General features: G+C 39.2%; 1 protein-coding gene and 3 long non-coding RNA genes across 7 annotated transcripts; 1 reads left to right on the top strand and 3 right to left on the bottom strand.

The window, feature by feature from the left end:
- The first annotated feature begins 27,669 nt into the window (after positions 1-27,669).
- On the top strand, positions 27,670-67,108 carry LOC103541330 (uncharacterized). Its single transcript, XR_542507.2, has 4 exons — positions 27,670-27,707; positions 42,370-42,504; positions 45,541-45,673; positions 59,584-67,108. It is a non-coding gene; the product is annotated as an uncharacterized lncRNA (long non-coding RNA).
- Positions 35,685-38,585, bottom strand: LOC103540514 (uncharacterized). 2 transcript variants are annotated; one of them, XR_011525281.1, is made up of 4 exons: positions 38,393-38,585; positions 38,030-38,196; positions 37,465-37,576; positions 35,685-36,032 (listed from the first exon to the last, which is right to left on the bottom strand). It is a non-coding gene; the product is annotated as an uncharacterized lncRNA (long non-coding RNA). The 2 variants fall into 2 exon arrangements; XR_011525280.1 differs by lacking the exon at positions 38,393-38,585 and having other exon boundaries at positions 38,030-38,345.
- Positions 67,109-69,051: 1,943 nt separating the features above from the next.
- Positions 69,052-83,471, bottom strand: ARRDC3 (arrestin domain containing 3). 3 transcript variants are annotated; one of them, XR_011525287.1, is made up of 8 exons: positions 82,550-83,236; positions 78,523-78,604; positions 76,551-76,698; positions 75,462-75,564; positions 74,875-75,131; positions 74,367-74,529; positions 73,936-74,128; positions 69,052-71,787 (listed from the first exon to the last, which is right to left on the bottom strand). XR_011525287.1 is itself a non-coding variant. In XM_008509100.2 (8 exons), the coding sequence occupies exons 1-8, from the start codon at positions 82,827-82,829 to the stop codon at positions 71,731-71,733; spliced, it is 1,245 nt and encodes a 414-aa protein (XP_008507322.1). In that variant the 5' UTR covers positions 82,830-83,471; the 3' UTR covers positions 69,052-71,730. The 3 variants fall into 3 exon arrangements, 2 of the variants coding, with proteins under 2 accessions (XP_008507322.1, XP_070425792.1); XM_008509100.2 differs by having other exon boundaries at positions 73,936-74,090; positions 82,550-83,471; XM_070569691.1 differs by lacking the exon at positions 76,551-76,698 and having other exon boundaries at positions 73,936-74,090; positions 82,550-83,223.
- An 18,597-nt stretch (positions 83,472-102,068) lies between these two features.
- On the bottom strand, positions 102,069-126,258 carry LOC139075161 (uncharacterized). Its single transcript, XR_011525288.1, has 3 exons — positions 126,151-126,258; positions 105,089-105,157; positions 102,069-103,016 (listed from the first exon to the last, which is right to left on the bottom strand). It is a non-coding gene; the product is annotated as an uncharacterized lncRNA (long non-coding RNA).
- Between the last annotated feature and the right edge of the window lie 14,986 nt (positions 126,259-141,244).

Below are 141,244 nucleotides of genomic sequence, written 5' to 3'. Positions count from 1 at the left end.
GCTTCCTACTTTTCTAACTTCATTTCCTATTCTCTCCCTCACTTACTCCATTGCAACCCCCTTGGCCTCCTTGATATTCCTCAAATACACCAAGGAACATTCTTTTGCATGTGCTGGTCTCTTTGCCTTCTGAATGCTATTCCCCCAGATATTTTCATAGCATTCTGTTTCACTTCCTCCAGGTCTTGGCTCAGATGTGTCCTTATCAAGGAAGACTTTTTTGACCATCTTCTAAAATAGCAACATATCACCTTCTTGCTCTTTTTCGCTTTTCTCTGTAACACTTATTCCCAATGAATATATTATATATATATTTATTTATTAGTTTATAATCTGATTTCCCCCATTATAATATAAGCTCCATAAGGCCAAGGATCATATGATAATTTCAGTAGATACAGACAAGGCATTTGACAGAATTCAATAGCCATTTATGATGAAAGTCTCTGCAAATAAAATAGAAAGGAGCATCCTCAATCTCCTAAAGGGCACCATAATGAAAAACCTACAGTTAATAAAATACTTAATATTGAAACACTGAGTATTTCCCCATGCAAAGGCCAGGAATGATGCAAAGATATCTGCTTTCATCACATCTGTTTAACAGTGTACTGGAGTCCTAGCCACTGCAATAAGACAAGAAAAAAAGGGAAAAAGCAAGATTGCCAAGATTTACTTGTAAACAATGTGATTGTATAAATAGAAAATTATAAGTAACCCACAAATAAACTACTGTGACAAATAAATGAATTTAGCAAAGTTATAGAATACAAGGTCAGTATAAAAAATCAATTGTATTTCTACATACTAGCCACGATCCACTGGAAATGAAATTAAAGAAAAAATTACATTCACAACAGCATTGGAAATCATGAAATACTTAGGGATAAATTTAACAAAATATTTGTAATACCTGTATGTTAAAAATTTCAAGATGCTAACAAGAGAAGTTTAAAAAGACTTAAATAAATGGACAGATATATTTGACTCATGGATTGGTAGACTCAATCTTGTTAAGATGGAAATTCTCCCCATATTGATTCAATGCAATCTCAATCAACAGCTCAGCAGGCTTTCTTTAGACATCGACAAGTCAATTTTTAAATGTACATGAGATTTCAAATGACCTAGAAAACATTTTTGTAGAAGAAGCACAAATTTGGAAGGCTTCTACTGACTGATTTCAAGATTTATTATAAAGTTAGGGTAATTCAGACAGTCTGTTATTGGAATCATTGCATACATACAGATCAATATAATCAACAATAAATTTTTAAAAAGGGCCCAAATATTTACTGTCAATTGATTATCAGCAAAACTTGTCTTTTAATCAAATGCTACTAGAAATGAAATTCAACACTTATATTGCAAACAAAAATTAACTGGATGTTGATCGGAGACCTAAATATAAGAGCTGAAACCATAAAACTTCTGGAAGAAAGCTTAAATGTTCACTGCAACCTTGGGACAAGCTGTGATTTCTTAGGGCATAAAATACACAAATCACAAAACAGTGAAAATGATAAATTAGACCTTCTCAAAATTAAAAGCTTTTGCTCTCTGAAAGACACCATTAAAAAAATGAAATGGTGAGAGGTGGGACCAAGATGGCGGAGTGAGTGGTCTTCTTTGTCTCTCCCCCTTCGAATCTACAACTAATTGGACATTCACTGATTAACAAAGGATATCCAGATAGCATCTCAAGATGCCTGAGAGACTTGTGCGGCTATACATTGGAAGGTGGACGGACTTCCCCCCGGGAGGAGGTGGAAATAGGTGAAAACTCTCCATCAGGACAGGTTAGCAAAAATTAAATAAAACATTAAAGATAAACGGAATGGAAACACCAAGAATAAATATAACCTAGTCATTTTAACCAGAAACTCACAACACAAAAAGGAAGAGAGAAAAAAATCTGACAATAACAACCTAGAAGGGGAAGAGAAAAGGGATGGAATGTTTTAATTTAAGGAAATAAGAGGCTATGAGAAAATGGAATACCTCATTTACGAGATGTGTTATACAAACCACCTGGTAACCACTAAACAAATAACAAGAATAAAGACACAAATTACAAATAAGAAGAAAGCCAATACAGAAATTTACCTACTTGAATTAGGAATCCAAAAATCATGGGACGAGAAACAAAGGAAATGCAAAAGAACCAGAAAACGAGTGATAAAAAGGCAGCAGTAGGCCCCCACGTTTCAATAATCACTCTAAATGTAAATGGATTGAACTCTTCAATCAAAAGACACAGAGTGGCAGGATGGATCAAAGAACAAGATCCAACAATATGCTGCCTCCAGGAAACACACCTCAGCCCCAAAGACAAACACAGACTCAGAGTGAAGGGATGGAAGACAATACTCAAACTTAATAATGAACAAAAGAAAGCAGGTGTTGCCATACTTATATCAGACAAAGTAGACTTCAAAGCAAAACAGATAAAGAAAGACAAAGAGGGGCAGTATATAATGATAAAAGAGACGCTCCACCAAGATGACATAACACTTATAAATATATACTCACCCAACACAGGAGCACCAAAATTTGTAAAGAAACTATTAACAAAACTAAAAGGAGACACCAACAACAATACAATAATAGTAGGGGACCTCAACACCCCATTAACACCAATGGACAGATCATCCAGACAGAAAATCAACAAGGAAATTATAGAATTAAATGAAAGATTATATCAGATGGACCTAATAGATATATATAGAACACTTCATCCAAAAACAGCAGATTACACATTCTTCTCAAGCTCACATGGAACATTCTCAAGGATAGACCATATCTTGGGAAACAAAGCAAGCATCAATAAGTTCAAGAGGGTTGAAATAATATCAAGCATCTTTTTGGATCATAATGCTATGAAACTAGAAATCAACTACAAGAATAAAGCTGGGAAAGGGGCAAAAATGTGGAGATTAAACAACATGCTACTGAACAAACAATGGATTATTGAAGAAATTAAAGAAGAAATCAAATATTATCTGGAGACAAATGAAAATGAAAACACACCATACCAACTTATTTGGGACGCAGCAAAGGCAGTCCTAAGAGGGAAATTCACTGCAATACAGGCTCACCTCAATAAGCAAGAAAAATCTTACATAGACAACCTCAAACGACACCTAACGGAATTAGAAAAAGAAGAACAAATGAAGCCCAAAGTCAGCAGATGGAGGGAAATAATAAAAATTAGAGCAGAAATAAATGATATTGAAACAAAAAAGCCAGTAGAAAGGATTAATGAAACAAAGAGTGGATTCTTTGAAAAAATTAACAAAATCGACAAACCCTTAGCCAGACTCACTAAGAAAAAAAGAGAGAAGTCTCAAATAAATAAAATTAGAAATGAGAGAGGAGAAATCACAACAGATACCAAAGAAATACAAAGGATCATAAGAGAATACTATGAAAAACTATATGCCAACAAACTGAACAACCTAGAAGAAATGGATAAATTCCTAGACTCATACAACCTACCCAAACTGAATCAGGAACAGATAGAGAATCTGAATAGACCAATCACAAGTAAAGAAATAGAAACAGTAATCAAAAACCTCCCCAAAAGTAAGAGTCCAGGACCAGACAGTTTCTCTGGAGAATTCTACCAAACATTCACAGAAGATTTAATACCTATCCTTCTCAAACTATTCCAGAAAATAGAGGAAGATGGAGCACTCCCTAATACATTCTATGAAGCCAACATAACCCTGATCCCCAAACCAGACAAGGACAACACAAAGAAGGAAAACTACAGGCCAATATCACTGATGAACATAGATGCAAAAATCCTCAAGAAAATTTTGGCAAACCGAATACAGCAATACATCAAAAAGATTATACACCATGATCAAGTGGGATTTATACCAGGGACACAGGGATGGTTCAACATCCACAAGTCAATCAACGTGATTCAATACATTAACAAAATGAGAAACAAAAACCACATGATCATCTCAATAGATTCAGAGAAAGCATTCGACAAGATCCAACATCCATTTATGATAAAAACTCTCAATAAAATAGGTGTAGAAGAAAAGTACCTCAACATAATAAAGGCCATATATAACAAACCCACAGCCAACATCATACTCAACGGACAAAAACTGAAACCCATCCCTCTCAGAACAGGAACAAGACAAGGGTGCCCACTTTCACCACTCTTTTTCAACATAGTACTGGAGGTTTTGGCCAGAGCAATTCGGCAGGAAAAAGAAATGAAAGGAATCCAAATAGGCGCTGAAGAAGTAAAACTCTCGCTGTTTGCAGACGACATGATCTTATATATAGAAAACCCCAAAGAATCCATAGAAAAACTATTAGAAACAATCAACAGCTACAGCAAAGTTGCAGGGTATAAAATCAACATACATAAATCAGTAGCATTTCTATATGCTAACAATGAACTAACAGAAAAAGATCTCAAGAACTCAATCCCATTCACGATTACAAGAAAAAGAATAAAATACCTTGGGATAAATTGAACCAAGGAAGTGAAAGATCTATACAACGAACTACAAGACTTTCTCGAAAGAAATCAATGACGACATAAAGACATGGAAAGCCATTCCATGCACATGGATTGGAAGAATAAACATAGTTAAAATGTCCACACTACCTAAAGCAATCTACAGATTCAACGCTATCCCAATCAGAATCCCAATGACATTCTTTACAGAAATTGAACAAAGAATCCTAAAATTCATATGGGGCAACAAAAGACCCCGGATTGCTAAAGCAATCCTGAGAAAGAAGACCAAAGCTGGAGGCATCACAATCCCTGACTTCAAAACATACTGCAAAGCTACAGTAATCAAAACAGCATAGTACTGGTACAAAAACAGATGCACAGATCAATGGATCAGAATTGAAAGCCCAGAAATAAAACCACACATCTACGGACAGCTAATCTTTGACAAAGGAGCTGAGGGCCTATAATGGAGGAAAGTCTCTCCAACAAATGGTGCTGGGAAAACTGGACAGCCACATGTAAAAGAATGAAAGTCAACCATTCTTTTTCACCATTTACTAAAATAAACTCAAAATGGATCAAAGACCTAAAGATTAGGCCTGAAACAATAAGTCTTCTAGAAGAGAATATCGGCAGTACACTCTTTGACATCAGCTTCAAAAGAATCTTTGCGGACACCGTAACCCCTCAGATGAGGGAAACAATAGAAAGAATAAACAAATGGGACTTCATCAGACTAAAGAGCTTCTTCAAGGCAAGGGAAAACAGGATTGAAACAAAAAAACAGCCCACTAATTGGGAAAAAATATTCGCAAGTTATTTATCTGACAAAGGGTTAATCTCCATAATCTATAAAGAACTCACACAACTCAACAATAAAAAATCAAACAACCCAGTTACAAAATGGGCAGGGGACATGAACAGACATTTCTCCAGAGAAGATATACAGATGGCCAACAGACACATGAAAAGATGCTCATCATCACTAATCATCAGGGAAATGCAAATCAAAACTACACCAAGATATCACCTTACACCTGTTAGAATGGCAAAAATATCCAAAACCAAGAGTGACAAATTGGAGAGGCTGTGGAGAAAAAGGAACCCTCATACACTGTTGGTGGGAATGCAAACTGGTGCAGCCACTATGGAAAACAGTATGGAGATTCCTCCAAAAGTTAAAAATAGAAATACCTTATGACCCAGCCATCCCACTACTGGGTATCTATCCTAAGAACCTGAAGTCAGCAATTCCAAAAGTCCCATGCACCCCTATGTTCATTGCAGCATTATTCACAATAGCCAAGACATGGAACCAATCTAAGTGCCCAGCAACTGATGATTGGATAAAGAAGATGTGGTATATATATACAATGGAATACTACTCAGCCATAAAAAAGGACAAAGTCATCCCATTCACAACAACACAGATAGACCTTGACGGTATTATGTTGAGTGAAATAAGCCAGACAGAGAAAGACAAACTCTGTATGACTCCACTCATAGGTGGTAGTTAACATATGGGCAAAGAGAACTGATCGGTGGTTGCCAGGGAAAAGGGGGGGTGGGGGGAGGGCACTAGGGGTGAAGTGGTGTACCTACAACATGACTAATAATGATGTACAACTGTAATTTCACAAGGTTGTTAACTATCGTAATCTTAATTTAAAAAAATGAAATGGCAAGGCAAAAGGTGGGAGAAAATATTTGTAACAGATACCTCTGATAAAGGATTGGTATTCCAAACATATAAAGAATTTTTACAACTCAGTAAGAAGATAACAACCCAAAACAATATTGGCAAAAGATTTGAAGAGACATTTTACAAAAGAAGCTGTCCAAAGCCTCAATAAGCACATGACAAATTGTTTGATGCCCTTAGTCTTTAGACAACTGGAAATTAAAATCACAATGATATACCTCTACAATCCCACTAGAATGACTAAAATTATTTTTAAAAGCTGGCAAAGCCAAGTGTTGAGGATTTAGAGCTATCTAAATTGTCACATATTCTAGTAGGAATTTAAAATGATGCAGTCATTCTGGAAAACAACTTATAGTTTCTTAAAAGTTTAAATATATACTTAATCATATAACCCAGCCACTTACTCTTAGATATTTACCCAGGAGAAATGAATATGACACAAAGACGTACAAATCCATAGCAGCTTTACTCATAACAGCCCCCAAATGGATACAATCCAAGCATCCATCAACATTCAAATGGATAAACAAATGTAGTATATCCATAAAATGGAATACTTCTCAGGGGGAAAAAAGAAAGAATGAGTTACAGAAGTATGCAACAACATTGATGAATCTCAAAAAGTTTATGCTAAGTAAAAAAGCCAGACCTAAAAGAATACACATTGTTTACAGGAAGTTCTGGAAAAAACAGAACTATTCTATCATGATAGAAAGCAGATCAATTGCCTGAGCTTGGGGGTGGAGGAAGGATTGACTGAAAAGGGCATTAGGAAGGCTTTGGGGTGGGGGTGAAGGATGCTCTATGTCCCGCAGTGATGGTTTACTCAAGTATATACATTTTTCAAGATACACTTAGAATGGGTGCATTATATTGTATGTAAACTATAACTCATTGTAGGATTTATTTTTAAAAAGGTGGTTTCACAAGATAACAAATATAATCCAAAGCTAAAAACAGTATTTTTAATTGTATATCTTTGAGCAAGTGGGGCTCTGAAGGCACATCATTGAACTATCTGATGGTTCTTCTTCAAACCCAATTCCACTGCATGTTATCAGGATGCTGGTAAAAGCATCCGATAAAAGGTGAAGTCACTGTGAAATCAAAACTCCACGACTCCTGTTATGCTCATGAGCTGGTACAGAAGCTCTGGCCCTCATGAACCTAAAAAATATGTTCTGGAGATGCAATCATCACAAAAAAATAAAACCCAAAGGCTGTGAAGGTGGTGAAAAGGGGATGGTGCTAATACCAACCTGGCTCCTTTGCTGGGAACTCTCATTATCTTGTTCTGTATTTATCCAGTGCTGTATTTAGAAAAGATTAAATCAAAACTGTGAAATTAAAACACGATGAGTGACAGCTGTGAGAGACAACAGCTGTGGCATTAGATTTTCATCATGTCAGGCCTGAGATCTGTATTTCAGGTCACTTTTTTCCATTGGCACTGATCCCGAAGGACAAGAATTGTCTTTCTATTGGCTATTTTCTAACCCATCTGTTGCCTCTATGGGGTGAAAGATTAACAGGGTTTCAATGGGAAGTGAGCCATTTCAGAGGTGTGGGTTGAATAGGGTCTTTGAAGAGCATATACCTTCAGAAGTTTAAGGAAAATAGTATCTGGTGTTATCAGCAACAATAATCATATATGTCGTATTCCCATTCAAGGTAAAAAAAAAAAAAGCCTTTCAAATCACAACACACCCTTCAAAGTTACACCCACAGTTAAAGAGCTGAACAAACACCTATGTTTTTTTAGTTATATGAAAAATATATTTTTTGAAATAGTAATACCTAATATATAGTCAAATAAATCTAAAGTAACTAAAGATGTCAAGGCATAAAGGGAATTTACCTTATTTTTCCCTTTTTGATAAATGCATAATTTCATAGTCATGAAACTATCCTTGTCTACAAAATAAAGTTATTGATAAATGATTAAATATTAATATTTGGATAAACTAAGTGTGGTACATCCATACAGTAGAATATTGTCAGCAATGAAAAGGAACTAATGATAATGCAAGAAAATGGATGAATTTTAAATGCATTATGCTGAATAAAAGAAGCCAAATTCAAAAGGCTACTTCCTGCCTGATAACATCCGGCATTCTGGAAGATGCAAAACTCTATACAGAGGAGACAATCAGTCATTGCTAGGGCTGGGGGGAGGGTAGGATCTGACTTCAAATGGGTATGGGGGAGTGATGAAATTGTTCTGTGTTTTGATTGTGGTGATTATATGACTGTATGCGTTTGACAAAACTCACAGAACTGTGCACTAAAGAGGCTAAAAAATACTGTATATAAGTTATAAAATTTGAAAAAAGAAAAAAATCATTATTTTCATAGAACTATTTCCAAGGCAAACGTGTTTTAATGTGAAGGAGCTATTAATGGTAGTCACAGGTATTGCAGATCTAAAAATCCTCGTTAGAGTCTAAAAGTGTAAAATGAGTCATCAGGTTGTTCTATTAATAGAAACTGAACTGTGTGAACAGCAATATTCTAGTAAGGATACAAGCCTTGTGAAGAACTGTAGATACTATTGTGGGATTTTTTTGCATTTGTGTTCAGATGTAATAAATATAAGAAGTCTATCTGAAGTTTATTCTTTTACATTTGAGAAATTAAGACACTTGATTGAAAGGAAACCAGGAATTTTCTACCAGCAGGTTACTCACATTTAGTTTTGGAATGCTTTATGCATGTTTTTTAATTACCTTTATAAACTGTTAAAAGTGGATAAATTGTTTACCTTGTGCATATAATACTAGTTCTCCAGCCTGAAAATGTATTTACACATCTACTTATTCATCATTCTTTTGTAATCTTTCATCATTCTTATTAGTAATCTTTCTACATAGGGAGCACTTTGGTAATATTTTGTGAGGGTGGCATTTAGTACAATATCTAGAAGAAAAAAATTAAGAAGGAAGTAAAACCTACTCCTTCTTATCACTTTCCTATTTATGGTAATGGCATTATCACTCTTGGAGTCACTCAAGCTTCAAACCTGGGAGATATTTTTGATTCCTTCCTCTTCTTTCTCCCTATACCAGTCATTTGCCACGTCATGAGGTTCCTCCCTCTGCTTTGTCTTATAAAGTTACCTCTTCCCCAAGTCACTAGCAAAGTTTTGGTGATGCCCAAAACTGGATGTATGCATGAGCCAGGGAAAGTATTTAAAAAAAAATACAGACATTTAGGCCTATCCCAGAGGTGATGAATCAGGATCCCTAGACAGAGCACAGGAATCGGCACTTTTTGAGAGCTCCCTAGGAAAATGCAGAAGGCTGCCTATTTGCAGCACGTGGAGAGCCTCCTTTCTCAAGGACTGAGAGATGTAACAAAGGCTAATAGTGATAAGTGGGACCAAAACATGCAGATAAATTGAAAGTTCCACAGAGAACAGTGACTCATGTTCCCCCTTTCCCTACTTCCAGCCCCCTAGTTCAAAACATCTGACAACCAGGCATTTGCCCCAATCCAAAAAAAGGAAGGATATCATCTAGAACCATTGAAAACACTGTCTGGGGGAAATTATGGCAGCTAGTAGCACACTGGGTTGTTGATGCCCTAAAATAAAATCATTCTGGAATTTGAGGACCAAGGAGCTTATGTATCCTAAATTGATGCCTTTCTGGTGCCTCTTTCTAAATATAAAAACACAACCAAGGGTCCCTAGACATTTGAAGAAAACCTGCAAAATGAAAGAAATGCATCAATAGAAAACCAGGCATAAAGAAACATAAATAATTCTGGGGACAAAGAATTAAAAAAAAAAGCTCTAATAAGTTTATCAAAGAAATTCAAGCAGATAAGGTATTATAATAAAAGAACAATCAGACGCTTACTAAGAATCCTGGGAAACTAAAAATATAATTGCCAAAATGAAAATATAAATGGAAGGATTAGAAGATAAAATTAAGGAAATTCCTCAAAATATAAAGTGAAGGATCAAGAAAACATTGGAAGAAAAGCTATAAAGAAAATAGAGAGTTGACTGAGAGATCCAAGATCCAATTAATAGCAGTTCCAGAAGGAGAGTTCAGAGAAAATGTAGAAAGGAAATATTTAAAAAGCCAAAGGGAGCCATGAATCTTCAGCTTGAAAATATCTGCTAAATTATAAGTGGAATAAATTTTAAAATGCCTGTAACTAGAAATAAAAAAGCTACGAATAAAGAGAAGATTCGAAGGTTGGAGAGGAGAAAATAAAGGATTGAGATGCAGGCTTTCATCTGATTTCTCATCCTCAATAGTGTTTAAAAGACAATGGAGCAGGGGCTGCTCCCGTGGCCGAGTGGTTAAGTTCACGTGCTCCGCTGCATGTGACCCAGTGTTTCGTTGGTTCAAATCCTGGCGTGGACATGGCACTGCTCATCAAACCACGCTGAGGCAGCATCCTACATGCCACAACTAGAAGGACCCACAACGAAGAATATACAACTATGTACCGGGGGGCTTTGGGAGACAAAAGGAAAAAAAAAAGACAACAGAGCAGGGGCTGGCCCCATGGCCGAGTGGTTAAGTTCGCGTGCTCTGCTGCAGGTGGCCCAGTGTTTCGTTGGTTCAAATCCTGGCGTGGACATGGCACTGCTCATCAAGCCACGCTGAGGCAGTGTCCCACACGCCACAACTAGAAGGACCCAGGGGGCTTTGGAGAGAAAAAGGAAAAACAAAAAAGACAATGGAGCAATGCTCTCAAAGTTTTTGAAGGAAAAGGATGTGCAACCAAGAGTTCTATACCCAGTTTATTATCAATTAAATGCAAAGGCAGAATAAAAACATTTTCAGATATGCAAGAATTAGTACATTTATTTCCCAGGCACTCTGTCTTTAAAAGATACTTGAGAGTGAAGGGAATAAGTTAGGAACAAAGAAGAGATCTGGAAAACACTGCTCTAACCTAGTATTGCCAACACACAAGAGTCACAGAGTGATAGCCATGCAACAGGCCTAGACAGCATTCAATTCAGAGGCTGAAGGGGTGCTCCAGGCTGGAGGTCCCCCAGAGAAAGAAGCTTCCATAGACCAGGTAGTATGTTTGACAATTTTGGAAGAAATTAAGGGAGATAATGCAAAAAAAAAAAAAAAGACAACAGAAAACAGGAAAAACAATACACTGTAGAAAAGGACACTATTTTCTCTGCTATGAGGAATAGTCATATAGTCAGTAATGCAAATGTTGTTCAATAATTTTTTGTTTCAGTGTCAAACCTAGAGACAAACCCTAGAATGGTTAGACATGTAAATGTTATCAATCCCAATAAGGTAAAAGAAAACATACAGATGACACAATTTAACAGGTACAAAGAGAAAAGAGAGGTGAAGAGAAAGATGAGGACCATTACTCTCTTCTAACAAAATAGATATTCATATTGTCCGTCATTGATTTAAAAAAACAATCTTTTGAGGCTTAAATATTATAAAGTCATAGGTGGTGTGAGAGAGCTAAATGCTCACCTATCATAAATAAGAAATCAATGGATAATGTAGTTTCGGGCACATAATACGCTCTCGATAAATGTCATGTCTTTATCTTGATCAAAAACCATTAAAGAATTACATTTAAGTACAAAGTCCTCACCATGATATTCATGATTCACTATAATTTCAAAACAGCTACTCTTTGGGCTTACTCTCCCTATATTCTCCCTACTCCAGCCAAATGAAACCATATCCACCACACAACCATGGGCACAAGCATATGAAGGGAGTGAGATTGGTGAGAGTGAAGACTAAAGATTTTGACAAACTGATATCCCTTGACCCAGTTAAATTTCATCACTAGAATCCAAAAGACACACATTTAGTCGGCCTATATGAAAGCTTTAGGTTAATCTTTGCCTACAAAGAAAAGATCACATTTGGCCTGGCATAATGGAGACTCAGTTTCTATTTTGCCAATTAGCCCCCTGGTAAAACAGCTGTAATTAGAAACTTTGGAGTACTTTTCTCTAATCTGCCTAACATTGCAAATATCATGAAAACCACAATGAGAAATTGGAAGCAACATAAAGATGACTACTGGTGTGTACAAGGAACATAATAAGAGTGATTCTTTCTTTTGCACCCCTTTGCAATTTGGATGATTCAGAAGGGAAGAAAGACTCTGCTTGAAATACAGGGCAATAATGGTAGCTGGAAAAAGCAGTGGAGGCAAACTGAAAAGAGTTTTGATATATTTCAAGACTACATATTTTATTCATCATGAGCGCAGACTATTTCAGGTCACCCTAGTAGGGTGGCTGAAGCAATGTGTTCTCCTCATCAATACTTCCCCGATAGTTAGGTTCCTTTTACTGTAAGCGACAGAAACTAACTGAGGTTAACTCTTGGCCCCCTAAAAATATAATTAACCATAAATTATAATAAAAAATAATCTAAAAATAAAACATTGAAATTTTAAATTTTTTAAAGAAAAAAATTAATAATATTTGGAAAGATCTGGGTAGCTCTTAAAACAAAAGGGGAAGAGTTAAACAATTGGGACTTGGGAGGACAGCAACTAGGATTACTCTCGTGTTCTTGATGGTAAAAGAAAGAAACCAAACACCTCGCTGGTGCCTTTGAGCACTATCACTGACATGACTCAGCTTCAACCGCTTTCTGCATTTTAGAGACTCACCCAGATTTAGATGCACAGGACAGAAAGGAGAGTCATCAGTTCCCCCCGGGGGAGGAAGGGAAACACTGTGGTTGACAGCCCTACACAGAGATCTCGGGGAGGATGACAAGAGCTTTCTCAATGGAAAGAGGGAGAATGAACACCGGGCAAACAAAAACAGATGGCCACCACAAACCATCAAGAGCTTTGAAAGAGACGGTGCTATCTCGGAGCTGCCTCTCTGGTCCTCTTGGTCCTGCAGTTGTAAGCATTCCCTTCACTTTCTTGCCCTGATCTTGAGATATTTTTAGGTTGCCTGTCAACGTGGTTATAATTTTAGCTATAATTATTTTTCTCCTTTATTTTAAGGCTTAATTTTTATGGTCAAACTAACTTTTGTGGTAGAATTTTCTCTTATCCTGTACCATCGATAGATTAAAATATGAGACTTTGTACATTTGTCCAATAGTATTTCATAGCTTTATTATCATAACTAATAACCTCTGAGTTCTTACTATAAACTCAGCATCATGTTTTGAGGGTTGCAAAGAAAGTTGCTCTTGAAAAGAATTCATTATCTAGCTGAGAGAATACAAGACAAAAAGTATGAAATAATAGCCAACGGGAAAGAATGATATATAATTATTTTATAAAATGTGATCAGGGTATTTTAAAAGAATGCTTATTTTTAATGGTATTTTTCACATAATGCATTTTCACTTATTGAAAATAGAATCTCCAAATCTCCCTGTATCAGGTTGAATTGTGATCCCCAGAGAGAGATGTTGAAGTCCTAACCCTGGTATTTGTGAGGGTGATCTTATTTGGAAACACTGTGGAGTCTTTGTAGATGCAATCAATTGAACATGAATTTATTAAGGCGGGACCTAATCCATTATGACTGGTGTTCTGATAAGAGATGTAAAGACAGAGACACACAGGAAGAATGCCATGTGATGACGAAAACAAAGATTGGAATGATACAGCTACAAGCCAAGGAACGCCAAGGACCCATGGCCACCACTGGAAGCCAGGAAGAGGCAAGGAAGGATTCTACCCAGAGTCTCAAGGGGAGCATGGCCCTGCTGATTTTGGACTCCAAACCCCCAGAACCATAGAAGAATAAATTTCCATTGTTTTAAGCTGCTCAGTTTGTGGTACTTTGTGATGGCAGCCCTCGGAAATGAATACACGTCCACCTCCTGTTTCTTCTCCTTTCCTCCACCAGCCTCAGACTGTAACTCTCACCAATACTACAAGACAGCACTTCCCAAATTTTAATACACATACAAATCATTTGAGGATCTCGATAAACTGTTGATTCGGATTCAGTAGTTCTGGATGAGGCCTGAGAGTCTGCATTTCTTAGAAGTTCCCGAGTGATGTCCACGCTGCTGGCCCAGAGACCACACTTGGAGAAGCAAGGCTATATATAAGAGAGTCAGCAAGGAAATGTTGCTGTCAGGTGTGTGTCACATCTATGCTTTTTGCCACAATGCTAACAGAGATGAAGTGGAAAGACTTACGTGGTGAGATGAAAAAAAATTAGTAAACGAATAAAATATCTAAGGGAAAAAAATAAGGAAAATTTCAAAATAGACTCCCAGGTTATTCTCTAGAACAATACATGCCAACAACCCTGGAGTCAATGAAGTTTCTATTGTGTTTGGGAATAGTGGCCGTTTGTAAAGGTGCAGAGACTAACTTTCTGAGCTTTTCAAACTGCCTGTTCTTGGGCTTCACCGTCGGCAGCAGAGTTTCTTTAGGCCTGGGGTCTGGTCCAGGAATTAGTGTTTTAAGGCTCTGGGTAATTCTGATGCAAAGTCAGGTTTGGGAAACACGGGTATGAAATAAGAAAATTTACAGGTACTTCATTTTATTTTATATCCAAATTTTTAATTAAAAAGAAAAAATCTGTCTATTGTAATACACAGTTAAAGGAAACACAATATTATATATAAACCAATTTTAGAAATATGATTGCCTGGCAAAGGAACTTCAAAATCAATTTCAGAACAAAATATTCTCAGTTTTAAGAATTTCTCTCTAGATTCTTTACAGGATAATGTCTCACAGCCTCATCCTCTGGCTAGTAGTTTTCAAACCTAAGTGTGCACAGGAATCTCTGACAGGCTGCTTAATAAGATCAATTTCCAGGCCCCACCCCAGGACATTCTGAGGCCATAGTTAGGAGTGGGGTCTAAGAATCTGCATTTTTGCCAAATATCCCCGGCACTCTCCGTGCAGGTCGTCCATGGGCTACAGGTACAGAAATCCTGCCTTACTGTCGCTCTTCATATTGAACCCTGGAGAAGAAATGAGCACCACCACTCACGAATACAGATTTTAACCATCTAAATCTATCCCAGGACCTTTCAAAGGGTAGTGACGGACTGCAAATGAGCATAGCATCTAATCAGCAACTGAGACGGCAGATAAGAACGTCTCTATAAAGTGTTCCCTGGATTTTACAGTAAGTCATTCAAGGACCCGCACAGGATGCCAAGTTCCAACCTGATTTGCGTCACCGCAATTGTGGCTTTGTGCCAAGGCTAGTTATCAAACATATTGAAAAGATAACCTCACAAAATGTGGGACGAAAATAAGACCGCGAGCTTGGTACGACAGAAGCAAAACGCGAGTGGAGGTCATCTCTAAGTCACTGCGGAAAGACGATGTCAGAGATTTGTTCCAACAAGTTTTTGATGAAAGAATTTGATTAGTGGACTATGGAGCTCTTAAAGTCAAAGAAAACGAAGCCAGGCAATTCCGGGCTTGGTCGCGATTCAAAAGCTGTAAAAGCTGCCCTGCTGTGTTTAAAGCGATGGGACCGGTCTGGCGCGCAGGCCAGGGCTCGGGGAGCAGCGAGGACTCGCGGCGGGGAAATCCACTGGCAGCGCGCGCGGTGACTCAGCGCTGAGTCATGCCGGGCGCTACGTGCCGGCCCGGCGCCCGCCCGCCGCGCAGTCAGCTGAGCTCGGCTGCTTCCTGGAAGACCCTCCCCCGGCCCGGAGGGCGGGTCGCCACCTCGAGCCGCCCAGGGCCTCCGCGGTCACACACTGGCCTGCACGCACGGCCTCCTCGCCCCAGCCTGCGGACATGCAGTACCCAGCGTCCAGGGCAAGAGTCACATGTGACACTTGGTTCCAGAGCTTCGGCGGATGCTTCCGCCCCATGTGTTTCCTCAAAACTGAGATTCCAGTTGCTCTGGCCGCTTTCGTGTTTGTTAGGTTTTTAATTTCTTTCTTTTTTTTTTTCTTTTTCCTGACAGGGGAGTAACACGCTGATCTTTTTATAGTTTCCAATATTTTAAACGAAGTCCAGGAAGAATGCATTAATAAAACGTGTTGAAAATGACGCATCAAATGGTCACACTGCTTTGGGGTCTAAGATTATTATAAGGTGGCTACAGTTGTAGCTTTGAATGCTGGGACTTTGGGGAAAAAGACAAATTAACCCTGTTCCGATTTGCCTTTTGTTAGTAAAAAGCAAACAAACAAATCTTTGCTATTTTGTTTAATCACCTTTTCTAATAACTAAATTATTCCAAAGACTGAAGACAGATTGGATAATAATTTGATGTGAGGTTACCAAGGAACAGGAGAGCCCTGTCTGTGTGTGTCCCAGCTGGTTCTCCTGAGGTACAAATGATACTTTGTTGGTCTTACAAAATATTAATGGCAATGATTACATCTATGGTGAAACTCTATAGCGGGTATTATGCCTTTAAGTGAGCTAGTCAGTGAGCTAGTGCTGAACAGGTGGGTGCTTATTATTTCGGGGCAGTTTGAAGCTGATTCTCAAGACGCAGTCCGACTGGGTCTTTAGAAGTTGTCGTGCCAGCTGTTCCCAATTGTTCTCCTTCTTTGGGAGAGTTACATCCTCCTTCTCCCTGTGTGCGTGTGAGATGATGCAAAACATGAGAGTGGTTCTTGTATTGTGACAGCTTTTCTTGCAGGGAAGGAGACTAAAGTAATTAAAGGTCGAACTGACTCACCAAGGTTACAGGGAAGCATAACTACCCAGTTTCTTAAAGGAGGGAAAAACTACCAATCAAATAAAATAAGGAAACATGAAAATGTGAGACATGGTGAGAGCCCAAAATAGCAAAATGAGTAGTACAGACCAGACATGGAATCTAATAAACGATGCGTACCCAGAAATAGACTTATGTGCTACCCTTTAAAAAAGGCCACGTCAGCTTATTCTAGTATAAAATAATTAAAAATTTAACTAATTTAACACCATTTGATGTTTAAAAAAAAAAAAACTGTGCTTGGTTTGGTTGCATTATTATTAGCCTGTCCATACTGATACTGCCTTGGCACTTAGAGAGTCAGTTAAACTTCAGTTTGAAACCCAAGTTGACTTGCTGACAGTGTAAGCTTGGGCTGGTGACTGAGCTTCACTGAGCCTCAGTTTCCTCCTCTGTGAAGCAAAGATTAGAATCACTGTTTCATGGGCATTTAGGCAGCATTAAAAGAGAAGATGCCTATAAAAGTTGGAGCACAAAGCCAGGCACGTGAAAAAAAAACCCCTCAGTAAACGAAAGCTTGTATCTTCTTGTCATTATTATTGAACTTGATTAAACTATTGATGAGGTCACAAAGATGTATTTTTGTCAAGATCCCAGAACTAATAAAAGCTCTGGGAATATACATCACAAACACATTGGTTCAGTGACCTTGGGCAAGATTCTTAACTTCTGGTCCTCCATTTCTCATTTAAAAAATGAAAGAGTTTATACCTTGTCATCCCAAAAGTTCTTTCAAGATTCCTTTTTTTAAAACCATGATTTAGTGACTATTGTTATGAGCCACATACTGAATTAAGTTCTATAGACGTTCTTTTATTTAATTCTTGTAAAAACAACTTTGTGAGGTGAGGTAGTGTTATTTCTATTTTCACAGATAAGGAAACTAAGAAGCAGGCACTTTAAGTAACTTGCCCAAGGGTACTCAGCTGTTAAGCACCAGAATGGAATCGGATTGGAATCCAGGCCTAACTGTGAAACCCGAGATCTTAATCATGAGCTATTCTGCCTCATTTCTACACTCTTCATTTTTATAGAGGCTGTGGCTGAGAAAAGTTAGATGTTTTACCCAGAACTTCACATCTAGGAAGCGGTAGAGGTAGGCCTGGATTCCAAGACTAGCTCTCCTTCCCTTATGACATGCTTCAGGTATCTGTTTTATCAAAGAATATTCAGAATGCAGTTATTTTAGCCTATGTCAATGAGTTTATTAATGCTGAATATAATTTAACAATGAATATAGTCGATTGTGTTTGTTGAATAAATAAATGAGTTTATCTTCTAGTTTAGAAAAGTTTTCCAAAGTGCTTCAATGTTTTTCCAATTCTAAACAAGTCAGTGAAAGGCAAGTGCCTGATAAAGATTCTGGTAACGTAATTGTGGGAACTGGCGTGTGAGGGCTAGCAGTCACTGTAATATATGAAGCATCCTTTGAAGGCAGTTTATTGAGAAAAGTAGACTAATATAAAGTATATTCCCTCTTAATCAGATCAATAAGGAATAAGGACACAGTTCACATCATGTCTATGTGCAAGGAAGAATAAACCTGGCTCCCTACCCTGAGTTCAAAAGATGCTTTAAATTGTCCCAGAACCCACTTTTCCTCAGGAAAGGAGAATCTGATGGTATAGTCCGTGAAATAGATAAAGAAATAGCCATGGATCCCCACCTGCAGGAGTTTGTAATCAGCTTTAGGAAGCAAAGTCAAGAGAGGAATTCTAGGGCCTGACAGGACTGTCCTTGACTATGTTCTATACCTTGAATGAGTCCCATGAAATGACCTTGCTGGATGCTCTGTGAAGCCAGGCTGGCCTGGACCCCACTGGGCCTTCGTAGGCTGTCTTCTCTCTCAGATCTGAAGTCAGTGAAGGCAGTGTTGAGGTGAGGAAGGCCTTCCCGAGAGCCCCCTGTGGGGAAAAAGCAGTATCCAAGGGAGGGAGCTACACTAGAAGGATGATGATGCTGATGATCTAATCACTTGTCCCAAACTAACATATTCCTAGATCTGCTCTGGGACTTTCCACAGCCAGACCAAAGCTAAAGCTGGCATTCGTCCCAGTAGACCAGGGCTTGTTTTAAGTCTCCTCAGCAATTCCACGGACCCTGAGGAAATTTCAGCAATAGGGAGAAAACAGACTCTTTCCCATGGCTTCAAATGTCAGAGCTGCCTTTAGATTAAAAATGATCATTGGCAACTTTGTATGTGTTTATTCCTCAAGTGTACGCAATGTATGTTTTCATAAGTGTGACTGAAGGATGATTCACCAATATTTTTAGATGAGTCCTGAAGAATACAGGAGTTTCTGGGTACTCTAATAGCATATGTATATGCCAAGGAACATATATTCTTATTAATAATTGTGAGAAAACACAGTTCTCCTTGTTAAAGGACTTGCCAAATGTTGATCTATATACAGCTTTTCTACAATATAATCCGAAGAAGTAAAAGATCTGTGTGTGAGGGCAGACCTAATTCAGCTGATATCTGGCCACCTGCATTTGCCCTCTGGTCTAGCCAAAACTTCGACTCTGAACTGCACACTTTGTAAGAGAAAACCTTTCTAATGGAAAAGGTTGCTTTTCTCAGGATCTAGGAGAGTGACTCAGGAACCCAAATGAATTATATGTCTATCTTGAATAAAATCTAGAGGGCCACAGTGAAAATGCTGTTATCCACACTTTATAATAACATAGGGAATGCCAGTAGTAAACAATAAACAAACTGATTCACCATATGAAAAAAATGAGTGCTGGGTCATGATAATCACAACATTTGCATAGTGCTTTGGCCTTCAACAGTGCAATCTTTAGCTTTACATAATACCCCTTTGAGGCAAACTGGCACAATATCATCATCCCCCTTTTGTAGATAAGTTGACTGAGTCAACAGATTAGATGCTTTATTTGAGGCCACCCAGAGATCAAGCAAAGACTTTATTACGCCTCTACTGCCAAATAGAGTATGGACTCGCAGCTCCTGTGGCGGTGTTGTCCTTGCGTGGGACGGGATTTCTGCAGGCTTTGCACTTTGATAGCATTAGGGGGTGGAACTGAGATGGCCCACCCACCCTTGAATAAGAGGTGTAGGATGCTTAAGCCGGAGGTGTGGCAAGGCGTCTTGAATGCTTTGCCTAGTGAAATCTCTCCTTGCTGTAGGTAGTGCCACCACATCAAAAATGTTGAAATATAATAAATACCTGGTTACTGTATGGGGCAACACATTAATAAAACCACTACACGAGCAAACCTCCTAAAGAGCCTTCGGGATGCCCTGCATGGTGCTCTTCAGTGAGTGCTTGGGTAAGGCTCAAGGGCTCCCGTGCCTCTGATGAGTTTGGCAAAGAAGAAACCAAATGTGACCCTTTGGGCCACCCACCTGACTTCCCCCTGAGTGATGGGGGTGGAGCTGGGGAACAGGCTTCCTTCATTCAAGATTTAGATTTCTATCTTGGCTCAAAAGAAATTTTATCTCAGTTTTCCTCAAATCTAGGAGCAAACTCTCAAAATTAAACAAACAAACATACATGAATAAACATGTAAAGGAGGGTACACCTGAAATATTGTCACTAAAGACCTGTGAGCGAATGTCCTCTAAGCCTCTAGGCATTTACAATACTGGTAGCTGGATGTGCCAGGCTATGTGAACAACAGGTAATTAAATCCTGACAATCAAGAGGTCAGACTCACAGTCAAAATGAGCAAATACACAATGATGATTATTATCATGATTGTGAAAAACAAGATTGATTGTGGCTTTACCATGTGCCAGATCTTAGGGTACCCTCTGTATCTCATTTAATCTTCGCAACAAGCCTACAAGACACTATTATTCCTAGTTTACAGAAGCAGAATCTTGGATCTAGAATTTGCCCAAAGTCATCCAGCTATTAAGTGGATGAGACAAGATTCAAGCCCAGGTCTGTTTACCTTCAGGGTCTATGATATTATGAAAAGAGACACCAACACAAATACTCATTTAGTCAGGCATGTATGTGTGTGTGCATACATAATGGACATGAAAATTCCAAACACAGACTCAGGTATGTTAGCACGTGGCTTTGTTTCTCTATTACTGATCTTAGCCTAGCTCAAAAGCCTTAATTCCACTGCCAGTGGAAAACTGCATTTTGCTATTTCAAAACCCATTTTCTTTTGAGTAATTCTCTCTTAACGCAGGATTGCTGTTTCTCTGTCTTCTCCCATCCACTTTTCTGGGGATAAGTTAGCTAAGGGAGAGGGAGAGTGGGGCATATATATCATACTGACATCAGGTGGGGATGGGGCCCTTGATCTTCCATCATCCTCTAACTGCTGGTCTTGGTTGAAGTAGAGCGCAAGCTGCTTGGCCCCACTGGCTTCTGCTGCTGATGCTCACTGGCATGTACTGTAGATGCCATTCCTAGGCATTCTGTAGCCTCCTCATCCTACTTCAGCTCCTTGGAGGCCCCTGGCTACTCTCAGACACCCAGGTGCCCCTCTTGAGAGCTGTGGCATCGGATGGGTACTCTCCTGCCCAGTGTGGGGTGAGGCTCCCCTTGGTTCTGCCCACCTCCCTCATCTACTCTGTTGCCTTTTTTTTCCCCAAAGATTGGCACCTGAGCTAACATCTGTTGCCAATCTGTTTTCTTTTTCTTCTTCTCCCCAAAGCCCCCCAGTACGTAGTTATATATTCTAGTTGTGCTATGTGGGACACCACCTCAGCATGGCCTGATGAGCAGTGCCATGTCCGCGCCCAGGATCTGAACTGATGAAACCCTGGGCAGCTAAAGCGGAGCGCAAGAACTTAACCACTCGGCCACTGGCCGGCCTCTCTGTTGCCTTGCCAGTGGTAGGAAGACTAGCTGTATTTTACGCGCTCGATGGCTTATGAAAGAAACTCTAGTGCTCTGGCTCCTTCAGGCTCTAAGTCCTATGGAGCTTAAAGCACCCTTTCTTCTCTTGTCACTGTTGGCTTTCAAGATGATTCTATCTACTTTAGCCTTCAGAAAAGCTATCAAGTGCTTTACCTTACTTCTTTAATCTGGATCTTCCCTCCTTCTGAGGCAATGTTTTCCCCTAACCTACTGCTTGATGTGCGCAAACAAAGGAAATGTAAGAAAAAAAAAAAACCCTCAGACATTATCCCCAAATAGTAACTCATAATATTTCTGTACAGAGAGGGATATGTGTGTTCATGAGTGTGAATAGTAATTTTTGCAACTTTCTCCTATAAGAACAGTGTCTTAACCTCAAATTTCCCTATAAATATGTGTTTTAGTCACTTTTCAAAATATATTCAGGATATATTACCTGTTAATGAAATGGAACTAACGTGTAAGGGGATGCTAGACTTTCATGCTTTGCAATTACACTTCCTTGGCAGGAAAGCAATTAAAATGTGTGAAAAGCATTATATCTGTGTGTGTGAACCACTAATCAAGCTGGCATTTTGCACCTTCATCATAATTGCCTTTTGTGTTAAAAGCAGTGCAAAAGTGAACCAGAAAATTTTAGCCACTCGGAAATTTCATTCCAATTTCATTGCATTCAGATAGTTGACATTTTCAGCTGAATCATGTATCACAAATTCATCCCCAGGTTCCCACGTGCTGCTTAAAATCAATCTGATGCCGGACTGTGCTAGGCCCTTTAACACAAGTACCTGAGTCTCGGCTGCATGATTTGTATTTGAAAACCAGATGTTCTTTGTATCGTTGGCCATGCCTCTGCTGCTTGGCTGGGTCCTGGATGCCACACCAGAAAGCTCTCCTCTGTCATGAGATCACACGAAGCCCGCTCATGGGGCAAGCCTGACAGAGAGAGGAAGAAGGCAAATGGCAACTACACCCCCTCCAACTGCCATCTGCATACCATATTTTAGCAGATAAAGAGAACAATGAGAGCCCATTTGTGTTAAAACAAAACAAAACCCAAAAAGCACAAACTCATAGAAATACCTACATCCATATACATTTGCATGTGTTTAGAGAACGTTTCAGAAAAATACACCAAAATCTTCCCAGTAATCACCTTCAGAGAAGAGGAGTGCAGAAGGTCAGCAAAGTGGACTTCTACGATCAACTTATACAACCCTGTGATGTTCTATTTTTCCCCTCGTAAGTATAGTCTACATTATAATTAAAAAAAAAAATTACTTTTATGAAGGAGAACATCAAAGCCAGCATTCTAAGGGGACAGGTCATGTCAGAAGGGTAGTGTTTCCTTCCTTCTGATGCAGTCAGCTATGGGCACCAAGTCACAGAAGCCTTTCGTTATGCAAAAGGAGCAAGGGAAAAACATGAGCTCTTTACTCGTGAGAAAGATGCAACAGAAGTGTACAGGAGCAGCTTTGAGGTACACTGTGGAGGAGGAAGTCGGAAATCTACAGGCCACAGTCTGACTCTTCTCCAATACGTGCCTCCCAAAGCTGAAAGAATAGACTTAGCACGTAAGTCACATCTTGATTCTGTCTCAACAGCGACTCTCCCCAGTCACGCAGAAATCCAGTATATTAATGAAGTGAAGGAAGAGTGGCAAGCCCAGCTCTGCAGTTGAGACACAGCCCTGGCACACCTTCTGCTGACATGTGCCACTCCTGGAATGCTGGGCCACTCCACCCTCAAACTAACTTCTGGCTGAACTGGGGGTATCCTGGCTACAGCTGAGGAGAGGCTTCAGTCCTGGTTTTCACACTTGAACTTTTAGTTCAGGAGCAAAAGCCAAAAAATGCAACCTACCCCAAGCAACAGCCAGGATGTTGATGCTGCCAGGCAATTCCTGGCTCACTGGACCACCACCTCCTACTTTCTGGACCAGGAGGATACACCAGAGACCAACCTCCCGTGATTCAGGAGGCCTTGCTGACAAATCACTGATCCAGCCAGACTTCTTCCTTTGCTTGAGTTACTACCTGGTAATGAGTTGTGCACTTTGCAAAGTGTATTGATACTTTTACACAAGCAAGATTGGAAAAAATACATGCAACGTTTATTTTAAAATGTTGGCCTTGGGAACTAGAAATGTTTTAGGGGACATGAGATTTTATTTTTAGTACCATATCTGTTCTAACAAGCTTAAAACTTCATACAATAAGTCGCTCGCTACTGACATGTGAGTCATCATATTATCATCAGATTTCTAGTGTAGTGGCATTCTTTTTCTACAAAGAAGTATTAAATGCATAGGACTTAAAATACTGTAATAAGGCCCCAGCTGTATGGGAGAATAATTTTTAATCTATACGGAAAAGCTGACTATGACTTGACGTGAATCAACAGATTTGTGGTACCCATTAATACAATGTGATATAGTAAAGATGAGAAAAATCTAAGAATATTGAAAGAATATGTAGTGAAGGATCCTGCAGTTATAATAATGAAGGTTGTCTCAAAGCCTTGCTTCTGGATCTGGCAACAAAATACTTAATTAGCATTTTATTTCCATGTAATCTATCCATCTCACTTTATATTTAATTGGGAAATTTACTTTTAAAACTAAATTCTTGGGCCGGCCGAATGGTGCAGTGGTTAAGTGCACACATTCTGCTTCGGCGGCCCGCGGTTCACCGGTTCAGATCCCAGGTGCAGATATGGCACTGCTTGACAAGCCATGCTGTGGTAGGCGTCCCACATATAAAGTAGAGGAAGATGGGCACGGATGTTAGCTCAGGGCCAGTCTTCCTCAGCAAAAAGAGGAGGATTGGCAGCAGATGTTAGCTCAGGGTTGATCTTCCTCAAAAAAAAAAAAAACTAAATTCTTGTCTTCATTTTCTTTTAGCCTTATTTTAAAAATCAAAAGTCACAGAAAAGTTACCTGGTTAGAGTTTACCTAATAAATGCTCACTAGAGACAAATTTGAACAATCTCCTGACTCCAAACCAAGTAGGCATTTTATTTGACCAATCTGCCTCCAAGGCTGTCATTTCCAGACAATTATGTTTTATTGCTGTGACAAATAAAAATGGCAAGCAATAGGATATATTGGAGAATATGAGGAAGCCATGTGGTATAAACCTAATTCGGCCTGACCTTGTCTTTCCAAAAGGGCCTGACCAAGGCCGTTGGGCATGCATTGTATATCTGCTTTAGATATTCCCTATGTCAAGAGCAAAGGCCCTTGAGATAAAGGTGCAACCTCCCTCCCCCTCCTAACGTTGGCATCTCCTTAAGGATTAAGCATCTTTCCTTAGGCTAGAAACTGATTGCTGCGCTCACCTGTGACCACCCAGCTCGAGACAATAGACTTGCCTCCTGCTACGCCCACCAAGATAGCAGACCCACTACCTGGTGTGTCCATTAAGCACTGTGCCAACAGGGCAATCTTGTGACTATTGTGGGAGGGACATTTCAATCATATGTAAAGCACCCTCTTTGGAGGTATATAACCACTCTGTACACCTCATTTCTTTGGTGCCCTTTCTTCCTTCAGGAAGAAAGGCCCCGGGCCATGGTCCTCAGATTTCAGCTCAGAATAAACTCACCCAAATTTTCATTTATAGATTGGTTATGGATTATTTTCGTTGACAGCTGCTATTTTTAATGCCATTTCAGAACTTTAATTTTATTCTTTCCTCCTCACTTCACTACTCTCACTGAGCCATCTATACTGTACCAGAATTGCACAACAGAGGGTGGAAAAACACACAGAACCTTGGAAAGTGTGAATAGGTTAATGGCTAAGTATCAGCAGAAATGCTCATAGGTGTTGGGACTAGTGGATCACGAAAGAACAAGAATCTGTTTTCTTGTTTACAACGACATTGACTTTTTCTTAACAATGAGAGCATAGAATTTAAACTTTAAATCTGGGACTGTAAGAGGTTAATAACTATATTTTTACATCTTTCCAATTTCATCAGTTTATTTTTTAGCTCTGAAAATTTGCTGCTTCTTTGTACTAACCATAAGAGATTTGCATTCTTCATGAGCACACTGACTATACGAATGATGAATACTGTTGAGTAAGGAAAACTGAATTCCCTCTACTTGTTCCAACTTTGACCTTGGAGAAGACAGAAAGTTTTCTTATTAGGCATTGTTTATGGTTCATGTGTTCAGATGAAGCAAGCGAGGAAATCTGTCAGAGAAAAATGCACGTTTCTCAGGAGATCAAAGAATGCCAGCCAGCATCCCATCAAAGAATAGGAATACATATAGGTCATATATTTGAAACTCCATGGTTTTGTTTCTAGTATTTTAAGCTTAAGTTCATGAGCTTGTTGACATATGAGAGTCTTCCTTTTTGGAAGTCCAAGCTGACTGAAAAACAAATTGTGAAATCACATGACAGACACATTGCATCACTCTCCCCGCACCCCACCCCCACACACTCCCCTCCCACTTTCTGTCTCAAGGGATTTCCTAACATCTGAGAGCATCATCAGTGTGAGTAAATTGACATTTAAAAAGATGAAAAGATGTTTTTGTAAGCCCCCAAAGCATTTACTCTTAAAAATCATATGTGGAATGAATTTACCATTGAAAGTTAATCTCAAATCTGCTTGTATTTTATTCCATCTCAGGCACAGTTGAAAGAACAATGTTGTTTTGTGTTAAAACAATATTAAGATGGCATTTGCTTTATTTTACATATCCCTTCCAGTATTTGAGGAAGTAAGAAACAAAGAAGTGAAGTTAGAAAGTTAGTTTTGGTAATTTAAAAATCAATGAAAAAGCCACAATGCTGTGAGTTCCGGTTGGTCTCCTTCCCAAAGACAGTGAGCATCAGGCCATTCTCACTGTAGATGAATCACCAATAAGGGGCAGGCCCAACAATAGCTGCTTCTGATAGAGAGCCCCGAAGCTGGAGAATTTCACAGCAGATTAGCTGTCTTATAGTCAATAAATGCAGCTCCAAAGAGAATGCTGGTTCACCCTCAGTTTTGACATTTTTTTCAGCAAACTATTGTTATTTACTAATATATTATTAGTAACTGCTATATTAGCTATTATTGTTATTATTATCTGATTTGGTCATTTTACATTTCCAGTACAGAGATGAGTACTTGGCACATAAAAGGTAATCAATGAGTACTTATTGAATGAATGAATTACTCAGTCAATTAATCAAGAGATAAGAGTTACCACTTTGAGTAATTTTGCCCTTGTTTTACTGCGTAAAAAGAGCATCTGATAATTAGCTATATTTAATTTATTTTCTTGCAGACTCATCTTTGCTAAAACTTTACTTTTCTTCTCTCTCTGCTGCTGAGAATCACTGTGGGTGGAGACATCAGCTTTAAGTTGATTTCCTCCTCCTTGAGGGTGTCATCCATATATACCTCTTTTCAGCGAGAGTAATCTTTCCAAAAGTTCTTGTTGACTGCAAGAGCTTCAAAGGTCTTTATTGTTGAAGGAGCGAGAAGACTGGCATCCATTGTGTCTCATTTGGTGACTGAAATGTGTGACACTGAACAAGGCCTTTATCCTCTGTTTATCCATCTGGAAAATGAAAACAACAACACTCACTAATCTGGTATGGAAGTGATTGCCAAGGACTTTGTGATCCACACAAGGAAGGTGACATTTTAGTTACTGCAGACTGCAGATGTTTCCCTTTGGTTAATTGTGTGTTCAGGTATTGGAGCACTTTCAGAGATGTTAAGCAAAAAACAAAACAAAACAGAGATTTGCTTATAGATTTTTAATATTTACATGCTTTCATAGTGTATTAATGTATCTTACATTTGATAATTCTTTAATCTACAGTCACAGATTAGAGACCATTTTTAATCCAGTGCTTCTTAACCAGGGTGTGCCCACAACTCTCCTGCAGAATCTTGTGGACTACACCTGCCCTGGCCCCACCCTACTTTCTCCTGGTTAAGAAGCAGGGAGCCAGACCAACTTCTTTCCATTTTTATGAAATAGGACTGTGAGAACCAGCTGGTAAGTGTAACACCCAGACTAAAATCTTCATCTTCTGATGGATTTTTATTTCTGTACAATATGAGGTCTTTAATCTATTAGTTTGTATTGATATATATATATTTTGTTGTTGTTGTTGTCATTGTTGTTAAGGAAGATTAGCTCTGAGCTAACATCTGCTGCAAATCTTCCTCTGCTTTATATGTGGATCACCACCACAGCATGGCTGATGAGTGGTGTAGGTCTGCGCTCGGGATCCAAACCCGTGAACCTGGGCCACTGAAGTGGAGTGTGACAAATTTAACCACTATGCCACAGGGCTGGCCCCTGAATTGATAAATTTTAATTGATATATTTCTAGATACAATGTTGCAGCAACCACTGGGAGTTTAGTTGTTATCTGCTGCTTTACAGTTCATAGCTATTTTCTCCCTTTCCACTTCTTATGTAATCTATAAAGGCTTCTGAAATTCATCTTATGAGAAATAAATTCAACCCCTTATAAGCTTTCTAAGCACACTGAATCTCTATCAGAACATTTATAAATCAGCATGGTCCTGTATTAAAGAACTTTTGTCTTTCTCTAGGTTGTGACCTCTTGGAGATAGAAGTCAATATGCTCATTGTCTTTAGCACAATAACAACAAATAAAAGCTTATGCACCAGGCAATGTGTTACACCAGTGCTTCTCAGATTTCAGCATGCCTCAGAATCACCTGCAGGGCTCCTTAAAATACGTGTCGCTGGGTCCCACCCCCACAGTTTCTGATTAAGCGAGTCTGGGTGGGGTGGAGAATTCGAATTTCAAACAATCTCCCAAGTGATGCTTCTCTTCTGCATCATTTTTATTTGAATGTTTGAGCTATTACTCCAGTAAGTGGGTTTTATTACTCTCATTTCCAAGTCACACAGCTAGTAAATGGGAGAGGCAGGATTGGAACCTCAATCTCTTGCTGCCTACTGCTGTGGTCTTTCCTTTACACACCTTCCCCTTATCTTGGAGTTCCCCTTATACGTCATAAACTTTCAAGAAATGCAGACAGGAGATAATCGAATTGTTAGAATGGAGATGGACTGCCCAGGTTCAATTATGATGTTGGGAAAATTACTTAACTTCTCTCCCCTATGCTTCAATCTTCTCTTCTGTAAATTGGGGATTAACAGTATTTGCTGTAGTTCACATTGTAGTTGGTTCCCCCAAATTTGATTCCTCTTCCGCTGTATAGTAGACGATGTGGATCAGAGAATGGCCCAGCTCCAGGAGTAAATTCTGATTCATCCACATCAATCAAGATAATTTTTTCTTTTTTTAAAGATTGGTACCTGAGCTAACAACAGTTGCCAATCTTTGTTTTGGTTTTTTTTTTCCCCCTGCTTTTTCTCCTCAAATTCCCCCAGTACACAGCTGCATATCTTAGTTGTAAGTCCTTCTAGTTGTGGCACGTGGGACGCCGCCTCAACACGACCTAATGAGTGGTGCCATGTCTGCACCCAGGATCCGAACCAGCGAAACCCTGGGCTGCCAAAACGGAGCGCGCGAACTTAACCACTCGGCCACGGGGCCGGCCCCAAATCAAGATAATCTTAATCCTCTGGATTCAGAAAGATGAGCCTTAGTTAATTATGCAATAGCATTCTTTTTCCCCCTACCTCTACCCTCAGTAGCTACTGTTTCAGAAATAAGCAGCTGACTAAAGGTAGGCCCATCATAAGGAGGAGAAGGCAATTTTTTTCACTTTTTTATTGTTCATGGGAGCACTCTCTCTCCCTTGCTAGATAGAAATAAGGAAGGAGTTTTCCTGTGGATGGCATCCTACAGAGGGAAATTGGTTTTAGGAGGAATCTAACTCTGGATGTCAGGACAGAGACAGAACCTGGGGACCTGTGACAGTGTGGAGCCACTGGACCCATCAACCCTGAAGCTGTCCTCTGTCTAGACTGCCAGTTATGTGAGCCAACAAATGCTCTTATTGTTTCAGTGAGTTGGAGGTTGGTTGTTTTTCTTTCCTGTAACTTATAGTCTAACACTCTGATATCCTATTACAGAGGATTCCTCTAAGAATTAAATGAGGTAATGCATAAAAAGGGCTTGGCATTTAATAGGGACATAAAAAATATGAGCTAAATATCATTATCAGGGAAGCTACTAGGTCCAAACAAAAAAAAATGTTATTGGTGGTTAAATTCTGGTCTCCTTTCAAATTTGCCCTCTCTACCAAGAGCACAAGTGACTTTAAATGCCACTGTTGGCTCCCGATGGAAAGCTCCCTTGAAGGTGTTCTCACCAGCAGGATTAGAGTGGCCAAAATAACCAGGTGAATATCTCTGTCATTGATAGAGAACTTGGCTGTGACAGGAAAAGATTATTCTGAGATTTATAGAATCATGACAACAGATACGATTAACCTTAAGTAAGAAGAGTCCCAAATACAGGTATTGATAGCTCTAGTCCTCGCTGAAGAAGCTAAGGCTCAGATTCAGCGAGTTGCCCCCAGTCTCAGAGCCGGGCTGGGCCTCATCCAAACCCAGTGCTCGTGTTACTTCTAGTGGACGTCTGTTCTCTTGGCTGTCCGGCATGTCACCTTTTCTTTTAGGGCACTGTCCCTCCACTACATTTAAACCTGTGATTCTTTGGAGGCTGCCAAAACATATTTAGTTACTTTTTTACTGGACTAAACCAAAATTATCGTTTCTTCAACATTTACATTAATAGTCATTGATCCACTCCCAAACATATTAAAATCCAAGTTTTAAAAGGAAACAAGAAAGGATAAGTGGAGGACAGTTAGTATCTTCAGTGAATAGATGATTCCGTTATGGTATCTTTTAGGGTCTAGAATACACTGACCAGTGTATTAGACAAAACATTTCATGAGAACTGGCTAGGGAGAGAGGGAGTAGATCCACTTGAAATTAAAAAGTATGATTTGGGGACTAAATGTTAGGGGGCAGAAGCTCGTAAGTCACCAGAACATGCCCTGGTATGACTCTGGGTGTGTGTGTGTGTGTGTGTGTGTATGTCTTGGTAGTGAGGCTGTGTCACTGCTTCATTCTTGGCACACAGTCAGTACTCAAGAAAACCAGATTGAAAATTTGGAATCTGTGCCTCACTGGATTGAAACTGACCTCCAGTCACTAAGGAAAAATCAAAACAAAACATACAAGAATTTGGAGGGGACATTTTTCTGCCAAAAAATTTTTCCTTGATGTTATTTCTTAGTTGGACCAATATTCCAATGGAAAAAATAGATAGATTGGTCAAGAGTTCAGTATAATTTCTGTGACATTTGACCTAAAGTGACATAATAAGAAATTAATGACAGAAAATTATATCCTTTCCTATGTATGTTTGTGAGACTGTTTCACACAGAATATTTAAGAGAAAAAGTAGAAAAGATAATCTAATGGTATTTTGTTTTGCTTGAAACGTTAACTCTCACACTAATTTATTTATTCAATAAATATTCTTGCCAGGTACTCTTATAGGCAGTTGGGGTATATCAGGGAACAAAACAGAAACAGTAACACACTGTACAAGGAGATAAGGGTTTAAAATATTGTGGGGCTTCTGAGACTCTTTTGTGAACTAATTTATTTGCTTGCTGTCATTGCTGTCACCATTCTTGACTAAGCAGCTATTATAAGGCCTCACTCCTGAAACCTTCAGTTAGGGTCTAACTTCCTGTCCTTTGTTGAGCCGAATCTTGTGAGAGGTGAGGAGAACTCGGGGAGCTGAGAGGAGGTTAAATTGCTCTTTAAAACAGAGGAGCAGACTCTGGGATAATCTGGAGTAAACAGGGGAAGAAAAGTGTCCTCTAAGTAAGGAAGAACCTATGTGAAGGGAGATTTGGGGATTTCTATAGAAAAGGGAACTCTGAGGGAAACTGGGAAAGGTTTAAAGAAGATATTAGTTCTTGTGGTGTGAGGTAGGTTATAAATGCCTCAGTAGTACTTAAGGAAACTTCAGTAAAACCTCCATCTCTTCTATGTGTGTATACATATATATTTTTTTTTTTTGAGTAAGATTAGCCCTGAGCTAACATCTGCCGCCAATCCTCCTCTTTTTGCTGAGGAAGATTGGCCCTGAGCTAACATCTTCCTCTATTTTATGTGTAGGATGCCTGCCACAGCATGGCTTGATAAGCGATGCATATGTCCACACCCGGGATCCAAACAAGTGAACCCCAGGCCACCGAAGCAGAGCATGTGGACTTAACCGCTGTGCCACTGGGCTGGCCCCTCTTCAATATTTTTGATGGAGATTTTTTCCCCCTTTGTTTCTCTTCCTACTTCTCCTTTTCTTTTTTTTTTATTTAAAAAAATTTTTTTTAAAGATTGGCCCTGAGCTACCATCTGTTGCCAATCTGTGTTTTTTTCTTCTTCTCCCTCAAACCCCCCAGTACATAGTGGTATATTCTAGTTGTGAGTGCCTCTGGTTGTGCTATGTGGGATGCTGCCTCAGCATGGCTTGATGAGCAGTGCCATGTCCGTGCCTAGGATCCAAACCAGTAAAACCCTGGGCCATCGAAGCAGAGTGTGCAAACTTAACCACTTGGCCATGGGGCTGGTGCCTCCTTTTCTTTTTCTTCTTCTTTTTTTCCTCCTTCCTCTTCTTTCATGTCAGATGTGTAGAGAATAGCCTTACAGCTATTCTCAAAACAAACCAGTATTAAATTAAACAGGAGGCCATTAGGCTGAGGTGGCTCTAATACCTTAGCAGTCTATGTGAGCAAACCAACACCTAAGCCTGTAAATGGCTCAAGGTAAAGAAGTTGAGGCCTAAGGACAACCAAGCCAACTAGACTTTCCCAAATAATGTAACCACCTAAGGTATAGTCAGTCAAATAATTTCCTTTCTTTGCTTCTGCTTCTTCTATATAAAAGTCTCTCCTCTAGCTCCTATCAGTGGAGTGCTCTTGATTACTTCCAGTTTGGCACTGCCCAGTGAGAATCAATTTTTGCTCAAATTAACTCTTAAAATTTTTTCCATTTTTTTTGCTGAGGAAGATTTGCCCAGAGTTAACATCCATGCCAATCTTCCTGTATTTTTTAGTATGTGGGCCTCTAGCACAGCATGGCCTCTAACAGAGTGGCATAGGTCCACACCAGAGAACCAAACCTGGGGTGCTGAAGTTCGGGAAATAATACTGCTCTCATAAATCAAACATTGTAAGAAACCTAGACAATATCTTCTTGGCAGGGATTTTCAACTGGAGGTCAAGTTAAGATTTTTATGATTGTCAAAAGAAGAGCACGGGGACCAGCCTAGTGGCACAGTGGTTAAGTTCGCATGTTCCACTTCGGTGACCCGGGGTTCACCGGTTCGGATCCCGGGTGCGGACCTACACACCACTTGTCAAGCCCTACTGTGGCAGGCATCCCACATATAAAATAGAGGAAGATGGGCACAGATGTTAGCTCAGAGCCAATCCTCCTCAGCAAAAAGAGAAGGAATGGTGGCAGATGTTAGCTTAGGGCTAAACTTCCTCAAAAAGAAGAGGAGCATGGGTTTAGAAAGGCTGAGACACACTGAGCCATCGACTTCCATCATTAAACATAGGCCATTGGTCATACTCTGGAAAAACTGCTGACCTTATCAGGTGCAACCTAAGTAATAGCAGTAGAGGTAGTAATGGTAATGACAATAAAACGAGTTGTAGTAGTGATGGCTTCTATTTACAAGGAGCCTGCTGTATGTGGATCACCATTCTAGACATTGTTTCATTGAACTCTCACAACTCTTCTGTGAGGTGGGGAAATTACTTGCTCAATGTTACACAGATTGCAGCCCTTCTTTGTCACATTTGCTGGGCATGGATCAAGAGAGGAATAATAGATTCTCTACCGTTAGGGATTCTGACCCATTATAAGGATGAGAGCAAAGAGCCTTTTACTCTTAGAGGGGATTCTCAGGACTTCTGGTGTGGAACTCGTCTCAGAATGGGCCTCCTTAGTTTAAGAACTGCCCAGGTTAAGAGCCCACATGTGTCTGCAGCACTGTGGAATCTCCTGCCCTACTTAAGAGCAGAAACTGTTGGTCTAGTTGGAATTTTCGTTACAGAAGAAAATAAATAACTGGATGCTTTTATCTTCACTTGCAAGTACAACAAAAAATAACCATCAGGTGATTTCTTTCCCTTCTTTCCTTCTTTCTTATTTAGTTTTATTTAATTATTTTTTTATTGCATTAACATTGGTTTATAACTTTATATAAATTTCAAGTGTATGTCATTATATTTTGACTTCTGTATAGACTACATTGTGTTCACCACCAAAAGCCTGTTGCCATCCATCACATTACTCCTTTCACCCTCCCCTCACCCCCTTCCCTCTGGTAACTACCAATCTATTCTCTGTGTCTATGTGTTTGTTGTTGTTGTTGTTGTTTTATCTTCCACATATGAGTGAAATTATACAGTATTTCTCTTTCTCTGTCTGACTTATTTCACTTAGCATAATACATTCAAGGTCCATCCGTGTTGTCACAGATGGCAAGATTTCATCTTTTTATGGCTGAGTAGTATTCCATTGTGTGTGTGTGTGTGTGTTCATATATACACACATATATGTATATATATGTACACGTTCCTTTATCTGTTCTTTATCCATTCATCCATTCATGGGCACTGAGGTTGTTTCTAAGTCTTGGCTATTGTGAATAATGCTGTGAAAGTAGGGGTACATGTATCTTTTCGAATTAGCGTTTTGTGTTTTTGGGGTAAATACCCTGTAGTGGAGTAGCTGGATCATATGGTATTTCTGTTTTTAATTTTTTGAGAAATCTCCATATTGTTTTCCATAGTGGCTGCACCAGTTTGAATTCCCACCAGCAGTGTTTGAGAGTTCCCTTTTCTTCACATCCTCTCCAACACTTTTTATTTCTTGTCTTTTTATAGTAGCCATTCCAACATGCACAAGGTGAGATCTCATTTTTTATTTAATTTACATTTCCCTAATAATTAGTGATGCTGAACATCTTTTCAGGTGCCTGTTGGCCATCTGTATGTCTTCTTTGGGAAGATGTCTGTTCAGATGCTCTGCCCACTGTTGAACCGGGTTGTTTGTTTTTTTGTTGCTGACCCCTCTTTCCTTCATTCTGCTTTCCTGAGTCCACTCACAAAGGCATGGAGGGGCTGCTTTTTGCAAGGCCCAGCGCTGGATGCTGAGACTGCATGGTTGTGATATAAGAAATATATATTTTGGTCTTCCTCCTTGGTTCTTGGCACAGAGCTCCTAAAACCCTTGGAATTTCTTGAACAAAGGGGTGACAGGAGCATCTCTTGTTATTCATAATAAGCCCCTTTTAACCATACTAGAGTTTATGCTAATGAGGCAACTCTTGGAGGATGGACGCTGGTTGCCAGAGGATCCAAGCATGTAATTAGAGTGTTGGAGCTTCCAGACTCACCCCTGACCTCCAGGGAGGGGAGAGGGGCAGGAGATGGGCTTAATCACTATAGGTCAGTGGTTTAGTCAATCATGCCTGCATAGTGGAGTCTCCATAAAACCCCTGAACTATGGAGCCTGGAGAGCTTCCAGAGCAGCGAACGTACTGAGGTGCTGGGAGGGAGGCTCCAATCCCTGCCCCCACCCCCAAACCTTGCCCTATGTGTCACTTCCATCTGGCTGTTCTTGAGTTGCATCCTTTACAATAAACCAGTAAATGTAAGTAAAGTGTTTTTCTGAGTGCTGTGTGCCTTTCTAGCAAATTATCAAACCTGAGGAGGGGGTCATGGGAAAGCTCAATTTATAGCCAGTTGGTCAGAAATACAGGTGACAATTGGGGTCTTATAATTAGCATCTGAAGTCTGGGGAAATCCTGTGAGACTGAGCCCTTAACCTGAGGGGTTAACCCTGGGCAGTTGGGTTTGGAATGGAGTGAAACTGTAGAATACGCAGTCAGTGTTCACCGAGAACTGGAGAATTGCTTGATGTAGAAACCCCCACACATCTGGTGTCAGAAGTGTTCTGTGGGTAGAGAGGAAACAACAGTTTTCCTTTAGTTGATGTTCCTTTTAATGGTGTACAAAGCACAACCTGTGCCTCGAGAGGGGAGAGCAGAATTTCCGTACAGTGGAGAACACCAGCCCCGTGGAGTAAGGAGCCGTACAGTCTTGTTTGTCATTGGATGCTCCGCACCTACCCAGCACAGTACATGGCAATAAGCACATGCTCCAAAAATATGTCGAATGAATGAATACAAGTCTACTGTTGCGTCCCTGATGAAAGGGTGCTCTTGAAGCCTCATCTGGTTAATGCCACCCTACAGACTGCCCACGTTGCCCTCAGGAAAAACAGAACCTGTGTGCACTCAGATCTTGAGAGTGGTCATTCGGAATACATACCCTATGAAAAAGTAAAGATATTCAGGTTGAGTAATGATACACTCGGTTTGCAAATAACACATGTTCGTTTTCATGTTGCTAAAGACTCCTTGCTAGGAAACGAAACACTTGTAATTTAATATGTAATGTTCTCAGAGTCCGAAGCCAAACCACCTCAAGCTGTGAACGCCTTGGCTCGGAAGAGCCAGTCAGGGTCAGGGCAGGGCAGTACTTGGCCTGATGCCCCTCCAGAATAAACCAAAGAGCTACAGGAAGTGGTTTCCATGATTCAGTAGGTGGCACACTTCCTTTTGAGTCACAACTGAATCACAGCTGCGAGAGGCGAAAAAGACCTATGTCTTTATCCCATACTTGTCCCCTATTCCCAATAGTAAATTTATCGTAGTCTGTCATATGATATATCCTGTTTACTTTAACGTGTTTAACCAAAAAAGAAAGGAAAAATAGCAAATCAACAATGACAAAGCAAGAAGGGAGTGGGAAACATGGCAGATTGAAATGAATCAAAGCAACGTTTCATCAGAGGGCCGTGTTCTCCGAGGAGGTTGGAAGTAAAGCCATAGTCTAATTTCACTGGGGTCATTAAGGCCCTTGGTTCTCTTGACTAGAATCTGACCCATTTCCAGTGGAAGCAATTAGATCACGGTTACATAAACCGTGTTGCTTTAAATGGCCCTGCTCTCCGTTTCACTCACTGACCCTGGCTTACTCCCCGGCGTGTCTGCTGGAAAGCTGTTCTCGGTGCTGTCCCAAGCGTGGCCCTCGTTCAGCTGTGGGTGAAATGATCCTGTTCTGAATGTACTGAATGCTGCTGGCAATGCTGTAAATTGTTTCAGGCTTAAGGAAAAACCCCACAGATATCAACAAGTCATAAAAACAGGCATATTTTCCCCTCATCTTTTTCCCAGCGTGTCTTTTATTTTTCAATATTAAAAGTTCTGGGAATGTGAACATATTTATCCCTATTTTCATCAGATGAATCAGATTTTACTATGTGTTTGTTGCTTCCTTCTACTCCAATTTGTTCCTGTTGGTTTCATGTTTCAGAACAAAGCTTCAGAAACTCGTGCTGTATGTCCTGTGTTTCTATCACTCTTGGAAGACTCATAATCAGACTGAAATCAGAACTCTTATTGCCAAGTTAATATTCCACAGTGCCTTCTCTGCGCTATTGCAATATTTAAAGAACACAAAATTCAAAGTCACGTAGACCTGTGTTCAGATTCAAGCTTGAGGAAAAATTATAGGGCTGTCTGTCTTTGGATAAGTCTCCCAACCTCTTGGAGCCATAATTTACTCAGACTATAAAAACGGGATTCTAACCTAAGGATAATGTGAGAACTAAATAAAGCTTTTATATGGTGCCTAAGACAGCTCGTAGCTCATATTTAATTTTTAAAATAAGCTAGTGCCCTTCTCTGTATTTACAATACCTTTCCATCAGGAGGAAAGAACAGCACTGGGACATGGTAACTCCGTGGGCATGCTGTCTTGTCCTTCCCAAAGACGTCAGACCAACTCCTGTAGCACTTTCATCAGCAGCACCTGCAGCACGTCAGACCAAATGGCATCCTTAGTGGAGTGGTGAAGCCCAGCCAGGAAGCAGCCTTTAAAGCCCAAGCCAGCTCTTCTGGACAGGCAGTTGTGGCTGATAGATGACAGCCAAATATGAAAGGAGTCCTCATCTGACACACTGAAGAGAGCACCTACAGGATGGGCAGCGAAGAGAACCACCAACGGCCCTCACAGCCAGACAGAGCGGCCATGAGGGCACAAGTCAAACAAGGTGACGGCTGGCAGACAGATGGAACGGTGAATACACTGTTAGATTCGAAAAGCCCTTCTAAAACATCCATCCTCCCATATCCCTTTGATGCCTCCTACGTCCCTTCAATTCTTCCTAGATGGTCATACACAGAGCATGATGGCTTTTTGAGAAGGGTAGTGGTACCCCGCCCCCCCAAAAAATTAAGGTCCAGAACATCATCTTGTACTTACCTGTCTTAGAACCATCACTTCGTATATTGTGGTTGCCTGGTTACGTGACTGTCTCTTCCACTGGACTGTGAGCCGCCAAAGGCAAGGAATGTGTCTTGTTTATCCTTTAACCAACTCTTACCTGTAGCTCAGTGCCGAACCCACAACAGGTGCTCCACCACTGTTTGCTGGCATGAAAGAAATACAAGAGTCAAGTCAGAAAGACCGTGGGAAAACTTGAAACAGGAATTGGTGACCTCTGGGGCCAAGGTCCCATAGGAGGACTGGCTGGATAGTCTCATTTCTAGTAAAAGAGCCAGAGGTCAGAACCCCTAGTGTGACAATATGGGGAAAAGAGGAGAGATACTGTTTTGAAGATTGTACTTGTCTTGGGCAATCCAGGCTGGACCCATGATTTCTGGAGGTCTGGACATTGTCGGAGTGCAGTGTTGATTGTGTGCCTGCTGGAGGCTTGTTTAAATAGCTAACAGAGTGGGATGACTCAGCAGCGGTGGATGGGGCGCTCTCCCGCAGCCTCCTTCTTTAAGTGACGAATCTCATTGCCCCGGGTGTCTGTGGCAGTCTCTGATATGACACACCTATTAGCCGGAGGTGCCAAATCACCCATGATTACTCTGGAGAGTGGTAGAAATTGTGTGACAGGCATGACCTCATGCCCCAAACCTGAAGATTCCTCTTTAAAATGGACTCTTATCAATGGGTTCCGTTTCTGAAATTTAGAGGCTGCTTTTAAATTTCTACTCTATCTCCTGTCAAGGACTCCTGATGATCTTCAGGATAAAGTCAAAATTCGATATCCTGGCAATCGAGATCCTGCAGAAGCTCATCTACACCTATTTTCCCAGTGCAATAGACTCTAACTTTGTTTTGTTTGTTGTTTTTCCTTAAGACTGGCTTGCTACTGTTTGTTTTTTTTTTAATCCCTGGCAGATAAACAGCAGCAGGACAAAGCTTTAAGAAAGCGGCCTGGGAGGAAATCCTATCTAGTAGCTATTTCCTGAGAATTGCAGAAGTTCCCATTATTAAAATCAAGCAGCAGGACACTTTCATATTGGTCATTAAAAAGCAGTGTTCTCTGTATTTTCAGTTTGACAAATGCTGGCTAATTTCGAGTCAGGTCCAGAAATCGCTCAGATGCAAGGATCAAAAACTGTACCTGCAGGAGCCCATAAGTTAACTTTGTGAATTAGACTAGCTGCTAAGTGCTATGTCTGGAAACAACTAAATAAGATTTCAAACTTTTATTTTTAAGCACTCTAAGTGCTTAAATGCCTGCAGGGCTGATTCAGCTGTCAGATCACGTTTTTGCAACCCCAGGCTCAGACGAAGGGAGTAACCCGTACCACCTGCAACCCCCCTCCTCACCTCTAAGACCATCCTTCCTACTGGCTCCAAACAGCTCTCCTGACCCAAATTTGCTCTGCTGCTTCTGTAGAGTCACTGGGGAGCAAGGACAGTGGTCACAAGTTTTGTGTTTCCTCAGAGTTTAGTTCAGTGGGTCCTGTACTGTAGTGGGGTTAATACCATTGATTTGATTTGACTTTGAAAGAGGACCTTTTCACATGCCTCCGACATCTGTAGATTCCACTCGAGGACGGCGGTGAATTGTGGCTTTATATATACCTCCCAGGGTTTTTATTGTCAACTTAATTATTATTTGTAGTAATAATTTCTGTCGGCCAACGGTGGTGATTCTACAGATCTCTTTTGGAGCCCAGAGAGAAATGTTGCTCTGCTTGAGATAAATGTTGGGTAACAGAATTAGAGAAAATATTCAGACCATTTTGTGATTCTAATTCACTTGCAAATTTTACTTTTTCGACTTTAAGGCACTTTAAGACGTGCTGTAGTTGCGAGTCCTTAGGAAATCCATTTTGGATTGCTTATAATAATTTTTATCACTATTGGAAAATAAAATAAAGCACCCTGTTTCATGGGTTTATTGTAGACATTTTAAAATGTGTAGATAAGCACAAGAAAACTGAGACATCTACAATCTCGCAACCCAGAAATAACCATGATTAATATTCTGGAGTTCCAAAGATTTTCCATGTACAAGGAATTATGCTGAACATGCTACTTTATTACCTACTTTTACAATTTAATAATAGATGTACACCTCTTTCTACAGCAATTTAATTGCTATAATGATCTATTATCCTAAGGCTTTTTCATAATATATTTAACCAAGCCTCCTTATTTTTCTCACTATTATACGAGTGCTACAAAGATACTTTTGTAAGTAACCATTTGTCTGAATCTCTTCTTAAGCCCCTATAAGTAGAGTTGCTGAATCAAGGGTCATGACTTTTCTTAAGTTTTTCTTTTTCTTTTTAATATATGGTAAAATTTCTCCTTAGCAAATTTGTATCAATTTATACTCCTACAAGTGGTGTCGACTTTTTAGAATGACCGGGACAATCTGTGTTGCCAAATATCTTTAAAATAAAAGTGTGTGTGTGTGTGTGTGTGCGTGTGTGTGTGTGTGTACGAATCAAAAAACATTTGTGGGGCTTCCTCCAGAGTACCAGGCACTGTTCTAGGCACTGGAAGTGTGCACAAGGCAGGCAGAGACCCTGCTTTTTCAGGAAGCTTAAATCATGTTGATGGAATTGAACCATAAACAAATAATAGAATTTCAGGCTGTGATATATGCTGTGAAGAGGAGTGAAGTCGTATGTGTACGCGTTTGTAAGGGGAGTGGGGTGGAGGTGTCCCTATTTTATTTTATTTATTTATTTTTTGGTGAGGAAGATGGGCCCTGAGCTAACATCTGTGCCAATCTTCCTCCATTTTGTATGTGGGTCACTGCCTCAGTATGGGAACCCAGGAACAGAACCCCAGCCACAAAGCGGAGCTCACTGAACTTAATTGTGAAGCCACGGAGCTGGCCCCCAGGTGTCCCTATTTTAGATAGACGGTCAGGTAGGCCCAGCATAAGAATGAAATCAAAACAGAAACTGTTTCTAAAACTAACACTTGACTATTTCAGAAAATTTTGCATGTGGACAAGTATAAAGAGAAAATAGAAAGTTACTTATAATCCTAGCAATTTGGTTTATGTCTTTTCAGTTTTTGTTTTATCTCACACGCGTACATACACACACACATATACATGTGCACGCATCTATGTTTTATTAGGTTAATACTGACTATACTTGCTCAGCATATGTGGGTAGTAGTAATCAGAAGTTTGTACGGCCAGTACGTCCAGTAGAAGAGTCAATGCTCAGAATCTTAGGGTTTTACTCAGTGGGCTAGTAGTTACCAAGAGTTTTGCAATTGTAACATCCCTTGGTAATTTGGTTTAAAATATTCCCTTTCCCTCTTTCTCCTAAAAAGGGTGGGTGGTATATATACAAGTTTGCTCTTTTAATTTAAGTGGGTTAAAATTCATTCCCTTGGGTGGAAATATTTGCAACAGTCTGGAGATCATTGGAGAAACTGGAGAAGGCCACAGGCCTGGCGCTAGGAATTACAGTTTTGAGATGAACACTACCAAGAGGAAAAAACTTGCTAAAGCAATCTTGCAAATTCTTGGAGGATATCTTCCCACCTCTGCAACAACCCCAGTCAATTTACTCTCTGTCAGGCCTCTAAAGAGCACCATTCTGTTCCACAGATTTGTAAAACGAGGAGGTTTTTTTGCTGCTTTTTTCTCTTGGAGCCCATAGCCAATGCATCAGCAAGTCCCATGGGCTCTACCTTCAAATTAAATCCCAACTCCGACCATTTCCCACTATGAGTGTGAGTATTGTTACCACTGTGGCCAGCGGCGCCATCATTTTGCGCCTGGAGTATCGCCATCGACTCCTAACCAGTTGGCTTCTATACATGCCTCCTCTTCCCCACCAAATCCTTTCCTCACACAACAGCCAGGGCAGCTATATCTCTGTATCAGGATCTGGGCAGGAAACAGATGGCATACACAAACTGGGTAATTTAAAGACAGTTTAAATAAAGGAATAATTTACAAAGGTAAGTACAGCTTTGAGGGAAATCAAAAAGTGATGGTGCTGTATCTCAGAGCGCAGGAAGTGGTTACCAGATCCAGAAAGGGGAATACCCAGATCTCACCCAACCCAAGCTCTTTGATGCTCTCGTCTTATAGCCCAATCCCATTCATCTCGGGGCACTGAGCCAGCGAGGAGGCTAAAGAGTGGATCTTGAGGGGCAAATAGAAGGAATCCTTTAAAAGTGAAAATCTGAGAATTTCCTTCCCCGCTGCAGATCCTGAATGTGTGCCTATCTCAGTCATTAGAAGGATATACTCTTTCCCTTCTCCTGATTCCGTGAGAGAGTGTATACCAAGGCACAATCTGGCTTCTCTCTGTTTCTAGACACTCTGCTCCTGGGAAGATGGAGTGACTTATTGGATTGATAAGTGTGGGATGGAAAACCAGGTGTGGCCCCTCACCCCCTTAGGAGTGAGCCAGCCAGCAGAAAGCAGGTGCTCTCCTCTGCTCTGCCATCAGGTAAGCCCTCCTCAGGGTGCCTCGGCCCCTGTCCGTTGATGCTGCCATCACTTGACACGCAGTGGTTCTTTCTGCCTAATCTTGGAGTTTAGTATTGTTAGCAAGTCTGCTTTGCTAACTGACCTAAAGCAGCATCTAACAACTGCACCTCTATCAAAAATAAAGCTGGTGTGTTGGTTTCTATCTTTACTTAAAACAGAATTTCTTTCTTCATTCATTCATCAAGTATTTTTTGAGAGCCTACTCTTTGCCAAGTACTATTCTGCTGCTTAGGATGCATTAGAGAGGAAAAGAAAAAGAAAGACATAAAAATCCCTTGCTTTATTTTGCCAGTTATTTAAAACTTGGGTGGGGAACAAGGGTACAGTTTATCGGAGATCTCTTCTGAGACCTTCAGCTTTATTCAGAGTAAAGTCTCATCAAAATAGAAAGTTTCGTGATAGCCTACAAGGCTCCTCTTGACACTATCCCTGCTCCTTCTCTCTTCGTGTCCGGCCGCACTCCCTTTCCTGGTCCTTTTGGCTTCTTGCTGTTCTTTGAACACACCACGCACACTCCCTCCTCTGTCCTTTGCACACGCTGTTCCCCTCACCTGGATCACTCCTCCCCTAGATGGAGACATGATCTGCTCTCGCACTTCTGTCCCGCACCTTTTCAAATGTCATCGTCCCAGTGAGGCTCTCCCATTCATCTGCAGAAAATGAACACCCCACAACTGTTTCTAGTCTTTCTCTATTTCCTTTACCCACTTTTATTTTTCTTCATATCATTTGTTACCTCCACATGCATACGTCACATGTTTGCTGAAGGGTGCACCCTATGTCAACGAGGAACATGCGCTTACATAATGCTTACTGTCTGCCAGGCACCATTCTAAGAGCTTTGCAACCATTAACTCATTAATATCATATCACGGCACTTCATATCACCCTTCTAAGGTAGGACCTGTTATCATCTGCTCTTCACAGATATAGAAGCTGAGGCACAGAGAGATTACATAATCTGCTCACGGTCACAGAGCTTGTAAGGGTGGAGCAGAGATTTAAACACAGATAGAATTGTACCCCTGATGAGAATTATATCCTGTAGCAGAACAGGGACTTTGTTCTCTTCATGTTCTACCCCCAGGGCATAGACTAGTGCCTGGCACTTAGTATAAATGCATTAATAAATGAATGAATGATGTTACCTGCTTCTTAGAGTTTTGAAGGTTAAAAATATTAATATATGTAGAGCGTTTAAGTCAGTGCCTGGCACATAGTTAAAGCTCAATAAAGATTAGAAAAAAAAAAAAAAAGGAAGATGTCCATAGCTGCCTTTCAGTTAACCTTGGCCTATATTAATACCCTCTCTCTATCTTCTAAGCAGCAATTAGATATTGTAATGGGTTCTCAGCTTAAAATTAGAAGATCGGTTCTCCAGCTATGCTCAGATCTATTATTGCTGGACCACGAGCTGGACTAGTCTCTCCAGGGCTAAAATCAAATACTGGAATTTTCCCATTTTTCAGGAACATCTCAAATAAGTGGATAGAATCTTTAAAATCTTAGATTTTTCTCTCATGAATTTTTCTTAAAACATCAGCTATGACATCTTATCTGCTGGGTACAAAAGTGAGGGAACAAGTAGCAGACAAACACTAACAGGAAAAGATGAAAATAGCCCTAATTGGAAGCCAGGAAGCAGCCTGGTTTTCTTTATAAATATAGGATCAAGGCAGTGTGATATACAAACCAACACTGAATATTCTTAAAAAATAAATAAGTGCATAAATATTGATATAGCTATATAGATCTCTGTATCTAGATATAAATACATAGATAAGTTTTTGTACTAAATCAGTTTTTTTGGGTTGGAATAAATATATCTATATTTTATCGTGCGACACAAAGAGCACCTTGACTTCCAGGATGTTCTGCTTCCTGAACAAATTAGAGAACCATTGAACTTGGAAAGCAAGAACAAAGAAAAAGCAAAAACCTGGCAGACCCAGTGTCAGAGATTTCCCGCTGGCTCACTCGTCACTCAAACAAGGAAACCCACAAGGACTTCAGCAGAACTGTATTTTCAGTGTAATGTTTGGTCTGAAGTTTCTTCTCCGCCCACGTGGAACTCATTCAAGTGTTTACGGTGCCAAGAAACGCAGTTCTGCGATGTTACTCTGACACTATAACGATAACTCATAGATCACTGTTTTTTTTAAATATAACCATCCAGAAAATCATGATTTTTTCCCATTGGCAAAACTTATAAAAGAAAAGCCAAAATAGCTTTTTAGAAGTTATTCAGTAGCCCAGTATTATCTTGCTTAATTATTTTTGCAAAGGAATTGTCTTAATGCAGGCTCTGATGGCAAAAAAAGTTTGCAGCTTAAGAGTAAAAATGTGAAAATAACATGTCATTTGGAGGGCCTAATTATGCTTTTGGAAGGAGCACTGAACTGTAGCTATTTTCATTAGTGGGCATTGACTGTGCAAATTCCCACTTCAATCGAGCTTTGCCATTGCCCCCAAACCATGCCCTTCGTGTAAATATTAGTGCAATTTCTACCGCAAGCATAAATCGTGGGGATATTAACCAGATCTCCTTGAACAGTTCCACTGAGTTCCTCCTGGCTGTAATGAATCTCACCAAGCAGTCAGCTGAAACATGTTTATTTTAAAATATTTAAACATTTACTTGGTGCAAAATAAGGGAGCAGCAGCAGCATGTTTAATGGCAATTTTCTTAGCAAAACGAGAGAAATAGACATATGCATTTACAGTAACTCCTTCTTACCTCACAGAAAGAGGCATTCCAAATCTAAAAAAGAGGAAGATAAAAAATTCCCTCCCCAAAAGTTACACAATCATTTCTCAAAAGAACCAGAACAAAACAAAACAAAACCCTCAAAACTTGGAATGTCCCCTTTCCCTAATTTTCCTTTCCTCTTCGATGTTGGCATTCCATTTCTCTCTCCACTGTATCTTTCATCTTGGTAAATCCCCCTAGATCCTCACTATATTAAATTAAAAGAAAAAAATGCTTCTCCCGCAGGCGGTGTTATTGAAACCAGTCTAGTCTCACCAGTACAGACTCAGCAACCGGGGCAGTAACTCGTCCCTCTACCAGAAGGATTCCTGTTTGCTCCAAGAATCAGCCAGGTTCTCACAAGCAAACAGCAAGACAGGTTAGCAGACCTCTGGATCCGTCTGGGACCCTCTCTATCTTTCTGGAATGGTTTCCACACCTGATTAGAAAGTTGTGAATAATATGCTTCAGAAAAATGTATATACATAGATCTGGAACTGAGGGAATCCTTGTTTAAAATATGGAAAAACAGATGAAATATCGCAAACAGCCTCTTCCTGTGAGCCTCGTCTTGTGATCACCCCACACAGCTGCTTCACACTGGTGCTCGCCTCATGGAAGAGGTGACTCAGCTTCTGTTGCATTTTAAACATGTCTGGTCACATTACACAACAAAATTAATTGCTATTGCCATAGCTCTACTTCAGTCTAGTCTCATATATTTGAAGTTCATACAGCAAACAGCCCGTTCTGTTGCACCTTAACCTCGCCTAGAACATAACACAAATGTGAACCTCAGTATATCTGAAGAACCAATGCTTAAATTTTATTTATTTATTTTTATTTTTCCTTTTTCTCCCCAAAGCTCCCCAGTACATAGTTGTGTATTTTTAGTTGTGGGTCCTTCTAGTTGTGGCATGTGGGATGCCGCCTCAACATGACCTGATGAGTGGTGCCATGTCCACACTCAGGACTCGAACTGGCGAAACCCTGGGCCGCCATGGGGCCGGCCCCTTAAATTTTATTTTTGTCTGCATCTCCATTCATTAAAAGCTGTGAACATTAGAAAAAATACACTATGTAAAAATAACTTCTGTGTTTCCATATAGAATGTAAAAGGATAGAAGACTGCAGTTAGCATTTCTAAAAATAAGGCTAGGAATGTCGCCCTTGCAATGTAATTACGAAGCCACCAATGATTGTAGTGAGTTAGGAAATTGCATCTGTAGCATGTAATTGGCATTGACAATGAATGCAGAGGTAGAAAATTCAATTGCTACTCTAATACTTGGATCACATCAGGCGGTCATAAACTAACTTTTAGAAAACTTTCAATAAGAATTCACATTCTGCAGTTGTGCACCCTGATTCATAAGGCATATTTTAAAATCCAAACTCAAGAATAGTCTCTATTTTTTAAAGATAACAATTGGCTTGCCCAGGACTAGTAAAGTCTATTTCACTTTCAAACTTAAAATCGGTTGCTATTACCTTCACTACGTCTCATCTACCTTATTTTGCACAGTTCATGAAACTTTTGCAGTGAAGAATATAGTATAGCATATATTCTGGCATCCTCAAGTTTATGGATGAAAATAAGGATGGGAAGAAAAACAAGTGTCCAGCACTGTTTACGGGTGAAAGATTTTTCTATTTTCTGGCCCCTCACATGCAATCTGCTACAAAGTCCTGTCTATTCCACATTAAAGATCCACCTTTCATCTTCTTGTCCCCCTCCCCCAGGCCTGGTTACCATCCTCTCTCACCTGGACTCTTGTGGAGCTCCCTGACTGTCTTCCTACCTTTACTCTTGCCTCCTGTAATCTACTCTACACACAATGGCCAAAATGATATTCTAAAAATTTGAATCAGATTACCTGACTCCCCTTTTTTTTTAATTTAATTAATTAATCGATTTTTTTTTTTTTTTGGCTGGGAAAGATTTGCCTGAGCTGTTGCCAATCTTCCTCTCCTTTTTTTTCCCCCCTCCCCAAAAGCCGCAGTAAATAACTGTGTCTTACAGTTGTAAGCCCCTCTAGTTCTTCTATGTGAGCCACCACCACTGCATGGCTACTGAGGGATGGATGGTATGGTTCCACACCTGGGAACAGGGCCTGGGCCACTGAAGCAGAGCATGCCCAACTTTAACCACTAGGCTATCAGGGCTGGCTCCTGACTCCTCTTCTTAAAACCTCATACAGGCATCCCACTGCACTTAGAGTAAAATCCAGACCCCTTGTCTTGGCCCACATCATGCTACAGCCTTTAGATCCTCATGTCCTGTCACACTGCTTTGCATTCACCATGTCCCAGCAGGCATTGGCTTTTTCCTTGTTCCTTTAATGTGCCAACAGCTTGACTCTCCCTCTGCCTGTAAGAATTGTCCCTCTCATTTTTAAAGCCACATTAAATACTAAATACTGATTGCATTTTCAAACAGCGAAGTTATCATTTAACCATTCCCTTTTCTTCAAGCCACTGAGTAGATATTGCTGGTTCACCATAATCTGTCTTCCTCTCTTTCTTGGACATACAGAAGACTCTAATCTCTAGCCCACTTGTAGTCATTTGGGGCCATATCATGAGTGTTAGCCAATGAAATGTGAGCATAACTAAGATGTGTCACTTCTGGGCTGAAGCAGTGAGTCCTCTGATTTTTGCATTACCAATTCTCCATCATTATTCGGGTCTTGGCTCAAATGTCACCCACTCAGGGAGGCCCCTTACCTGCAGCCCAGTATCTCTGCCTTCATGACCCTGTTGGGTATTTTTCTCCATTACACTAAGTACTATTTGAAGTTATTTATGTGTTTATTTAGTTAGTGTCCCCTCCTCCACTAAAAATATTAAGGTTCATAAGACAGGGACCTTTTTATCTTTTGCACTTCGTTATCTCCTATGACTAATGCAGTGGCTGGCACAATGCAGTGCTCAAGAAATCTGTTAAATATGTGATCGAACAAAGTGGAAATAAGAAACATTTGACCCAGTCTCACTCTTAAAGACCTCAAATATCATGATAGGCAAACCTCATTTAGTCAATCATTAATGTATTCATTCATCCATCCATCCATCCATTCACAAATTCATTCAACAGCTTTCACTGAGCACCTACTATGAGTCAGGCACTGTACTAGACAATGCGAAAGTGAGTGAAATAGTCTCCTAGCCATTGAGATACTCATATCATGATGGCACAGTAAGACATGTGAGCATATAATTATGATACCAGGTAGTATACGGAAAAATTGAGATTGGTGCAAAGTGCTATGGGAATGACATGGAGAGAGGAATTAGTTCTGAAACATTTAATGAACTATTTCACTAACAATACTGCATAATACATCATCTAGTATTTTGATATGGTGAAAGTGCTAAATCTTGAAGCTTCTGTTCGGCTATGATTACCACGATCCTTCAAATATCCTCAAAAAAGCATTACCAGTCTAATTTAATAAGATGTTAGGAATAGTTTGGCAAATTCAAATGTAAATGACATGCCACTTATTTCAGTGGAAGTACTATTCTGTTTGTTTCCACAGAGCAGGATTGTCATTATGCCTGGGCTGTGCCATCGGATGTTGGAACTCCTCTTCTTACAAATTGAATTTGCGAGCCTGGGTAGTCATTTAATGTTTCTGCGCTTTGGTTTTCTCGTTGATATAAAGTAATGTCAGGAAAATTCCTTCTATTAACTTCAAACTAATAATGTTTGAATTAGGTTCTAAATGTGGAAAAGAAAAAGTCAAACAAACCCTTTGCATGTCTTGAAAGAATATTTATGTTGTCTTTAAATGAATCTTGAATTCTTGCATCCTGCTTTGATATGTAGAGGTAGGTGATCTTGAGAAAATTAATCATCTTGCTAAGCCCCAATTTCTTCAGCTCTAAATTTGAGTTGTTTTAAGAATTAAGTGAGTTAATGAATGTGCTTGGCACTACATAAGCCCTCAATAAATGGTAGCTAGATTATTATTAGTGGTATTTTATTTTTGAAATACAGTCAATCCTTATTATTCACGGATTCCATATTTCCAAATTTGCCTACTTGCTAAAATTTATCTGCAATCCTAAAATCAGTACTTGCGGCACTTGCACGGTCATTCGCAGACCTGTGCATGCAGAGTGGTGGGAAATTTGAGCTGTCTGAAGTGCATGTTCCCAAATGAAGTCGAACAAGGTGACACTATGCCTTCTTGTTTCACTTCTCATACTGTAAAGAAATTTCCTTTTGTGGTCTATTTAGTGCCATGTTTTTAAATTTTATGCTTTTTGTTGGAGATTTCAGTGTTTAGACAGCCCCCGAGCATAGTACTGAAGTGCTGTTCCTATGTGCAAGAAAGCTGTGATGTGTCTTCCAGAGAAAATACATGTGTTAGATAAGTTTCAATCAGGCATGAATTACACTGTGGATGGCCATGACATTATTATTAAATAAGTTGTCTTTAAATAGAAAAACACATGAACAAAGTTATGCATTGATCAGTTAACAAAAATATTGTGACTAAAGGCTTGCAGGAACCTCACCCTGTACTTCCCCCAGGAACAATGGTTCAGTATTCATTGATTCAATGTTCGTGGTGACTTTACGGAACATAACTAGCATGACTAATGAGAATCAACTGTATTTATATTGGAGCCTTGCTTTAAAAACACCTGCTATTTAGTGGAATTCTACACAAACAAGACTATTGGAATTCTCAGAATAACTTTATTCTTATAAATACCTGTATCAATATTTGATATAACCCAGCAAATATTAAGGATCAGGGCCAAATTTAATTTCTGCCACTCTAAGTAGGGTTCTCCTGGTTTTGTCTAGTCAACCAGGTAGGGGGTAAAATAAAACATAAACATGGTGTACAAGAACATAGTTTTTATTTCCAAATATATGACTTAAATGAGAAGACGTTTTTGGAAAGAAGAAATAGTATTCCTTACAGAGAGAAGCATCCTTCCTCTCAGTCAAGCTTCTACACGGGGAGGGACATTAAAGAGGAAGAATTGCCTCGAGTGAGAGAGGTTGTCACAAATTCTCTCTCCCATGAGCCTGCAAGTATGCAGACAGTCCCTGCCGTTGGTTACTACTGTGGGTAAAGATATTGAATGCAATTATGGAGAGAGGATCTTGGAAGTGAACACATTAAAACCTTATCCATATTATTGCCCAAACATCTCTCGGAAGATTAGCCTTGGCAGAGAATTAGCACAAGGAAATGAGAATCGGGAAAGGCCAATATGTACCTGGGAGAAAGATGGTTCTTAAACACCAGTGGGATTTAAGAATCAAATCAGAATCAATCTACAATGTGGACACCCAGCCCTGCCTCTGGGGATTCTGACTCGGTAGGAATAGCTGGAGTCCCAGGAATCTGTAGTTTGGCAACTGCCCTCGGAATCTTGATGCAGATTGTCCTGGACCACACTTCTGGTGCTGATGGGATAGGTAGCCAGCTTCAAGGAGCTGTCACACCTGCCGATAGAGTCGTTCCTCACCACTCACCCGAACGCATTTCTGTGCATTATTCCAGGGATGTAATGCGTAAATGAAGTGATTCTCTGGAGGAAAAAAACTTACAAGGATGTGCTGAGCAGACTGGAAGGATGAAAGGTTCTGAAAGCAAAATTTGTCCATGTATCATTTTATGTAACCATTCCTATTCCTTTTGGGGGCCTATAACGTAAATGGAAAGAGGGTATACAGGTATGATGCTAGGATGGGGCATTCTACAATTAAAGTGGTCATATTCATTGCTTCTAAATTTATATTTTAATATTGTTGATTCATAGGGAAAAAATTTAGGTCCTTAAAATTGCAAACACTTGTATCTTCATGCCAAAGCACTGATGTGCTCAATAATAACACATTTCGTGTACTTCCATAGACATTTCCTGACTTTAAAAACCAGCCAACTAGCTGCAGTCAATCCTTAAGGTCACTAACTATGACCACTTACTCTTTCCTTCATTCATTCAACAAATCTGCATGGCACTTAAGATATATGAGTGTTGACAAGTTTGAATTCTAACAGAGAAGACAAACAGTAAATATAGCCAGTAGTAAATTATATATTAGAAAGTGTTAAGTGCCATGGAAAACATACATGGGGTGGGGATGGGGTTGAGCAGAGCAGGCCTGTCATTTATAAAGACTTGTAGGAAGTTAGAAAACTGACATGCAGAATTCTAGGCAGAGGGACTGGCCAGTGCAGGAGCCCTAAGGCAGAAAACCTGTGTGCAATATTGGCGGAGAGGAGGAGCAAGTAGTCAGGTGTGGCGGGATGGTTCTGTGTGGGAGGGTGGGAGGAGATGAGGTCACCGTGAAGAGGGAGGAAGTTTAGAGAACAGAGGGCCTTCTAGGCCATTGTAACAATTTTGGCGTTCCCTCTGAATGAAATAGGGAGCCACTGAATGTGAGCAGAGCAGTGACTTGATCTGGCTTTTGTTTGTAAATGACTTGCTCTGACTGCTGTTGAGAATTCATTGTTAGAGAGCCAGGGTGGGAGCAGAGAAAATGGGAGGACAGTGCAGTAACCCAATGGGGAGGTGACAGTTACTCAGACCAAGACGGTAGTAGTAAAGATGGTCAGAAGCGGTTGGAGTCTGGGTATATTTTGAAGGCAGAGCCATGGACGTTTCCTGACAAATTGGATGTGGGATGGAAGAGAAAGACAGAATTCAAGGATGTTTCTCTGGATTGAGCAAACAAAGGACAGAGGTGGCATTAACTGAAATGTCATCCTGTGTTTTACCTATCACCGCACCATATGCAAAAGTCTACCAATCAGGATGAACTTAATCAAATGGCATGAATGCACACAAATGCATGGTGTGTCACCTCCAGAAGCCAACCGCCTAGGTTCTAATGTTGCCTCACCACTTTCTAGCTATGTGGCCTTGAGCAAGTTACTTAACCTCTCTGTGCCTCAAATTCTTTTTTTGTGAAATGGGGATAATAATAGTATCTACCTTATGGAGATAGTACCTACTTCCATTCACCTCATAAGATTCAGTGAATTGATATATGAAAACACTTAAAAACAGCACCTGGCACTATGTCAGCTAAGAGTACAGTTTAAACACTAGATGTGAAGAAGTTGCAACTCTTTTTCCCATACCCCGTTAAAGCTGGTTTTTCCCGGCTCTTTCCATGAGTCACTTGGTGACTTTTAGTAAGGAAGTTGTAAACCTTTCTGGGAACTTCAGAATAAAGAGTAAATGTGATTTCCATTTGCCTGTTTGTCAGATGAGAAGTAACACTTGGACATGCCAGAGGAAATGTACACACATTCAGATATTAAAATTAAAGGGAATTATTCTCAGATTCATGCTTCAGTCTTTAATTGTGTTAGAGAGAATAAAGAGGGGAAAATGTTTGAAAAAGAGACCTTAGATATCATCTAGCTTAACCCTCCCTTTATTCCTTCCACATGTTGTGTAACCCAGGTGCCAGTGCCCAGGGGTCACCTGCTTGGGAGCAACTAGACTTCCATTATTGGCATAAGATCGACTCAAGCCCTTTTTATAAATATGGGGGAAACAGCATCTATCGATATCCTTAGTAATCCTCGAGGGGCTTACATTTCTCTTCATTCTACTCCAATTTGGTGTTCTCTGTTAAAATCTCAGGCTCTGCCACTCTCCGATATCTTTTTTCCATCCTGTTCCCAATGTTGGACACAGCCTGGATTACTCTCATTTCACAAAGCAAACAAATGAAGGGCAAGTGCGCAGAGGTTTTATTGGGACTTGTATTAATAAAGGGTTACAGAGCCCCGCAGTACAGGAACAACTTCAAAATCATTACCATCACTCTCCTAAAATCTGGCGGTTAGTCCCTGTCGTAGAGAATTTCTATGTCTCTTGAAAATATCGCTTCCACTTGTATTTTTGAGGCCCCAGATCTCTCCTCTCCTGACTAAGCATCTTCAAACTTTCTAATTCTTATTTTATTATGCAAAGCAGTTTAATACTTGAGCTAAACTCTTCCCTTCTAAACTAGTCCTTCCAGTGTTTTCCCTCCCACAGCAAGCAGATGCATTAAGGTATACTGATAAACATAAGAGGCATTTATTCCAACCCCATCAATTGTATTAACTATCCTAGAAGGCAAAACCTGGGATTCATTCATTCAACAATATCCAATGAGCTACTATATCAAGTACTGTGCTGGGCCTTGGAGAGGCAACAATGAGCAAATTAGGTAGTGATCTGCACTCACTAACTAAGGCTCAACTGGCATAGATGGATGTTATTTTAAAAATTTACACACGTGTAAAATGCAAATTATGAAGAATATTAGAGAAAAGTCCCAGGGGCCATCAGAGTTTGTAGGAGATTGACCTCATCTAGTAAAGATGGATTAAGGGAGGCTCCCTGGAACTGAGATTAGATCTGAAAGATTAGAAGGAATAAAGAGGGGTGGGGGCAAAACTGAAGGGCTCTGAAGTGCAAGGAATCGTGGAATCATAGGACCAACTAAAGGGCGAGTGTGGCTTGAGGCGAGGGAGGGAGGCCGGAGGGAGATCCTGCAGGGTCTCATAGGATATTGACCTTAATGCAAGGGAAACCCCCTGTCATTTAAGCCACTCTGGCTGCTCCAGGAGAGAATGGAATAGAGGGAGCAGAAGTAGAAACAGGGAGGCCAGTGGAGGCTTTGGAGAAGTCCAAGCAAGAATTTATGGTGGAAGAGTCTAGCGTGCCAGCAGTGCACATGGCAGAAAGGGTGTGTGTTCAATTGTTTTCTCTTTCTGTGCACTAAAGTACATCCCAAGGGCCCTGTGGCACATTGCATATTTCAAATAAAGAGAAGCAAAGATATGTCTAGATCAAGGTTGCTCCACCTGGGCACTTTCGACATTTGGGATGGGATAATTCTTTTGTTGTGGGGGCTGTGCTGTGCATTGTAGGATGTTTAGCTGCTCCTCTGACTCCTACCCACTAGATGCCAGTAGCACCTCGTCTGCTCCCCCAGTTATGACAACCAAAAATGGATCCAGACCTTGCCAAATGCCCCCTGGGGTTTAGCAAGCGTAAAGGAGATGCAAAATTGCCCCTGTTGAGAACCACTGGTCTATAGGAACAGAGACAGTCATTTGTTTGAAATTATCTGAGAAATGTGAAAAATTTCCAGACTAGCTTCTCTGAAAATAATTGAGATGAAAATCACAACAAAACTGAATGCTTTTGGAAGCATTCTCCAATAAAACTTCATTTTGTGTGGATAATAAGGAAAAAAGGAAACTGGGAAAAGGAGTTTTGTCTATTATCAAATTTTATGTTTCATTATTTCAAACTAAGTTTTCTACAAGTCTTCTATCACTATAGGGGGAAAAAAATACACCAAAAACACTTTTTCTTCCAGAACTTTATAAGAAGATATTTCTCAAGGTTTTCTTCTTTTAACTCTGACATAATCCCAGAATGACTGAGATAGGCTCCTGATTATTTACAGAACATTTCCTTAAGAGGAAGCAGGCACATTGCAAACACAGATACAGAGAGTAACTTAGAAGAATTTTGGCTGATGATTATTTTTTCCTCTTCTTGAGCCTAGGGTCTGGATATTTTAGATTTGCTTGAAAAAATAATTCACTTTTAAGGCTATTAGGGATTCCACTTAACACTTTGTAATTTAGGACTGGCAAAAAATTGTGTTGGATAGATTACTATCTGACAATCTTTAAATTTGACTAGCTGTTGAGATCACACTGGGGAAAAAAATCTAGCCCGAAATTAGTTTTTTAAATAGTTCATAATTTGCTTTAAAGAAGGTAAAATTAAATTGGTATAAGGATTTTAATATCATTGGTCTGGTTGAGAGTGGCTCTGTTAGTATTTTTGTAGTAGATACGGCTTCCCCTTGTCCCTGCCCCTACCTCCCTTTCCAAGACCCTCCCTTCCCCAAGTCAGTACATCCGTAAACTGCCCTTTTGGCAGACTGCTCTCAAAGGCCTTGTGGCAGGAAAAATTCTCTTGGATTTTGTCCTTTCCATTCCATAGATCTGTTCTACTGAATGATCTGTAATTCTGTTCCCAAATCATTATTGGCAGATAACTGGAGTTTAGAAAGATTTATTGTTTTTAATTTAAAGTATTGTATTCCGACCGAGGACTACAAAGTAGAATCTTTGATGGGCCTCTTTCTTAAACCCCAAGCACGTGAGCACCGTCACACAGTCGGGGAACTCCTATGTTTTTTCCAAATTTTCTCCCAGGACATTTCAAACACGTTTCAAACGTTTTCTCCCAGGACATGTTAAGAAATGCTTCCTTGACGTCCAGCAGGGGCTCGTAAGAATCTAGAATTCCCTTTAGGCACTTTCAGTTTTTAAAATCCGGGGAGATTTTGATCACTCCTTTACATAATTGATCACTGAAGCTGAACTCTGATACATGATCCAGAGATCATCAGAACATCTGTAATGTGTGTTTTGCACGTCAACTAACAAAAGCATCTGACTTTCTCCTGAGGCTCATGGGCTCTGATGGAACATACGTGCTGTGGCAGACAGCGCCCGTGTGCACAATGTGGCTTTCCCTCTAACGTACACAATCTGTGTCTCGTAGGACTGCTGTCCCTGCCTACAATCTGGACAGTCGAGTTCTTCCTTCTCAGTGATTGACATCAAGGGAAAACACTGTCCTTGCCATGTCACTTTACATTTCATATGCACTGCGTCTTAGAGAAAAAATACACATCACGTTCCATGGGTGGCAAGTCCTGCAGAAACTCTGTGTGTGTGAATCACTTAGCCTTTCTGATCCTGTTTTCTCTTCTATGAATAATATCATTTTCATAGACTTCAAGATATCATTGACTTGAAGGTGCATCATTATTTTAGTTATCACTGAGAAAGAAATACAATGATGCTAAACTATGACACAATTCTTTTTATCACTTAGAATTATTATTTATTTTTGCTAGTTGAAAGAGTTCTTTTAGACTTAGATATAGATTTTTCTCATATTTTACTCTTGCATATAGAAAAAGGAAAATACAAGCCAAATAATTAATTAAGGTGTTCCTAAAATTTCTTTAGAGGCCAGCTTCTCAGATTCAGTTTTGAATGAACATGCCCGTGGATGCTGATACAGCATGTTCAAAAAGACTGCTTTCCTATTGTCATCATACGTTTTCCCCCAAGCTTCTGACACCTATTTACAAGTTTTAATGTTATGGCTTTTTTCATCTTACCAAAAGGTATCAACAGAAGGGTTTTAGACAACGATTACAACTCAAGTTGAAATGACACGGGTTTAGAGTTTTCTAGTCTTGCCACAAGAAATAACTAAAAGTTTGTCTACAGTCAATGGCAGTTGCATCATGACTCCTGTCTGGCCAACAAAGATTGCAAGATACTCTCCAATTTCAGAGATGTTCAAATGTGAAATATGTGTTTCTTAGAATCAAAATTTTGATTTAAAAACCTAAATGAGGTAGTTGTGAGTTTGTAAAATGACTTAGTAAATTTTACACATCATGCCTACGTAATACATCTTTATTTAGGTATTCCTGTGTTTGTGGAATAATAAGAGAGGTTGCCATGGAGAACATTATGCCTGCTAGGTTTTAGAAGAAAAATGTCAGACTCAGAGTGCAAGGCAGCTCCTTAGGGGACGTTATTTTTAGAGGTCAAGTGGTCACATTGCCCCCCAAATATCCCTTATATTCCTGCCAGAGTCCCTGAAATTCCAAAGTATTTGAATTCTTTTCGAGAAGATGCATGTTAAAAACATGGTCTGGAAACTGGGATTTATTAATCTATTACTAGTCAATAACACCTCGGGTTAAGGTTGTTTCTCAGAATAATTGTGGACTCGACAGCCTAGTTAGAAACTAATCCATAGAGATGTAATAAGAAGAGAATAATTGCAAAGTAATAGATGTACAAAGTGGCAGAGTGTGACACAAAGCAAATATATAAATGCTGTACATATTAACAAGATTACAACCTGACTGTACCCTATAAATGAACATCTCAACTGACCTTAAATGTCTTGAGATGGATAACTGATTCTGGAAGTGTTTTCCATATCAATTAATTCATATCTTCAGAAGATTTAAAAAAATAATTACATGGGGCCAGCCCTGTGGCACAGCAGTTTAGTTCACACATTCCACTTTGGCAGCCCAAGGTTCACCAGTTCAGATCCCGGGTGCGGACCTATGCACTGCTTGTCAAGACATGTTGTGGCAGGTGTCCCACATATAAAGTAGAGGAAGATGGGCATGGGCCAGTCTTCCTCAGCCAAAAAAAAAAAAAAAGGAGGATTGGTGGCAGATGTTAGCTCAGGGCTAATCTTCCTCAAAAAAAAAATAATAATAATTATGTGTTCTTTAAAAATGGGGCTATTGTCACATAGTGGATAAAGAGTAGGCAACTTCCTGAGTGTGAATTTTGGAAATTTCCTAAACCTGTTTTATCCCTCACCTTCCCCATCCACAGTGGAGGTGATAACCATACCCTCCTGTATCTGTGAGTGTGCCTTTACTTTGTTCTCTAGTGGCTTCCTCATGGTTGCCAAATGGATTCTGCAGTTTCTGGCATCACATCTAGACATAACAACATTCAATGCCAGAAGGTAGGATGTTTCTTCAATTTTGCTTTAAGGGAGAGAAAACATTTCCCAGATGCCTTGTGGTTCATTGGCCAGAACTGATTCACGTGCTCTTCCTTAACTCATCATTGGCAAAGGGAGAGGCTTTATTGTGATCACCTTACCAATGAGGATTCACTCCTGAGTGACTTGCAAGGGACGGAGGCCTGTAATAAATAGGAATTCTGTCAACAAAGAAGTAAGTGGGAATGGCTATAAACTGGGCCAACTAACACTTCTGCTGTACTATCCCATGGGGTTATTAGAAAGCTAAATGATATAATTCCTATGAAGTACTTAGTAATAGTGACGACAGTGACAAACACTTCTATGACACTTGCTGTGTGCAATACATTGTTCTCTGCATACAGCTTTACATATACAGCAATCCTCACAAAACCCCCATAAGGCCTTTGTATTATTGTTATCTCCATTTTACAGATGTGGAAACAGGGCACAGAGAGGTGAAGTAACTTGCCCAAAGTTTCACGGCTTGTAGAAGGCTGTGCTGGAATAAGAATCCTGCAGTCTGTTCCTGGAGCACAGGTGCTTAACCGTACTCCTGGAAAATAAATAAGGGCTCGACCCCTGTTAGCCCTTACTATCATCTCTGCTGATCTACATTCCTCAAGCAACATTTACAGATTTTTTTTCTTGTTCTGTCCTTTGAAGATGGAAAGATGCATTTAAAAAAATGTAATAGAAGGGATTTGAATAGAAATTTAACAGAAGTGTTTTTCAAACTTTATATCATGACCTATTAGTGGGTCATAAAATCTATTTAATGAGTCATGACCAGTAGTTAAAAAAATAAGATCTAACGCAATAGGGTAGGGTAATGTAAGTTGTCAAGTAAAATGTATTTCTTATTTTAGTTATGGTCAAAGAGTTGTAAAAACCTACTCTAAAATCTTGCTGCTCAGAGTGTGAACCAGGAGAATTGCAGTGTCTGGGAGCTCCTCAGAAATGCAAAACTCAGGCTCTACCCTAGAGCTGCATGAGTCAGAATCTGCATTTTATGTACACACACACATACACACCTTATGCACACACACATTTCCAGGCTGTCTTGAAAAAAAATTGGAAAATCGGACAACACAAGGCTATTGTTTCTATAGGGCAAGAATCAGCTGGAGCTGAGCAGCCCCTGGGAACGCTGGACAGAGCAGCAGTCCTCAGTTCTCTCCTCTCCCCACTGCGCACCATTCACTCACACATGGTACCTGCCTGGTCACTGAAAGCATTTGAGTTTGTGACCTCTGGGCCACATTATCCCGGTTTTAAACTTTTCTTCATAGATCTTAATCATTGGTCATTAGATCCTCTTTGGACTTTCCTACTGAAAAGGATTTTTAAAAAATTAGGCTTCTGACCCCCGAATTGGCAACCAAGCTTAACTAAAATAACAAAAATATATGGCTCTGGACCTCCTGCTGCTGGCAATTGGCTTCCTCAGTCTTTACACTGCTGATTCCCATTCTGCTGCTAGAAAAGTGGGACCCAGGCTTTTGCTAATGGTCTTACAATTATTCCTCAATTCTTCTTAGAGATGTTTTGGTCCTCCTGTAAACACATGCCCTTGCATGGCCTCTTCAAATGTTCATTCTGTTGTTCTATTTATTCGATCAGAGACTTTAGTTTGTTGTTCTGAGAGGAAAAATTAATGTAATTTCAATTTTGTGTTCTCAGAGTAAAGTGCCTCAGGCTGCGGATGGACCAGCCCTCACGGAGATCCAGCACTGGAGAGTAGGGACAAATGTCCTTACAAAGCCTTTGGGGTATGAATTGGGTCAAAGTGAGACACGAAGAGTGAGAAGTTCTAAATTTTCTCGTGTGAATGATAATTTCCTCGTTGTAATGGGCTTAGTTCTCCCTTCTATAAGAAAGATGTTTCTTGATGCAAGTAATTGAAGGCCAGACTCAAACCGGCAATCAAGGAAATTTACTAGCTCACCCAGCCAAAAACTGCAGGAGAAGGTCAGGCTTCAGGGGTAATCAGATCAAGGTTCCAGCTCTACTGCTCTTTCAAGTGTCTCAACTCTGCCCTTCTCTTTGTATCTGCTTCATTTTTATCCTGGTCTCCTACACAGTAAATAAACAGCTGAAGTAGTTCACCATACAACAACTTCCTGTGGAAGAAAGAATATCTGTCCTGACAACTCTTTGCTGAGAGCAAAGAAGTTTCACAGAAGTCCTCACAAGTCTTCTTTTATCCCTCTGGTCAGCGTTGGGTCATTTGCCCATCCCTGAATGATTCACTGTGGCCAAGGTAACAAGACTAAGCTAACCAGGGCTTACTCTATTAGCTCATCCGTACCTTGTGGCTAAAAGGTGTGGGGTAGGGAAAACTATCACCATGAAGGAGGGGTGGAAAGCTGGATGGAGACACCTGCTTTAGAAGTTTTACAGCCAGGAAGAACCTCATTAATTACAATCATCCTCAGTTGCTACTTTACACGTAGGAAAAAAAAAGACTTCATACGGTAACCCTTCTTCTCTTTTCTTCATAAGGATGAAAACTTAATTGTAAAAGGATGAGGGAGGCGGTACTGCTAACACCATCTTCTCTCAGTGCCTGTCTTAGCGCAGGCTGCCGTAAAGAAACACGACGGACTGGGAAGCTTAAAAACTGGAAACTGATTTTCTCACTGTCTGGAGGCTAGGAAGTCCAAGATCAGGGTGCCAGTATGATTGGGTTCTAAGAGAGCTCTCTTCCAGGCTTGCAGGTGGCTGGGTTTTTTTGCTGTGTCCTCATGTGGCGCAGAGAGAGAGAGAGACACCAATAGACAGGGAGAGATCTCTCATCCTCTTCTTATAAGGTCATAGGCCTATCAGATTAGGGCCCAACCCTTGTGTCCTCATTAATCCTTAGTTCCCTTCTAAAGACCCTATCTTCAGATAGCTACATTAGGCATTAGAGCTTCAACAGATGAATTGCTGGGGTGGGGGTGGAAGTAGGGGTGGGGGTTTGGGGCAGGGGGTTACATTTAATACATCACAGTGCCCAAATGTTAATCATTGCCTGAGTATTTTTTGAGTATCTGTCCTGTACTCAGGCTGGACCAGGCACTGTGATAGCTAGAAGTGGTGTAGGGTGGGATGAAATACTCACTGGGCAGGCAAGACCAGCCGACTGGAAACCGGAACAAACACTGTGAGGAAGAATAAAACCTCAGGGAACTCCAGAGTGGCAGGATCAATGAGGGTTGGAATGGTCCAAAACACTTTGTAGAGGAATTGAGGCCTAAACTGGGATTTTGGAATGGGTGGAAGGAACTAAGTGTGGGACAGGATAAAAACCTAGACCAGGAGGGTAGCAATGAGAATAGAGTGAAAGGGCCAGGTACCACAGAGTCCTTCAGAGAAGACTGAGAAAACTTCATAGCTGATTGGCATGCAGAGGACTTCATAATGGAAGCATGGAGTGAATGAGTGAGGAGAGTGGTTCTTTTTTTTTTTTTAAATTATTTTATTGAGGTCATATTGGCTTATAACATTGTGTAAATTTCAGGTGTACGTTATTATATATCATTCTCTGTGTAGACTGCATCGTGTTCACCACCAATAGTCTAGTTTTTATCCGTCACCATACGTAAATGCCCATTTACACTTTTCACCCTCCCCTCACTGGTAGCCACTAATCTGTTCTCCTCGTCTAGGTGTTTGTTTATCTTTCACATATGAGTGAAATCATACAGTGTTTGTCTTTGTCTGGCTTATTTTGCTTAGGATAATACCCTCGAGGTCCATCCATGTTGTCGCAAATGGCATGATTTTGTCTTTTTTATGGCTGAGTCATATTCCGTTGTCTATACCACATCTTATTTATCCATTCATCCTTTGATGGGCACTTGGGTTTCTTCCACATCTTGGCTATTGTGAATAATGCTGCGATAAACATAGCGATGCATAAGTTTCTTTGAATTGTTGACTTCATGTTTTTGGGATAAATACCTAGCAGTGGGATAGCTGGATCATATGGTATTTCTATTTTTAATTTTTTGAGAAGTCTCCATACTGTTTTCCATAGTACCTGCACCAGTTTGCATTCCCACCACCAGTGTATGAGGTGTCCCTTTTCTCCACAGCCTCTCCAACACTTGTTATTTCTTGCTTTGTTAATTATAGCCATTCTGGGGAGAGTGGTTCTTTTAACAGAGATCAGAAATTCCAGAAGGAGAGAAGGTATGGGGGTGGGTTAGTTACATGTGGAAGGATGAGGAGTTCATTTTAGAAATATGAGTTTTTAGAAACTGGAGAATTTACTAAGTAAAATATCTGTAATGTCATTGAGAGTAAGAGCAAAGAGAGGCGAAAAAGTAGGATGGGAGATAATGAATATTTGAATCATTATCATAAGGTTGATAATTGAAGCTAAGGAAATGAATGATCTCTTTGAGAAAATATGTAGAGAGAGGTGTGGAAAGAAAAGAGCTTTAGCCATCCTTACTACCCTGAAGGATCTAGCAATAACAATGGCATAATGGTGTAAGATTCTTGAAAATTTAGTGGATTTAGTTCTGATTTTCTCAGCATATACACAGCATTTAGTGCTATGTAACACGAACATTTATTGGTTGGCTTAATGGTTGAATGACTGAATGTTAGAAGTTCAAAATCCAAAATGCCTACTGTGCATTGGAGATGTTTTGAAGTCCAGTAGCTTTCTCGCTTCCATTTAATTGAGTGCTTTAGGCATCATTTATTACTCATACACTGAAGAAATGCTTAGCTCACATGGTTCTCCCACCGCATGAAGGGGTTAATTAGCTGAGTTTTCAGAGAAGTCATCTGACTGTCAGGCTAGTCCAGGTACATTCACGGAGGCATTCCCAGTGGGCAAAGAGCCTGGGAGAGCATAGCACTGTGCTGTGACCTGGTTTTCCCCTTGGAATCAGGTCCTGTCTCCTGGGCCTATCTCTGCCTCTTCCCTTGGCAGTTCCGTTGTCACTGACCTTTCTCTCTGTGCCAGCAGCTGCTGCTGACAGTCAGGCCTCAGTTTCCTCTGTGAAGCCAGTGTATAGCGTCTGCTTTTGAATTCCTACTCCTCCCTTAGGAGCTCAGGGCTGCTCACAATTGAATATTTTAGATCTTCCAACCTCTTTCCCCACTAGTAATATTTACCAATCTAGTGTCTAGTTCTTGTGGGGTCCTGGTGTGGATGAACGAATTTTATGCTAACTGGGGGCTTTCTCAAGACAAATATAAGGAGTTAATTAATAATATATGTAGTGTTATAGCAAAATGCCAGGACTTTAAATCCAGACAATCCTGGCTGTGAATCACTAGTCTTTAATTTGACGAGTGTGTGATTTGAGACAGTTGCTCAACCTTCCTTGAAAATGGTTTCCCCAACTAAAAAGATGGATGGAATGACTATCTTTGAAAGTGGCTGTAAGGATGAATAAGGTAACATACACAACGAGACCTTGCAGTAATTGTTATATTGTAGAAGCTTCAGAGGATAGTACTTATATGAGAGACCAAAGAAAAATACCTGTGTGCCTTTTCTCCACTTCACCAGTCACTCTACATGGGCTTAGGAGGAGGAAGATTAAGGCAGACAGACAGACAACCTTTCCCCTAATTTAGGAAGGTACACTCCAGGTTCTACCAGGTCAGAGCTTTCCGATTTCTATGACGTTATTTTGTAAGCCAGTGCTTCAGCGTACTGAAGAACAGTGCCTTAGAGAACTAAGCGAGTTAATAGATTTTCCTTAAATTGGAGCAATTTTCTTCTCCTTTATTGAATCAAGAAATCTGTCAAAGATGCATAGAATGGTGTAGATAATACCCCAAGGTAACAAACTCTATTATGCTGTATTCCATTAGAGCTGAGCCAAGGGTATTTTGGAAGGAAATTTCACTGTGAAATAAGGGGGTTTACAGGTGAAACTTGATAGTGTGTTTTTCTCCAGGTTGTTCACCTTGTATCTTAGTAGCATTGTCCCAGATGGACATATCCCAGGTTCACTTTTTCCTCTAGAATCTAGTGTTAACACTAAATTCGAGATTATCTTTGAAGTAAACATTAAAGTGAACAGAGAAATATTCAACTTCCCTTGGAAGGAGCATTTCAATTGCCTTATCATTTTCCCCCCTCCATTTGTGTAAGCCAGAGTCACCAGTATCTTTACCATAAATAAGCGGGCAGGTGACTTTGCAGCTGCTCCTGAGTACCAGCCAAATCTTCTTCAGAAGTTATACTCTCTTCTGACTCATAACAACTAAGACTCAACTGTTCTTTCTATGAATGCTGTCATAAGTTTTATAAAAGCAAATATATACCTTATTTACTAGCCATGTCCCTACATTTTTTTATTGATATCTATATTTTAGCATTAGGAGTATATATTAAAATTGCTCAATGCTAGGTAAAAATACATATCTTCATGGTAGAGTTGGGAAGATTCCAGTTACTTTAAGAAATAGACTTGTGCCTAAATAACCAAACCAATCTCAAATTGCATAGTTTGATTATGTGCATTCTAAAAGCAGTGTCTCACTGGAATTTTATCCCCATCGAATAAAAGGTAGACTATTTGTCTAGAAGAAATTGTGGAAGTCACAGAAAAGTTTTGTTTTCATTGATGAAGAATGAAGAAACAGAGGTCCTGAGAGTTTCTGATTGTACACTGTGATCAGCTAGCTAAAGGAAGGCTGGTGTCTAGGGTTCTTGGTTTCTGACCCTGCGTGCTTTCTAAAACACTGTGGTTATTAGATGATATTGTGGCTAGCTTTAAAAGAACGTGGTGAGCTTTTACTGTTTTGAAGTAAAGTAGTGGCCTACATAGTACTACAAACTATTTCCTAGAGTGAAATTCAATTGTGTAAGTTTTAAGATACAGTATTGGTTGAAGTATAGGGAAATTAGAAATTTTCCAATAATATAAAATCTTGAAGACCAGAGCCTGAACACAATGCTATGGATTTAAGCTTAATTCTATCAGAGACTCTAAATAGAAAGGTATTGCTGAAAGGGCCCCAAAAGACCTTTGTTGTTTAGATAAGGAACAAGGAAACAGGGCCCCAGAAAACTCAAATGACTTGTTCAAGTTCATTCAGCCACTTAGTGTCTGTGGACCAGAACTTAGATTCCTTCTCTCCCAGAAGAGTGCTAACCCACCACGGTATCTCATCAGGTGAAAAAAAGGGGAAGGAATGGTTTCCTTTGATCTATATTGACTTTACAGTTCAGAACAAAATCTGCTCTCTAAAGTCAGGAATAGCTCACTGTATTTACTCTAAATAGGTAGCTTTTCCTTACAGTTACTACATTATTATCATGTTGTATTTTTTGGAGAGAAGAAGGGTGTTATGGGTGATTTATGTTTCCCAAAAAGATACGCTGAAGCCCTAATCTCCAATATCTCAGAATGTGACCTTATTCGGGAAAGGGTCATTGCAGATGTAATTAGTTCATATAAGATCATACTGGAGTAGGGTGGGCCTTTCATCCAATATGATTGTGTCCTTATAAGAGGAGAGACTCAGAGAGGAGAATGCCATATAAAGAAACGGAGATGTACCAGGAGAAGATGGCCATTAGATAGCAGAGGCAGAGATGCCAGTGATGCATCCACATGTCAAGGAAGGCCAAAGATTGCCAGCCACCACCACCAGAAGCAAGAAGAGGCAAGGAAAGATTTTCTTCTCCAGCTTCTGAAGGAACATGGCCCTGCCATGATTTCGGACTTCTAGCCTCCAGAACCGTGAGAGAATAAATTTCGGTTGTTTTCAGTCTCTGGTTTGAGGTGCTTTGCTAAGGCAGCCATAGGAAATGAACATAGGCGACAATGTTATGAGGCATTTATTGAGCTTTTCCTGGTCAGTCTGCTCAAGGCATTCATAAAAGCTCACCAGCCTCAGCCTGTGTCCACTGTTTCCATACCCAGCGTGTACTCCTATGGCTGTTTCCTCACAAAGGTTTCGTACAGTTAGCTCTCCAAATGGGAGAAAGAATAGTGAAGGGAGGGAATATTTTCTCCTTTGCTCTTTAAATTTTGGAATTAACAATCTAGAGAAGAATGCAGGTGCAATTTTGTTGCAGGTTCTGGGTGTGCTTCTGTTGACAGCCAGCATGCTGTTTGTCTGCACAATCCCTGTGCTGTATCTTAGTTTCCTGCTATTTTCCTATTATTCTAAACATCTTGAGTACTTCTCTTTGGGATTCAAACCTATCAAGATGTCTAGATTATAAAAGTGTACCTTGCACTAAAGGTGAAAATGTTGATTTCCTTTAAAAAAAAAAAAGCAAATAGAACAGGAACTGGCTGCTTAGTGTAACAAGTTTTTTCATTTCTATCATTATTTAAGCTATCAATTCATTTGAGAAAAATGACCTAATAAGTACAAATTCCTATATTCAATAGGAATCAGATAGCTTTTCCTTTTGGCAAAAATTTGTATCATCTAAAGTAACAACAGTGTAATACTTTGACTTTCATCAGTTGTATCCTCGTTGTTAGATCTATGAGTTGGCAAAATTAACATCATCTTATAAGGTTAAAAATTTAAGACGGTATATTTTAATCTTTCATATCCTTCTGTTCACTGTAACACTGTTTTGTGTAACAGTAAAAAGACTCTAAATTATGCAAAGTGATCTTCTAACTCACTATTTTAACTTTATTAATGTTCCCAGAGACCTACCAGTGCCAGAGGTAATAATCATTTTGTTTGGATTGGAAATTGATGTTGAGAGCTTATGTAAGTCTTGAATTTAGAAGTAGCAAAGATCCATTTCCAGCTAGAATTAGCTATGATGTGTCAGAAGTTCTTAATATAAATGTCATAAACATTTGTTTTCTTGAATCACATTAGGTTCTATACTTTTAACATACAAATGCTAGAAACTATTCTAAAGCAACTTCATTGCTTTTTCGCTCTATATAATATCTTGACATTTTTGTCTAAGTTGGTATCTGTGAAGCTGGTTTGAAGAAAAATATTCTCTTCTGTATATGTTTAATTTCATGCTTTTCAACAGTTAAAGACAATAATACTGGTTCTTTTTCCAAGTGGGCATGTGCTTTTGGATTTTTAAACTATTAGTTGTCTCGGATTTGGAGTGACCTTTCCATATTCATGTGTTTACTACATCTCCTGGTTATTTTCCTAAAAAATTTTTTCCTTAAAAAGATTGCAGACTACATTCCTCAAAAGTCAAAATAAATTTTCTTATATCAATAAATTTTTTCTCATGAATTGAAAACTGTATCTCCCCTCTGTATTGATTTTGAAGTCAAGAATTGAAAGGCAAAATATTCCATGATTCAGTCATGGAAGTTTTGAGAAATGCTGATTGTTGACATAGGAATTCCAAAGGCATTGTGACCATCTCAGTAGTTACAAACTTCTATCTCAAAACTATCAAGCCATGCATATGCTTTGGGATGAATAATGGCAAGATTATTTTTCATTTATTAAGTGCCCCCAATCCTCAGCACAGTTACAGCTGAGGAGTCATGAAAACAAAGCTGCCTGCTCAGCGTCTCCCTCCCTTGCTGTTCTTTGGCGTGCTGCAGAGCTTCTCAAACTTCGTTGTGCTTACAGTCACCTGGGAATCATGTAAACGGGCATCTTGTGTCAATATTCTGGGCTAGATCTTGATATTCTGCTTTGCTAACGAGCTCCCAAGTGATGCTATGGCTGCTGACCCTGGACAGCACTTGAAACGAGAATATAGTGACCTCTTTTCTCCTGTCTTCTGGAAACAGAACTCTTTCTGTTGGGAAGCCCATTCTGTGTGGCATGAAACACAACCCAAGTATTGGCCAATCAGAATCTCCCCTAACAAGTGATCTGGGGACTCCAGATGGCATTTCTTCCCTGAGTTCTGAAAGCTGGGTTCATCTTTCCTGGCCCACAACGTGAAAGAATAAGGTGGATAGGAAAGAACAAGGTGAACGTGAAAAAGCGTTAAGTGAACAGAGATGAGACACAAGTGTGTCCCCAGGGCATTATTTGGATTTCTAGATCCAGATGTGCTTAGTATAAACCATCCCTCGAATTACTAGTTAATACAGTTTTTTACTTAAGCTAGTCTGAGTTTCCCTCTGATACAATCGAAGGTTGTGATAAATACATTGAGCTCAAATATTCAACAAACCATAATTAATGATGAGTATAGATGATTTAACGCAAAAGCAGAGCCAGATAACTGTCAGTTATGTAACTTGAGACATGTACTGAACTCAATCTACAAGCATTCTAATGCAAATTTAGAAGCAACGTGGTTAATTTCCAGTGCTATGATGATTGACTTACAGCACCGTTTGTTTACCTAAATGTGTGTAATAACCTCATGCCTTCATTGATGACAAGTACCTTGGACAACTACTTTTCTACTTTGTAGATGAAGAAATCAAAATTCACCCATCTTGTTCAAGGCTACATCTAAACTCACAGAACCCAGAACCTAGGTCTCTCCTTCTCAAGCTATAAATCCTCTTCCTTCAGTCATTTTTATTCCTTATTGTATTAAGACATTGTGATTGCTGGCTCTTAGTTAACCAGGATGCTAGTCTACTTCTGTAAAATTGACTATAAATCTGTGAATGTCTCTTTGTAACACTTTCTTACGCGTAGGTACATTTGAGAATATGGGAGAATCATATATATAAATTGATAGCTTATTCATGAACGTATAAACGTGGAAAGAAGGTTAAGTTCTAAATGTGATTCCAAAAGTACTTCTAACATTACAAATCACTATAAAATTCAGACATTCTTTGAGAAGACTACGTCGTTTTAAAATTTAGAAAAATTGTGTTCTTGTAAGATTAGAATAATTAATACGAGGTAAGTTTTAAATTTAGGTGCACTTGAAATACTAGAAACTTGGACACATCCCAGTGAGAGGGAAACTGGTACCTGAAAGTAAAGCTACTTTACCTGGTTAAGCTTGATTCACATATGACTGAAGTTTATATATCTAACTTATGTTTTATAAAAAAGCGTCCATAACTTAATTTTTAAAACAATGATAACTAGTATTAAAAATTCCTTTAAGCCTTCAGTAATTTTCTTTAGTATAGAGATCTAGAAACAATGCTTATCCAGAACGACTTAAAATAGAGTTTAATTGTAGTCTTCAGTGTTTGCATGTATGATGAGCTACTAATATGACCAAGATTCAAATAAATCTCCAAACAATTTTACAAAAAAGAAAAAACAAAACACTTTATTTTCCACAAGGAAGAGCAATAGGAAAAATTAAATCATTTCCCACATATTGTTTTCTCAAAACAGAGCCTACAAGGACATATTCAGCACCAAATAAAAAAGGAAAAAAAAAAAGAGAAATTACAAACAGCCATAGAATATAATCTATAAAGCAAACATTTAATATTGCACTTTGTTTTGCTAACATTTTGGATTTTACTTTCCCTAATTGAAAAATCAGGAATCTATCTCGAATACTGGAATACAACTGTGAACCTCACACCTTACGTCAGGAATTGACCAATATTTAGAAGAGAGAAAAGTAATGCCTCTAAATAAGAAAGTAATGAAATACTTTAATGGGAAAAACAAAACTTTATTTGATAAAGTTTTATAGATTTAAAATTTTATCACATTTTATTTTGACCCAATGCCAATTATCAGAATATTGGTCATTCTTGCCTCATGTGTTATTTATAAGAGTATATGGTGATAAGTATCCCAATGCTATGCATATCAACAATTGTTCCCTAGTCAGACATAAGAGAGAAAAGAAAAGGGATTTTCTGACAACCCCCCCCAAACAAAAATAAAACCACCAAATGCCCTTTACGCCAAATATTCCATTAGCTTCTTTTGAGGGGGACATTCACAAAATGATTTAACAACAATAAAAAAATATTTCACCCCCATTTCCTTATTATCTAGTATTAGTTTGCTACGGGAGCCCAAACCCTTTAACCGAATCACTTAAAACGCGATTCATTTTTACACTGGGCTTTCTTCACCCTGTCAGCATTTTTCAAACATGAATTGTCTTCCATGTTTTCTTAAAGGCCACTTATGGAAAAGCCTATTTGTTTTGTATGAAGCTTTAAGACAGTATTTAACCAGGTCAAGCACCAAGCCAGAGTTACTATTATTTTCAGCCACTTCATTAACTGTGGGGTTAAATGGCAGCACAGATGTAACACCCATTTCACACATATGTTGCAACATCAGAGATGCTGATTTTCATTAAAAACACATCAGAGCTGAAATCCTTTTAAAACAAGACAATCAGTACACTTGGTACCTTGGAAAATACAGTTTTAAGTGTCATCACGAATGCTGGTATATTTGTTATGAGCCAACTGTAAATTATCTTTAATATAAAATATAATTTACTGATGTGATCATTCTTCCTACCTTATCTATATATACTCAAAGGGAGTGATTTCTCACGTTTAGCAAAATGTTCTTTAGGTAATGGAAAAAAAATACTTTCATTTAAAAAAACCACAAAAATATAAAACAGTTATTACTCTGGCACACATTCTAGTATTTTGAAGTTACACACTTTTAGAATAAACTTGGGTTTTCAAGCTCTGTCAAGCTTGAGCAAGACAGGAAATATAAATTGAATTCTCTAACCATAACCTGAACATAAATATATTCCTGCTCATTAAAATACTCTTCACCAGCTAAAACGATTTCCAACATATGTGTCTTGGAGGTAATTAAGTAACTCTGTATAAAAATAAATGCACTTTCATCTCCTCTCCAGTGACTGGAAAACTTCCATACTTTTAAAATAATAATAAAAATAACTAATTTTTAAGAGCAACAGCCCTTAACTCTTTGCTGGTGCCTGCCATACTGCCTTTCTTTACTCCATTCTTAGCTCTGCTAGTTTCTTCTTATATGTAATGATAAAAAGGGAATGCGGGTGGGTTATCACTTTTGTGTATGTCCCTTTTCCAAATTTCCCTCTCTAAGAAGTCAAACAAACGAAAAAATAACTCAACAGTGCAACAAAACACAAATAGCATTCCAACAGTTTGGCAAGTGATGCGTTCACCTGAGATTAAGTGATTTTAGGCAGTCAGTAACAAAATGCTGCTTTGCTGTAATAGTAGAAAGGCAACAAATTCTTAAAAGAAACCAAGAAGGTGTACAATCTTGACAAAGTCTCTTATTAGCTTCCTCCTCTTATCTCTTTTCCCATGTATCTGTTGCGTATCTACTACAGTAGGCTGCAAAACATACAGCAAGAAGGATTGGCTTGAAGGCATTTGATGTTTGTAAATAAATCCAAATAGGATCCAAGCTGAAGAGGTGATACATGGTCAGCCTAGAAGGACAATTCTGAGCATGTGCATACGCAGGTAAAGTCCAGGCTATATTAAATAAAAAAAAAAAGTCAGTGCGTTTTTCTCATGTTACAGTTTTTTCAAAGCTTTCTTTTGTTCCTTGTTGTGCTGACCACAAACAAGTTTTAAAAGAGTATCAAGAGTCTGGCATAAATGGAAAAAAAAAAAAAAAAGCTGTAGTGACATTGAACTGCACAATGTAAGCATTGAGCATGTGCAAATTTCAAATCAGAGGAAATCATCCCTCTTTACAACGTGATGTCTTGACACGTATGACCATAGGCTAAGAAGACTGCTCTTAGTATGTGCCAGTTTGAAAGGAGAAAAGCTTAGATCTTCAAGCATGTTGGAGCAGTCCCAGAAATGTTGCAGAAGGCTTCTAAAGCATGATCACTGGTTGGTTCATGTATTTGCCATTTCTCTGGGCAAAAGCAATTCCACTTCCTCTGAAAACGTGTCTCCAAGATACTTCTCTGTCCTCAGCCGGGAAGAGATACAGTTCGGAACCCACATCAACTTGATTTAACCAAGCGTTCCTTCAACGAGAGGGGCAGGATGGTCTATCATCTGCTGACTGATCAGGATTTGGATCAATCTAGAAAGAAAAGAGAAAAAAAAAATCACAAAGTTATTTAATAAGGTCTAGTAAGAATGCAGCAAACGACTAAGATTTTGAGTACTAGTTGAGAAATGTAATCAGAAAGAACATACACAGCTTGTATGAGGGGGACAGGGTAATATTATTATCTCTAAAGTGCCTGATATTCAATTAGTAGATTAACAATAAAATTTATAGAGATTTGCCCAAACAGTTCTCTTTCACAAAAGCTAATGGTAAAATTTTATCAGAGAATGAAGTTCCACTCAGCACTTAGTAGTACTTAAGACTCAAATACATGATGGAGAACATTTTCATAGCAATGGTCTCCTTTTGTAAAGTATCCCTTTCATTGTTTTACAGAAAAGTCAACTCAGCTCTTCTCTAGACTTTGGGAAGAACGTAGTTGAGTAAACAGTGTTCTTCTTGCTTATGTGAGGTAGTAACTCAGGATGTAAAACCCCCGAGGGAGCCTAGGAATAATGCGTATCAAGAAATAGCCACGCTGAACCCAAAATGCTCTAGAGGCTTCCCACCTTCCCTATCTCTCAAGTGCCTTTCATATGCACATCCACTTAGTAAAAGTGACTATCTCTCTCAGTTGCTTCTCAGGTACAAAGAGAATGGGCACAGGAAGGCAAATTGTTGGGTTTAAGACATTTCTTTTGCTGAAAGATCTTTTGGACAAGACCCATTTACTTCAATTTAAATGTGCGACAATCAGAAGTATCTCAGAAACTTTAAGTAAACACATTTTTGAAGAAAAAACGCCGAATAACTTTTCCTTTAAAGACTGTCCTTTAAAGAAAGAAAAAAGTAAAAATTTAAGATAGCTTTTCCCCTCCATGTGCCTAGATGTTACTTAACTAAATCACACCCTGAACCACTTCAGGGTTTTAAAAGTTTTTAATTCTATTATCTTTAGCTCATTTTAAAAGGAGGAAGAATTTTATGACAAATTGCTTAAAACTGGATACTTCATTTGCCATCTTTTAAAATGCACATTGGACAGCCAGAAAGCTTCAGATCAAATCAGAAATGATTGACTTAATAAGCAAGACAGAAATGTCAGAATAAAAATGTAGTAATAAAATCTGTAACTAGGAAAACATTTTTAGCATCTAATGGACAATTTTATAAACTGGAACAGTGGAGTAGAAAAATTATGTCTAATCAAGAATTTGCAGGAACAGATTCTGAACATCCTATAATCAATGAATAAAGTGGATCTAGTATTAATCACATTCAAAGGAAAACTGACTCTTCTAGTCACAGTGTTTGGTACAGAGGGGAAAGCAATTTGTTGAAGAGTGAAATAATCCCTCTTATGTTTTATTTGGGATTAATATTTCCATCTAAGATAGTTCAAATATATATGTATTCTGAAGCATCCTGAAATTGCTGGCTATCCCCCCACCTCCTCGCCTTTGTACCTGCTGTTCTTCCTGCCTGGACCGTCCCTACCTTTTGAGGACTACTAATCTTTCAAGATTCAGCTTAACAGTCATCTTTCTCAGGGATGCCCCCCAGGTTCCCAAGGCCCAATAAGCTGCTCCTCAAATGAACTGTGCATTCCTATTACATTGTTATGTAATATTTTGCTTCTAGTTTGTTTTTCCCACCAGCCTGTAAGCTTCTCTCAAGTAAGGGTCATGTTTTATTCACAGAAGTGCTTAGTTGTCATCAATATGAGATGAAGAAAAATAATCCAACAGTGTCAGCACATTGTTTAAGATGTTATTACAAGTATGTTATTTTCCCCTATGGCTGAGAATGTTAAAATATGTGAGAATTAAATTAGAAAAAGATGATGAATAAGATAAATTCTAGCTATTTAATGAATGCTTGCAAAATGCCAGTTCTACTGATACTTTAAAATATGAATTATTCCTTGAAATAGCATTTTGCAAGCATAAGGTTAGATTGTTACATTTATTTTCCCAATAATGTAAGTGAACAGTCCTACTTCTGGGTCAAATTTAGTAGATATTGACATCCCTAATCTAACTTTTCATCTGTCGTTCTAAATTATTTGTTTTTCTATTATCATCATGATGACCAAAATCTAACTGTACTTTTAAGAAGTGTGCAATACTGTTTCCCAAGAAAGCCAGCTCAATTCACAACTGAGGAAATGACACGCACCTCTGAATAAAGAGGTGGAGGCAAAAAGCGAAACTCCTGGATATATGCAAACAGTGGTCCTTGAAGTGCTCTCTCAAAGTCATCACAAGCACTCACGGGTGCAAGATTGTTCCGCCTTTGTTCCTCTGTTACCACTTCTGCATAGCTGGGTGGTGCTGAAGGAAAAAGATACACGCAATTCGAACAGCATGTTCTTATGCATGTCAAAATACACAGAATAGTAGATATTAAAAAAGAATGTCAAGGTAAAATAACAATTATTTGTTTTATGATCAAAACTAGGGGGATATACATTTTAAATACAACATTAGGGGCACATCTACTCTCTCTCTCCAATTATAGACAAAACTTTATCTAATCATAAAATACAAGCAAATTTACGTTCTTGAAAATAATAAGAGATTAAACTTAGATATGTATTATCAAATTACCTTCAGGTCTTTCAGGTAGGGATAAACCAAGCCAGTTCATATTCATGCTACACTGACTGCTTACACTTGAGGTTCTGCTACCAAATGGATGTAAAGGAATGGTACCGATGACAAGTGGCAAATTAAGAAATAAATCCATAGCTCCAGGAATATCCACATATACCTAAAACATTGAAAGGAGATGTTAAGTTTAGAATCCCAAGTACTAGTTCCTTTTTTAAAACTAATAACCCAATTTTAATGTCATTTGAGGCTCTCATTTATTTCACTTTTTACTTATATACACGATATACAGGCAAAGTTTCTCCATTATGTACAATACTATATAGTACACATTTATATGTAAGGTGAAATTGGTAATCATAATTCAAATTATATAAAAATTTATATATATCATACATGGAATATAAAATTTAAATCCTCTATGTAAGACAAAAATCATATCCTTGTGACTTGAAGACTTAAACAAAACAAAAACAACAAAAAACCCCCTTAAATCTACACATACCATTAGTGAATATTCCACACGGATTATACTACAGTCGAGGATAGAGGGAGAAACTGGTGGGATTTTCAGCAACTTGCCGTTCCACGTCTCTGTCTTTCCAGACGATAACGATTCCCCGCGCAGGTTCGCCACCAGCTGTTTTACTTCCTTCATTTTCCCTTTGGCATAGAAGGCCTGTGTTTGGTAAATGGCTGCCTTTGGCACCACCATTCGGGAAGAGCAGTTCTCAATCTCAGCAAATATCTGAATTGATTCACCTAGAAGGGGAAAAATATATCTACTGTTAAACAAACAAACAAAAACCGAGAAAAACCCGAAACAAATGTAGATTCTTAGGCTAAAACTTGAAAGTTCAACGGACTACGTGGACAGAAAGCTTTCCTAAGAATGGCAAGTAACTCAGACTTAGAAAAAAAGAACTACTCATTTACAGCAGCTACTTAAAAAAGGAGACTGGACAAGCACAATTTATGTTACTTTACCAAAGGGTTCTGTATTGTGTTTGCATTAAGTAGAAATATTGTAAATTTATACACAAAAGCTAAGTGAAGAGGATAATTTTTTATGGGAATCCACCTCACACGTACCTGGTGTATAGCCCTTCCTTTCGATTTTGGCACTTAAGGATATTGGGCCTGAGGTACAGAACCAGCAACAGAGAGTCTTTTCTTTTGTGCCTGCTTGGGGTGACTGTAAGAAATAAAAATAGAGAGAAAAGATCAATGTACGAACTGGGACAGTAATAGAATGTTTTAAAAACACAATCCTAAATTCTTTGAGAATTTAAAATTAAAAGCAACGTTGCATTTCTTTCTGTATCTAACCAATGGCTTCTGAATTATACTATTATTTTTGTCTTTATATAAGTTTCCATTCATTAAAGAAAAAAGGGTACAGGGCCTTAACACCACATTCTACAAACATAGTTTTAGCCCATGCTATCTACATGTACAGTAATTAAAAATGAACCAAACAAAAAAAACCCTTTCCACATTCCATTTAAACTGCCTTAAAAAAAAAAGGCAGCTTGGAAAGCAACTTGGTTATAATCCCAAATGTTAACATCTTTGAGAAGGTAAAAATCAATATGTAAAAAAGGGAAAACTCTTTTTCAAGATTAATTCTTATTTGCTTAAAGATGTTATCATTTGTTTAAACCAAATAAAATTTTTGGAGCCAAATCTGCATCTTGTGAAAAAATGCAGTTAAGAAAGATTTCTTTTAAAATAGAATTAAGCTTTTTCATGAAAGTGAAATCTCCCCATTGTTTGACAACTATCCCTATATTGGAACAATGCAATGCAGTACAAATTTTAATTATGTTATTTTCACATTAAGTGATATTATCTTATAATAATTGATACTGCTGCTCCTCTTCCACCAAAATTATTGAGGGAACAGATCTATTTTTTGTTACTGCTGTTACCTTCTGAGATATTTCAAACCATACAATGGTCTCACTTTTAAAATTTACTGTAAGTTATTATAATATCAGAAAACATGAGCATATTCTTCAATAATTTGTGTGCTCTTGACTGTATTTTTTTTAAAAATTAGTATTTTTGAAATTTAAAAATAAAACTATTTTAAAATTATAAAGATTGCATAGTTTAGGCGATTATTCTTCAGTATTTATATGCCCAAAACAAAGAATGAAAAATTCAGTCAATTCTTACCAGTAATGAAGGAGTGTTGATATCTATATGCTCAAAGACTGTAAATTCCTTCTTTAATTTTACTGGTAGAAGCCAAGGCCTGTGCAATTCGGCTTTCACCCAATAGCGCACACTGCCATGTCGGCCTTCGAATGAGGTAGCAAGTGGTCTGTGCAGAATATAAAGGTCAATATATTAATCTTATACCTCTTTCCAATAGTTACACAGTAGGTCATTATAAAGGTGTTACTATATGGTACTGTTTATATATCAATGAGGTATTAAACATATAATTTTTTAAATTTCCAAAGGGATAAGTCATTGGGGAAGAAATCTTCTGTTTCCAAATAACGATAGACGATAGTTAAATATCATAGAAATTTTGCTTAAAAAAGGCCAGAAGAATACACTCTCTTTAAACTCATAAGAGGCTACTTTTAATGCTGGTGGCAAAATTATGAAAGTTTGGAAACGAACAATTCTTGAAAAAGTCAAGAATGTAATTTAAAAATAAAGTTCAGAATAGTTTAGCTATTTCTATTGAGAAATTCTAGACACTGGTTAAACATTCAGACCAAATTCCCCCCAGTGTTCCACTTTTCATTAGCTGGGAATTATTCTCTCTTTTTATAGCAACTAATTAAGAAGGTCTAGAAAAGGCCGAGAACAGTCATTATGGTTTCAAAAATTTCACATTTCATAAAGTCCACTGAAACTGTAAAAAACAGCTTTTACACTTCCCAGTTTACTCATGTTCTAACTTTTTTGGGCCATGTTTTCTAACTTTATAGCTTAAAAAGAAACATTTCTACTGACATTTATGAAGAGAATCAGAACTTTTTCAACTCTCCCAGATTTTATTACTTGTGGAAGGTTTTATTTTAGTTAATTTAGTCTTTTTCATAATTTCATTATAAAAATGCCCAATGTTCACAGTTATTTACAAGGTAGACTGCTAGCTTAGATTCATATGATTAGTACTATTTTTATAACTTTTTTTTGCATTTTAGACTCCTGCATTAACTTGTATAACACGGAGAAATAAAATGCAGTATTTATGTTAGCCTTCTAGAGTTTATTTTAAATGATCCTGGTTTACAGACTGAATTTTTAAAAAATATATTAAATTACCTCCATCCTTTGAAAATATTCAGGCCCAGTATAAGCCTTATTGTTTTCACAGATTTAAAATATTTCTCCCAGAAAGATTAGCTTAGGACATTATATTCAAAATGATGTTCTCAAGTAAAATGGTAAATGGAATACTCTGAAAAATACCATTTATGAACTCTATCCACATATAACAACTCAAGTAATAAAATGAACAAAAATATAGCATAATATACAGTTTGCACTTGATAAATTCTTATGTAAATTTATCCTCCAGAACAACAGGCACAAATGCCACTTTGCATGTTTCAATATCCGTTAAAGGCATTATTAAAAAAAAAACTGTATATGCTCTTCTAACAATCTGTTAGCACATTAAGAATATCCCTTTCATTCTAGATTCCAAGCCTTCTACTAAGGCTTCTCTGATGGACGTTTCCTCAAGTCCAGGTCACAACATCTCTTGTGTGACCATCTGAACAGCTCTTTGTACAGAAGCCACTGAACTCACGGTAAAAGAAGATCACTCAAAGTTAGAATATTCCTAATTATTTTTACCTTCTTAGCTAAGACTGATGATAAACTAAGTATTTATCAAATGTTTACTATTTGGCTAGCACGTTCCAATTCACTTATTTTAAATGAAACTATTCAAGGTTAAAAAACTCCAACAATCTTGAACACTAAGAATTGAGCTTTGCTTTCCTTAATTTTGCCACAGTAGATTAAAAAATAGCTTCTTTTTTTCAGTAGATTGTTTTCCTCTAGCAAGTTTCAGTAATGAAAAGGGTTTTTTTTTTAAACTAAAAATCTTTAAATTTAGAATATTTAGTTCTAAGAGAATGGATGTTCATGAAAAATGCCTATTACTTGTAATACTTACGTCTGTGGAAGCTCGAAGCTGAATGCATATTCATGCCTTCCTGAATGAATAGTGTTGAAGCCTTCTTCCGAATTATCATCATCTAAAACAAAGAGAAAAAAAAAACAACTCGTTTTCAAACTTTACACACTCCTCATAGTGGCAGCACTTTAAAGATACTCAAATAATAATTAAGGCCACAGCTTTGGAGTCTGAGAGATCTGAGTTGAATTCCAACTCCACCACTTCCTCTGGATAAAAGTCTTCAGCGGCCTCCTCTGTAAAATGGGGATAATTAATCCTTACACCCCACAGGCGGTTTTTTAATGAAAAACGGCCCACACTGTAAAGCACCTGAACCTAATATGGTATATACTCAACCAAAGATTCAGATCTCAAATCCCTCGAGGATGGTATCTTTGTCTCCAACGGTTCACTTACATTTACCTTCGTTAAGACTATATATGAAATGAAAACTGCTCATGTAAACCTTTCAAAATGTCAGTTTTGATACAAAAGACGTCAATGTTACAATTCTAAAACCATTAGAAAAACTTTGTCAAATGGATGTTGCAGTTAAAAAAAAAAGGAACAGTGATTTTAATGTCAGTTTCATGGCTAAAAATAAAAATTCTCTTTTGAACCTAAAATGATGACAACACTCAAGTCCGTCCTAGCAACGGCTGAAAACTTGCTTATATAAAAAATGCACCTTAGATTTAAAAGGCGCCTGCTCGTCGGGAAACAACACTGTCCCACACCCTGGAGAAACGAAGTCTAATGAGGTTGTTTCCAATTTCTAGAAAAAAGGGATGACCTTTCATTTTCTATTAATTTCTTTTGGTCAAATGATTATTTTCTTGATGGCTCCAAAATAAATGTATCAACAAAACTGGGGGAGAGAATTCTGGATTCTCAAAAAAAAAAAAAAATGTTTTTAGCGTTCTGGCTAGGAAATATAACATAGATGTCTTATTTATGTAATTTTCTCGGTGTAGAAACCTTTATCATTAACCACGAGAGTTGGAGTAATTGGTAGCACCATTTAACTTTTCCCTCACCCAGGTAGGGAACAGACGCAAAAAATGTGATGTTTCCCTTAAACCAAATGAGAAAAGAAAAAATAGGGCCTCTGTGGATACTTTTATTCAAAAACCATGGTGATTCTCTACGATCTCAGTCCTATTTTCCTCGCCCCGTGTGCAAGTCCTCGGAGCGGACCGCAGCCCCGAAAACCGGCTGACAGTTGGGGGCAACTCAAGCCCGCTCCCCTCGAAGGCGCCCGAACTTTCCTCCCTCTCACAGGCTTCGCTCCCAGCTCCCTTTTTGTGCCAGCTCAGCAGTCTCATTGAAGCGAGCGGCGGCCGCCGCGCCGCGGTAAACAAGTGCCGGGCTGTCAATCAAGAACTAGACCGGAGCAGGAGAGGACCGGCCTAAACCGGCGCGAGCAGATCCCAGCCGGCCCGCCCGCGCGCCGCCGCCGCCGCCGCCGCCGCCGCGGCGCGCTCCGCTATACATACGGCATACGTCGCGCGGCGCTCGCGCTCGTGCCCGCGCAGCCTAGCCTGCTGGACGGGGGGCGGGGCCGGGGCGGCGCGGCGCTTCCGCTTTACACGCCCCAGCCGGTGACCGGTTCTATCTGGCTCGGGCCACCCTGACACCTTTACAGTTGCGGCGAGTGAAACTGGGGCGGGGAGAGAGAAGGCAGAAGCCGCAGGAAACAATGAGCAGGGGGCAGGGGACTGTCGCCGAGGCCCCCCACCAGGCTCGGGATGTTAGTATCACTTCTTTCCCTCCTGGCAGCCTTGGCTCTCTCCGCTCAGGTCAAACCAAGGTAGCCCGTCTGCCGGCTGCACAGGTCGAGCCACACGCTTTGTTTCAGCTAAGAAAAAAACAAGCGTTCACAGAGACTACCTGACACTTTGCACCCGAAAAACAGGAAAACGGGGTCCTGCTGACCTTGCCCACCCAAGTTCCCTCTGAATAGGATTGGCAGCTGAAGTCGCGCCCAGGGCCATTCGGCACCTGTGCGGCCAGCCGGAGCGTCTTCCCTCTGCTCTATTGATCTCTGAAATCGTTTTTTTCGGGGATCCTAGAGGCCAAGGTGAGGGTCGACAGAAGGGCATGTGACATGAGCCCCAGGCGCATGCAGAAGCCCCAAGAGTGACGCGAGCCGGGCGGGGGCGGCCGCTCTGGAGGGACCTTTACCGGCGCACGCCGGTTCCAAGCCTCGCCCCAGCCGGCGCGAGCCCACTCTCCCCACCCGCCCGCGCCCAATCCAATCAGAGCCTGGCATCGCCTTAGCAACAGGCTAACAAGCCCGGCTCCGCCTATCGCCGCGCGCCCGGGGCGGGGTCTCGGCAACCAGGCTAGTTTGAGAGGTCCCAGTTTTAAGTCATTGAAACTATTCCAGGCTAAGAGCTCGTCCAGGCTTTGCAGGGGTTGAGGGGCATCTCGTGGGGTGCGAGGCACGTAGTTTTCTACACCATGAAATCACACAGCAACTAATGAAATTGTGTTTGTGCCCCTAAGTGGCTATTCTACTTTAACCGCACTGCAAGCCTCAATGCCTTAAAAACCTTTGTTTCTTAACCATTTTGTAAAAAGCTGCAACGTCCAGAAATGTTCAAACACAAACTCAAGTGTCTGCTTTTCAACAAATACCAGGACTGTCATTAGGCATTTACATTTCTTATCGGTGTTAGTGCTTGGAGAGATCAACTATAAATTATTTCAGGATGCAGATTACCTATGTGTAACTGAAAATCCAACTAAAGAACTGATTTCATCTTAATATTTTAAAAAATAACGCATTAACGGTGTAACTCAAAGCATCCTTCTTTCCTACATTGCCTTAGTTCAATCAGTACTTGCTCAGGGAGGTGTATTTTCTAACATTAAAAAAGAAAGTAAAAATGTGCTCTACTCTGAAAAATCGTCAACATTTGAACTAAATGCTGCATTAAAAAGGAGAAGCACAAAATTACATAAGCAGTTTTAACATTATATTCTTCTTGGGCTAGGAATTAAGTCATCGCCACCACCTGACGCGTGTAACCAATCTGCTGAGAGCAGAACGAGCGCCCCTCCTCACCACCCCCCAGAACTGGTCCGAAACAGGATTGAACCGCTTCTAACAAAGGGTGGAAACTTAGAAAAACAAGCTTAGAGTCGTCTATATTTCCACAATGTAACCATTTAAACAATAGATTGAAAATCTCAGGACCCCCTCTCCCTTTGACAACCTTTTATCTCCCTTTTCTAGGCAAAAATCAAATCCAATGTGCCGAATACTTTTCAGTTCTCTTTGACTGGCACGGGTTTCATTGAATGCACGTTCCAAAGTTAGACATGATGCTCGGAAAAGAACATTACTGACCCTAAATGGCTTCTAAAATTGATTTGAAACATATCATAATGATAGATACTGTCTTGTACAATAGAGAATGCTTGATGTAAATTTCTAAAGGAACTGGAAAGAATAGGGGAAAACACGTGGGGTGTTGATACCATATGTCAAAATAAGCCACAGAAACGCTTTATCAAAGAACAACGATCAATTCTCTAAAGTCTTTTGCGTGTCAATATTAAAAATGAAATATACCTATTAACCCACTTAATGTTATTCCATTTCTTCATTGAAGCCTAATTTTTAAGATCTAAGGTTGCAGAGTACAAGGGAAAAATCTAACATTGGACTGCAGCTTTCAGCAATTCATTTGAAAACATATTAGTGAAACTACTGAATTGGATTTAAGCGGAATTTATAAGTAAGGTGCAAATGGACTGCAAGTGCGTATGGCACAGACCAAGCCGGGTATAGAGGTAGTTGAATTAAGTGCAGTTTGCAGTCACTTTGCAGATGCCTGCATGCATTACAGCTTAACACACGATGAATGTCAAGCAGAATCCAAATCTTGCAACTTTGCTAATCGGTATCAAACTGCTGTGTGTTATGCTAGTAGAATTACATTAATTTAGAAAAACTGAAAAGGCACTTTCCCAAAGAAAACAGGTCTAATGATTGCTGAATAATATAAAAACTTACCTCTTTCGTGTCCAATTAAGATGTCTTTATGGTTGAAATATTCTACTTCTTCAGTGTAATTCTGTGTGTAGGCAGTATTAGAGCCGGCGTTTCGAGATTCGGTCCAGCGTACTTTCGCATGTCCTCTTGCATGAATTTTAAGAGATTTTACTCTGATTTCCCCAGTAACTTCTAAATTCACCCTTCCTGAGACTGTATCCCCACTAGAATACACAGGGACATTGCTGTCATTAAGACAGTCAAAGCTTATTGTCAAACTCTTCACCTTTCCCAGCACCATGTTTATAACAAAATCTATAAAAATATAATGTAAGACAAAAAAGTCAAGATCACATATAAAATGTGATCTTCACTTAACACTGATCGATGTCTTTGCCGTGCAAAAAGCTTGCAGGCAGGACCAGTGATTCTTTACAAATAGTTCATTGAGATTTCTTTAAGTCAGGGCAGCAGAGAGGCTGCTGCTCCGCGATCCTGCGAGTCTCAGTGGTCTCCTTACAAAGACGGGCGGTTGGAGGCTGCCAGCTCACTTTAAGAGCAGCTTTGTGAAAAACAACCCCAGCGCGCATGCGCACGCCGCGGCTGCTGTCGGCCCTCCCTGCGCGCCCCCTCCCGCGCCGGGCTCGCTCCTCGCTCGCTCGCTCGCTCGCTCCGGGTACAGTAGGTTTGCAGCTAGGGGAAGAAGGCACGGGGCTGCCGGGAGGCTCACCCTGACTTCTCTGCATTGTGGGCTCCTATTGGTAGGCAGGCTACCGTAAACCCTCGACGTGTTTTCTGGGGCCCCTTACCGAGCACACTCTAAGGGAAAGATGATGGCAGAGAGGGGCACTGGAGGACAAGGGCTGAGTGGGGAGCTGTTTGCAAAGCCAAGTCAGGATAAACTGCTGAGTGACCAGCACGGAGCGTGCGTTACCGGCACTGCAGGGTTTTGCCCACTGCGTGGATGGGAAGAAGAAAAAGTGATGTGTGAAGAGAGATGGGGGTAGGGGAGAAACCGGTTGGGCAAGCGGCTGGTTGCTGAGCATAATCTAATGAATTTCAAAAGAAAATGTAATAAAAAGCAGACAAGAAATAATGTTCAGAGACAAGAGCATTCTTGGATTTTTGAAAAAACTAGTGCTTTGTAGTCAGGGTGGAAATGAACTCAAGTCGACGGCAAAGGGACCTTGCAAGAGAATACTGTAAGGAGTAAGGAAGAGAAGCAAGTATAATTTAATCAATAGGTTTTGCTTTCTCTTCCAGCTCTTAGATAGCAACGAAAAACAACCAAGTTGTTTGCATGATGACACCAGGGGAAAAAAGGCTTGACCACTTCCTCGAAGGAAGAAAGTCCTTTTTTAAGTCGCCACCTACAGCTAGATTTGCAGGGTATGACATGATTACAACTCCAGTGTCCAGAGGATTAAGAATAGAGTTCGGCCTAAAAAAGTTCCATCTTATAAAAGGCAGCATGACATAGTGTTTTAGCTGACCTAATGTTTACAACAAGATCGAGAAATCGTTGTTAGAAATTAGTGAAGCGCGTAAGGCAGTTTTTAAAAAGCATGATTTGGTAGATAAGTAGGGCTTAATTCTGTAAAACTTTTTCAGCCTTGGGCTGTTCCACGTAGTAATTCTCATAATACATCTTAAAGATAGGTACCTTTTTCTCTACTGTGAACGTTTTGGTAACAAATGACAATGCTTTCATAAAATACCACATTGGGATTCAAGGCATAACAGCATAAACTTATCTAGATTTTTTGCAATCAGCCAAACTGCTTATAAGAGAGAAATATAGAAACAAAAAATATGAATCTGGAACTATATATACATAACCAAATACGCTTTGGAAGATTTTTGGCTGTCCATGTCTAAAACATTGTAGATTGTGTTGTTCAGTATGTTTGGATAGGTTGAACCTGTAAGTCACAGTGGACTAAACTCATTGGTCTTGCTGTTTGCTTATTTTCTTTTAGGGAGAAACTAAATTTTATTTAGTTGGGTTTTAGTTGTCAAGGTAATATCTTGGACTCAACAACTTTATATAGAGAGTATAAATATGCAAACTATTGGTACAGTTAATGGGCAGGCCATTTAACTCTGATAGAGTTTAGATGGTTATGCTTAGAACTGTGAATTTGTGTATTTGAGTGGGGGGAAAAGTCTTTTTTTCCCCTCTTGGTTGACACCTGGTGGAAATTCTAGTTATTCATGTACTTGGGATTTTATACTAGCTTTGATAACAGATACTACTTGGGTTTTTTCGCCACCTAGTGGTAAAACTGGTGAGTTTGCTAAAATGTCAGCTCCTCAGCATTAAGCATTTATTAAGCATTGAAATGACATTGGGCAAGGAACAGATTTAAAAGTGCAGTACATGATGAGGCCTTCATTACTAAATGTGTTTTAAATTATTAAGAGCTAGTGAACAATGGTTGAATTCTTCAGAATGTTTATAAAATTTCTCCAGTTGGAATATAACTTATTTCTGAAGAAATAAGAATTAGCTGTTTAAATAAACTGGAATTGCATTTAACCAAAACGAACCCTAAGAGAATTACGTGTAGTTTGGAAAATTGTTTTAGCACATTAAATACTTAATTCCTTTCACTGTATTCCATGATTCCTTGTGTTTGAAGCTTTTAGGATCTTATAAATGATTGTCTTTATTTTGCTGTTTTTCTTTATTTTCATTTTACTGTGTCTTCCCAAACACTTTAGTAACTGACAAGTTGCCAAGAAATTCTTATCCCTGTCGTTTTTACTTAAGATCCTACTGCCTTACACTAATTATCACATTTCTTCTCTCTGGATGTGGTCACGTGACAATTTCTTAAATGCCTAAACTAAGTTTACTTCATTTTGTTTTCCTCCTCCTATTTATTCAAATTTTGAAAACACCAGAAACAAACAAACAAGAAGTAAACGACTCCGGCACCTGTAAATCCCTGTTTATGTTTGCATTTCTAAAAGGAAAAAAACCCTTGGGCTAAATTTTGAATGTTTTCTCTCATGACTTTTATAACCTCCCCTTTCCAAGACTCCGTGTCTAAATATACGCTTCAGACAGCTTGAAATGCCGTACTGTGGCCATTATCTTGGGCTTCTGGACTTGCTTTGTGAGGCCCTTATTGTATTTTGCATTAAATTTAACTATTCATCTTTACCACAAAGGCTGTTTCCTACTGCACCCCAGCCTACATCTCATATGCCATCTCCTCCTCCTCATCTGCTAAGTCTCTATACTCCTGTCAAGTACATCTTCTGTCCCCTTTGTTAGCTTGTCTCACTGTTGCCAATATGCCGTTACACGCTGCTTTCTGTGCCCAGAACATCATCCCACTGCTATCTCCTTTCCCTTCTTCTAAGCCCTCCACTAGATTTAGTTGGCACAACTGAATAAAATTCCAACTAGAGAGAATAACCAGCTCCCCCCTCCCCTTTTTCTATCTTCTTCAGAGCTTAAATAGGAATCTCTTTTTATGGTATTTGTTTCTTGGATTTTTAAATTCAGTGGCTGTTCCAGCTTACTGTATAAAGATTTAAACTCAATCTCAAGAACTCTGTCAAAAACTGGCAAATGATAATTGCTATCAAGATATATAATATTGAGGCAATATGTCAAAATTACTGCCAAGTCTGGAGTTTTTGTCATATTAAAATGCTCAATATCATTATAAAAAAGAGCAAGCCATCTCAACTGAAAGTTTTAGTGTGTGGTTGTAAGAAAAACCACACCAGCAGTCAGAACCTGTTTTTTAAAGAAAAATATGAAATCCACGCTTAATCCTTATTTTAACTAACACCTGATGGGCTTCAGAGATGTAGAACTAAGGGACGTTTTGTTGTTTAAGTCTTAATTCTGTGTTTCAAGATTTTGTAACTCTGACTTTACTCTTTAATATCTTCAAAGTGCAACAAATTTGACTTTGGTGTGGAGACTGGAAGTAAGATTTGCTGTATTATTAGCAAAATGAGTAAGATTCGTTTTTTATTTGATAGTTAATTATATGGTATGTTCTTCATATTTAATGGACGTTAAATGTGTTGTGGATTTCACGATAAAATTCAGTACTGAATTTGGTTTCTGTCTCCCTCATTAAGAAGTAGTGTGATGTGTGTTATGTGAATGCCATTTAATCTTCTAATTTTGATTTCTGGATTTAAAATAAAATCATCCATAATTCTACTATCTGCCCAGAGACACCACTGTTAACATTTTGGTACATTTCCATCTTGATGTACAACTGAGAAAGAAAAGCATTGCCAGTTAAGCTACGACAAGGCTTCTTATCAAGTAGAATTTTGGGACAACAGATTTAGTTAGTGGCTCCAAGGGATAATCTCTTGAATGAATTTGTAACAGTTAGGGCCTGCTTAGTTAGGTGAGTTGGTAAAGTTTATTCATTCAGGCTCAAGTGGCATCAGGCCTGCAAGAAGGATCAGAAATGCTAAATTTTCTTTTCTGAACTGTTTTATGACTTTTGATCAGGCACAACTTTATGTCGTGAGGGTAACATTTTCCAAGGGTCTGCCACCTAAGCTTTGTTTTATTTACTGTTGTTAATTATTATCCTTGTTATTATAACTTAAAAATTATAAACAGGAATTATTGCTTCTCACCAATCTGTAGTCAGCTCGGTTTTCATGCTACTGTCTTTCCTGTTGGGGAATTTTACTTGTTACCACATTTAAGAAGTAGCTACGATGAAGGAAGTGTTTGCTGGGGAAAAGCTGTACAGAGGAGGGGGATTTTAAGTTTAAAAGTTTGCTGAGGACTCACTGCCTCACAATTCTGAGTTTCAAATGACCTTCTGTTTCAGGGTCAGGAAACAGGTTAGGTGACACTTAACTCATAAAATCACACGGCTTATCCATGACCTAGTAAATTCACATGTGGATAATCAGCAATTGGTTTATTGTTGTTGTTTTTGTAACCTAAAAACCTTTTTACTTCATGTATGAACTACTTAAATCAATAAAGTTAAGTGGAAACATGAGGCAGCTGAAATTTTATACCCAAAATTGATATAACATTTTTGTAGTCATATATGAATTTCAAATTATTTTGCTGCAGAAAATCTGATGGAAAGAAATTTAGTGCTTTAACATTCTGGACTTTGAAACATATATGAAGTGTTTTATAGGCATGGAGATAGGCATCCTGTTGTAAAGATGCACAAAGCGAAATAAAGTGAGGAACAGAATTCAATCAGGAATAATTTACAAATTAAATAATACAGTCTGTCTTTAGAAAGTGGGAGTAATGCTTTGGTAAAGCCAAAATACTTTTGTAAGGTTTGGGTTAAAAATAAAATTTGGAATCTAGAGTAGAAACCATTTTACTTAACAGTTCTAATGTCCAAGTTATATCTTTTACACTCTTAGAAATAGGGAAAGCTTTATTTCTATCAGTGGGCCGCTTGAATAGGGTGAAGTCTTTTAACTTTAACTTTTCATTTATTTTTAGTTTTTGCTATTATTTGGATCTCTTTTGGTGAAACTTGGTAAAAGCCTTCAGAAAGGTGAATGTATGAGAAGAAACTGAAGCTGAGCCCTGCTGCCTCCCTTGGATCTTTCTGCAAATGAAGAGGAAGGAGAGAAGCAGCTTTCAAAAAGAGTCACTTGATAGACAAGTGGCCAATGGGAGATTGTTGCAGAACAAAGACTGTAAAATAGTCATGATCTTAAAGAGGATAATGTGGGAAAGAACAAAAGGCCGTACTGTTCTGTTTCTGGCACTAGCCTTTCTCATCTTCACAAACCGCAGTGATTGTGTGTTCTAATCACGTTGTTTTCTTCTGTCTGCCTCTGCAGTGACGTTCACTCCAAATGAAATGAAATATTGGCCGCTGGCTCAGAGACAGTTGTGGCCAGTCGTTGGAGGACAAAGCTGGATAAGTGAACTGTGTAAAAATCACCAAAACATAGGTATGAAAGACCCATGAGAGGGTAGTGTGAGGGCGAAGGGCAAGAGATCTGTCCCCTGGTGGATGTGAGGTCAGAGAAGGATGAGAGGAGAGTTGTGGTGGACAGAGAGTCCAGGGACGCCTCAGTGGTCAGGCTCACATTCAAAGAGTGGACGTGGTGCAGGCATGTCTGGTAATGACGGGAAGTCAAGAAGGCTTTTCAGGGATAGGAAGCCTGGCTGATAACAGAAGGTGGGGCGGGGTCGGGGTGGGCGGGACGAAGCAGTTTTTTTCTTTTATAGGTATATAGGACATGCATACATTGGTGGAGAAGTCCAGAATCCCCCAGGTTGTACCCTGAGTAGGGTGTGTGTGTGTGAGAGAGAAAGAGATCATCATTATAACAACAGAAATACTAGCATATTTTATGGCAGCCGCTGTGCTTTTCCTCATTATCTTATTTGGTACCCTTAACACCCCCATGAGGTAAATACTGTTATATCTGTTTTATAAACAAGGAAGCGAGCTTAGAATGATAAAGTAACTGGCCCAGTCTTGTACGGCTAGTAACAGGTGGTGCTAAGAGTTGAACCTGTCCTCTTAATTGCTAGGCCATACTGCAAGCAAGTTGGTAGGCTTACTGATCAATACCTCCTTCAAGAAGCTTCCGTAACCATCCTCCCCTCCCCCAGTTTGGATTATGTCTTTCTCTTCTGTGCTCATAGCACCTTTTAAAGCCATGTTCCTTAACGATATTTTATATAGTTCGTACACTGACTGTCTCTTCCATGACACTCCAAGCCTGTCAAGGCACTCTCCTGTCTTTATCTAGTGCTCAAGTGTTAGTCATTTCATATCTCTAGCACTTAGCATAGCACCTGGCACATAATACACAATCCATAAATGTTTATTGACATGTGATAAATTGATAATGGAATGTTATCTTTAAGCAAGTTTCCATTGTAAGACTGTAGAATCTTATGGGAAGTTTTTCTAGATAACCATCTGAAACCACATGAGACTGATGAGTTAAAAATAAGATTTAAGTTCAAACCATCATTTTATAAATGTATGCTGATTGCCACCAGGTCACCATCATGATGTATTACCCAATCCCAGTTAAAGTAATAAAGATTACTGGCCTTTGCTAAAATAAAGTTTTATAGTTAAAAAGTAATAATCGTATTAAAAATATATATATCTCCTTTCAGCATTTTTCTACTTTTTTAGATTTGGTATATTATTTACAGCTGATGAACAAAGAATCTTCCGGCCTGCTTTTGATTTCTTAGGAAAAATGCGGTTTTGTGCCAGAGAGCAAAATACCTGACTGTGAGAATTTGGGGAATTTAAATGAAACTTGCAACACTGTTTATCTGTATTTGTAATGTAGTTTCATAGCTGACATTTAGTAAAGTATTCTGAACATATTTACAAGTAGGTAATAGAAAAGTTTATTTCAAAGGTCTTGATGACATAATATTTTATTTGCTATATATGTTGAGATTGTGTATAGGTGATGTCTCTCATGGAAATTAAAATCACTAAAAACATTTTTGAAGACAAACATTTCTTCATTCATAGGTATGGTAAATTCAACAATCGGGTATATGAAACTCTGGTCACTAAAAATATATATTATCTTAAAATTATTTTACGTATATTTTTAAATATATTTTTCATTTATAAAACCAATGAAGTAATTAGGTGGAAAATAATTCAATATTTGCTGTGGAGAAGCAAGTTTTTCTGGATTTGTGAATGGAAATGAGATGTAACATTCTGGACACTTGCAAGATATCAGAAAGCATGAGCAATGGTCAGTGCTCTAGATTAAATTTGTTTGTAGAAATTTAACTCCTGAAAAGGTGAATTAACTTTCCTTTAATAATTAAAGGAAAAGCTCTAGGGATATGTTTAGTGGATAATTTTATATACTTCACTAAATAAAGGACATCTATGATAAAATCGTACAATTAACAAAGGGAAAATGTGATAGTTAAATTTAGGGAAAGAGTGTGGTCACTGAGTAGAAATGTACAGTCATATAATTCTGAATTTTTACTTCTGAAAACCAGAATGTTTAGCTTAAAATTTATAAAAGAAACAGTGTAAGATAGAGAACTAGAAAATACCCACATATTTTTCTTCACCTTATGAGACTCAGAAATATTATATACAATATCCAGTCTGTTGATGTGGGGCCTGTTAATAAGTTGAATTGTTATTCTTTTTACAATAAGGCTTTCTTTCCCAAGATGATGTTTAGTTATTAATAAACAACTATTTAAATGATAGAAAACACTGTTTTCCACAAATTTATACATTTGGCCCTCATTGTTTTCTAATATATTAAAAGTATATATTCTTATAAATATAGTATATTTACTGTACAGTGTACATGTAGAATTTGCTGTGGGGACTTACATGTGTTTACTCATTAGGACAGGGAGGAAAGAAATATTCCAGGCCTGAGCAGTGTTAATAGTTCCTGGTATTATCTCATTTCCCAGAAGATAACTGTCTGTAAGAACATGTGTCTTCTTTAAAACAGGAAATAAGTAAAATTAAAAAGAACTCTATCATGGAGAGACTGCTTATATTTGTGTTAAGAAGAAACAGTGTTTAACTCTACCTTCTTGATAAATAGGATACATAAAATCAAATATAAAATCAAAACATTAGGTATGAAAAGACAATTTTAAGGAACTCTAAAGGGAAAAAATACATTTGACTAGTTTCATAATTCTTAAAATATAAAATGATGAAGATGGTAGGCTAAGCTCTTTATATCATTTGATATTAGCAATAATGCAATTATATTCATTTACAGATGGGGAAACTGAGGCTTAGAAAGATTGTGTAACTTACTCAAGGTCACACCCTAAGTGGTGGCAGAGTTACCCTTACAGAATTTACATTTTAAGAGGGAATATAAGCAAATAGTTACAATAGAGATATGTGTTCAATAGATAATGTTACTAATAGGATTAATATAGTGGTAGGGAGCATCTAGCAGAAGTAATGAACCTTGATCCAGTGCTTGGGCAGAGCCTTCCTGGAAGAGTTGAGCTTCACTAGAGAGGCGAGGGAAATCGGGGGATTGCTTAATGATCAATCTGGAGAAGCAAACAGAGGCCAGATTGTTAGAACCTTAAAGCTAGTGGGAACATACACTTGATTGTCTTAGTTGGGAAACTTTTGAGCGTGAAAGGGAGGCTGATAATAACTGTGTTGGTACAACAGAAATAAACAAAAACTGTTCTGGGCAAACCAGAATGTATGGCAATGTAAGGTGTTTAGACTCTATTCTGGGAGCAATCAAGAACACTGAAGCGTTTTTAGGAATAACACAATCAGGTTTGTGTTTTAGAATAACTCAGAGTGATGTGTAGAAAGTGGATTGGAGGAGACTTGGAGACTATTTTAGGAGACTGTTTCAGTAACACAGGCCAGTGATGATGGTGGCCAGAATTGTGTAGTATCAGAGAGGCTAGGGAGAAATAGATAAGTTCAAGAGATATTTAGGGTATAGAATCACTAGAACTTGGTGTGTAATTGGATATGCATACAGAGGGGACATATTAATTGGATGTATATTGTGATAGAGGGAAGGGAAGTCAAGGATGATGCTGGATTTCTGGCTTAAGCAACTTGATGAGTGAATGGTGCAGCCATTCACTGAGATGAGGAAAATGGAAAAGAGTGAGGATAATAATGAATTTGTTTGCTCATTTTTAATTTTTTTGATTTTTAAAATTTTGAAAGAGTAAAAAGTTTACAGAAAATTGGCAGGTACAATACACTGACCTTTTTTTCCCGAACTATTTGAAAGTAATTTGCCAGTATGATGTTCCACCACTCTGAATACTTGTATTTCCTACAAATAAGGACATTTGCTACGTAACCGTAATACAACCATGAAAATCAAGTTATTGGCATCATATATTAGTACCATCTAATCCTAAAATCCCAATCAAGTTTCACCAGTTTTCTCAATACTGTAGTCTTTTAGGACAAAAGGGTACAGTTCAGAATCACCTGTTGCCTATAGTTGTCATGACTCTTTAGCATCTTTCATTTGGAAGGAGCAATTTTGGAGATTATAGACCAGTTATTTTATGGAACGTATCCCCTGGGCCTTTTCCCACCAGGGTTTTGAGAAAGAATTAAGCCCTAACATCCTAAGGCATCTACTGAATGAAAAAAGTAACTTCTTTCAGTACACCTAGATTGGTATTAATCATGTACCATTCTTAAGAGAGTTGAGAAAACAGTCACTGTGTTCTACGGTTCACTTGAAAAAGGCTGAATTATTAGATTTTGACAGGAACTCCTCTAAAGTGATGCTGTCTCCTTCTCATTGAATCATATCAGATGACACACAATTTTGATTTGTCCTGTTAATTATGGTTACTTGATTAAGGATGTGTCTGTCAGGATTCTCAACTATTAAGTTGGGTTTTTTCTTCTCTTGGTAACTTCTAAGTGTTTTGTTGGGAAGTTGAGACTTTGAAAGTATTCCATTCCTCATCAAACTTTCAATTTACTCATTTATTTATTTATAGTACTATTGATTAATACGGGCCTTAATTCGTTACTATCATTATTTATCTTGGTGTTCAAATTGTTCCCAGTTGAGCTAGTGGAAGTCTCTTCCAGGTGGCTCATGTGTTCTCTTGACATGTCTCCGTCACTTTTTGAGTACTTTCTTTCTGGCACAAGATATTAACAAGTTCATTTTGTACTTTCCCTGCCCCACTCCTGGAATCTGCCATTTGAGCCTTGAGTCTTTTTAGTGGAGAATAACATTTAGGAGATAACATCTGGGCACTAGGTGTACTCTTTGCTTTTGGAGTGTGGGGCTCCGAGGCTCTTAGTGGAGAGAGCTAGCATATATGTGCACGCACATATGAATGTATATACACACATTTGCATTCTGTCTCTCTATATATCTATCAAACCATGAGTATATACTGATACCATCAGTTCTAATCTAGCACCTCAGGGCTTTGTTTTAATTTTTTCTCTTTCCATATATGTAACCCCCTTTGATGCTGAGAAACCTGGCTCCCATTGTCCTTATTGGATTTACTTATTTGATCAATCCCCCTGAATGTAATCAGTTTCTCTTCTCTCATGTAGATGCACTCATCCTCTGTGTGGGCTATGTCGTCCACATCAGACTGCCCCTCTGCATGGACATATCCTCACCCTTCTCAGGCTTGGCCTCTCCGCACTGGGCTGATTTGGTGTGATGCCATCTTCACCCTGTATCAGGTGGGCTCTGACTCACATGCTGCTCTCACTTTTGCTCCGCCTGTGCCCCTTCTTCCACAAGCAGGGCAGATATACAATTATTTCAATTTATTTGTGAATGAGAAGAGAAAGATAGGGTAGTAGCTAGGAGACTTATTCCTGAAGGAATTGTTTTTGTTAATGTGCCAACCTAGAGGATGAGGTTAAAGGTAAAGAAGAGACAGAGGTGACTGATAAAGCCACTTCTCTCAGAAGGTAGAAAGGGATGAGATCTAGAGCACAAATCCTGAGGATTAGTTTTAAGTATGAGAAAAGACCATGTTCCCGCTTCAGTAGAGAGTGGGAGGGAAGAATGGGTTCAGTATAGGCTGGTTTGAGAGTTTCCTGGATGGAAGTGGAGTGAGTTTCCATCCTGTGGCTTTTACTTTCTGTATGCTGCCATTTCTGAGGAGTAATTTAGTTGGAGATTTGAGGAAAGTGGAGAGAATTCTGAAGTCACTGTAGAGAATGAGAAAATGAAATGAGCAAAAAACCAGAAATATCTCTGAGCAGGATGGTGGATCTAACTGGGAAAAGAAACTGAAAATGAGTTGAGATACCAACCCAAATGGTTGTAGTGTTTTCTCCAGCAGCCCCCCAGGCTAGGAGTGGAGCAAGCAGTTTTTTCAGGCCAACAATTCATAGAAAGACATGGCATAAGTAAGTTAAGGATATTGGCTAGAGAGAGGTTGACATGAAAGAAATGAATGTTGAATGTTGAGGTGTTGAAATGGATAGCACTGGTAAGTGTTAGGAAAGTATAGAAGAGAGGAGAGATCTGGAAGAGGGACTGTAGATGGGTTACGAACTATCCCAAGGTCCTTGTGTGGTATGGTCCCAACAATCAGAAACCAACTCTGTCTAACTTAAGGGTAATGTGTGTAGGGGTGGGGAGGAGAAGGATTTATTATAAGTATACTGGGTAGCTTACAGAAATGAAAAGTCAGGCTGAACAATTGTGCCTCAGAAATACAGGAAGCGTGCAGCTTTGGTATTGTAGGTGTTAGGAAGCCTCTTCAGATGACCGCTATTGGGATGAATCAGCTCTGCTGTTGTCTATTCTTGTGTTACTGCTCAGGATTCAAATACTGAGAAGAAAGGTCAAAGTTTAAATGGCCTTGCTTGGGTCTTGTTCCCACCCCTTTGGCCGGGAGATTGAGGGTTCTACCAAGACTGCATGAAACGGGGTAGAGGTAGTTCCTCAAAGGGAAAAAAGGTGCTGTTAAGAGAAGAGAGAGGATGAATGCTATGCTGGTGAAAACAGAGATGTTCAGCACTGGTAGACTGCATGTGTGGTATCAAATTTATGCAGGATAAAGCATGATTTGATATGGAGAGGAAGATGATGAGTAAAATGCTAATTTTTTTAACTTTTATTTTTCTTAAATACAAATATAATATGTATATGTTGTACAAATAATTAAAACTATCCTCTTCCCACAAATCTTCAGTGAATTTGGAGTGATAACCAAGATATGACAGCGAAGGGAGAAATGGGTAGAAGGAGACAGACTGATCTGAAAACCATGGTTTGAACATTTTCTGTGGTTCAGATCTGTCATGTACACTGTGGATATGAAAGTGAATAATTAGAATTTGAGCTCTTGCTTATAAGTTAAAGTACAAAACAGTACATTGAAAACTTTCAGGTCTTACACAAATCCAAGGTTGGTTTTACTAAAAGTATCTCCTTTTTGAAAAGACATAGGTAAGTATGTGTCTTTAAATTATGTAATAGAATCAAAACTGAATGATTTTTTTTGTTCTTTTAAAGTCTTCTGTAATTCCTACATTTAAGAGTTCACTTTTTGTTACTGTTGTTCTTCTCATCGTCCACTATTGTTGAGACAATGTGTAATCCCCTTCCCCCTAAAAGAAACACTCCCAGTCTGCTTTAGAAATTCAACGTTTTAGTGTAAACAGTTCTATTGAGTAGATGCTGCTTGGTGGATATCAACACAGTAATGTTTTTATTTTCCTCCAATCGCAATTCCCAATAGTGCTTTGTATTATCTCCCAAGACAATTTCTTGGCACATTCCACAACTTTCTCATCAGTTCATTTATTAAAAAAACAGAGCAAAACCAAACTAATTTCACTCCAGTGTAAAAATCCAATCTCAAATCTGATTCAGATATGATCCTCTCAATTGCCTCTGCTAGCATCTTACTCCTTTGTCTGTAGGAGGGATATGAGAGATGGCAGGGGCTGCTTATTGAAGATAAGGGAATGCCCCTTCCCCCAAGACTGTGCAGAATTCTGTTGCTTTCGGTGGTCACTGAGGATGTGGTGGTCTCCTCATAACTTTGTGCAATTTTTAGGGTTGTTTAGCTTCACCTTGGTCCATCACATCACTGAGGACACCGAGAGGGGTCACCAACCCATGTCTTCCTTTAGTCTTGCCTTTGGTCCACATCCCAACCCCCTTAAGCAGCTTTTGCGTAATCTCAGGGCTTGGGCTTTCTCCTCTCGTCTCTATATTCCTTCATATTGAGTCACACATGGAAGTCCTCCTCTGCACCCTCTGATAGATGAGGAAACTTGCAATGGGTTGGAGGTTTCCTCCACATTCTTATTTTTATTTATTTATTTATTTAATTTTTTTGCTGGGAAAGATTCACCCTAAGCTAACATCTATTGCCAATCTTCCTCTTTTTTTCCCCCTTCCCAAAGCCCCGGTACATAGTTGTATATTCTAGTTGTAAATCCTTCTAGTTCTTTTTTTTTAGAATTGAAAGCCATTCAAGCCAATTTTTTTTTTTTTAATACTTTTTGGTGAGGAAGATTGACCCTGAGCTAACATATGTTGCTAATCTTCCTCGTTTTTTTTTCTCCCTGAAGCCCCAGTACATAGTTGTATATTCTAGTTGTAGGTCATTTTAGTTCTTCTATGTGGAATGCTGCCTCAGCATGGCTTGATGAGCAGTGTGTAGGTCTGCACCCAGGATCCAAACTAGTGAACCCCAGGCTGCCAAAGCAGGGTGTGCAAAACCAACCACTTGGCCACGGGGCTAGGTCTGGTCCTTCTAGTTCTTCTCTGTGAGCCACCACCACGGTATGGCCACTGGCAGATGAGTGTGTAGTTCTGTGCACAGGAACTGAACCTGAGCTGCTGAGGTGGAGCACGCCGAGGTTTAACCACTAGGCCATCAGGACTGGCTCCTCCACCATCTTCTTAAGTTCCCTATAACATGGTTTCTTTGTGTCCCACTTTCCTAGGCTCAGCGAGCAAGTCCCCCTCCTTCAAAATTTCCAGAAAAGAAGCAGGCACTATTACTGGTGTTCGGATATGTTCCCTAATTCCAAAAGATGCAGGTCAAGATCTCCCCCAGACTTCCTCATGGGGCTCACTGCACTTTGTAGGCAGGCTTTGGGTTGGTCTCTGGGTCCCTGACTCTGCAAGTATTCAGCTAGGTAATTGGCTGTCAATCCTTCCTTCTTGCCAGCACTCACCTTCTGTATTTCATTGAAGCTACCCCTTCACTGGGCTTCTGGTGGGTCTAGAGGAAATATTTTTCTGCTCACCTAGGGCTGAGAAGTTGGTTGGGAGTAGCAGAGGTGGTTCTCCTGCCTCTGAATAAGTCCCCAGGGAGGGTTTTGTCCCCAGTGATTGGAGAGGCCTTTAAAAGCATGGAATCCTTATGCCTTTTTGTCATCATTTTTCAGTCAGAATAACCAATTCCAAGACAATAGGAAAAAGTCCATTCAACATTTTATAATTATAGCATAAAACTAAACTAAATGATATCCTTCATTCTTATTTGATACTGCAGTCTATGGTGAAAAGTAAAAACAAACTCTAACCCACAGGATATGGCAAACCAGATCTGTTCAGTGCCTAAGAGTTTAAGTTAGGTGTGTTTAGAGCAGAACGGATTTTCCCAGGTCATCACAAGCACTATTAATGAATAATATTATAGTTGTTTTGTTTGACTTTCTATTGGAATATGGCAGGTATAAGGTGGGTATCAGAGTGAGGAAGATGAGATAGGCCTGTTATTAAATCAGTGATCAGTCAAGAATGTAGCTCACTAACAATGTTTTACTATTTTTATTTGAAGGGCTTTGAATATAATAAGCAGGATTGGGATTGACTTAAAAAAATAAACAGATTTCCCTTTAAGATGTTTGAAAGACTTTTTAAAAATTCAAGTGGATGTTAAAATGTACTTCTTAATCTTCTGCTTCATAGGCCCCTTAACAGAGGTTTGAATAAAGAAGTATTTTAGGTTCTGGCTTAAATATGAAGATGATTTTAAGCATTCCCAATGGCTAACAAATATAATGGTTATCATTCCCAGAGCAGTACTGTCTTCAGAACTTCTCAGCTGAATTCTTTCTGAATGACATTTCTGCTATCCGTATCCTTCTTGTTAAGAACTCAATAATGGACTAGGTTAATTAGAGATAGGTAATCTTACCTTATATTAATCATCCTTCTGTCAGAATAAATTAACCTTTTTAGCTCCTATTTTCTGGAATTCCCAGCCTCTGTAGACACTGTTCTTGAGGCATTAGATAGCCTCATAAAATTTTAAACTCATTTGAATTTGGAAATACCTATTACTGATAGAGTTATTGAAGTTAATAATCACAGAGATTTACTCTGAGATCATTGAAGATAAACTTAATTCAGGCACCTCACTTGTTTCTTCCTAGCTGTGTGATCTGGGGAAATTCAGTTATCATCTCTGAGTCTTCATTTCCTGACTTACAGAATGGGGATAATAATATCCACCTCAAATTGTGGAAATCAAATGGGATAACACCTACAGAGGATTCTCAAATGGACTGCTGAAATGTTTGGAATTGTTAGTATTAATTTGAAATATGGTCAAGTCGGAAGACTTCACTTTTTCCACTGTTGGTGTTCACTCGATCCCTAAGATCATGGAGTTCTTTTTCCTGGCTCCCCTGTATCCTTGGCAGGGAGAAAAATAACGGCAAAACGTTGTGTGAGATGGTATTCTGACAACTTGGGGCTCCCACAATTCTTTGGTACACGTGTGGCCTGGGGAGTAGATGTATCAGTCAGTCCAACAAAGAATGGAGCCCATGGGGCTAGCCACAGTGGAGATTCATGACACCGCATGGTAAACACACTGAAAAACTAACATGCATTGAAATAAATCTATTAACAATGTAAATATAAGTTGATCTGCTTTTAAAAGGCAAAATAATGCAGTGAATTTCATGAGAGGTAATTTGGGAAATATTCAAACATTTGGCTTTAATTAGAAAGGAAGGAAAATATATCAAAACTAGATTCCATTGGGCAGGGTTTGTTTATCCATCTCATCTTGAGTTTGAGCCAAAAATCCTCAGTTTTGACCAGTTCTTAAATGTTTTTCCAAATTTGAGCAGAGCCTTTGGCCTGTTTAGAGATAGATGCAGCTTAGTTCAGTGTTAGATGAGAGGGATGGTGGCCCATGCCTATCAGGGCCCACCAAAATGAAGAGCAAGAGAAGGTCACGGGGTGGATAATGCTGTGTGGGGGGACAGATGGATAATGCTGTGTGTGGGCAGAGGGGCACCGCTGCTGGGCAAGTGAATACTGTGAGGTGGAGGACATCCCATTCATTGGAGTTTCTCTTGGGCAAATGAATGTATGTATTTAAGAAAAATGCTTCAATAAACAACTTGAGAGTAGTTGTCAGAACCTCCCCCACAAACACACACCCCCCTCCACCACTAGGGGAGAACTGCTTTCCACATGGGGCCCTTTGTTTTGGTCACTTCCCTAAAGAGCTGGTAAGTATGTTTGGAGGTAGAATTTAGGAGAGGGCCGAGTTTTGGGATATCTGAGGAGAACGGAATGTGAGATTCTGGGGTATACTGGGAAGAGGGAAGAGCCAGCTTGGTGGACCTGTTAGAGAGGGAGGAAAGACAAGTAGCCACTTGGCTGAAGAAATACTTTGAAAAACCAAAATATCTAATGAGGGATTTTTAAAATTAGTTTTTTGAATAGATGATGGAGACACATGTTTCAACAGAGGTATAAAAACAGGGATCATAGGGGCTGGCCCTGTGGCCGAGTGGTTAATTCGCGCGCTCCGCTGCAGGCGGCCCAGTGTTTCGTTGGTTCGAATCCTGGGTGCGGACATGACACTGCTCGTCAAACCACGCTGAGGCGGCGTCCCACATACCACAACTAGAAGGACCCACAACGAAGACTATACAACTATGTACCGGGGGGGCTTTGGGGAGAAAAAGGAAAAAATAAAATCTTTAAAAAAAAAAAACAAAAAAAACAAAACAGGGATCGTAAAGTCTCCTTAATATCCTGGTTCCTCAGTGCTCACCCCTCCGTCCCCTGGTAAGCACTGTTGTTGTTTTCTCATGTACCCTTTCGAGTTTCTGTATGCACATTTAAGCAAATACGAACATTGATTTTTATTTTCCTCCTTTGCTTTTTTTACACTGAATTTAGCATATTACGTACATTGTTCTGTACCTTAAGTTTTTTTCACTATACTGTATATTTTGGGCATCTTTCCTATCACTACATAGAGAGCTTTCTAATTCTTTTTCATTGTCCCACTGTGTTCCATTTTATGGATGTACCATAATTAATTTAACCTATTTATGGACATTGGGTTGTTTCTGATTGTTTGCATTTACAACAATATTGCAATGAGTAAACTTATACAGAGCTTCTTTTGCTTTAGTGCATGCCCACCCATAGAATAAATTCCCAGAAGTGTTGTTGTTGGACAAGATATATGCAATTGTAATTTTTTTTTTTTGAGGAAGATTAGCTCTGAGCTAACATCCGCTGCCAATCCTCTTTTTTGCTAAGGAAGATTGGCCCTGAGCTAACATCCATGCCCATCTTCCTCTTCTTTATCTGTGGGACGCCTGCCACAGCATGACTTGCCAAGAAGCGGTGCCATGTCTGCACCTGGGATCTGAACCAGCGAACCCTGGGCTGCCGAATCAGAACGTGCCCACTTAACTGCTACACCACCTGGCTGGGCCCCCAGTCTTCCTCTATTTTGTGTGTGGGTTGCCACCACAGCATGGCTGCCAACGAGTGGTGTAGGTCCACACCTGGTAACTGAGCCCTGGCCACCAAAGCTGAATGTGCCGAACTTAACCGTAGGATCATCTGGCTGGCTTCTAGGATTTTTTTAAGGTCATTTTTTCAAAATTTTCAGACTATCTCAAAGTTACAGAAAAGTTGCAAGTACAAAGAACATTTTTTCCCTCAACTATTAAAGTGTAAGTTTCCAACACAATGCCCCTGCACCCCAGAAAACTTTAGGGTATATATCTTACAAACCAGAACATTCTCCTGCATAACCAAAATAAAGCCATTGGTCTCAGGGCATTAGCTTTGATACATTACTACCATCTAATCCTCAGACTTCATTCTTGCTTTGCTCTTTATCCCTAACATGTCCTTTGTAGCAAAAATATCCGTTCTAGAATAGTGTGTTGTGCTTAGCTGCTGGGCCTCTTTAACCTCTTTCAATCTGAAATGGTTCCTTCCACTTTTTTTCACTTTCACCATCTTGATACTTTGAAAGATTATAGGCCAGATATTTTGTAAAATTTCTCTTAATTTGGGTTTGCCTGACGTTTCCTTTTGACTCACTTCAGATTATACTTCTTTGGCAGGAATGTGACAGAAGGTACGCTGTGTTCTTCTCATTGCAACCTATTGGGTGGCACGTGATGTTGATTTATCACATTACTGATGGTGTTCACTCTGATCATTTGATTAAAGTGGTGACTGCCAGGATTCTCCATTGTAAATTTAATCTTTTCCTTTTGTAATTGCTAAGTATTTTGTGGTAGAGTACTTTGAAATCATGTAAATATCTCTTTTGGTATTAAATTTCAATTTATCAATTTGTTTCTTTTAGTTATATGACTATGAACTCATTGGTTTCTGCTGTATTCAATGGGTCATAATTTGTCACTATCATTATTTATTTTGATGGTCAAGTTGTCCTAGATTTGGTCAGTGGGAGCTCCTTCAAGCTGGCTCCTCTGTTCTTTTGACTTATTTCCATCATTCTCTGAGCCTTTCCCTGCTTTCTGATTCAAAGAGATGTTCCAAGCTCATCTTGTACTTTCCCTGCCCTGGCCTTGGAGTCATCCATTTTTCAAGGAAACTTTTAGTGGAGACCGGTATTTAGAAGCCAAGATCTGGGTGCTACGTGTGCTCCTCACTATTGGGTTATCTCTATTCCTAGGCCTTCTTAATAGACACATGTTTACATCTATATTTATTTATTTCTATACATTACAACTATAGGTTGATACCATACCTTCAATTCTTATCCAACATCACATGATTCATTATAGTTTTCTCCTTTTCTGTATTTTTAATTCCCTTCTCTGACAGTGAGAAACTTAGCTCACATTATCCTTAAATAGTTGTTTATTTGAGCATCCCTCCTGTATGTAACACATCTCACATCTCTGCCCCTCTCCCACATAAATACTTTTCTCGTTCCCTTGGGCTATGTGCCAGGTACCTCCCTTCCCCTCCTTTCTCTCCCCATCTCCACAGTTCTGTTTACTCTTCCTAGGCTCTGCAGGCTTCTTGGTCCGATTTTAATTTGCATTCTTTTTGTTATGAATGAGGTTGAACAATTTTTAATGAAGAGTTCCAATATAAATCCTTTCTCTATTTCCCATCCAAAATCTTCAGTAAAATCAACATTTCCAAGTAATATTTTTGTAGAGTTAATTATTTAGTAGTTCTTGAATCAGAGCTGAGTTTTTTGTTCAGCTGCACAGAGTGACTGTGTTATTTAAATCATTTATTCATTTAACAGGTACTTGTTGAATTCACTGTATGTTCCAGCCACTGTTTAAGCTCTGATGATCCAGTGGTGAAAAAGAGAGCAAATTGCCTTCTCTCATGGAATTTATATTTTTAGTGGTGGAGTCAAATAATGAGCAAGTTAACCTATAAGCTTAGAATGTAATATGAGGTAGTGAAAAAACTACAAAAAGAACAGAGCACAGGGACAGCATTTCAGTTGCAGGTGCCAGAGTGGCAGGGAAGCCTCGGTGGATACCTGGGTGACGGAATGGAAAGAAATGTTTTGTGCATACATCCCAAGGGTCAGAGTCTGGGGAGTCATGTCTGCTTGGAAGGAAGAAACCAATTTCTGGCTCTGAGAGCTGGGGTCCTCTGGGGATCTCTTCCAGACAAGATAGGAGGGCAGCCATTCAATATAACCTGTGGACTTCTTGCTCGTTAACTCTGGGTCCACTTCCCAGACTCAGGCCTGTGCGACACTGCCTTCTCAGCTTCAGTTCTAACAAAAACATCAGAAACAACAACTTCATGAGTAACCAATAAAGCTTTGTCTTAAAATTTTTTTAACCTATGTCTAATCTTTATGATGTCTTTCTTGCAAGTTACGAGATGCTAGTTTCATCTAACAGATGAGGAATGGAGGCTTGTAAGGATTAATAATTTGCTCAGCATCATATAGCTAATAAGACACACACAACTGCAATTAATTTCAAAGCCCAGCTCTTTCCACTGTAGCCCGTGGTCAGACTGTTCTGTTATTTTGGGAAAGTGCCTTCCAGAGGCAGCTCCGCTATAAGGTACTAAGGCCTCATATGAGATGGGATTCTCTAGACTATGAGTCTTTTGCTAAAACCTAATAAAAACCCTCCCTTCGTGTAGATCTGTTTCCATTTCAATCACAATAAAATACAATTTTTATTTACTTTTTTAGCCTGAGACATTATCCTCTACTGTCCAGAGTCCAGAGTATATTAGATGGTTAGTTATATACTTTTAATAAATAAAATCTATTATATCTTTGTAAGATATAAAAATACTCATTTTTATATAAAAAATAATACAAAAATATTATTTCACAACTGGTGTACCTACCACCTGATACGCCGTAAATGTGCATCTCTGAACTGTATTTCACCAGTGAGATCAAAGATAAATTCAGCCAATCAACTCCTCAAAGCCCTGATCATAGACCAGTCACTTAAATGGATCTATTTGGATTAAGTATGAGAACTCAGTAACTAAACTGTAGTGCTGGTTAATATTACATTTAAAAGCATCATATAATTGAAAAGACAAATTGTCCATGATTGGGGACCAAATAAAATAAAGTAATACTATTATACCCATCAAAAATAATGCAGAGGCCGTCCTGGTGGCATAGTGGTTAAGTTCACGTGCGCTGCTTTGGCAGTTTGGGGTTTGCGGGTTTGGAACCTGGGCATGGACCCACACACTGCTCGTCAAACCATGCTGTGGTGGCATCCTACATATAAAATAGAGGAAGATTGGCACACATGTTAGCTCAGGGACAACCTCCCCAAGCAAAAAGAGGAAGATTGGCAACAGATGTTAACACAGGGCCAAACTTCCTCACCAAAAAAATAAGATAGCAGAGATAATAAGAGCACAGTGTTTGAAACCACTTTAGGTGTAGTGAAAAAGGAATGTCACTGTTGAAGAATGCCATTTGCCTCATCAGTGATGTAGCCTAAACCTGGGGTTGTACAATCTTACTGGCTACTGGTAGTCACTTGGGCATGCCTGCCTAGAGTCCTGTATGGTAGTTCACCCTCATCCATCATTTCAGTCACCTGCAGTCAACCGCATTCTGAAAATAGGAAATGGAAAATTCCAGAAATAAACAGTCATAAATTCTAAATATGTACTATTCTGAGTAGTGTGATGAAATATAACCCCATCCTGCTGTGTCTCACCAAGACATGCCTTTGTCCAGTGGCTCCACACCATATATGCTACTCACCTATTTGTCACTTAGCTGTCTTGGTTATCAGATTGACTGTTGCAATATCACAGTGCTTATGTTCAAGAAACCCTTATTTTACCTAATGAGGGCACCAAAACCAACTTTATCACTGACTATTGTTAGTCTCTTACTGTGCCTAATTTATAAATTAAACTTTATCGTAGGTATATATGTATAGGGAAAAACATAGTATATATAGGGTTTGGTACTATTTGTGGTTTCAGGCATCCACTGGGGGTCTTGGAGCGTATCCACCTCTGATAAGGGGGAACTATTTCCTGCAGATAAGGAGAGACTACTGTATTGAGACAGACTGTGAATCCTAATCAGGTCTCAGTAGCATAGAGTGCAGGGATCAATTAGTGATGTCTGCCTTGGAAAGGAGAGGAAGGGAAGGAGTGGTGACTCTCATTTTGCTTGGGGCTACATAGGCCCTGGAGCCATTGCTGAGCTCCTATCTGGAACTAGCTCTGCTGCTCTTCCCTCAAGGCGGCTGCAGAACACAATGAAAACAAGCACACGACCTAGAAATTCGACCACCCAAAGTTGCTTTGACTTACAGTCAAGCAGCTTAGTCTAGCACTCACCACCCTATGAGAAGAGCTTCTCAGTAAATACATCATGTCAACAGGAAAGAGCTGGAGGAGTCTGTGGAGCTGGAAAAGGAAATCAAGACGTCGTGTGAGGAGATAGCCTGGGAAATAGAAGTATTTCTAGGATCTTCAACAGCTGGGGCCTCTGCAGGGCAGTCTCAGTGTGCTGGTGGCCCATTACAGACTAGGCAAGAGAGGATGTGTGGGAGTGGAAGGGAGCTCTGGGTAGGGAAACTAAATCTTGCCGGAAATAGCAGCAGTGGGTGAAATAAAAAGAATCATTTTGTAGTATCTTTTTCAACATAGAAGCATAGTAATGATTCAATACACATCTGAAGTATAAATTGAAAATTAGAATAGGATTTTGTAATATATTAAATCTTTTCTGAATCCTGACTCTGCTATCTGTGAAACCTTGGACCCTAGCTCCTTATCAGTAAAATGGAGATAATAATAATCCTTATCTCATAAAAGGTGCTTGGTACATAGGATGTGTCTTTGCAAGTGTTAGCTCCTGTTATTTTTTAAAAAATTACCTTTGTGAGTGATCAGGGACCTGTGAAACCCATTTAATGATTATGTAGAAATGGAACATTACACAGCCATTCAAAAATATGAAATGATCTCCAAGATATTATTGTTGCTTGAAAAAAAAGCATGATGCAGAAGAGTGTGTACTGTCTGTTTGTGTTTTTTAAAAGGCTATTTAAGTGTATATATGCTAGTATCACTATATATGTTTTCTGGGAGTGATACACAAGAAACTGTTAACACCTTGGAGGGAGACTGGGGGTGTGGGTGGGACATAAGCCTAGTTTTCATTGTGTACTTTTTTGTACTGTTTGAAATTTTAAATAAGCCATATGTGCTTTTTAATTGAAAAGAACAGTTCAAAGTTAAGAATACATGGAGGTAAATATTCACTCAGGTTAGACATTTTTCTAGTGTATTGTTTCAGAAATAGAAAATTTTCGGGGCTGGCCCCGTGGCTGAGTGGTTAAGTTTGCACACTGTGCTGCAGGCGGCCCAGTGTTTCGTTGGTTTGAATCCTGGGCGCCGACATGGCACTGCTCATCAAACCACGCTGAGGCAGCCGTCCCACATGCCACAACTAGAAGGACCCATAAAGAAGAATATACAACTATGTACCAGGGGGCTTTGGGGAGAAAAAGGAAAAAAATAAAATCTTTAAAAAAAAAAAAAAAAGAAAATTTTCATCGGTAAATTATGAAAGTGACCTATTGCTAATAGAATAATCCTTAGCAATTCCAATGTGTATGATTGAGCACTGAAATCTTTATACAATTATCTGTAGTCAATCATGATATATAACAATTTAAGGTATCATATTATGGAAATATTTGTTTGCTCTCGCTTTAACTAGTCATTAATTCAGTAATTTTGATTAGGAGTGTATTCTAATTACCTGAAAATAAGTTATAATGGTAACTTATTCATCATTTAGAGCATGTGACACATTTTGGCCAATAGTAAGCTTAGACTTTTAAAATAGCATAAGAGTGGCTAAAGTTGGCTTTAAAATTAATAAGAACTGATAAATTTCTCATTTATTAAAATCATAGATATTTTTAATAATATTTTGAAAGTATAGAAATAGCAAACATGCCCCGCCCATAAAAATTCTATCTTGTACACTTAATTCTCTGAGTGTATTTTCTTCTGACTTTTTTCCTTTTAGTATTTATAAATTGCATAAGAGGAGGTTGGGAAGATGGTGAGGAACATATTTCCTTTCACTCCCACTCCTAATTCCCATCTATGTGCTCCTCCTGGACCAAATTCAGAAAGCTGAGTGCAGGTAAGGAGTGAGGCCTGTGGCTCAGTGGACAGAGGACAACCAGGAAGCAGTGGATTCAGGGGAAACTTTGGACGCTTGGACAGGGTCAGTCCAGGCTCAGCATGAGTGAAACCGGTCTCTTCAGCTTCCACACAGTCAAGAAGAAGTTGAATGGCTTGGTTAAGTCTTATGGCTGGGGGATTTGGAGGGACAGGTCACAGGGAGGCTTCCGTCAGTCAGGTGTCATGATCGGGCAGTGGCAGACTTCCAGCTTCTCTGTCATGAAGAGAGCTTAGCCTTCCACCCTGCAGGACCCCTGCTAGGTAGGGATCTCTAGCAACCAGAACTGAGTCCCGCTGAGCCAAAGTGATGTCTTATGTAAAGGTGGCCTGGAAGCCAGAGAGGGGAAGATCAGGCAGACTAATCAGTGCAAGAGAGGTTTTGAGAGGAAAAAAGGAAATTCTGAATTCAAAAATAAGAAGAACATCCAAGGAAATAAAAATGCAGCGCAAAGGGGCTTTTTGTAGCCAATAAATAAATAAATAAATAGATAGATAGATAGATAGAAAATAAATAATTTATTAGAGGAACTTGGGGAGAGGATACTCACTGTTGAAATCTGAAATAGTCCTTGAGAAATTAGCACCAATACATTTCTCAAAGTACAGAGTAAAACATGAAGAGATGGGAATCTGAGGGAAGTGGTTACATACTTGGGAAATATGCCCAGGAGGCCTAACATGTGAATCACGGTAGTTCCCGAAGAAAAAAAGAAAGTCAGACAATAATTAAACAAATATGGAAGTCAGTTACCATAACATGAAGAAAGAAGTGAGTTCGCATATTGTAATATCTCGTGAAGTTCTAGGGTGAGAGATGAGGAAAAACACACTTAGATAGGCTAAAACACACTTGTATTAGGATAAAATCTCTGAACTCTGATCATTAATAGAAAATGGTACAAGACTTTAGGCAGAAAGAACAAGTCCTACAAGGGGAAAATCCTGGTCTGCAATCAGAGTTCTCTGTTACTAGAGGGGAAGCCAGAAGACAGTGGAGTAGCATCTGTTGGCACTTATGATACTTCTTACGTGCCTTAGAAATATTAATTATATTAATTTACTTATTCTTCACAACAGTCCTATGGGATAGGTATCATTTTTATTTACATTTTACCAGTGAGGAAACTGGAGCACAGAGAGGTTAAATCATATGCCCAAGGTCTCACAGCTAGAAAGTGACAGGGCCAGGACTCAATCAAAGTGGTTTGGCTCCAGAGGCACCACCACGTTATCATCACACCAGTTGGGTCTCAAATGGGATATCACATTTGAGGAAGACACATGGAGAAAAGAGTCTAAGCAAACAACAGATGAACCAGAAGAGAGAAGAAACAAGGTGAGCCGTGAATGGTGATGAGTTGTGGGAGTGTGTGTGTGCTTGTGTGTGTGTGCGCGAGCTTCTCTCTCTCTCCTTTCTTCTGTCTCTTTCTCTTCCTCAGCAGATTTTACCGTTGTGGACAGTGGTTCATCTTATTGACTGCCACCCCAGGTGGAAGGGGAAAAGGGAAAATCTCAAACTGGTTGTTTTTAACTTGAAATGGTCATGAGAATGTGAAATCGGAGTCTTGTATTAGAATTTGTGCTGCTAAGTTGGTGAAGATAAAGCATAGATCTGTTTTATCAGTTCATTTCTCCATCTTTTTGAAGATGTAGTTGTAAAGTTTCTTGTAATTTATATTTCGCCTAGAGAAAAAAATATTCAGATAGTAAGTGATAAGAGATAGATAAAGCTTTGCTCTTTCAAAGTTCCCTGCCACTGGAAAAGAATAGAAAGCTCAGAAACAGATCTTCACATATAGTATAGAAACTTGATATATGACAGAGATGTTCAAAAATCAAGGAGAAAAGGATACACTATTCAATAAATAACACCAGGACAATTCTTCACTCATATGGAAAAAATAAAATTAGATTCTTACCTAACATCATACTCAAAAATATATTTTAGGTGCATGAAAGTCTTTAATGCACAAGAAAAGCTTAAAAATTTCTAGAGGAAAGATCTTTATGCCCTCAGAATAGTGATTGATATTTTAAACAAGATACGACATAAAAAGCACAAACTATAAGGCAAAAGATGGTGCTGCATGGTAGATATTCCTAGTATTACTTTATGTGCATTATAAAAAAGCATTAAAAGCGAAAATAGGAGCCGAAGCTCAAAAGAAGGTACTCGCAATGCTTATTACTGACTTTCAAAGAAATGGTATTCAAAATAGATAAAGAATCCTAAAAAATCAATAATAAAGAGATCAGTACCCAATAGAGAAACAGATAAAGATATGAGGAGGCATTTCACAGAAGAGAAAATCTGAATGGCCGTTGATGCAAGAAAAGATGCTTCGCTTGTAATTAGGAAAAAGAAAATTAAAATCAATGGAACACCATCTCACACCCATCAGATAATGAGTGATAAGAGGTAAAAACTCAGACTGGCATAAAATTAGAAAATTTCATAGAAAGAAGATTGTTTGAGGAGGAAAAGCAAAAAAGTACTCCTATTGCTGATGAGAGGCAAAGTCAGGGCAATGATTAAATCAAGATGTGGAATTTAGAGAAAGTCCTGTATATGTGTATGGGGTTATTGAGACAAGAAGGTTGATGGCAGCGTTGTTCATAATATAAGGATGAAAAAGATCTAATTGTCCAACAATAGGAGAATGGATAAGTAAATAGTATGTGGCAGAAAATATGAATGACCTATAGTTATATGTATTTATCTGTGGCTAAATCCTAGCATAATGTTGAGTGAAAAGCAAAATGGGGAAGGGTATGTACAATAGAATACCAGGTACGTGAAGTTTAAAGTGCACGAAACAAGATTGCACGTTGTTTATAGATGCTTTTGTTGTTAGTGCTGTGGAGTCGATTCCAACTCCTGGCGACCCTGTGCACAACAGAGTGGAACCCTACCTGATCTTTGTGCTCCATCCTCTCACTTTCTGGTATAGCAGCTTACGTATGTAGTAAAGATATAGCAACATGTGGGATCATAATGATAAACATCAAATTGAGATGGTGTTTACATCTGGGGTGAGATTAGCGCATGTGTGGAGCTGCACAGGAAATCTCATTTTCTGTTTTCTGTTTTAAGGTCATGGGGGTGCTTTGATATTTTTACTATTATTCTGTATGTTTTGATAGGCCTGAAATATCTTACATTTCAAATGGGGGAAAAATTCACTATTGTTATTTTTAAAAATCATATGGCAGTAAGCATTTTCTAAATGATGCATAATATTATAATGAACTTGGTTGGATGTTGGATTTTTATTCATCTTAGAAAATTAAGCTGTCTGTTGATTTATTTGCAGAGGAGAAGAATGCCATCTATGAAGAAATATGTTTTAAAAAGTTAATGCAATGAAGTTTTTGTTTTTTTCCAGAGAAGTAAAGTATTATTTTACTTCAAAGGAAAACCCCATGACTTAAGTTTGAAAGTATTTAGATAAATACTTGTACTGTAGTCTAAGTAATGCTTTCTTTCTCCAGAGTTACACAAGTACAAATGACGAATCATTTAGTGCTTAAGTAGGATCATTTTCATATGACTGTGTGGTTGGGTCACAATGAAAGTGCTAAAACAAGTGAGATTAGCATTACGTGAACACGGTTAGTTTCCTGCGTTCCCCTGGGCCCAAGGCTTCTGGATGAAGGGTGAAGTGATGGCCCCCTTGATCTTGAAATGCTCTTCTCTCTCATCACCCATTATAACTTTGTTTATATAACATTTTTTCAAGATCTATGGAACATTTTAAAGTGTTAGACATTTAAGAACTCTGTTTGTTATACAATCACAAAAACAACAACAACAAAACCTTCCTGGGTCAGGGGTGGGCGGAAGAGGCTTATTTTTAAAGTCTCTTTTTGGTTTTCCCTCTCCAATGCCTCTCCTTTTCCTCTGTCTGCATTCTAATCTAGGTCCCTATATCTTTTGGGGTTACTGCAGGTCATTTTGGAAGTTCTTTCTTCCAGGCTCCTCCTTCCCCTCCACTCCCCAATTCTAGTTAACCCCTTACTTAAAGATGTACAGTAGTTGTTGGTTGCCAACCAGATTGAAATTAGCTTTGTTTTGAAGATGTTTTTTGACTTTCTCATTAATCTCAGTTTGGACTCTCCACTTTCAGGTCCGTTACTTGCACAAACTAGCTTGTGACAGAGTTTTCACCGGGCCACAGTAAAATGATAAAAATATAGATAATGTGATTAGACTTGCGTAAAGCTAAAATTATTCAAATTTAAAATTTTGAGATTATTTTTCCTGCTTTTTGTGATAAAATGTTTTTTCTTCATAAAACGGTGGTGATAATAGATGACAGAATTTTAAAAAAAAAGATCTTCCTTAGGAAAAGTATAAATTGGCAATTTTGATAGTTGCCGTCTCACGTCCCTACCCCTCCCACTTCTGCCCACCACAGAAACACACACACACACACACACGCAGACACACACAGTCTCTTTTAAAATTTTTACAGGAAACTTAATGATTTCACTTGTTTTAACATAATTCATACTCAGCAATCGTGTTTATTCCCACCTCTCTGTCTTTTCTCATAGTCATTCCTGTTGTCTCGAATGTCCTTCTGCTATGTCAATACAAATTCTGCACTTCGTGGAGTGCCAAGATCAAATCTCCAGTCCTTCAGTTAGTCTTTTATTTACCACTTTGTGCCTCCTCACCCACCCTCCTTTATACTTATGAGAATATTTAGAAAAACCCAGCCTGGTGTTGGTTGCCATAAGAATTTTGTTTTCAAATATGTCTTTTCTCTTCGACAGTTTTAATGCCTGTAAAAGAAAGGGCTTTTTGCATTTCCTTTAATGCAAAGAAGATTTGGTAAGGGCATACAAATTTGGATAAAATGTTTTATATTATAGTAGTCCTGAATCTGTGATATATGTGTGTATATATATGTTGACTTACGTATAGTGATGTATAAATAATGATTTAATATTTATTCATTATAGTTACTCTTCGCCATAGATTTCCAGCTTTCTGCTTTCCAGGGCTCCTGGTGTTAGGTGTATCCATGTTGTATCCATCATTGGTTTTGGCCAATGAGATGTGAGTGAAAGTGATGTGTTACTTCCAGATGGAAGTTTCTGAGCAAGCGTTGGTTTATAACTTCTCTTTCCCTGTGCCAGAGAGATCAGGAATATTCCAGTTGGTAACTGATCCCCAGCTTGGGTGCTAGAATGAGTATGATGTGAAAGAGATCCCCAAACGCCCTGCAATGGACTTGTAGTGTGAGCAAGAAATAAACCTTTCTTTCTTAATCCTCTGAGGATTGTAGATAATAGCAGCATAATTTAATCTATCTATACCGACACAAACTTTACTTTAAAAACGATAAGATTTCTAGTTTTCTTTATTGATAATTTCTAAGTTAATTCATTTAAAATTTCAAATGTCTATAGTTTCAATATATACTATTTCTTATATTTAAAAATAGAGAATAGAATGTTGAAACCTGAATCATTTCAATGAGATCGATGACAGAGATTCTCATAGAATCATCTAGAAACGTGTAGAACAGATTTTAAAATACACAATGGAACACTGAAAGTAGCAAATTGAAAAGTAAAGTACGTGTGAAGGTTAAACTCCTTTGAAAATCTATGTAATCCTCACAAATGGAATTTTCATGTCTCATTGATACATCTAAAATATTTCTACTTCCTCGTACAAACCATAATGATCCTGAGAAAGCTGGTTTGAATCAGTTTCTACCATGTTACTTTGGATTTAAAATAACTAAAATTTGAGAGCTGGAAGTAATTTTATTTAACATTCTTTTCTTCATTCATGGCCTAACATTTAATGAACAAATTCTTCACTAAGCTTGTGTGGTAAAGGTCTGGCAGTGAAAAGTATCTTTTCAACTGGATAAATTAAAATATGAACAGCAAAGCAAGAATCTGGTAGGATGGCATAAAGGAGTCTTGAGCTGTAAGAAATAATTTCCCATGATTCATCATGACAGTTGTGCATATAAGCTCAAAAGTCAATAAACAATTGACTAACTTTCCAGCTTTAAATTAACTTTTGAATGCTGTTTTGTTTGCCCGGAACAAAGATTTTTGGGAGCTTGGTGCCATCTGCTGGTCAAAAACCAACTTTTCGGATACTCTTGTGACTTTCTCAAGAAATACTGTGAATTACTTTACACTTTCTAAGAAATACCATTAAGTAAATAAGTAAAAGTATTTCACATATTAATTTCAAGAACTTGTGCATGTAAAACAAGGACACATTTCTATACAATATAAGCTACCTATAATTCTATGACAGTTTCAATCTTGAGTGAGTCTTTTATTTTTTTGAGGAAAATTAGCCCTGAACTAACATCCGTCACCAATTCTCCTCTTTTTCCTAAGGAAGACTGGCCCTGAGTTAACATTTGTGCCCATCTTCCTCCATTTTTTTTTTTTTTTTATATATGGAATACCTGCCACACATGGCCTGATAAGTGGTGAGTATGTCCACAACCTGGGATCCGAACTGGCAAACCCTGGGTGGCCAAAGTGGAATGTGTGAACTTAACCGCTGTGCCACCAGACTGGTCCCTTGAGTGAGTTTTTTTTTTTTTTTTTTGAGGAAGATTAGCCCTGAGCTAACATCTGCCTCCAATCTTCCTCTTTTTTGCTGAGGAAGGCTGGCCCTGAGCTAACATCTGTGCCCATCTTCCTTTACTTTATATGTGGGACGCCTGCCACAGCGTGGCTTGACAAGCAGCGCGTAGGTCTGCACCTGTGATCTGAACTGGTGAACCCCGTGCTGCCTATGCAGAACGTGCGAACTTAACTGCTGTGCCACTGGGCTGGCCCCTGAGTGAGTTTTTTAAATTTGTTCTTCATTTATTTTTGAGAGACTTACACAAGTAAAACTGCCACCTTTTCCTTAATATAAAAAATTATTTTCTAAAAAGAAGTTAGATTGGTCTATGTACAATAAATTTAAATTTTTTTTCACATTTCTATAAAAGATTGAGCTGGGAGAGTGTGTGTATGTGTGTTTAATGTCAGAAATTATTTTTAGAATGCAAGAGGGAGATGGGGAAGGGACCTGGAAAAAGTGTTGTTAATTGTCTGCGTTGCACTCAGCGTTATGCTGGGTGCTTTCAGTGGATGGTCTGATTAACTCCCCATGACCACCCTGCAGATTAATTAGTGTTGTCTCAGTTTTACTGCTTGAGAAACTAGTCTAAGAGGTGAAGGACATAAATGTTAATGTTTGGGGAAAAAAACAAGTTTGTTTTAATAGAATGATTGCAATTGCTCATTTATTAAGCTATGCCAGAAAAGCTGAAATGACAAATTTTTTGTCTTTCTTTTTCTTTTACTGTGACTGATTTTATCTTTGTGTTAGATTATGTAGGTGTTGAATGTAATTCTGTTTTTAGGATACTGAAGGCACAGAGTTGTTTGTGTGCTTCCCTACTACACTTTTGGTCATTGCTGTATCCTCAGTAACCAAAGGAAGCATTAAGCCTATAGCAGGCACTCCATGGGTTGTGACAGAAAGAAAGAAAGAGAAAAAGAACGGAGAGAGGGAGACAGAGGGAAGAAAAGAAAGGAGAGGGGAAGGAAGGAAGAGAGAGGAGATAATCTTCTGCTTGACATGTAAAAGACTTTGGTAAAGATACGGTAAGAAGTTTCACCCATGGGATTGGGGTGTCGTGGGAGTGGGATGGTGGAAAGCTAACATCTGTCGGAATTTGCTATGTGTTATGCACTGTTAAGCACTTTATATGTGTAATTTTGTTAGTCCTAAAACCAAGCAAGCTGTTTATTATTGTTTCCATTTTTACAAATGAGAAAATTGTACTCAGCATGGTTAAGTAATTTACCCAAAGTCACATAGCTCACAAGTGGCACAGTCAAGATTTAAATCCGTATCTGTCTGACTTATGACATTTTTAATGGGTTGTTCATGCATTCATTTAGCAAACTTTTATTGAACGATGTATCACTCTTCTCACATAATTTCTTCTCATGCCTTACAATGTCACATATAGTATAAATACTCCCGCTAAATATTTCTTCAGTCAACACCTCTTCTCTGAACTCTAGACTCATACTCAGATACCTATTTGACGTTCCCACTTGGTGGTCTGTACACATTTCAACCTAATATGTACAAATCCAATTCTAGAATTATCCCCAAATTTGGTTTTTCCTGAGTCTCTGTTTTCTCTGCAAATTATGCAACCATCCATCCAGTTAATAGAATCAGAAAATTGGGAGTCATCCTTAATTCCTTTCTTTTGTTTTGGACTCAAATCCTATCCTCATGTTTTACAAGGTTTTGTAAAATTTTTCTCCCGTCTCCATCTCTACCTTCATTTCCATCTTGCCCCCTATCTGCTCATCATGCAGGCGTTCTGGCAGTTTTGAGAATAGATCAAGCTCTTTCTTGCTAAAGGATTTTGCTCTTGCTGTCTTCTTCCTGGAAGGCTTCCCCCATCTTTTCTCTTAGGTCTCAGCTTAAGTGAAACCTCAGAGAAATTTGGTCATGACAAGCCATAATTTTAAAAAAATCAAAATTTTCTAAGTAGATCTCTGTTATTCTCTTTATCACCACGCTTCACTCATTTTCTTCCTAGTATTTGGAACAGTCTAGAATTATTTTATTTCTTTGTTTACTTGTTAAATATCTGTCTCCACAGACTTTAAGTTTACTAGTCATCAGATTTGTCTGTCTGGTTCTTTGCCGCAAACCTGTGACCTAGCACTGGGCTTGGTACCTAGAAGGTATTTGATAAATATTGGCTGAATCAACAAATAAATAATTGTTGGCAGAACCTCTTAAAGCCTATCAGTGCATTCAGAATGCTTGCTCTAAGTGCATAATTATATCCATTTAACAAACAGGCACATTTTTGTGTCTACCAGGATTTTGTCTTCAGCCTCTTCTATTTTCTCTCCAACTCTCCATGGTGTAGAGACTCCGAAATCTAACTTTTAGCACAGAAATTTCTTATAATCTTAGGCTGCTATTACTATCAGCATTCTGGATATAGTGCAGGTAACTTAAACACACATTTTTCAAAGCCAAAGTGCTATTTTCTCCCTATACTTCTTTTCCTCCTGTATAATCTTGATATATTATACGTCAACACAATTCACCCGGTCCACCAAGCTAGCAATTTGAATCCTTACTGACTACTGCTCCATTTCATTTCACATCTAATCTGTGAAGCCCAGCCAATTTTAGCCCAGATATGTCTCTCAGTCTGATTCCTTATCCTGCTCTTGCTGCCTGTGCTTAACTCATGTCACACTTTGTCTCAGAGACCTTTCATCTCTTTATTGTCTGCAGAATACATTCTAAACTCCTTCCCGTAGCATGCCATGCCATGCTCATCCTTTAAGAATTAGCTCACACATTATTTGTGTGAAGCTTGGTGGTCACTCTCTCTTCTGAGATCCCACACCACATGTGCACACATTTAATTGAGCACTTATCATATTTGAATTGTTGTGATGTGACCACTAAATTTTGGACTTCTAAAAGACAGAGTCTAACTATCTCCAGCATCCAGCAAGGTGCTTTTTGCGTAGTTATAGTTAGTGTTCAATGACTATTTTCAAAATGAATGATGAGCAGAAAGGTCAGATGGTAACACGCCAAGGTAACACACCTCTCTGTGGCAGGCTTGTGCTTAGATTCTCTGACTCTTTTGCTGCTATAGTGTTGACATAAAGGGGTACATTATACCCTTCTATATTCTACAACATTTCTTCCCTCCATCCTATAAATAAATCCCAAATAAGTTTACAATTTAAAGAAAAGTAATGTGCTTGTTATGCAAACAGAAACCAAGACTAGCCCCATCTTCCAGCCAGTTCACTGAAGTCCCTTCTATAAAATGGCTTTCTGTTCTTGCTTATTTAGATTGCATTATGGAGACTTCACAGTTAATCTAAATGTGCAGATTAGTACGATGCACTTAAGACTGATGAAAAACTGTGACATAGGAATTCATGGGTTTTTTTTTTTGCAGTCATCAAATATAATATTACTATGACTTAAAAGAACAGGTTAATGAGATGAACTCTATCAGCTTTTAACCAAGTCTGAGATAATTCTTATCACTTGGATTTTCATATACATATTCACTTCACTTAATAACTCATTAGTAGGGGCCGGCCCCATTGTCAGATGGTTAAGTTCATGTGCTCCGCTTGGGTGGCCCAGGGTTTTGGCGGCCTGGGGTTTCAGCAGTCCAGGGTCTCACCAATTTGGATCCTGGGTGTGGACATAGCACCACTCATCAAGCCATGGTAAGGTGGCATCCCACACAGCAGAACTAGAGGGACCTACAACTAGAATATACAACTGTGTACAGGGGAGTTTTAGGGAGAAGAAGAAAAAGAAGATTGGCAATAGATGTTGGGTCAGGGCCAACCTTTAGGGAAAAAAACCTCATTAATAACTCTAGCATAAATCAGTAGACGAAAATGGAAATAAACTATTTTCAAAACAGTAGGGCATTTTTTGAGTTAGATTGCTTATTAAATATTATAGTATGATATTCTTGCAAATTGAATGTTATTTCCCATGGGATTTTATAAATGTTTGATAAGTATCTTCATAGTCTAAAATGGGGCTTGGCAAACTATGGCCAGTGGGCCGAATACTGCCTACCATCTGTTTTTGTTTGGCTGCAAACTAGGAATAGTTTTTGTATTTTTCAGTGGTTGAAAAAAAATCAAAAGAAGAACGACATTTCATAACACATGAAAATTATGGGGAATTCAAATTTCGGTGTCCATAAATAAAGTTTTATTGAGACAAAGCCATGCTCATTTGCTTATGTATCGTCTTTCGTGGCTTTTGTGCTACAACTGCACAGTCAAGGAGTTGTGACAGAGATTGTAATGGCCTGCAAAGCCTAAAGTATTTACTTTCTGGACCTTTATGGAAAACATTTGCCTATCCCTGGTCTGAAGTATTACATCAGAGACTGTCCATGTCCACTAGGTCCTACTCTTGTAGTGCAAAGGCCTTGCCACTGTCTGAGGACTTTCTCTGGGGCTGAGCACCCTTGTCTGTGTTCTCAGCAGGTCAGAAGCATCCACAAGTCAACACTTTTGGGGAACAGCCCTCCACAAATGAGAGTTAGTGGATAAATACCCCAGCTCCTTCTTCTCTATGTTGGGTATATCCTACACCGTCAGAGGTTATGACAAGGGCTTCACAGGTTAGATGTGAGATGAAGGTTATCCTTGGGTATCAAGTTGGTTGCCCACAGTGCTGACAGCCTTGATAAAACACCCTTCACTGCTTTCCCACTCCGCCACAGTGTTTCCAGGAGTCTCCTCCCAAATCAACTACTTGTACAGGAATCCTTGTCACAGAGTATGCTTCTAGGGGAAGTCCAAACTAAGACAAATATGAATTATTCATGTATATATATTATTTAGGGTGTCACTTTGATGTATAATCTACACAGGTATGATGAAAAATTTATAGCCAAACATTTGGGCCATTTTTTTCTTACTACTAAGGGAAAGACAGTTTTATTAATTGATAGTTTTATTCTGGGTGACATTTATCGGGCAAAAGTATCCTGAAAGATGCAGTTTAATAATTTTCTCATATTTTTGAGCATAAATGTCTATTCCAGGAGAGTGATTCTTGAAGTATTGAATTAATTTTTCATATTGCAAAATCTTCCTTTCATCTTTTGTAAAATTTATGTTTTCTTCTTTTATCCTAATAAAACTTTTTTGCTCCCTCTTCAGAAAACTTCTGCTCAAATTTAGTTTGCATCAATAATAGGTGGAAGTAAACTCAGTGTAAGAGGTAGTCATTTAATTTTTTTCCGTATGATAATTAGCTATAGGTTCAGAATGTTTAAGAAGAAATATTATTCTGTAGAAAATGTCCATAGTTTTTCTTTGTATACCTCTCATATTTTTTCCCTAGTGGTTAGTTAAAATCAGTAAATCAGTAATAATGTCAGACCTAAATCTCATATTTTTTCCCTAGTAGTTAGTTAAAGTCAGTAAAATCAGTAATAATGTCAGACCAAAATCTCTGTCATTTATCCTTGTTCAAGATTCTGTAGGTGTCTATACCTTGAATAAAACTTCTATATTACGGAGCCGGCTCTGTGGCCGAGTGGTTAAGTTCGCGTGCTCCACTGCGGCGGCCCAGGGTTCGGATCCTGGGTGTGGACGTGGCACTGCTCGTCAGGCCATGCTGAGGTGGCATCCCACATCCCACAACTAGCAGGACCTGCACCTAAGATATACAACTATGTACTGGGGGGTTTGGGGAGATAAAGCAGAAAAAAAAAAAAAAAGATTGGCAACAGTTGTTAGCTCAGGTGCCAATCTTAAAAAAAAAAATCTTCTATATTACTACTTAAGTTATACCACTTTTTTTTTTTTCATTTGCTTAATGAATGTAATACTTGATGATCCTAAACTGTTACAAGGAAAGGACAAGAACAGCTATTTAAGAGATCTAACTGAAAAAATCAGAAGAATAAAGTATTTGATTTGTTTTGGCCACATGAATGTTATATTGTTTAAACAAATAAACTGCCTCAAATTACTTCAAGATTTACCCCTTCTTACCTCTTTTGTGTGTGTGTATGGGAATGCAGTATTTTGTTTAAGGATTTTGAAGACATATGGTTACATGAAAAAAATTACTATGTTAAAAATACTACCATTTGTGTAAAAAAGGGTACTCACATATGTTTCTCTGTGTCTAGGATACATGTCAAATTGAACTGGTAGCCATGCTTTTCTCTGAGGAGGGAAAGTGGAGATAGGAGCAGGGGTGAGAGGAAGACGCACTTTTCACTGTACACTCTTTTGCACTGCGTGTGGTTTATTTGACCATTTATATGAAAAACTTAAAAGGAAGTTAAAAAGAAAGAAAAGAAAGAAGGAAGAAAGAAAGGAAGGAGACTCTAGTATTAGAGGGACTCAGGTCTGAATACCTGTTAAGCCACTTACTAACCAAATGATTATGTTCACATTACTTAATCTCTGTTCTCATCTATGAAGTGCAGATAATAGTATTTATTTCACATAATCATAAGAAATTACAATTATAATACATGAGTAAAAGTACTTAGCATATTGCCTGGCACATAATAAACCTCCAATAAATGGTTATTTGACCATATATGATTATTAATATTTAAAGTAATCTTCTGCCTTGACTTCTACAAAGGGTAGGTTTTTATTTATTCACTAACTCGACACGTGTTTTTTGAGCATTCTATTATCGGCAGGCGTAATAATCAGCCTAGGAAGTCACATTGCATCACTTCTGAAATAGTCTGTTGGTCAAAGCGGTCACAAGATCCTAGGGGAGGGGTTGTAGACTCCACCTCTCAATGGGAGGAGTATAAGGAATCTGTAGGCATCTTCAGGCTACCGCAGTCTGCCTTCTGGTTGCAGATTATTTGCATCCCTCCCTCAGGCACCATATATGCACCCCCTTCCAAGGTCCTACAAAACGTCATTCTACTACAGTGTCAGCTCTTCATCTACATCAGATCCAGATGTGGCTGAGACTCCTTGAGTGTGGTTGCTTGGGTGCAGCTCCTTGAATTCAGATCCAGTTGCTCTGAAACCTGTGCATTAAAGAGACTGGTTCCCTGTGCTCTCTCTCACTGTCAGCCCTCCCCACCCCCACCTGCCCACATACTCTGATAGGACAGAGATAGATCACCACAGTACACATTCCCATTAAAAAGGAGAACGGAAGGCTTATAGCACTTAGTGACTATGGTAGGTGAAAAGGTTTCCCCAAAGATGTCCACGTCCTAATTTCCAGAACCTTTAAGTATGTTACCTTACGTGGCAAAAGAGACTTTGCAGATATGATTAAGAGTAAGGACTTGAGATGGGAAGATTATTCTAGATTGCCAGATGGGCCCAGTCTTGGTACCTGAGTCCTTAAAAGTGGGAGAGGAGGACAGAAGAGTGAGTTAGAAAGAGGATGCTGCTGACTTTGGAGATGGAGAAAGAGGCCGTGAGCCAAGCAATGTGATGAACTCTAGACTCTGGAAACAGAACCCCCCCTCCCCCACCAACACACACACATAGTCAGCAGTAAATAGGAAACTTGTTCCTATAATCTCAAGGTACTGAATTCTGCCAACAACCAGAATGAGCAGGAAATAGATTCTCTCTTAGAGCCTCTAAAAACCCTGCCAAAATCTTGGTTTTATTTTGGTGAAGCTCATACCAGATTTCTGATCTAGAGAAGTGTAAGATCTCTAAATTTGTGTTGTTTTAATCCACTAAGTTTGTGGTATTTTTTATGGCAGCGTATAGGAAATGGGTACACTGACCAATAGCAATTCTGAAATCTCTCTGGGCACAAGTGGCCAGCTCCTTGATCAAGTCCCAGTTCTGGCCCCTGGGTATAAGTCTCTGTGCTCTTGGCTCCACCCTCTGGGATCTTTTGTTCTGCCCCCTGTATCAGCCTTCCTTTTCCATGGTCCTTGTGGTATCTGGGCAGACTAAACCTGCTTTATACCGTCTCTAGAACTTTGGCAGCATAATGCACTCTTCTTTCTTGTCCCCTTTAGTCTAAGCCAGTGGTGCTTCTGTTAGTATAATTTTCTTAAAAGTTTTGTGGGCTTTCTATAAGTCTTGTTGGGGTTTACTCCATTAGATAAAAGCCAGATGCACAAATCTCTTCCAAACAGGTCCCTCTCTGGTTTGTCTCACAGTCACTGTGCTGTGAGACAAAGCCCTTATTAGTCATAAAGCCTGTTTGTCTGGTAGAGAGGGTCAATTTTTCTGACATGTTAACAAAAGGTCTTATAGCTGCATCCTTGAAATAATCTTTACCTTGAATTTTCTTCTTCCTTTAAGGGCCTCTTGCCATCTGGAGAGATTGGGAATGATTTTGGTATTTTGTCCAACTTTTCCCTCTGAATTAAATCATTGCAAATATTCTTAAGTGTATTCTTGTCTGTTGTTGCCTGCCCGCTGCTTACGAATCCGCTGTTATGCACTTGTTCTCAACTCTTAACACACACCAGAGTCACGTGGGATCTTTAAAAATACTGATACCTGGGTCTTACATGCAGAAATTCTAATTCGTTAGTTTGAGGTGTGGTCTGGACAGTAGGAGTTTTAAAATCTCCCCAGGTTATTCTAATATGCATTCAAGATTAAGAACAGAGGCCTTTAAGTAATGTTGTACTATTATTTGTAATCAAAGTGAGTTTTAGAATATATTTATTTTGTCTTGGACTCCTAAGCATTTTTTTGTAGGAATTTTCTAAAGGACCAAATGAGTAATAAAGAAGTTTTGTTTTTGTTTTTAAAAGAGTGGGACCTGAGCTAGCAACTGTTGCCAATCTTCTCTTTTTTTGTTTTTTCTGCTTTTTCTCCCCAAATCCCCCCAGTACATAGCAAGGCCTAATGAGCGGTGCCATGTCCGTGCCCAGGATACGAACCGGTGAATCCCTCGGCCGCAGAAGCAGAGCACGCGAACTTAACCACTCGGCCACGGGGACGGCCCCTAAAGAAGTATTTTTAGTTTTCCAAATTTTAGTAAATTATTAAGTTCAGAGTAAAAAACCCATGTAGCTTTTTAATTTTATAAAATCATTGTGACACAAATCAGAAACATCATAGCTATCCTAAGAATAGTGTGAATGGATGCTTTCAATTAACTCTGTGGAAATATGTTTTTATTTCATGGTTTTTAAATCTTGCTTCTATATTAGGCACTTTGGGAACTGTTTTCAATCCTTTAGTAAACTGCTTAGTTTATGGTAAGAACATTGCATTTTAAAAGAATGAAATAACATGAATGGTAGGATTTCCCCCTACCGCCTGCAAATTAACGCCTCCATAGTTGCCTACATTGCTAGTGTAGCTTTAAATATAGGATATTCTGGTTCATTACATACACTCTTTGTGAGCAATGTCTTTTTAAAACTGGTTTTGGTTTGCGTTCAAAGGAATGCTTTTCTTGTTCAGCAGCTGGGTATGAATTTAATTATTGTAAATAAATATGATCTAATGTTTCATTGAGTTTTCTGAATAACAAGATAATTTGGTCAGCACTGCTATCTCAAAAGGCCTGGAGGAAAGCCAAAACACAAGAAGCAATTGCTCTGGTGAGGAGGAAATTATCGGCAAATTCATGTGATTTACTCCATTTAACATACAATTAAAAGTGGCTGTCGATTTGCCTGATACTCTAAATGCTTCTTTATCTCTTGACTTGGTTACAGGAAGTGTTATAAAAAGAAAAAGGCTGCTGATGTTTGTTCCACCTTCAGTATGTGGTTTCACAACCAAAGCCACTGTCCCTGTGTAGGAACTGCTTCCTACAGTGGCAGCGGGATCTGAAGGTGCAAGACCAGGGAGCAGATTGCGATGTGAATGTGTTCTTGGCACCGAAAGTAGGTAAGCAGGGAAGAGAAACAAGGTTTGAAATGTATAGAACCAGAAATTAGTCATGTGTGAAAGAAACTTAATAAGCTTTATCGAATTTGAAAGAAAATCCTAAAGATTTACTTGACATTACATATCAGGTGTTGTGAATTAAAAGAAACGTTTAGAATCTGTCAGTAAAAAAAACCAAATTGGCCAACCATGCTAGAAGAAAGATTGAATTACTTTTCTGTTCTCTTTATAGAAAATATGACCTCATTGTCATTTGAAGAGGTGGTCAAAGTGTATGCAGATAAAAAATGTAGAAAACAGTCGTACAAAGTCTGTCAGATATGTCGGCTTTTAAAAATGAGTAATTAATTTTATTTTTTCATTCTAAATAAATATTCCCTTTTGTGCCAATTTTTTCTGGAATTTCTCATAGCACACAAACGTGGATCTGCCCCTGCCATTCCCATCCAAGCCATTCACCTTACTGCTCAGACTTTCCCTTATCTCCTTTCAGATCCTCTACCTTCTTATACCATCTCATTCCTTCACTCGTGTCTTTAAATCCGTGATTCTACCGATGACTGGGTCACGTCAGAGCAAATGTCTGAGTCTGCTGCTTACTGCTCGGGTTTCTCATCGCTAGCACACAATCCCCTGCCATGTTAGTGGTTATTCCTGTGCCAACTTACCACGGCAGCTGTATGTATTTTAACAGTCGATCTGAGGAGACCAGGCCTTCAACGTCTCCTCTGGTTATTCCGGTAGGAATTTGGGGCCAATGTGAACTGTTACATAGTGGAAGACAGCGCCCTGGAGACTTCTGGCACCTCATTAAGTCATAACCATTTTCTCTTCCTGTGTTTGTCTCTAGGAGCTAATTTGTTGGGCTGGAATTGATTGATCCAGAATATTGAAACGGAAACATTCAGAAATGGAGGGAGGGAGATTTTGATTTATAGATTTGTAGTTGGGTGAAATAAGTATTAGCTCTTCGGCTGGTGATGGGGACATTTGTTACCGAAACCAAAGTGGCTTCCCTCCTAGTGAGGTAAATCAAACTCTCTACCAGAAGTAGTCTCACAAAGTAAAGTATAAATGCCGCAAATAGGAGACCACGTGGAATCATTCCCAAAGTCATGGCGTCCTCTAACAAACAGAAGCAGGCACATTTATTTCGAACGGGCAATGAATATTCAAAAGGGAGAGGTGGGTATTGGCTTGCTCAGGCTCAGCTGGAAAACATGCTTCCATCTACACTGCAGGTTAGGTAGTAAGGCCTAAGCTCCTCCTCGAGAGATCTTAGCATTAAAAATAAGACAAAGGTCATAGGCATAGCTCTTGTGGTGAGGCCTGGTCTGGTTCAGGGTGGTTGTTGATTACATCCATTAACATAACAAAAGGAAAACTCAATTTGGAGCAACACTTAAATGCTTCTAAACCCACCTTTGAATTCCTTGGGGCAACTAGTTGGTGACACACCTGCAAACTTCCCTAGGTATAAGACAGGATAATAAGGTTTACCTGCTGATCCCATTAGTTAACCTATCTCAGGAGGTGATTTACTCGCTGAAATGTAAAAGGTAATTTCTAATACTTACCAAGTAAGGTAGCTGGCTGGCAGTGTAAATGATACAAGTTTCATGAATGATCAAATCAATTTAGATTGTGGCTTATAAAAGTTTTGAAAACTATTGTAGCAGTTCTTTGATAGGTAAAGAAAAGCAGAAACCTCAAGGAAAAATCTCCCAGGTGTTAGAAAAAAGTTAATGAAATTTAATTTCTAATATTGAAGGAGGATGGAAAAGTAAATGAAAGCTGTATTGATGTTTTAAAATTTAAGCAGAAAAAGGTTATGCTAATTCAGAGATTTAATTGTATTATCTGGCTCTAGGCAATCTTTAAATTGTGAATGATGGGATTGGGAGAATATATTTTTTATAAATTTTTTGCTCACAAAGTGTGAGGGATATAAATAATAAATGCAGAATAAGGAATTTCCGTTTTGGGAAATCACTGTTTTGGCAAATAGAACTTCTTCGCATATTACTCGTGTAAGGATATCAGGAAACACTACCATGGAAAGTGATTTTAAAATTCTTTACCAAATCATGATACTGAGTCACCTGGGTAATGAGATAGAGTCTCTCTGTGGAAACCATCTGGTTTTGGGGTGTGAGAGTTCAGTAGGTATTGTTGCAAAACTCCTGCCTTCAGTCACTCTCAGCTCCTGGTTAGCTGTGAGGCACAGTGCGCTGCAGGTGCGACTCCAGCCTGCTTACTGAGCAAATTCTACACTTCTGCAATTTGAATTTTCCATGTACTGTTTTCTCTTGCCCCTAATTTTCTTAGTAAGTTCTGTTTGACGTGTTGCAAAAGTCTGTTTATGTGTTAGCGTCTGTTCTTTGACCTTTTTCATCTGTGAAATGGCATTATCACCACCTACTTTGGATGGGTATGATGGGGAGTTTTATTTTGCAAGGCATTTTCAGACTTTTTTCCTTAAGGGGCCGAAGAATATACTGTTAGCTTGCTTATTAAGAGACTATCATGTGAGGGACTCGGTTGTACAAAAATATTTGTATCACTGAGATGTTTTTGGCTTCAAGGAACAAAGACTGTCTCTAGTGAGCTTAGGCCAAAAAATGAGTTGGTCGAGAAGCAGAGGAAGAGTTGAAAATTCAAGGCCTTGGGAAAGTCAACAACCAGGTTGGCTGCAGGGATCTCTATGATGAGAACTCATGGAGAATCTGTTTAGGGCACTAGACTTGAAATGCCTTGACTCCAAATTCCTTCTACCCTGGGTGACTTACTCAGGTTTCAGATCCTAGGAGAGGCTGATTGACAGCTTGAGCCAGAAGTCTCCCCTGGGCCAGTTGTAGTGGGAAGGAATCTTAGGATGTCATAGTCTTGATCATGTGATCACCCTTTGTTTGGCAGACCCGTCAGGACTCCATGGGAATAGAAGCCCTTAGAAAGAACAGGGTACTTTGTTCTTCCATTCTGTTTCTATTACAAATCCATTGGGGCACACTACGAGGACTTGAGTAAATCTCAAAAGAATCGGGTCATAGGGTAGAATAATTTACCTACTGTATGAGTTTGCTAAGTACCATAACAAAGTACCACTGCCATAACTGAGTGCCACAGACTGGGTGGGTTGAACAACAGAAATATATCTTCCTCACAATTCTGGAATTTGGAATTCTAAGTAAACCCTCTCTCCTTGGCTTATAGATAGCTGTTGTCCTCTACTGCCTTCACATGGTGTTGCTTCTGTGTGTACCTGTGTCCTTCTTACAAGGACACAAGTCATACTGGATTATGGTCCACCCACACGATCTCATTTTTACCTTAATTACTACTTTAAAGACCCTGTCTCCAAATAGAGTCACATTCTGAGGTATGCGGGGTTAAGACTTCAATATATGACTTTTGGGGGAACACAGTTCAGGCCATAATATTTACCTAGTAAGTTGTGGGTTAAATGATATGTATTTAAGTGGCCAGTATAGTTTTCCATCAGCAGTAGCTAAAATATTGTTACGTAGTTCAGAACATTTGTGTTGATGACAAGGTGTCAGGTTATTGAATTGGGTACTCTGACACAAATATGGCTAAATCATGGCTCTTGCTTTTAGGAAGCTCAGTAATGTATATTTTGCATGAATTGTGTTGATACACATATGTGTATATGTGTTCTATGTCTAGGTGTATACGTATAATATGTAGCACTTGGTAATAATACCACCTGACTTCAGAAGACAAATATCAGTTCCTACTTTGGCAAGCTGGTCCTCTGGTTCTCAGAGAATCCTTTATTCATCCCTCAAAATAGCTATTGTTTAATAGTCTACTTCTAGGCAAGGCCCAGCAGGTCAAGCAAACCAAGAGTAAGTCTTAAAATAGGAATTATTTTGCGTTATACCTTTTATTATCTTCTTTTAATGACTTTTTTTTCACATTCTTATAGTTCTTGTAGATTTTTAGGGAGAAAGGGGAGGTTTTGTTTTAGCTAAGGCCATACATTTGCTTAAGGAAATCTTTTGTGTATGAAGTTTGTTGTTCCTTAGATTTCTGATATTCAGCAAGTTATTTTTCTGTGTATTAGAAAATAGTAAACCTTATTTTTAAAAACATACACACATAATATATGAATACCTACTCATTGTGAAAATTCAAACAATATGCAGAACTACAGAGAGGAAAAAAGTCAATCTCTCTCTTCACATTTCCCCCTCTAACTCCCGCCACCCCATTCTCCTCCCACACAGCAGGCATGGTCAGGGTTTGGTTTGCCTCGTTGCTGACCTTTTCAAAAATTATTTTCATAATCATATAAGAATATACACAGAATTTGGGGACATTTTATTTTGACAGAAACAGCATTATAATGTAGGTATTGTTCTAAGAGTTTTTTTTTCTTCCACTAAAAAGTATTTGCTGTTTTGGGTAGAATTTTAATACTAAATCTGACCACTTACCCACCTTTTCTCCAGGTCTCTTGACTAGGAAACAGATTTGTCGGGGGCAAAGTACAAGTAATGACTTCTAAAATAGAATAGCTGAGCAAATGCCTTATATCTTTAAAAGGCAGGTTTTCCTTATGAAGTGTCAATGGTCCTAGAGAAGGAGGCCTAGAAATCTAAGCAGGGCTTCTTGCTCCCTGCTTCCTGTCTAAGCCAGTTACCTAATCAGCCTGTGGATGAGCATGGCTGGCCTGCCTCTGAGGCCAGGCTCTGCTCTGTGAATCGACGACATAGGACCAGGAAGCAATAGAGAATCGGTGGAACCTGTTCTTGCCTTTAAGGAATAGTAGTCCTGCTACTAGTAAAATGTGATCTGAGAATGCGGCTAATGACACTAGAATTCCTCGTCTCATAGGACGCAGAAGAGTAGCTAGAAAGTGGGTGGAGATGGTCTGACAACGTAGGTGGAAATATCCACTCTCCCGTGGGCTGACGTGGAAATGTGAGGCTGCAGGATAGCAGTTTCTTCTCTAGCAAACATATCTTGGAGGTGTTACCATTTCAGCACATAGAGATTGAAATCATTTAGAGGTCTCATAATATGCTGTAACTTATATTTATATAGGATTTTAGAGTTTTGAAAACTTTCTCCTAATTTCCCCCTCATTTTACTCTCACAGCACCCTGTGTGGGGCTTCTTTGATAGATATGGGACTAAAGCCTTAAGGAAGTCAAGGGAATTGTCCATGAATTCAAGCTCTATGGATGCCTGGGTCAGTTTTCTTTCCACTGTAACATACTACTTCTTGTTAAATGCTAGTTTATATTTAAATTGCATGGGAATAATTAGCTGCTGTTAAATTTGTTACAAGAACCCCTTTTCTGACAGGCATAATTTCAGCTCTCTTCTGTAAATCTGATTTAACAAGTGTTTATTGAAAACTATCATTGATATGTTTATTTTGTATTGGTTTTTATTTTTTAATTCCCATCATCTGACCCAGTCTTGTGTTCAGCGTAATTCTCCATCTTGTTAATGTTGTTGGGGGCAGTATTTGCCTATAATTATAAAACTGAAACAGACCCTCATTTGTCCAGCCTCCCTTGTAGCCAGGATTTGTGTACGTGATCTAGGCTTGGCTCATGTTTTGCAACCACCTTAGACTTTAAATTGGTAGCTTGTGGCCCAAGAGGTAGGGGCAGAAAATCCTCTCTGCTGGCAGGTGGTTGCCACGGCAGTGTCAATATCCAGCCTCCAGGGGCAGTAGGGACAGCAGGGGCAGTGAATCCCAGTGGTGGCTTTCATGTTCTGTGCCCCGGGTGATGGCGGTGGTGTGGTCTCTGGCATCCAGAAGTGGTGGTACCTTGTCCACACTGAACTGATTTGGGCTGTGGTCCTTGATATTGGCTGGCCGTCTGTATTCCTGCTCAGTGTCTAGCCCTAATTCTCTGACATTACAGTGATTGTATGAACTATTCAGTAACCTTTCATTTTTTAAATTTACATACAATAAATTCACTTGTTGTGGTAGACACTTCTATGGATTTTGACAATATATAGAGTCATGTACCAACTGCCACAGTCATAATGTAGAACAGTTCTGTCATGCCTCAGATTCTGCTCCTTTGTAGTCACCCTTTATCTACCCCCAAATCCTAATCTATCTATCCCATAATTTTCCCTTTTCCAGAATATTTTCACAGAATAATTTTCATATAATGTTATCTAATAATCTTTTAATAATATTTCATTATAATATTAATAACCTTTAAAATATTAGTAAATTTATTTTCTGATTAAATATAGTCATGTCTCGCTTAAATACAGGGATATATTCTGAGAAATGCGTCACTGGGTGATTTTGTTGTTTTGCGAACATCAGAGTGTACTTACACAAACCTAGATGGTATGGTCCACTACACACCTAGGCTCTATGGTACTAATCTCCTGGGACCACTGTTGCGTATGTGGTCCGTCGTTGACTTAAGTGTTGTTATGTGGCGCATGACTGTAAGAATAGCTAAAATTTATTGGACGCTTAACATTTGTTTTGTTGTGTTCTTAGTAAGTGCTTTACATGGATGAACTCGTTCAGTCCTCACTGCAGTTCTAATAGGTGTATCCTCTTATTATCCCCATTCACATATGAGAAAGCTGAGGCACAGAGTGATTAAGGAAGCTGTCCACGGCCGCAGAGGTCATAAGTGGCAGTCAAGATTCAAACCCAGGCAGCGTGGTGCCAGACATAGGCTTTTAGCTCCTATCTGTACTGCTTTGTAAACAGCCAGAATTGTTTTCTGTTGTTTGCAACTATGAACTTGAGTGATAGAACTCGTGGAGGAAAGTCTCAAAGTACACACTCTTATGGATGTTACCATTGGGTTGGGGAGACACCTTATTGAAATAATTCCGTCAATGAATGCCTAATTACAGATGGAGGTAAATGAAGGAAAGGATCACAATTCTTTAGAGTTCAACAGAGACAAACCCCACCTAGTCTGGGGGTCATAGGAGGTTTCCCTGAGAAAGTGATACTTTAATAGAAATCTGAATGAGTTGCCAGACTGTGTGTGTATCTGTGGAGTGTGCAACTGGAAACTTCCAGAGAAAGCCACAGGTGCTGAGGTCCAGAGGTAGGAGGCAAGATGGCCATTCTAACTGGAGCATCTAAGGGGGAGCCCCACTGCCAGCCACTGTAGGTGAAATTAGAGGTGGGCAGGTGGCCAAACTATGTAAGCCACATCAAGTACTCATGAGGCTTTGCCTCCCTCTGGTTCCAAATAACACTCTGCAGTCTTTACTCATCCACACAAAGCAAGAAAAGAAAACACAGGGCAATGCTCATAGAGGACTATGCTTTGTTTTCTCATGGAGCAGGACTCATGATGGGAAGGTAATGGGCCCAAGTTCCCTTGGATATTGCCTGGAAGGTATTCCTGGACCACTTGCCTTACCTCAGGAGGTATTTGGGAATATATTGGGATCCACTGATTTGCATTGGAGCACTATGAGGCTGGCTTCTGCTCATTGCTGTGCCTGAGATTGTTAAAGCATTTCTTCAAACCTCACATCCGTAAACTGCAGGGTGTGCAATACCTTGTATTTGGTGTCCTTGAGTCATTGATAGGTATCTCAGTAAGCACAGCCAAGTTAGCAAATAGACACAGTCTCTTCTCTCTGCATGTTTTAGACACAGTCTCTTCTCTCTGCAGGTTTCATAGACCCAGACTTCAATGAACCACGACAATATTAGAACGCAGCATCGTTTCATAAATAGGGGCACCCAGCACAAAAAGACAGGTTACCTTGGCCAGGGTTGCAAAAATAGTGAATGAAAGAGCCACAGCTAATTCTCATATTTTCTGACCTCCAGCCTACTTGGCTTGTATTTTGATATACATATTTCTAAAACAGATTCACAAAAATCATTGTTTAAATGGGTTAATTTGATAACACTGCCCAATGCATTCCTGTTTGATAGAAGGTAGACCTAGGCATCCAAGAAACACACAGTTGAATTATTCCTAGATACTACTTGTGTGTTTTCAGTAAACTAATTAAAAAATCAGTAACAGAAGGCCTGTGATAAATTTTTTTAACTTTTTTTCATAATTTTACATTTGACTAATCTTTTATAACACCCAAATGTATGGGCATGAGTTCATGCTGAGAGGAAAACTTTCGTGAGTCTGTTAACTCAGGAGGACCATAAGGCATTCAGAAAATAAGTTAATATTCTGAAGTGCATTAATTAATACTTTTGACTACCCTGACCAGTTAAGATCCTCAGAGACATATACCCCAATTTCGAATCCAATTAAAATGATATCCATTACTAAATTAACCCATGTACATTCAAATCTTGATGTAAAATGACATAGTCTCAAGATACCCATTAATTAATCAAACATGAAAAAATATGTCAAAAAATTATTAATCCATCTATTCTGATGTTATATCTCAAAGGTCTTCAAGCTCCTTATATATTAGAAGTATTATATACTATAACAATTCTTCACTTTGTTTAAAAGATAACACTGAAAAAATGTTTCACCATATGCTTGTTTGAGATGCAGTGAAAAAATGTTCTTTTCAAAGCATATGGTGATATAATTAGGTGTCTCTGAATACAGCAAGGTTGTAAAGAGAACTGTCTGAACTAAATTGAAACAATTTGCTGCTCTGTGTTTTTTTTTTGACCCATCACCCCAACATCAGTATCTTCTCTGGGTTATCATTGTTTTTAATAAGGAAGAATCTTAAGCACTTGAAGATGAGAAACATCTGCTGTCACCTCCCATAGCTATGGCAGATAGGGTTCCAGGACTGCTTCCCCTTCCCTTTCACTGTGTAAACCCCTGTGTGGCTCACGTGCCCAGTCTCTCTCATTGAGGAGTTCTGGCATCACTCCAGCATCATTGACATTTCTATAAAGTTCTGTAGCCCGGAGTCGGCTTGTGTCTATGGCTTGGCTGCCTTTCTTCATGCCGTCTCCTGGGATTCTCTTCTGCTAATGGTGAGAGGCCTTGCATTTCTTTTTCTTCAATAAAAGGGTTTTTTAAAAAATATTTCATCCTGTTTTGGTGTACTCAATCTCTGAAGAAAAGAAAAAGTTTGCAAATAGATTCTATGTGATATAATGAGAAGGACACTGGTTATTTGTTATAAGAAATCTAAATTTAAAAATTCGTGTATTGAAATCTGGGAAACAAAACATCATGGTTTCGGATGAGTTTGGGTATTATCTTGTATACTGTTTTTTCTTCATTTTTCCAATTCATTGGGACGTACAACATTTACTAGGATTTTAAGGGTAGTAGGATTTGTCACATTTTAAACAAGTTCATGAGTATATTTGAATAATGAACCTTTCATTTAAGGACATCAGTGCCTTGTAGTCCATTGATAAACAGAGTCTGGATTTTTTCTTTTAATTTTTTTTTAAAGTGCCTGACTGGAATGAATATTATGTGTTTGTCTTAGACATATGTTGTTTTCAGCCAAATTCATTGCTGACTGATACGGTAAGTTTCACTAATTTTAAGTCCTATTTTTATATCATTTATAGTGAGTATTCTTGGTTTTAGTTAACAAGTGAAACTGTCAGCAAACAAACGTGGATTGTGCAGCAGAAGACATAGATGATAGATGCTATTGCAAGTCATGACTCATGATCATTCAATGGGTTATTTGCCTCACTTCTTTTGTGATTTTTTCTGTTGTCGACTATTGAGGAAATGAATTATTTTCTCTAGCTTTCCCGGCACGGTTACTTTCTAATCAACTTGTGTTTGTTTTCACCTTGCATCCGGGGAACAGTACCTCCTGAGGTGAAATGCTATAGTGAGCCAAATCCTCGTCCGTCGTGGAATGGTTTGCAAACTTTAGCATCTACTGGAATCACCTGGAGGCTTGTTAAAATACAGATTGCTGGCCTTCATCCCCAGAGTTTTTGATTCACTAGGTCAGGAATAGGGCTGCAGTATTTGCATATTGAATGAGTTCCCAGATGAAGATGATGTGCTGGCCTGGGAACCACGTTTTGAGAACGACTTGTATAGTGCAACACTTAGTGCCTGTCCTATGGTCTGTCGTCTCTGTGTCCCAGTGGAGACAGTGAAGTGTCCTACTGCACCCTGAGGTAGGCCCCAACCAGCTCCCAGGCACCAGGGTCTCCTTCCTTTTTTTCTTACAGGGGTTGACCACTTAGGTTTTTCTCTTTTAGGTGCTTCCGCTGCAAACTGCCATTGAAGTTCTTGCTCACTCTCCTCACATGGCCTGGTTCTTAAAAAGAATAACTCCCCTTTTCTTTACTGTGGCTGAAGACAAGCATCCAGGTTCTTTTCTCTTTTTGGGTTTTCAACTAATTATTTTGGAAAAAAGTGTATAACAAAATAAATACACTTAAGAAAGTTTCAAAGTTTGCAAATTCTCCTAATAGTCATCTCTGGTCCATGGTTCCAAATTCCCTTTAAAATGGTAGCTGGAAGGCTCAGTGGGGTGTTCTCTTGGCTCTTACTCCCAGAGATGGAACTTAGCCAGGGACAATTCCCTTCTGATCCAGCCATGTGGTCTCTTTCCTTCATGGGACCTGACCAAGGGAGAGCAATAGTACCTCCTTGATTCAAGTGGAAGATAGAAATATATATCTTCGAAGATATCTTTGTCTCTGCCTTACTTGAAAATTATTGTCTATCTGGTATTTTCTCTCTGAAAGGTAATCAGCCATTTTGTTTTTGGAAATGGTATAATGGGTGGTAAAGAGTGACTTTAGAACCAGGCAGATTTGAATTGAATCCTGATTTTGTCTCTTATTATCTGTGTGATCTTACATATGTTGGGTAAACTGGGTGAGCCTCAGTTTCCTCACCTGTAAAGTGGGAATGCTAATGCTTACCTCGTATTTACATGAGACAACAGAAAGGCAAATAGCATAAAGCCTTAGAAATAGAAGTTTTTGGGGCCGGCCCTGTGGCCTAGTAGTTGAGTTTGGCATGCTCCACTTTGGGGGCCCAGGTTCGGTTCCCAGGTGTGGACCTACACCACTCATTGGAAGCCATGCTGTGGTGGTGACCCACATACAAAATAGAAGAAGATTGGTAACAGATGTTAGCTCAGGGTGACTCTTCCTCAGCAAAAAGAAAAAGAAAAAAAGAAATAGGAATTTTCAATGGTTGGCAGCTATTACTGTTGGTAGTAATAATATTATTAAAAATAGTAAGTTCCTAAAATGTTAGGGATACTAAGCGATTCTCTTCTAAATGGACCTCTGGTAAAACTGCAGAATCTCTGAATGAGACCTTAGAGGAACCTCTCTCTGGCATTGCTTCAGCTGTTATTTATTGAGCTTAGCATGTGCTAGTCTCTGTGCACCCTCTAATCTCTGGTCTTTGATACAGCACTATTTATCCTCTGAATAAACACCTGTGGGGGCAGACTACTTACTGCTTTAGACTGGTCCCCTTTTCACTTTCAGATTACTTTAATGGTCAGAAATTTCTTCCATAATTTAGTAAAATCTGCATCTCTGTAAACTTCTACCCACTGAACCATTATATATTATTCTAGAAAACAACACAAAGAGCATGTGGTCAGTGTGTGGCAGTTATTACAAGATAACTTCCTTTGAGAAGTTTGAAATTTTATTCTCTGAGAGTTAAATTTAAAGGACAATGCAATAGAGGACATTTCAGATATGTACCTAGCCACCTTAAAATGTCAGTGGTTCCGGGCCCACAAAACTGGACTCTCTTCAAGGGGTTGCAAATAGAAGCTTCAGAGAACTAGAAAGTTAGAAACAAACAAATAAAAAATAGTTCAAGTTCTATATAAGGGGTACATTTTTTAGTACCATCAATCAGGGTTGTTATTTTGTTCAGTGTTGGGTCCAAGCCATATTGATAGCAGGAATATACTCTCCTCAGGTAAACTAGATTATATTGTCTATGGAAGCAAATTAACCTGATGTTGTAATGGGTTGAATTGTGTCCCCAAAAAGCTGTTCAAGTCCTTACCCCCAGTATCTGTGAATATGAACTTATTTGGAAGTAAGAGTCTTTGCAGATACGATCAAGTTAAGGTGAGGTCATACTGGATTAGGGTGGGCCCTAATCAAATGACTTTTGTCCTTATAAGAAGAGGGAAAGTAGGAAGCAGGCACAGGAGAACACTATGTGACTATGGAGGCAGAAATTGGAGTGATTCATCTGCAAGCCAAGGAATGCCAAAGACTGCAACCGCCAGAACCTAGCAAGAGGCACGTAATATCCTCCCCTAGAACTTTCAGAGAGAGCATGGCCCTGCTGACGCCTTAATTTCAGACTTTTAGCCTCCAGAACTGTGAGACAATAAATTTCTCTTGTTTTTAGTTTGTGGTAATTTGTCACAGAAACCCTAGGAAACTAATACACTTAGTGTTGGGGGTGGTTTGTTTGCCTTTAGATAATTAAGGAGGAAATGTGTTGCAGCTATTATTTGTAGAAAGATTGATACGGAGTCTTGGCACCTGCTTTTTTCCTGTGCTCATGGGATCAAAGTCCACTCCTTTTTAGGGAAAGCAGAAGCTGAAGCAGAGAAAAATGAGCATTAAAATCAGACTGAGACTTGAGGCATCGAAGTTCACAAGACACAAGAAGGGACAATGGTATGGGACTTATCTCATTTGGGGAGAGATGGAAATTCTTCAGGAGAGGATTTGAGATTCTGGAGCAGGGAGAGGTCCTAAATTGAGCCCGAGGGTTGATGATGAGGAAGCATCCGGTGATTGCGAGTTAGGAAGCAAGCTACTGTCTAAGTGGGGTGCCTCCCCAAAAGCACTTCTTCACCCCTTCTCCCTTGATACTATAAGTACACTTTGTGTCAGATAGAGTGGGTCTATTTAGCAAATTCTGTATGCGTTTTGGAAGACATTCTCACCAAACAACTGCTCAAACTATCCAACCATTCAGAGATTTCATACAGGTCTGGTCTGGAAGAGACAAGCATGGTAGAACTTAAGGAGGACACAAGGCTGAATGGACACAGGCACTCTGTCTATAGAACACTGGGTGGAGTGGAGTACAGACTGGTAGAGAACTTCCAAGTGTAAGGCAATCCAGCTGCTCCCCAAGATTCTTCCCATAAGGTAATGGGGGATTTGGTCTCTCCCTAATGGACAGGAAGAAAGAGCTCTGGCTGCCAGTAGTACATACAGAAATTTATGTGATTTACTATAAATGGTACCCCTTCCTCAAAGCACGTGACTTCCACCTGGTCAGATAAATGTCATAATAAATATACACAGATATGAAATCCAGGTGAATGTTGATGTTGGGTTATATGTGGTCACTGAACACGGTGTATCCGTACTATCTTTGTAACTGTCCATGGTGGCCTTGCCTGGCACATTTGGATCGCAAGAATATCCAGAGAAGAATGTGTCAATCAGAAGGGTCGATTAACTTATCCAGGAAACAAGAGAGTCACTGGGGAGAAGATTAACATTGCTCGTTCAGTCGTTGCTCTGGGGAGCAGGATTTGCAGGTCTATGCAATGTTACGTCACACTAAGTTACTCTGGTGCTGTTTAGAATCTGAATCATACTCTACCTCCTTTACATTGATTGCATGCTCACCTGCTAATTGTAATTTGACCTCCATGACTTGAGCTGAGCAGGCGGGTTGAGTGGCTGGTTCCCTGTGACTGTTCTCTCTCACTAAATGCCTTAAGTTTGCCTTCTGGTACCAATGTTGTTGCTGTCTTGCTGAAGGATGGAACAACTCTCTTTTTTCTGACGTATCAGATTTCCTGGTGGTGGCAGCATTCAGTTCCTTGCTGGCTATTGGAAGAGACCACCCTCACTTGCTTGTTGTGTGGCCCTCTCTATATGGCAGCTCACAACATGGCAGCTTGCTTCTTTGAAGCTGGCAAGGGACAGAGTCTCCTAGCAAGATGGAGATTACAGTCTTAAGTAATGTAATCACATACATGTAATCACATACATGTACATGCATCTATTATCGTTACCATATTCTATTGGTTAGAAGCAAGTCACAGGTCCTGCCCACACTCAAGGGGAGAGGATTATACAAGGGTGTGAATACCAGGGAAAAGGGATCATGGGACCATCTTAGTGTCTGTGTGCCCAAACTGAGTATGTATCTGCTCAACTAGAGTCTACATTTCCTAGTCTTCCTTGTAGCTAGGGGTGGCTCTGAGTTTTGGCCAATGGGAAGAGAGAAGTAATGGGTGGGAATTTTGGAATCTATTTTAATAAGGAAGTTTCTTACCATCCACTCTGCTCTCTTTCCCCGTTCCTGCAAGTGACAATGTGAATATGGTGTTAGCAGTGTTGATGCTGCAGATGAAGATAACCCTGGGAGGTGATAGAGGAATAGCATGAAAAGACTGTCCTGGATGACCATGTAGAGTGGAGCCACTTTACCAGCGCTGAAATGCTCACTTCTGTTATAAGCGAGTGAAATAATCTTGTTTCTCAAACTGTATTTTGGAGCCTCTTTGTTATAGGAGCTTAACTTATACCTAACTCATAGCAGTTTATTCTGTAGCTAGACTGTCTCAACATGGTGGGCAGCCTCGTGGGATCTGCTCATGGACCAACCTGAACTGGAGGATAAAGTGTACAAAGAACAACATACATTCACGACAATAGATTTCACAAACTTTCATATAAAAGAAGAAAGACATCACCTTAAAAACAAACTTTTATATAAAAGACATTACCTGAAAAGCGTGCTTATAGAAAAAACAATCTAGTTTTTTAGTATTAACTTAATCCTCTTGGCATTTTTAAGGATTAAAAAAATAATGACTTGAATAAGTAACTGTTCTAGTTATCTATTGCTGTGTAACAAACTGTTCTAAGACTTAGTGGCCTAAAACAACAGGGATAATATTATTTTTTTCTCTCATGATTCTGGGAGTTAATTAGGCTCAGCTAGGTGGTTCCTTCTTGGGACCTCCATTGAGTGGTGGTCAGATAGTGGCTGGGGCTGGATCATCTCAAGGCTCACTCCATTACACGTCTGGAGGTTGATGCTGGCTCTTGGCTGCAACCTCAGCTGGGGCTATTGACCATAACCCCTTCCTGTGGTTCTCAATGAGGTCTTTCCACTTCCTCATGACATGGTGACTGGTTCCAAGAGGAAATGTGCTGTGGGCCCAGGTGGAAACTGTATTGCCTTTTATGACCTATCCTCTGAAGTCACATCACTGCTGCCATAATCATAGACCTGCCCAGATTCCAGGAGGAGAGGGCATATACCCTCTCAGTGGGAGGAGTGACCTCTCAAGGTCATATTGCAAGAAGAGCGTCTGGAATGGGAGGTCTTGTGGTCATGTTGGAGAGTACTATCAGTCACAGTCCACCCTTTGGTCATAACAATTTAAATTCCTCCCATGTACAAAATGCAATTATTCTGTCCCCTTCCACCGAGTCTCATTCTATTAAGGCATTTGCTCAAAAACCTAGGTCTTGTCATTGAAATCAGGCCCAGGTGCAGGCGAGGCTTCTTGAATGTGGTTCTTTGAGTGCATATTCCTTGGGTACATTTGAAGGGCTGTGAACTAAAGAGACAGACTGTCTTCCTCCCACACCTCGACATAGAGCTCTGGGAAAGTTCTCCAGGGTGGAACGAGGACGAGCAGTCACTGGTTTACAGCATGCTTCCAGAGCCTGCATCAGGGCTCAGTCTGCCTGCTGGGAGGTGCTCCTCACTACTCTTGGCTCTACCCTCTTGGATCTTGGATCTGCCCTCAGAGACATCCTTGTTTTTTTTTTTTCCCTTGCTTTTTCTCCCCAAATCCCCCCAGTACATAGATGTATATATTTTGAGTTGTGGGTCCTTATAGTTGTGGCATGTGGGACGCCGCCTCAACGTGGCCTGACGAGCAGTGCCATGTCCCTGCCTAGGATTCGAACCAGCAATACCCTTGGCCTCCAAAGCAGAGTGCATGAACTTAACCTCTCAGCCACTGGGCCGGCCCCCATTTTCTGTCTCTTACTAAGAAAAGCTGAGTTTGCAATTGAATAGCCTTCTTAGCATGTGTCCTGCCTGTAAAAAGGGTAGAGGTTCAAAGTCCTTTTTTAGAATTTAGTATTTAGTATTTATCTGTTCTGTTTAGCCCAAGCTGGCAGTGGTTCCACCAGAATAATTATCTTAAAAACATGGTGTGTTTTTAAGTGTATCACTTTATAATCCTTGAGACACACCCTCCTATTTCTTCAAGCTAAGCCCTTCTCTACCTTAGCTTCCTGTGATGCTGCTGCCAATTATTTAACTGAGAGGATCTGTAAGCCATGCTCTCAAGATCCTTAAAGAGCTTTTGGTCTGATTGAAAGATTCTGTGAGGTACCACGTTAGATCTTTCTAAATCTTAACAAACAGTTTTGCAGACATGCCCTCAGTTTCGTTTTTAGACCCTGTTTTCCTGATAGTGCTCTGGATTTCGTCTCTGCCCAGAAGCTACTTTTAATTTTAGAATCATTTGCTGTCTAGAGAGGCTGGGAATAAGAAATGGTTTTATTTTCAAACCCAGCAAGTCTTGGCTCCTCTATATTTAACAGTTCATTCTTTAGCTATCTCTTTCCTTTTGCATTTTATCCTAGGCTGTGAGAAGAAGCCGGGTGGCAATTTCAAAATTCTGCCTAAAAAGCTCCTTAGCTAGATCTTGGAGTTCATAAGGTACATTGCCCATTTTTTACGCCTCTGCATAACAAATGTACCCTCTCCTCCTCCTTCCAGTGACATTTCCCTTACTTTGCATGAGCCATCGTTGACAGCCTCCTTGAGGTCCTCTAGGCTTCGACTAACACTTTCATGGAGGTTCTTTAGGTTTCCACTAACAGTCTCCTCAAACTTCTCCCACCTTCTGCTCACAACCTGGTCCCAAAGACAATGCTACATGTCTTCGGATTTTGGTACAGCCATGCCCCACTTCCAGGTGCCAGAATCTTTCTTAATTATCTACTGTTATGAAACAAATCACTCCAAGGCATAAAGGCTTAAAACCGCCACGGTGTGCTCGTTATTACCTCTTGGGGTTCTGGGTGGACTGGGCTCAGCAGCACGGTTCTCACGTGAGATCAGTCTTGTGGTGACAGTCATGGTTGTGGGGCCAGGATCTCAGCCCAGTCTATTTTTGTGGCATGTTGGAAAATATAATCTCATACAATAGCTGTATCAGAATAATTTAAATTTTAAATCCTATACAGCAACCCTCATTGGTTAATTAAAGCAGGGAAAAAAAAAACCTTACTGAAAGTGTATTGTGTAAATTATAGTACTGATGGAATTTCAGGAAAACCAGCCTCAGAAAGTGTGAACCAAAAAGCCAGTAGAAGGTACTGACGAAGTTGCACTGGATGAAAGATGGAAGAGAAGAACAGAATCATCAGAGGAGCAGAATCTCCCTTGCCTCTGACTTTGAAACATGGAGGTGATGGGAGAATGTGCCTGCCTTGGAGAGGGCTTGATGTGTATTAGAAACTTTATGATTTTTTTGCATGTACACGTTGAGTTGATTTTGCTGCTCCTTTCATTGTAATAAACACTCATCATCTCCCCCTGTTAAAACCTACTTGTCTTTAAAGAGTCAGCTCAAATGCCAATATTCTATTACGTTTTGTTAATTAGAATTTATTTCTCTCTCTATTAGCTCATAGTACACTTTTTCCTTCTCTTACAAAACTTAATTGTTTAGCATTAAAGTATGTTAACCTGCCTTATCAACCTAACTAGGTATAAGTTCCTTGAGGGCAAAGGCCCTGGCTTAGATTTCTTTATATCCCCAGAGTATCTCAAGGCAACAGGTGCTCAGACACATTTGTTGAAAGAGTAAGGTGGGGTACCAAGTTAGATATTCTGCAAATAGCTTAATGATAAGTTCTGCATGAATATGTCCTTTTCATTGCTTAAAAAACCCATAAAGATCATTCTC

This window comes from Equus przewalskii, chromosome 13 (genome assembly GCF_037783145.1).
Source record: "Equus przewalskii isolate Varuska chromosome 13, EquPr2, whole genome shotgun sequence".
Classification (NCBI taxonomy): Eukaryota; Metazoa; Chordata; class Mammalia; order Perissodactyla; family Equidae; genus Equus; species Equus przewalskii.
This window is presented reverse-complemented; position numbering and strand designations above follow the sequence as displayed.

Excerpts from the sequence above, each read along its gene's own strand:
- ARRDC3 (XM_008509100.2), bottom strand. The coding sequence starts at position 82,829 with ATGGTGCTGGGAAAGGTGAAGAGTTTGACAATAAGCTTTGACTGTCTT. Across the intron at positions 75,132-75,461 it reads AAGGAAGGGCTATACACCAG|GTGAATCAATTCAGATATTT; the intron begins GTACGTGTGAGG and ends TTCCCCTTCTAG. Across the intron at positions 74,530-74,874 it reads GTGTGGAATATTCACTAATG|GTATATGTGGATATTCCTGG; the intron begins GTATGTGTAGAT and ends TCAATGTTTTAG.